General features: G+C 43.6%; 3 protein-coding genes and 2 long non-coding RNA genes across 15 annotated transcripts; 3 read left to right on the top strand and 2 right to left on the bottom strand.

Moving 5' to 3' along the window:
• The first annotated feature begins 10,257 nt into the window (after window positions 1–10,257).
• PCNX4 (pecanex 4) lies at window positions 10,258–34,985 on the top strand. 9 transcript variants are annotated; one of them, XM_081010001.1, is made up of 12 exons: window positions 10,258–10,279; window positions 11,995–12,078; window positions 15,979–16,707; window positions 16,987–17,166; window positions 18,353–18,867; window positions 20,610–20,710; window positions 22,973–23,095; window positions 24,001–24,364; window positions 25,897–26,000; window positions 28,504–29,549; window positions 31,239–31,425; window positions 34,242–34,985. In XM_081010001.1, the coding sequence occupies exons 3-12, from the start codon at window positions 16,010–16,012 to the stop codon at window positions 34,491–34,493; spliced, it is 3,570 nt and encodes a 1,189-aa protein (XP_080866127.1). In that variant the 5' UTR covers window positions 10,258–10,279; window positions 11,995–12,078; window positions 15,979–16,009; the 3' UTR covers window positions 34,494–34,985. The 9 variants fall into 9 exon arrangements, with proteins under 9 accessions (XP_080866127.1, XP_080866128.1, XP_080866121.1 ...); XM_081010002.1 differs by lacking the exon at window positions 10,258–10,279 and adding an exon at window positions 10,316–10,631 and having other exon boundaries at window positions 25,897–25,946; XM_081009995.1 differs by lacking the exon at window positions 10,258–10,279 and adding an exon at window positions 10,318–10,631.
• LOC308474489 lies at window positions 13,367–15,240 on the top strand. The gene is made up of 3 exons (XR_013984761.1): window positions 13,367–13,701; window positions 13,874–14,349; window positions 14,545–15,240. It is a non-coding gene; the product is annotated as an uncharacterized lncRNA (long non-coding RNA).
• Window positions 34,905–55,065, bottom strand: DHRS7 (dehydrogenase/reductase 7). Its single transcript, XM_080992107.1, has 7 exons — window positions 54,889–55,065; window positions 45,788–45,940; window positions 43,116–43,222; window positions 41,920–42,159; window positions 40,404–40,526; window positions 37,886–38,101; window positions 34,905–36,725 (listed from the first exon to the last, which is right to left on the bottom strand). The coding sequence occupies exons 1-7, from the start codon at window positions 55,022–55,024 to the stop codon at window positions 36,690–36,692; spliced, it is 1,011 nt and encodes a 336-aa protein (XP_080848233.1). The 5' UTR covers window positions 55,025–55,065; the 3' UTR covers window positions 34,905–36,689.
• Window positions 55,066–65,956: 10,891 nt separating this feature from the next.
• On the top strand, window positions 65,957–99,607 carry PPM1A (protein phosphatase, Mg2+/Mn2+ dependent 1A). Of its 3 annotated transcripts, none has more exons than XM_080991714.1 (6): window positions 66,278–66,559; window positions 84,377–85,230; window positions 86,249–86,366; window positions 92,724–92,832; window positions 94,792–94,849; window positions 98,919–99,607. In XM_080991714.1, the coding sequence occupies exons 2-6, from the start codon at window positions 84,397–84,399 to the stop codon at window positions 98,964–98,966; spliced, it is 1,167 nt and encodes a 388-aa protein (XP_080847840.1). In that variant the 5' UTR covers window positions 66,278–66,559; window positions 84,377–84,396; the 3' UTR covers window positions 98,967–99,607. The 3 variants fall into 3 exon arrangements, with proteins under 3 accessions (XP_080847842.1, XP_080847840.1, XP_080847841.1); XM_080991715.1 differs by having other exon boundaries at window positions 66,294–66,559; window positions 98,991–99,607; XM_080991716.1 differs by lacking the exons at window positions 92,724–92,832; window positions 94,792–94,849; window positions 98,919–99,607 and adding an exon at window positions 90,405–90,881 and having other exon boundaries at window positions 65,957–66,559.
• A 1,033-nt stretch (window positions 99,608–100,640) lies between these two features.
• Window positions 100,641–106,902, bottom strand: LOC308470528. The gene is made up of 2 exons (XR_013982465.1): window positions 105,699–106,902; window positions 100,641–105,311 (listed from the first exon to the last, which is right to left on the bottom strand). It is a non-coding gene; the product is annotated as an uncharacterized lncRNA (long non-coding RNA).
• Window positions 106,903–143,681: the final 36,779 nt, after the last annotated feature.

Below are 143,681 nucleotides of genomic sequence, written 5' to 3' on the forward strand. Positions count from 1 at the left end.
ATGCAAAGACATGTAAACACCCCACACCAAGCAAATCGGGATGTTTTTTGTCCTATAACCTCGCTGCAAGTAAATTGGAACAAATGCTCAATTAAAAAAACCCATGCATAGTTCAATATCTGCATAGCCTTTGTGCCAGGACATCAGGATGAATGCTGAATAAACAGGTTGGAGGAGCCCCTAGTTGTTGGGGCAAGACCATCACATGTGCGGTAACAGTCCCAGGTTCTCTGAAGCCACAATTCATAATTTTAAGACTACTATAAATGGTTATATGCTGGAAAAATCTGTTGCTCCGGGACAGAATCTGTAATACAGGCTGCACAGTGGATGCCAGCACCAAGACAGACACACACAACCTGAATGTTGTTATTCAACACTTACTTGCTTATTCTATTTTTTTGTTTGGGGAGTCAGGAAGAGAGACAGTCTTCTGCAATAACAGTATAATGGAGCCGCTCGAGACAAAAAACCTGTCCAATTCTTTCCAAGACAATCTTCTAGACTCATCAGCATAGACAATCACCCCTTTCATTTGTGCCATAATAGGAAGATTTTAAGCAATACCTTTTGATTGGAGTTGGACTTGGAGAGGCTAAGAGGTGGTGGGAGGGAACCCCACCATGACTTAGCTGGGGGCCTTATTTGAAATGCAACAAGGCTGCGAAATGGACAGTGCAATTTCCCATGTGGGGGCTGTTGGGGAAAAGAATGAGGCACTTGTCCCAGTTTTCTTAATTGTCTCTGATTGCTGTTTGTGTAGCCCTTTCACTTTTCAGGCCTGAAAATCACCTTCGAGGGTTCCTCCGGTTTCCTTCCCGCAACCCTTATGTGCTATTTTGTGTGTGTGTGTGTGTGTTGTGCGCAGATATATATAAATCAACCAAGGGCTTACAAAACAGCAAATCATTTGACCATTACAACAGCGGGGGGCTTTGTGTCTGATTTTAGCCTTTAAAATTTGTTTTATCCAATTGACCTTACAGGGATATTTAACGGACAGCTGGCAGGAGAGAATGTATTAAGTGGCGCAGGGAACATGTTCGTGATTAAGGTGATATTCTTAACCTGGCACTTATTATGCTTCGCCCTGTTTGTTTCTCACCAATAACTCCCCCCTGCCCTGCCCCCCCCCCCAAAGAGAGGTGCTAATTTCCAGTAACAGATGAATCTTTCCAAGGCTCTTTTAGTCACATTGACTGAGACCCTTGATATTCTCGTAGCAGGATCATACCACACTAAGTGGGTTGGGAAAAAGCCTGAGGCTGTCTTGTTGCTTTTTGCTCTGGGGAAGAGATGTGGGGTCACCATCCCAAATCCAATCCCAGCAAACCTATTCCCAAAGTTTTATTTTTGCAGAAAGGGGCAGTTATTTTCAAGCTCTGGAGGCAGAAACAACCATCCGGTGTGGGTTATGAAAGGTTAGCAAAATCTGTCCCCCCCCCCCCCCCGAATCATGGGGTCCATGTGGATATTAGAATGTTTCGGGGGCTGGGTTCCCACCTGAGCAATTAAAATAAAAAACAAAAATATGCAAAACGTTTCCCAAGCCTGCAGATACATCCCTCTTGTCAGTGGGTGGGGTGCTTCTGCTGTTTGGGCTGCTTAAGTCCAGGTGTTGCTATGTAATACAGTTGTGCCTCGCAAGACGAAATTAATTCGTTCCGCAAGTTTTGTCGTCTTGCGATTTTTTTCGTCTTGCGAAGCACGGTGTCGGGAAAGTTTTGGAAAAGCTTCAAAAATCACCAAAGTCTTTAAAAACCTCAAAAAAGGCTACCACACCGCGTTCTTTGAGTTGCTCCTCGAAGTCAAGTCGCAACTGTATTAACGGTGTTAAGAAAAAGGAAACAAACTTGCAAGACGTTTCCGTCTTGCGAAGCAAGCCCATAGGGAAAATCGTCTTGCGAAGCAGCTCAAAAAACGAAAAACCCTTTCGTCTAGCGAGTTTTTCATCTTGCGAGGCATTCGTCTTGCGGGGCACCACTGTATTTATATGCCACCCTTCAAACGCCTTATCAGAGTGGCTTACAATTTAACACCCCCCCCCCCAAAAAATACCTAAAATTGTGCTGACATCTTTAAATGTATGCAAGCATCTTGAATATAATGTTAGACTAATCTGAATAAAAAGAATGGGGGGGGGGAGTAAAAATTATGGGGAAATAAAAATATAAAAAAGTTTTGCCAGGTACTGGGAAGACATCCGAGTGAGTGCCAGGTGAAACTCTCTAGGGAGAGCATTCAAAAAATGGGGGTGCCACCGAGAGCCACCCACCACACTCAGATGGCAACGGAACCCAAAGAAGGAGCTTTGGTTGTAATCTCAAAGTATAGGCTGGCACATGTGGAGGCAGGTGATTTCTTGGATAAATTGCTACATTTTTATTAAAGTAACAAAAGTGTACATTTTTCGATATATCTGTACATTTTGCATATAAAAACACTATTGTACAATAACCATCCCTCCCCCCCAACACAAAATATCTTACAAACTTTGTATTATTTGCACCAATTATGAAAAGTAGGTCCCGCTCAACAGTCCAGCTCAAGTTTTGCAAACGTTTTTGAAAAGAAAGGGAGGAAAGGAAACACACTCACACCCATAAGCTGTTCCTAAATCACAGCTAGTCAGGACTGCAACAGTTTGTGTCAGGCTTGTAGTCAGAAGGCAACAAAGAGCATACATCAATTCACAGCTTTTACATGCACGTTACAAAACAGATTTTGGCCAAATTTGGTTGGCTTAATGGTAACAACAACAAAAATCTTAATACTAGATTCCATGCCTGGTCAAATAGCATGATATTTGGTAACCTTTTCTGTTCCCCCAATCAACCATTCAAAGATGTTGGGGAGGTTTGTTGCTTTTTTGCAGAGTTTACAGGGAGGTTAGACAACGTGGGCTGTTTACTGAGTTTGGATTTGCCTTGAGCAAATGTTAATCCACACCTTCATTCCCATCTTTATTGCAAAAAGGCTGGTTGGGGGGTGTTTGTTCAAAAGCCCCAAATTGCTCTTCAATTGTACAACCTGATTTTGCCAGTGACAGAATCCCACCCACAAAATAGCAACAGTCTGGAAGCCCCAACAGCTGCATTTTTTTCATCCTTATTTTCCTAATAACTAGTTTTAAGGGGCTAAGACAAAAGGCCACGAGGAAAGGATGTGTTGGGAAGGAACCTGGAACAAAGAGGTTGTCTAAACACTGTCTAACAACAAGAATATGTGTGAGTGCAACAATGAGAACTGTATTAGCATAAGATGTTTAATGAAAACCGGTCCAACCCTGACAACAAAAGGAAACTCAGCCATCCTTGCCAGGAAAGGACAAAGCTGGCCATGAAGTTGCAGCATTTGGCCTCAAGAGGGCACTGCAAGGCAGTTCAAGCCAAACCTTTGATGGGCAACCACCGCTGCAAAAAGAATGAACAATGGAGCAAATCTGCTACAATAGTCATTATTTTTAAAAATAAAATCCCATAGCAACAGGCTCTTCCCTTCAGCTTTTCTGTGCTGTCTTGATTAGAAACAGCTGTATTTCCTTTTAATTAAAAAACAAACAAACCTGTGCTGCCTTGGAAGAACGCATGGGAAGATTAACCTGGTCAGCTTTTAATACCCCTTAAGATTCCTCCAGTGCCAAGGTCTGTCTTTGGAGGTTTGTTCTGCAGAATATTACATGTCGCTAGCAGACATGGGGTACAGCAGGAATAAATGAAGGTGGGGTGGGAGAAAGCTGGGAAATTTGTTCTGGTGTTATTATCCTTTACAGTGGTACCTCGGGTTAAGAACTTAATTTGTTCCGGAGGTCCGTTCTTAACCTGAAACTGTTCTTCTTAACCTGAGGTACCACTTTAGCTAATGGGGGCTCTCGCTGCCGCTGCGCAATTTCTGTTCTCATCCTGAAGCAAAGTTCTTAACCCGAGGTACTATTTCTGGGTTAGCGGAGTCTGTAACCTGAAGCGTCTGTAACCTGAGGTATCACTGTATTAAATTTGTATACCATCCAAAGAGCTCCGTGTTCTGTGGATTTGGAAAATAAATGGCAGTCTGCGATCAACAAATGCTTTCTGTATGTACATACAGATAAGCCTGCAACATACATGAGTTTAATTTGTGCACATTAAGCTTTATGCACGTGGCATAATAATAATAATAATAATAATAATAATAATAATAATAATATATACTAATACTAATAATAGGGGCGGAAAGGGGGGCAGAAGACCAGGAAAAGCGACTTTGGCAATCCTGCTCACCATTGAACCCAAAGGGTTTTGACTATCCGCGATTTGGACTTTAGATCCATTCTCTGGAATGTAACCGCAGTGTAACTTGCGACTTTACTGTATTTCATAAATAATTCTGGGAGCTGTATCATAGAATGTAGAGGTGGAAGGGATACAGAGGGTCATCTAACCCAACTTCCTGCAATGCAGGAATCTCAACTGAAGCACCCATTACAGATGGCCGTTCAAGCTCTGCTTCAAAACTTTCTGTGGAGAATCCAGCACCTTCCGAGGGAGTCTGAAAGTTATTAAGCTTGTTCTGTTACGGCTGCCACCCCATCTCCCTCCCTTTCTGCAGTCGGTTTCACTGTTAAAAATTGAGCTGAGCTGCCCAAGGCCGGGATTTGTAAAGATCGCCTTCACCAATAGCATTGTATGAAGGAACGAAGGAATAGCAATAATATAAAACTTGAGTGTGCAGTGGCACTGCACAATGACTCCCTGCTGTTTATCAAATGTGATTCTTTAGCCTATGATTGCCCAGTTTTAGACAAAGGTTTGGATGTCTCGAATCAGGTAAGCAACATCCCAAAAACCCATATACCTTTGGCGAGATGCTGTATAAAATGCCAGATGAAAAAGAATATCCACTCGCGCACTTATTATGCAAATTCAACTCAATCCAGGGAGGGAGGGAAGGCTTCGACATTCAAAAACTAGATGAGGAGAGTACATGATTATACAGGCCTTGCGTGCGCCATTACTAAAATTAGATCATTTCTTTTGTTCTGCTGAACCTTCTGCTCTATTTGCAGGGAATCGTATTAGCAACGGAAACTGTGAGAATCTGTCCAAACATATTAAGTAAAGTTAGGGACTAAAATAATGAAGGCCTATTTAAAAGCTCATTTGAGTGTTTCACTTATAGGAAGTAGTTTAAAAGTAATCATAGCCCATAGTGAAAAAACAATAGATCGGCCCAATTAAAACTTGCTGTGAGTGGTCTTTGTTGCGGCATTTTAACTATTTATACATTTCGTGTACGAAACCTCACAGTATAATCCTACTTGACCTGAAACGAGTAAATCAATGCTTCTGAAACTTCTGAGGACTTTGAAAATCAAAATCCTATACATCTTTCAGCCAGAAATGTTTACCTTTATAGTGCAGTCTTAAGCATGTCTACTCAGAAGTGATCCCATACTTCCCTGGGGGTATGTGTGTATAAGCATTCAAGCTTTAGAAAATCTAGGAGTTCCCTGCCCTGAAAGAAGCACACTTCCATCAGATTGTGATATGGGTGTGTCTCCCCGCATCTGGAAAAAGCCATGGTTTATTCAGAGACACAATAGGTGGACAGTCTCTTAGGAGGGCTGGTAATTTTTCTGCCTCTCTTGCTTTGTCTCTGATGAGCTCATCCAGTGGAAGCTAATGCAGAGGACATAAATAGGGAATTCTCTGGGGCAGCCCCTAGGTTGTGGAACTCCCTCCCCATAGAGGTGTGCCTGGCACCTTCGCTATACAGTTTTTGGCAAATGCTGCCAAGCCACAAAGGCTGTGTGCGCACTGTACCTTTAAAGCACATCTGAAGCACATTTTTCTTCTAAATTAATTCTGGGCACTGTCGCTTTATTAAAGGTTTCTGGGAACTGTAAGTCCAGGACTTTTTTTCAGCCGAAACTTGCCAGAACTCAGTTCCAGCACCTCTCAGGTGGGTGCCATTGCTATTATAAGAGAACAAGGGAGGCGTTTATCGTGAGTTCCAGCACCAGTCAAAGGGGTAGGGGTGAAAAAAAAAGTGACTTTATTGGTAATTGCTAACATGCTGGCTCTTACAGCTCATGGCTTTGGGACACAATCTTACTATAGAATCATAGAATTATTGAGTTGAAAGGGACCACAAGTATCATCTAGATCCACACCCTGCAATGCAAGAATCTCCCACCCAATATGGAATTTGAACCCAAGACCCTGAGATTATGGGTCCCATGCTCTACTGATTGAGCTATTCCCCTTCTGTACCCTTGTAGTAGATTTATCTGTCAACTTAAGGGAGCTGTATCCTCTTACTTGCTTTTCCTCTAAACTACAAAGCCCCAACCCTGCAACCTTTCCCAATAGGGGGTTGCTCCATCCCCTTGATTATTTCCTTCACCCTGCTCCAAACCTTTTCCAAACCTTGTCATAAAACTCCCACAGTTCCTGACCATTGACCATCCTGGCTGTGGTTGATAGCAACATCTGGAATGTCACTAGTTTCCTAGCTCTCCCTTAAAGCCTAAAGGCATGGGTATACAAACTAAGGCCCAGGGGCCGGATCCAGCCCAAGAACCTTCTAAATCCGGCAAGCAGACGGTCCGGGAATCGGCGTGTTTTTCCATGAGTAGAATGTGTCCTTTTATTTAAAATGCATCTCTGGGTTATTTGTGGGGCATAGGAATTTGTTTTCTTTTCTTTTCAAAATATAGTCTGGCCTCCACAAGGTCTGAGGGACGGTGGACCGGCCCCCTGCTGAAAAAGTTTGCTGACCCCTGCCTAAAGGCATCTAGCATTTCAGTACTGTATTGGGCATTTTAATTACTGTACGTCTCAAACTTTTCCTCCTTTTGTTCTATTGTAAACTGTTTTTGAGGGCGCTGTTGTTGTTTTAAATAACTTCCTGAATTTGCTAAAGTTAATATTTAGGTAAATTTAATAATTTACCTAAAAAAGCAGAGACATCACCTTGCCAACAAAGGTCCGTATAGCTAAAGCTATGGTTTTCCCAGTAGTGATGTATGGAAGTGAGAGCTGGACCATAAAGAAGGCTGATCGCCGAAGAATTGATGCTTTTGAATTATGGTGCTGGAGGAGACTCTTGAGAGTCCCATGGACTGCAAGAAGAACAAACCTATCCATTCTTAAGGAAATCAGCCCTGAGTGCTCACTGGAAGGACAGATCCTGAAGCTGAGGTTCCAATACTTTGGCCACCTCATGAGAAGAGAGGACTCCCTGGAAAAGACCCTGATGTTGGGAAAGATGGAGGGCACAAGAAGGGGACGACAGAGGACGAGATGGTTGGATAGTGTTCTCGAAGCTACCAGCACGAGTTTGACCAAACTGTGGGAGGCAGTGGAAGACAGGAGGGCCTGGCGTGCTCTGGTCCAGGGGGTCACGAAGAGTCGGACACGACTAAAGGACAACAATAATTTAATTTTTAACTATTAAGTTTGTTCAGTAACTCTCAATCTCAGGATCAGGGGTTCAAGACCCACATCAGGTGAAAGACTCCTGGCACTGCAGGGGGGCTGGACTACCTGACCCTTGTGTCCCTTTCCAACTGTACAGTTGAGTCCATGAAATATTATGAAACCAACACAAACACCCAAATTCGACTTACCGTATTCATTGTCGAATCACTGACTCCAGCTACAAAAGCTGAGGCTGCTCAAGAGGCCAGAGACCATATATTTTATATTTTACTTCATTTAGCAATGTTTTCTTTTGAAATGTTTTAAGACTTTAGTTGTTGTTAACTTTGTTTGTGTTAAATATGTATGCTAGAGTTGACCTCCAGTGTAAACTTTTGTTTTGAAGTCTCTTTAAGATGTTTTAGTTTCCTGTTAATTAGGTTGCTTTGAATGTATACTTTGTATTTGACTTTCTTCAGTAACGTTTCATTCTGGATTGTTTCGTTTGATGTTTTAATGTGCCACAAACCACGACCCATAAAGCACCAATGTTGTTGTTGGTTTTTTTATAATAATATTTATTAGTTTTCCAACAAATTGAACACAACACTACAAAAAACCAAAAAAGAAAAAACATACAATACAAAAAAAGAAAAAAAGAAAAAAAAACCACTGCAAAACACTAACATACAACTAACAAAACAAAAACCATTTAAGACACAATCCAATTTCAATATCTTATCTCTCTTTCACTAATTTCCATGACCTCCTCACACCTCCCTTTTTGTATTCCACTTCTATTAATTGTTTCAGCAATTCCTTTCCATCATCCTGTTTTCTATCCTATAATTGTCTTAACACATTCTAACCTTATTTTTCCCTTTAATGCTCTATTAATCTATTTATACTTAATTCCTTATGACATTTCTACTAAAGCCATATAACTTCATTCCATCATTTTTCTAACATTCATTAATTTTACAGTATTTCTGTAAATAGTCTTTAAACTTTTTCCAGTCTTCTTCCACCGACTCTTCTCCCTGGTCTCGGATTCTGCCAGTCATTTCCGCCAATTCCATGTAGTCCATCAACTTCATTTGCCATTCTTCCCTGGTGGGTAAATCTTGTGTCTTCCAATATTTCGCGATGAGTATTCTTGCTGCTGTTGTTGCATACATAAAAAAAGTTCTATCTTTCTTTAACACCAATTGGCCAACCATGCCCAGGAGAAAGGCCTCCGGTTTCTTAAGGAAGGTATATTTAAATACCTTTTTCATTTCATTATAAATCATCTCCCAGAATGCCTTAATCCTTGGGCACGTCCACCAAAGGTGAAAAAATGTACCTTCAGTCTCATTACATTTCCAACGTTTATTATCGGGCAAGTGGTAGATTTTTTCAAGCTTAACTGGTGTCATGTACCACCTATAAATCATTTTCATTAAATTTTCTCTTAAGGCATTACATGCCGTAAATTTCATACCTGTGGTCCATAACCGTTCCCAGTCAGCCATCTTTATGTTATGTCCAACATCTTGTGCCCATTTAATCATAGCTGATTTCACCGTTTCATCCTAAGTGTTCCATTTCAACAGCAAGTTATACATTCTTGACAGATTCTTAGTTTTTGGATCTAACAATTCTGTTTCCAATTTTGATATAAAGCACCAATGTTGCATGCCTTTTACTAGGGACTTCTATTTGTGTCGTGTGTTGTAAACTGCTCTGTGGTCTTCTGGCAAAGGGCAGTAAATAAATTTAATAAATAGTAATAATAATAGTGTAAAGCACTGAACTTCAGCTGAGGGGCCAGGACCCACTACTTGGGTCGTGGGGTGATCTAACCTGGGTCACAAGAGCAGCCCTGCCAACATATATAAATATAAATTTATAAATTAAAATTAGAAATAGAAATCGTGATGGTGTTTTTATATGTGCTGGAAGCCACTCAAAGTGGCTGGAGAGACCTATTTTCCAGGGACATCCCTGATTTACAGGTTTCTGATTTCATCCTGGAATGTCCTGCTTTTCCTTAGGACAGCCCTTTTTTCATCGGAGAAATGTTGGAGGGTATGGAGTTATCTGACCCTTGAGGCATCTGAAGGCAATCCTATATCGGGAATATTTTTTAAAATGTTTAATTTTTTATTATGTTTTTATATATGTTGGAAGCTGCCCAGAGTGCTTGGGGCAGCCCAGTAAGATGTGTGTGGGGTATGTATGTATAAATCATCATCATCATCATCTTAAAAATATAAAGAGGTATAGAAATGAAATGAATAATAATAATGGAATGGGACGTCCCTATTTTCATTGGATAAATGCTGGAGGCTACAGATCCAGCCAGATGGGCAGGGTAATAATAATAATAAATTTCCCCCCTGAAAATATAAAGCGGTATAGAAATAATAATAATAATAATAATAGATTTTTGTCTTTAAAGTATAAAGCGGTATAGAAATGAAATGAATAATAACAATGGAATGGGACGTCCCTATTTTCATCGGAGAAATGCTGGAGGGTATGGACCCAGCCAGATGGGCGGGATAATAATAATAATAATAATAATAATAATAATAATAATAATAATATATTTCCCTCCCTGAAAATATAAAGCTGTATAGAAATAAAATGAAAAATTATTATGGAATGGGACGTCCCTATTTTCAATGGATAAATGCTGGAGGGTATAAATCCAGCCAGATTGGCGGGGTAATAATAATAATAATAAATTTTCCCCCTTCAAAATATAAAACGGTATAATAATAATAATAATAATAATAATAATAATGGGGTTTTGCCAGCTGCCCGCCTGCCTTCTTCTGCCGGAGCCCCTTCGTCTTCCTCTGCGCCCACCGCTCACTTTTGCAATTCGCCAGGTGAGAGAGCCTGTTGTTAATAAAGCAGCCCCTTTCTTTTCTTTTCTTTTCTTTTCCTTTCTTTTCTTCCCCCCTTTTGATTCCCCCTGGAAGGGAGAGAGGAGGGGAGGGAAGGGGAGGCGCCACGGCCGGCCATCGCCGCCGTCGCCGAAGAAGAAGAAGCCATTTCCCAGCCCCGCATCCTCCTCAGGAGCCCAGGAAGGAGCAGAATTCAGAGAGGGAGGGAGGGAGAAATAAATAAAAATAAATAAATAAATAAGCAGAGAGAGAGAAATAGGAATATCTTTCCCTCCCCTCCCTCCCCTCAGGCTCCCGGGGAGGGCGAAGGAGAAGGGCGGGCTCCCTCGGCTGGGTGAGTGGGCGATGGATCGATATCTCTTGATCGATATCGGGGGGAAAGAGGAGGAGGAGGTGCGGGTCCCCGCGGGGTCGGCGACGGCCGCTCCCTCCCCTCCGAGGAGGAGACCTATGTTGCGCGCTCTCCTCCCTCCGCTTTCCCGGGGCCAAAATGGCGGCGGCGGCCCTGAGGAGAAAAAGGCGCGAAGAAGGGAAGGGAGGAGGAGGAGCGGCGGCGGCGGCTCCTCCACAGGCTCCCTTCTTCTTCGCCTTCCTGTCAGGTTTCCCGCCTTTGGGGCTCCTTCTCCCTTCTCGGCCCCCTCCCCACCCGGCTAAGCACGAAAGGCTTTTGCCGTAATAATAAACGTGTGGTTTTTTTTTTAACTGGCCACGGGACTCGCTGTGTGGTTGTGTTTTCGCCTTCTCTCGGCCTCTGCTCCGCCCGAAAAGCGGCTGGTTTGGGGTTTTTCCCGGCGGGGAGAGGGAGGGAGGCGCTTGTTGCTGCTGCTGCCAGCCAGGGTCTGGCTCTTGCTCAGCCTTCCTTACCTCGGTGTGTTGCTGCCAGCCAGGGTCGGGCTCCTTGCTTTGCTTCTGTATGTGGCTCCTGGGTGGTCGCTGCTGGCCAGGGTTTCACTCTTGTTCAGCCCTTGCTTTGCCATGCAACTCCTGGGCTGCTGCTGCTGCTGCCAGCCAGAGTCTGGCTCAGGTGCAGCCCCTTTGCCTTTATTTGGTATGTGGCTCCTAGGTGGTTGCCAGCCAGGGACTGGCTCTGGCTCAGCTCCTGCCTTTGCTGTGCAGCTGCTGCGGCTGCAAGCCAGTGTCCAGCTGTTTCTCAACCCCTTGTTTTCGCTTTTGTATGTGGCTCCTGGGCTGCTGCTGCCAGCCAGGGTCAGACTCTTGCTCAGTCCCTTTGCCTTTGCTTTGTGGCTTCTGGGCTGCTGCCAGCCAGGGTCAGGCTCTTGCTCAGCCTCTTGCCTTTGCTATGCAGCTCCTGGGCTGTTGCTGCTGCCAGCCAGGGTCAGGCTCTTGCTCAATCCATTTGCCTCACTTTGCTGTGTGGCTCCTTGGCTGCTGCCAGCCAGGGTCAGGCTCTTGCTCAGCCTCTCGCCTTTGCTATGCAGCTCCTGGGTTGTTGCTGCTGCCAACCTGGGTCGGGCTCTTGCTCAGCCCCTTTGCCTTGCTTTGGCATGAGGCTCCTGGCCTTCCTATGACAACTTGACCCTTTCACTATAGAAACCATCAAAAGGTAGAGTTGTGGGTGTGTATTGTGCCTATTCTGTGTTTGTTAGTTCCTCTGCAGTTGCCAAGTGATGGTGGGTGAGGGAGAACGGATCTTGTTAATTGCTCTGCTTTATAACTTGTTTTCTTCTTTTTTTAAGGCTACGGATTCTCTTTAAAGGGTTGTTTCGTCCAGCCAGCAAGCCTGCAGTTCTTTTCAGCCTCTGAAATGTAACCTTCCCTAGGTATGTTGATTTCTGCTGTGGAGTTGACCTCTGTTTGGTCACAAGCGGCATCCATGTCTCTTGAGAGGCTCAGCCTCAACTTGCTGGTTAGGGTTGCCAACTCTTAATTGGCCATTGCACCCTGTGCTTTTTAACACCAGCTTGTTGCGCAAGAGATGGGGGTGAGCGAATAGCAAAACATTCTGTATTTGCAGATTTCTGCAAATCAGGCTGCTGAAACAGGCACAGAAGTAGGCCACATTAAAAAAAAAAATCCTGATAAGTTGGCAGTCGTACTGTGGTGCAGTGGGTAAAGTGTTTGATTCTGAATCCCCGTGAATTTGAATCCCCTTTAAAGCCACTCTAATCTTTTTGATGAATTGGCATAAACTGCCCCCCTCCATCCCCAAATGACACCTGTAAAATGAGTTGCAAGAAGCCTCTTTGCTTGAAAAGTAGCTTTAGTTTTTCATACTTGAAGTTTATATTTTATATGTGCGATTCCCACATGTGCCTTTCGGCGTGTCTCAGTGTACACTTAGTTAGGCTTACATTCTAGTTTATAAAGAACTGAAAGCTGATGTTTTAACATTTAATTGATAAGTACACCTACATTCAAGCTTATAAACAGTCACTTAACCTCAATTGAACCTGAGCTCGAATTAAAAGCTAGGCTTCCACTTTTTGTTCATAATCCGGCTTCTTCCAATATCTGGGTTTGCACCTTTTGGTACAGAACAATTGTGTGTGTGGACACACGCTCTTGTGCAGTTATTAATGTATTGGGAGCAATTAAATCACTGACTGGTTCTCCAGTATTTGCAGCAGGGCTAGTGTGTGGTGCAATGGGGTCTAGCTTCCACTGTGCAGCAAACTTCATTATACCTGCCTCTTCCACATGAAGCCTTGACACATTTTAGTATAAATGCTGTCAAAGGAAGTGCAATTACAACGGGACCTCGGTTGTTGAACGCTTCAGAAGTAGAACGTTTCAGCTTTTGAATGCCAACAACCCAGAAATGAATGCTTCCATATTTGAACATGCCTCAGAAGTCAAATGGCTTCCGTGGCACGTTTCTCCATTTTTTCGATGGATTTTGCCAACCGCCCATTGCTCCTCAGTTGTCGAATGTTTCAGAAGTTGGAACAGTTTTCCGGAATGGATTATGTTCGACAACCGAGGTTCCACTGTAGTAGCATCTTCGGGTATTAGCAAGAAACTTTATTTTTGTCCTCATTTATGTCATTAGGCATACATACATACATACACAGGTGTGTACAGGGGAACTGCCATAATAAAAGGACAACTCATGGTGAGTTCTGGCACCTCTTTTTCTAGAAAAATAGCACTGCCTGATGCTATCTAGCCAGTGAACAAGAGCATTATAAACATACGCAATATAAAATCATCCTCTTACAAAGCACAGAGTATATCAAGTCCCTGTTGAATAACCAAGGGACAGACTTCCGTAATGCTGGTGCAAACATGCTGAAGGCCCTGTTGCCAGTCACTACAGCCTGAACATACGGCGCCACCAGTAAGCACCCGTCATCTGAGCACACATTCCAGAAGTGCTTTTAAGCCAGACCTGCTTCTGATTTGCCAACATCTTGGGCCCATATTGGAAGGCGTCTTATACTACTGTATTTTTCACTCCATAGGATGCACCTGACTATAGGGCGCACCTAGTTTATAGGGGGGAAATAAAGAAAAAATTCAGCTAAAGCCTGCATTCGCTCCATAGGACGCACACACATTTCCCCTTCATTTTTGGAGGGGGAAAAGTGCATCCTATAGAGCGAAAAATACGGTAAGTCTTGCCTTAGTTCATCTAGTCTGGCACTGGTTCTCTCAGGAGGACTTGGGCATCCTTCCTAGCCTGGGCGCCCGAGATCGTTTTCACAGGAGATTCCACAGAATTTTATTCCTTGGCACGAGTTCACCAACGGTTTTCCGGTGTGGTGTTCTATTACAGGCAATTATCCATTTACACACGCTCAATACGTGTGTGACCGTGCACACATACATTGTACTGAACCTGGAAGTGCCCTGAGAAAGTAAAGGACCAGAATAGCGTGGGGGCTGAGCGGGGTGTTTGCAGCATTTTACAATGGTGTTTCAAATATATGCAGTTTCACTTAAACACATGGTGCCCCTTGCATAAATGGTGGGTTACCTGTATTCCCATTCTGTTGCTCTCTTCTACCTGCTAAGCAAGCCTAAGAGTAGTAAGGCATCATGAAAAACTAGGATGGAAAAGCTGAATATTTCATCTGGGGCTAACTAAGTTTGTTCTTGGTATAAGCTTTCGTGTGCATGCACATTTCTTCAGATATACTGAAACACTGAAGAAGTGTGCATGCACACGAAAGCTTATACCAAGAACAAACTTAGTTGGTCTCTAAGGTGCTACTGGACAAATATCTCGACTGTGTCAGACCAACATGGCTACCTACCTGAATCTAGATCCTCCAAGGCTGTTGAAGTCCAGCATCTTGAAGTTCTTCACTTCTGCTCTAAAGTATGTGTTCTCTCTTAAGACAGTTTAGCTGTGTGCAGCAATTTAAATTTTATTACTGACCAGCTGGGGATGAAAACCACTAATCAGTGGGGTAAGATGACTGGCAGTGGTACATGGTAGTGATTCAGAAAGGCCTGTGTCCATAGTTCGTAACAGGCAACGATGCCTTTATTTTGTAAATCCTGTGGTGGTTCCCAAGCAGAAGATAATGGATGCAGGTTACCAAGACACTTAAAGGTATTAAATATTATAGTAGGAAGATTTGAAAAATCACTTTGCTTTCCCCCCTCTTGCTAGTAATAAAAGATAATTTAAAATGAAGCAGGCTGCCCTTAAGCAACGCAAGGCAGGTGAGGTTTAAGGAGTGTCTAGGTTAGTGCTTCTTGTTCTATGGCCACAGATACCAGAAGAAAAAGCAGATGTAATGTTGACCAGGAGAGAACTCATGTAGTGAGACGCTTCTGGGAAGAAGGCTCCCCTCTGCATCAGATAATGATGTCTTGATTTGTGGTCATGCTTGAGCCCACTGAAACTGCTCTGTACTTGCAAGTTGTTCCTCAGATACTGCATAGCCTGCTGGATAGTAATGTCAGTTATGCAATTATTCATGCACAAAAGGTTGTTTATAAATGTACAGAACAGTTCCCCTAAAGCAGCGGTGGAGAACCTGTGGTCCTTCAGATGTAATAATAATAATAATAATAATTATTATTATTATTATTATTATTATTATTATTTATACCCCGCCCAGCCACGGCTTCCAAAAAAATATTAAAATACTGCAATACATCAAACATTAAAAGCTACCCTAAACAGGGCTGCCTTCAGATCCCATGAGCTGCACTCAGCATGTTCTATAATTGGGGGATGATGGAAGTTTTAGTTGAGCATCTTCCCAAGTGCTACCAGCTCTCACCTGTAGCTCCCAGAAACTGCCAGCATGTGACGGTGGAACGGCCTCCTTCAAGAGGTTGTAGTTTCTCCTTCCTTGGGAGTTTTTCAAGCACAGGTTGGAGGGCCATCTGTAATGGATGCTTTAGATGAGATTCCTGCATTGCATGGGGTTTGACTAGATGACACTTGGGGATCCCTTCCAATTCTACAACTCGATGATTCTATGACAGCAGCCACACCCTAGGAAACTGGGGGGGTGGGGGTTGCGACGGGAGGTTGAGGAAGAAGCACTACAGGGTGTCAGAAGCTGGTAGAATATGCCCAATGTTTCTTTCCCCCATAGGGGGTTATTAGACCTAAAGTTGCCCCAATAAGGGTTATGGAGAATCTGGTTTTTAGAATGGGGCTTTCACTTTCATTTTTTTGGAGAAATGCTGTTTTATTATCAATATTTAGAATGGCACTCTATTAGTAAAATTTTCCTTTTGTCCCTTTTCCTCTTCAGAGAAAATGAGATTCATTCAAAGTCTGATTGAATGAGAATGGGCCCAGATGTTCCTCTGCTGAACGACCACAAACAAGAATTCCTCTTGAAACGTTTTCCGCAGACTGTTTTGGGCGGCCCTCGATTTAAATTGGGACACCCTGCGCCTCTTTATGTCTACGTGAACCAGATTCTTCTGTTCCTGCTACCATGTCTTCTGGGAGGTGTGGGGACGCTGCTCTATCAACTAAGTATTCTGCAAGACTATTCTACGGCTGCTGTTTCTGGAGGACTCATGCTAGTTGCAGCTGTTACTGTCCAGGCAGCAAGCCTGTATGCAAAACAGAAAACGGCTTCGGTGGAAAGAGTGCATACTCACAGTACCCTAACGGATGAAGATGAATGGGAGTTCTCTAGTTGTCTGGGCTCAGAGACAGTCAAATTTATTATTCCAGGCAAGAAATACATAGTTAACATCATCTTTCACTCACTTCTCGCTGGGGTGCTGTGTGGCTTAGGAACTTGGTACCTTCTACCTAATAGAATCGCCCCATTGTATGGAGGTAACATTGGAGGAACTGTTATGATCTTTGTCTTTGGTTGGGTGACGGTCTGCATTGGGGAGTACTCCTTAATTGTCAATACTGCTTCAGAGACAGCTACTTACCAAGCACTAGACACTTACGAAATTGTTCCTCTGATGAGACCTTTCTACATTTTTGTCTTCTTCGCAGTGGACCTCACTCACAGGTAAAAATGTATGCGCTGCCTACAGCCCTGACTGCCTTAGAAGATTGTAATTTATTGCTATGGAAGCCAGGTTATAATCTTTTAAACAAATCAGTACTTTTTACTGGTCCATATTGTGCAACATCTTTCTGTAAACATTTGTATTTAGTTACGTATATTGAAACAATCCGTAAGAGGACTCAAAAACTCTTCAGCAAAATGGTGGGCGGGCAGTGCGACTGGGTGTAAAAAGCCTGTCTTCTGTCACAGAAATAATACATATTTCTATTTTTTGTCCAGATTCATTGCTGATGTTCCAGCTTTAAAACTGGCAAACCAGATTTTGCACGTTGTGTTTTTGTGTTTGCCATTCTTGTGGACTCTGGGAATTTTGCCCCCACTGGACGCACTTTTTCTCTGGGGAATGGAACAAGTGTTGGAGCTCGGTCTAGGCGGTTCACCCATGTCAAGTAACACAAGGTAATCATTGTTTGGCATAAGAATACACATTTATTCCTCTTCAGTTTCATTCTGTTTTATGGGTTTTTAAATGCATGGTAAATTCTGCATTTTAATATTTTTGTTTTGTAAAAGCAATGAACAAATAGTAGTAATCTGTTGCAGCAAAAACAACTTATTTTGTGGCATCTTAAAGGCGAAGACATGTATTAAAGCTTAACCTTTCATGAACTAGAGTCCTCTTAATCGGATGCAGGAAGCATTATCCTAATGGAACTGTAAACAGTGACGTTTGAAAGAAATGGCCTGCATTTTGCATCCTCCTGAATTCATTCCTTCAAATTCCTCACCCTCTGCAACCGTATCTGCCGATTTAGGTTAACATTTTGCATATCTGTTGAAGTGATCTCCAGTCTAAGATAATTTATTAGGTTCTGGGGTGCCAATATATTCTTTATTTTAAAAACCATGCAGTTCAGCAGACGCATATCCCTAAACTACACACAGGCTTCAAAGCAAGTTTTGCAAACCCTCCAGACAGTTTGCAAAACTACGTAGGAGATGAATTGCTAATATGATGCTCAACTCAAACTTCCAATATGCCGTGTTGTCATCACATTGTGTATAGGACCAGGAGCATCCTGTTGAAAATCACAGTAGGTGAAGAAGCTGATCCTTGGATCTGCTTGTGGTAGAATGGAAAGGTATGAACACGTGAAGCTGCCTTATACAGACCCTCTGGTCCATCTAGCTCAGTATTGTCTAAACTTACTGCCAGAGACTGTCCAGAGTTTCAGACAGGGAGTCTCTCCCAGCTCTACCTGCAGACGCCAGGTATTGAACCTGGGAACTTCTGTATGCAAGGCACATGCTCTGCCACTGAAGTACAGTGGTACCTCAGGTTAAGTACTTAATTCGTTCCGGAGGTCCGTTCTTAACCTGAAACTGTTCTTAACCTGAAGCACCACTTTAGCTAATGGGGCCTCCAGCTGCTGCTGCACCACCGGAGCACGATTTCTGTTCTCATCCTGAAGCAAAGTTCTTAACCTGAAGCACGATTTCTGGGTTAGCAGGGTCTGTAACCTGAAGCGTATGTAACCCGAGGTTCCACTGTATGGCTCTTCCCAAAATGAAAATAGACCCAACTCTCCAGATGTCATTTATGACTTCTTCCTAACTAAATAAATCTTTTTTCTCCCCTTTCTAGGCTGCTATTCATGTTTTTGATTTCTGTGGGAACAGCTGTTGCCTCTTATTTCATCCCCAGCACTCTTGGTGTCGTCCTCTTCATGACTGGATTTGGATTTGCATTGAGTCTTAACTTAAGAGAGATTGGGTTTGCGTTCAAGTGCACTGTGATCAACTTCTTAGCCTCCGACAAGTATACAAAGGCACCTGGCTGTTGTGGGACCCAGTTTGGATGGCGGGAATTTGTTTTCTATTTGACTGCATTGACTCTGGCTCTCCTGGAAGCTGGCCTGTTGCACTCCTTCCTCGGTCCTCAGGTGTTTTCTAAAACCAGCCTCCAGGCTGTTGTGAGCTATTTGCTGATAGCATTGCTCCTTGCGACGTGGATTCTTGGACAGTTTCAGGCCGTGTACCTGTTCGGAATGTTGCGAAACCCGTTTTATCCAAAGGATGTCATGACTGCGAATGTATTTGTGGAGAAACAAAAGAGGCTTAAGAAAATTGGTGTGCTCAGAAGGATTTTGCTAGCTGTAGGTAAGAGAGTCTGCAGCCTTCTGTATTATGTATAAGCTGGAGACTGAAGAAGGTTTATGAAATGTTCTACACGTACATTCCAAAATAACCCACATTAAGTGGAGCAAGGCATTTAAATCTTAATGATCTGAGGGTTTACTGAATAAGTATTCCTTTATAAATGCCACAATCTGTGGAATATACTGAATTGCTGAGTTCTCCCTTAAAAATGGGACGCGGGTGGCGCTGTGGGTTAAACCACAGAGCCTAGGACTTGCCGATCAGAAGGTCAGCAGTTCAAATCCGCGCGACGGGGTGAGCTCCCGTTGCTCGGTCCCTGCTCCTGCCAACCTAGCAGTTCGAAAGCACGTCAAAGTGCAAGTAGATAAATAGGTACCGCTCTGGCGGGAAGGTAAATGGCGTTTCCGTGCGCTGCTCTGGTTCGTCAGAAGCAGCTTAGTCATGCTGGCCACATGACCCGGAAGCTGTACGCCGGCTTCCTCGGCCAATAAAGCGAGATTAGCGCCGCAACCCCAGAGTCGGCCATGACTGGACCTAATGGTCAGGGGTCCCTTTACCTTTTACCCTTAAAAATAAGCTTCGATTTAATGGGAATTCTTCGATTCTGAAGCAGGAGTGAGAAACCTGTGGCCCTCTAGATGTTGCTAGACTACAACTTCCATCATCCTTAACCATTTGCCATGTTGAGTGAAGCGAGTGCCCACTATATCTGGAGCACCAAGGGTCCCCTAACCCAGTGCCAATCTAGAAGAAGGCATCTAGGAGATAATATCTGATTCACTACCTAAATTAATCATTCAAATAAAATACAATTTAGCTGGTGTACTGAATTTCAGAACACAGTAGAAGAATTGAATTGGCCATTATCTAGCACAGAACTGTAGAATTTAAGGCATATGAAGCAATGAAAAACAATAGGTTTTACTATCAAAGGCAATTGACCGGGATATCTAATTTGACATGTTACAACTGATTTCAAATGTTTCAGAACATCCCTTCTCTCCCCCTCTCCCCAATTTGCTGAATAAAAAACTTTCTATAATTTTTTTCTGTAATTATAGTATATCATTTCTCTAGCAATTGGCAGATCGGTCTTCTTATACAAAAGGGCTACTGGATTACACTGACTTCAGAAAGTGACAAAGACATTATGTCAATGCCCCTTGCAATAAGATTTTCAAAACAGCTTACAAAATGAAACATAAAATTGCTTGACATTAAAGCAAAATAAGAACCAGTTATTAAAAGTCAAAACTGTTAGCACAACACTAAGGTCCCAGTTAAGCATTTTCTAATGGGGGATGAACGTCTGCCCACTCAATTTTGAAGAGATGTTAGAACATAGACACCTATTCTGTAGACATCTTGCATTTTTGCCAGAGATAAAAGCCAATCCGGGCCTTTCATAATATCTTGGGACCAGTGAGAGTCAACCTAGAGAACGTCAGCCACTTGAGAGCCACATAACATCAGTGTAAAAGATTTTTAAAGGCCTGATAATCATTACGCATATAATTCCATTTTTACCTGCATGCACAAATTTAAGTGCACTGTGTTGAACTCTGTTTTAGTAAATGAAACATTCATTGCTGCCACCTTTCCAGCTTCCCAGGGAATCCCAAATAGACAAAACTCTGTAGATCATGGTTGCAAAATCTCTGTTCTGAAGCATGCCCCTTATGTATATACTTCTTGTATAAGGAAAAACATTGTGCATAATTTCTTTTCTCTTGTAATTTCAGTGTCTCCATTTGCTATGATAGCGTTTCTTTCCCTAGACAATTCTCTGCATCATCTTCCATCTGTATATGTTTCCATTGGATTCTCAAGAGGCTTTAGAATGGTAACTTTTAAGTATTTTGTAAAAAAAAAAAAAAAAGCACCATGGAAGAAAAGCACTTAATTTTTAGGGAAGATAGAATAACAAATGGGTGTGAGAATTACATTTTCCAGTTCCTGAAAGGGGATATTTATTCATAATAAGGGATTTTGACCCACGTAATTTGGTGGTAGACAATGTGACTTGTATGTTCACGGCCCCAAGTTTAAATTTAAGTATCTCTAGTTAAAGAATTCTTCGGTAACATTGACCTAAGTCATTGTTGGTCGTTGTTTGGATTTAGGCAAGGGATTGTTTTCTCCCGCAGATACCATCGTGTATTGTGGAGGGTAAAGGACTGGCCAGCCTTAACGTTTGTAAGGATTACTGAGATAATGCATGCAAAGTATTTTGACTACTTGGAAAGCATTAATAGAGCACTATTTATAAAGTGCTTTTTCTATTATTAGCCAAGGTTCACTCTAGCTTACTGGTTTGATGTACCGTGTTTAAATCTAGATGTATTTTGTGTCTGGAATATTGCCATGGTCTTGTATGGAGTTATCTAGTGCAGAATTCAGCTTGCCAAGTTTGAGTTTATTGCTATTTTTTTCTTTCTCTTCTCCCCTCTCTCTCTCTCTGCCCCCCCCCCCCCCCCGTTTATCACCATTTTGGATGTGCTGTTGAGAACATGGGGGAATTATATGGTCTGAACTTTGAATTCTGAGAGAGGTACGAAAAAAGCTGGCAGTGGGAGCAGCTGGTGCGAGTAATTTCTTGCTCTCCGTTATGGGCTCTGTTTGTCTGACTCTGCCAATGCTCTATTGCCCAATCCCATTTTATTTTCCTCAGGACCTGAGTAAATGTTCCAGATTAATTGAAAACCAGATTCTTGGAATTAGAGCAAGTCACACAAAACAAGCACATGGTGGACTGCACATGTTGTTCTTAGCCTAAGGCAGTACTTCTATAACCTAGCAGTTCAAAAGCACGTCAGTGCAAGTAGATAAATACAGTGGTGCCTCGCAAGATTTGGAAAAGCTTCAAAAATCACCAAAGTCTTTAAAAACCTCAAAAAAGGCTACCACCCCGCGTTCTATGAGTTGCTCCTCGAAATCAAGTTGCAACTGTATTAACGGTGTTAAGAAAAAGGAAACAAACTTGCAAGACGTTTCCGTCTTGCGAAGCAAGCCCATAGCGAAAATCGTCTTGCGAAGCAGCTCAAAAAACAAAAAACCCTTTCGTCTAGCGGGTTTTTTGTCTTGCGAGGCATTCGTCTTGCGAGGTACCACTGTAGGTACCGCTGTGATGGGAAGGTAAACGGCGTTTCAGTGAGCTCTGGTTACCGTCACGGTGTTCTGTTGCACCAGAAGCGATTTAGTTATGCTGGCCACATGACCCGGAAAGATGTCTGTGGACAAATGCCAGCTCCCTCGGCCTGAAAACAAGATGAGCGCCGCAACCCCATAGTCACCTTTGACATGACTTAACCGTCCAGGAGTCCTTTACCTTTTTATTTTTTAGCTTCTATAATAATATGAGAATTACTGTATGGGACAAAAATGGCAAACAGAGGAAAGACCAGCAAATTTTAGGCATCATTAAAAAAAAAAAAAAAGACACTTGAATAGCTCTTTGGTGGTCAGGCACCCAAAAACATTTGAGAAACTCCTGCAAAACAAAAACAGAGGAATAACAGCTTTGGGTTGTATACAACACTGCATGAACAGTGTTCCAGTTCTGAGGGCCTTCTGGCCGTTCCCTCACTGCAAAAAGTTACAGGGAACCTGGCAAAGGGCCGCCTTGGTAGTGGTACCTGCCCTGTGGAACGCCCTCCCATTAGATACCAGGGGATGTTAAGGGGGAAAATAACTATCTTGAGTTTTAGAAGACATCTGAAGGCAGCCCTGTATCAGGAAGCTTTCAATGCTAGATGTTCACTTGTGTTTTTATATTATGTTGGAAGTCGCCCAGAGTGGCTGGGGCAACCCAGTCAAATGGGTAGGGTAAATTATTACTATTAATGGGCCTCCATTTCCTCTCGTCCCCATGTGCTTCCACGTACCTCCAAAATCTCCTCTGTTAGGTCTCCAGAGCAGATTTTGAGGGTGCACGAGGGAGCTGTAGAATACAAGTGAGGAAGGCACAGTTCTGTGGTGCACACAGAATTCCGTTGCATGGATGGAGCTGCAGCGTTGAATATAGCCCTTTTTATTTTAAGTATTAAACTTCAGATCAAGAGTGAGATGAACATATTGTGAGTCAATAAAGTAATCTCTGTTCCAGGTATGGCAGGATACAGAGCATGCTTTGTTGGATATGGTGGTGGTGTCAACTGTGCAGTTGCTGGTGTTCAATACTGATCTTTGGTGGAATAGAAGCTTTGATACAGGAATCAGGCTCTTGCTGGTAAGTCTGATTTTATTTGTAGCTTCCTTCAGCATTACTATTCCTCCTTTCATATATATATCCTAGGTGGTGAACCAAGTAAGCAGAAATTAAAGCAAATTATTAAAAGGCTAATTAAAAAATAAACAAGTCAAGAACAACAAGTCAGAGTTGGTATCAAACAATGGCACTGTCAAAACCTGTTTTTAAAAGGTCAGACCTGCCTCTTGGAGAAGGTTAAGTCCTAGCTGGTCACCAAAAGGCAAGCAGTAGTTGGGCCAGGGAAAGTTTCTGTAGCAGGTGCCACCACTTAAAAGGTCCCGTGCCTCATGCCTTTCCCCCACCCCCAGTGGACGCCAAAAAATTGAAAGCAGAAGGCCCCGTACAGAGATTTCTCTGTTGTGGCACTGCAGCAGACTCATGTGAGTGCGGGGTGGTTCTTAAGATACTCTGGTCCCAGGCCATATAGGGTAGCTCTTAAGATAAATTGATAACCCAGACAGATGGTATTTGATCTGACCTACATACTCCAATTAGCATTGCAGCCATGTTCTGGATCATTTTGGACATTCAAACTACTACATGTATGAAAGTTTGTTTTTATTTGTAAAATTGTATTTTAATACCTGCATCATTTTATTCTTTTAAGACATTTAGAAGCCTGTTTTGGGATTAAGTAGTATGTAATAATAATAATAATTAAAAATCTTATGAAACGTGCTATTGCCCTTCAGCCCTCCCCTATTCCTTCCCAAATAGACTCCTATTTTGATTCAAACCAGAGTTAGGGTCAGAAAACCAAGTGACAACCAATTCAAGCTTGATAATAATATTCTGAGGGCATTCCATCAACTTTAGCAATACGAAGTGCTGTAGAAGAGCCTACAATTTAAAGAAAAAATGATATGCTATTTCTGTCCTGCTAGGTCGGAATAATCCGGGATCGACTGTTTCAGTTTGTTTCAAAACTGCAGTTTGCACTTACTGTTCTCTTGACATCATGGACAGAGAAAAAGCAACGCCGGAAGTCCACTGCTACCCTGATTACACTCAACATTGTCTTCTTTCCAGTTGTACTGACCCTCATATTGCTGTCTGCACTTCTGTCTTCCCCCCTGCTGCCCCTTTTCAGTCTCCCAATATTTCTGATTGGCTTTCCAAGACCTATCCGAAGTTGGCCGGGACCTGTGGGTGTGACGGCCTGCATATGTCCTGACACCATATATTATCAGCAAATGATTCCAAGTTTGACTACTGCATTGCAGTCGGCTCTATCCAATGGTAGCCTGGGTAAGTAAGCTTCAAAACAACTTTGTCACTCATTAGATCACATTTTATCATGTGCTGAAAACTGACCTGACTACATGGCTATGAGGCCAGCTTGAATTGGACCTTGCATACCCAGAAGCCTCCAGTTGATTGTAGCAGCTGTGGCCTCTAAAGGCTGCTACAGCTGAATGGAGGCTTCTGGGTATGTGGGGTATGGTTCAATCCCATAGTGGTTACCAGATCTGGGAAATGATTTTCTCATAACAGTAAATGGATATAATAAGCCGGTGCTATATAAGAAGACTATTCTTTGTTACTAGGGTTGATGGGTGGGGATCTATGTTAGACATTTTCAAAGGTAAGGGGAGAAATGCAGTAGGAAACCTCTTTGGCTCACATTGGAGAGTGCTGTGCTAGGGTATGTATGCCTTGGGGATTTAAATGATTTTAAAAATTAATTATCAGGAAAAAAATTACCTGGTCTTTAATGGGTGAGGCCTTGACTAGACATGTCTTGGCAGGATATCACTTTATGTTTTAAGGTTAAGGCGTATTTTATCAGTTTTGGCAGCTATGCACAATTAAGGAAACCTTTACAAAAATGTTAGCAAGAGAATGCACTCTATTAGCTCAGCAGGATAGAAAAGGCTATTTTAAATTTTAACTAATGTAATGGCAGGTTTCTTAGATTGCAGTTGCTTTATTCTGAAACTCTGTAGTTTTAACTGTGCCAACTGAGATAATTTAGTAATCAGTGGTATGTAGTCAGCCGGCATCTGACACATCTCAAACCCCTGCAGTTATGTGGGGGAAGTAGTTTTGCTTCTACGACAAAATAGGTTTGGTTCGATTCAGTAATGTTCTCTTTAAGAGTGTAGTTGCAAATAATAGTTGTGCACGAACAGTTGTGCAGAGCCGATTCCTCTCTTCCATGCTGGGGTGACTGCAAGAGCTTTGTCTGCCAAAAGTCTCTCCTCAACAATTGCTGTTAGTGTGGCAGCCCTTTCCTGTAATCATTAAAGGTGAGATTTTGTTGATCCGTTCGGCACCACTGTATCCACTAATGGAAACAACCAATTCAAAGCAGAAAACCTCAACAGAAACTTCCGACATCCATGCGTCTCCAAACGTCCGTAGCTAGAATCTGTTTGTAACCTGTCGACACAATTTCCCCATCTCTCCATTATTTTCGAGGGTTGTCATTTGGGTCAGGGTTTGTCCTTTTTGTCTCTCTCTCACAATACCTTTTTTTAAAAAATGGGAAACAGTAACCCCATGCAGCTGTGTCTTTGTAGAAACTGTGTATGTCAGTGTGATAGCTGCAGTCATGTACAGCTGAGCTTCAGTAAGCAATTTCAGGATTATGGCTATGATGTAGTCTGATATATTTAGTTTGTTACTTTAACCCCACTTTTCTGTGAATATAACAACCATTGCCTTGATTCCTGCATTGCAGGCAGTTGACCTAGATGTCCCTCAGGGTCCCTTCCAAAATGCCGCTCAGCAATCCTGCAGCAAAAATTAATTCTTTGTGTGTGTGTCTTTTTCAAAAGGGCTCTGCTCACCTGGCTCTCACTACTTGTGCCGATTCCAAGACAGACTGGTATGGATCCTTGTGTTAGAAAGAGGCTTCACTTATTGTTGTCTTAATATCAAGGTGACTATTGCTAAGCCTACCTGGTACCATTGTGGCAGAGGAGTAGCTTCCCCCCCCCCAGCAATCAGTAGAAGTTGCTCTAATTTTCATGGTGCATGAACTATCTGCTAAAGTGACCCAAGGAGGGGTAAAGTTGAAAAAAGAAAACATGCTACATGTATGGGCATTGGATTCAGACTATCTGGGGGTGGAACTTTTTTCACGGGACTATCCAGTCCCTTGAGGTAGGGAAGAGGAATCTTGTGAATTTCCCTCTTCCTTCTGCAGGACCTACATGGAGGGTTGAAGACCCCTTCAGAACAGCCCGGGAAGTAGCTTTGGGGGCTGTAACGTGGGTGGGAAGGAAAACTGGCCAAAAAACCCCCTCTTCCTGTAGCACAGCCTTCCCAAAACTTGTGCTCCACATGTTTTGGACTACAAAATGCTGCCTGGTGCTGATGGGAGTTGCAGTCCAGCACATATGGAGGGTACCGGCTTGGCAAAAGCTGCTCTAAGGGGAGCCTGTGGTGGGTGTCTGTGCTTCTGCTCCCAGAATGGCAAGTCTGAATCCAGCCCAAGGTGTCTGATTCATTCAGAAAGCTGCTTAGCCTTTCTGCAACTCGGAAACCGTTCTTGCTAGCATGTTTTAGATTGAATATGTTGCCTTCTGACCATCTTTCTACTGCCCTTCCCTGCCCCTCTGTTTCCAATGTTTAGAGACATGTGGCATTGCATACATAGCTTAAGATAGCCATATCCATGCACAGGAGGGGACATACCTACTGGCTTGGGAAAACCTAAAGTTTGCAGAAGTGCAAAAAAGGGGGGGGGCTAGCGGGAGACTCACATACCCGCCCCCCAAAAAAATCCCAGTTCAAGGGAAAGAATGAAGCATGTTTTTATGAGTACGACTAGCAACAAAATGTTGCAGTAAATCCCCACTTGCAGGATATCTTTGAGAGAAGCAAAGGCTCAGGAGCTACAACAGTTGGTTGGTGCCTTGTATGCCTCCTTCTGGGGACTCCTGCAGCTAAGCTGGTGTCAAATGTCTTGCTCTGCTTTCCTTTGGGCTACATCAGCGAGGCCGAGAGGAGGGGTCTTGTCATCTGGGCAGCCCAGGCTGCACCCCAGGGAGGTCACTTCGGTGCTGCTAACGCAGCAGTTTGATTTCACCCCCGGATGCACACTCCATTGTCTCTCAAGACAGAGGGATGCCAACCCAAGGCAGGGGTGGCTAACCTTTTTCCGCCCAATGGCCACCACCCTTTGGAGGGTTTCATGCCAGCTCATGCTCACATGCGTGCACTTGCAGCTGGGGCAGGCGAGTTACCTGCACGAATGCTCAGCAGTGGGGTGGGGGGGGGTGACAGAGAAGCAGCCACACATGCTTGCTCACTCAATTTCAGTACACACCCATCGCTACTATCCCAGTTTTGCCCTGAGGTAGAAAAACACACCATTATTGCTCTCTAGTGCTGCACCGTAGGTTGGAAAGGCCTTTTTCCTCTTTCTCTTAAACATCCCTATATAGTTCATAGAGTAGGAGTCTTTTGACCACACAGCACTCACCCCTTCTCTATCGTAATAATCTCTCTTCCTCCAGGATATTTAGCTCTGTTGAGACTCAACATAATGTGCAGTGGTACCTTGGTTTTCGAACTTAATCCATTCCGGAAGTCTGTTCTTAAACCAAAGCGTTCTTAAACCAAGGCGTGCTTTCCCATAGCAGTGGGGGACTCAATTTACAAATGGAACACACTCAACAGGAAGCAGAATATGTTCTGCTTCCAAGGCAAAGTTCACAAACCAAAACACCTACTTCCGGGTTTGCAGCGTTCTTAGACCAAGTTGTTCATAAACTAAGCTGTTCTTAATGAGCATGTGGCTTATTTAAAAGCAGATCTAAACCAGACCCATGTAGAAACCATGAATTGGCACCTTTCTATTCCAAAGTGATAAGCACTTGGACAACTGAACTCACCGTTCGTATGCATGTGTGTGTTTTCCCCCATCTTTTCACTGAGAGTGCCCAAGGTGTATAAAAAGGAGTAGAATTAGTCATAAAAACTTAACAATTGAACTAATAACAATAAACACTGATGATGATGCAGGGTTTGCAGGCTCTGAAAGCTGATATTCATACAGATAATCTTGCTGTAAGACATTGCTTCCTGCATCCCATTAAAGCTGAAGGGCTGCATAGCAAAGGAGCCTGTAGCCCTCCAGCTGTGGCACTAAATTCCCACAGTTCTTGACCTTTGGATATGCTGGCTGGGCTGATGGGAGTTTTAGTATTGGGAGCGCCATGGGTTCTCCATCCCTACTCCATCCATATGTTTGTTGTGATGTCCAAATCAGGTGATTTTTGGTTAGCGCTACCCTTAAAACCATGGCTTGAAGTGGGCCTGCAAAAACTATGACTGTGATGACCATCTAAACTGAGCCAGTGTATTACTCTGTGTACTTGAATATCTAGTCAGGGGTTTTTTTACCTTTTTTTTCTTTTTGTCTGTTTGATTTTCAGGGGTTAGAATTGCAGGAAACCTCCTGCCATACCGCTGAAGCTCACAAAGTAGATGAAATGTTTGAGACGGCCTTTGAACACGAGGAGCACAGGAAGATCCTCTCCCTCAACCATCACTTTTTAAATATTTTAACACCTTGTTGTGTTCTTCCTGTGAAGCTCTATTCAGATGCCAGGAACGTCTTGTCTGGAATTATTGACTCGCCTGACAACCGGAGGCAGTTGAAAGACGATTTTCTGAAAAACCTCTTATGGGTGCTAGTGCAGTACTGCTATAAGAAATCAAAAACACACAGAACACATGAAAGAACACCCATATCCAAGCATAAGTCGCCTTCAGTGGAGCCACCTGAAGTTTTAAGCAAGGCAATAGAAAGTCCAGACTCCTGGAAAAATGATGACCACCTCAGTGTGGAATCAATAGATGAGTGGACTGACGACAGCAATCTTTTTGATGATGAACCCAGCAAAAAAGGACCCAAAATGGCGTCGCGAGGAAGCACACCAAGACCCTTCTTTTCTCTCCCAGGTTCAGTCGAAATACACACCACAGACACCGAACTGCCAGAGGCACCCAGTGTCAATAAACTCTACAAACCTGTTGTCTTTGGTCTTCCTGCTGTAGACACTGGGGGGAAATGGGGCGTGGTGGATTTGCCCCCTGTTAAGTTTAGCAACTCTTATTCTGAGCTGCTAAGCATCCCCGAAGAGTGGAGAACTGTACCCTTACCTGTGGCCAAACTTTACGAAATGAAGCAGAAGTTCCCGGAAGACTGGTACCATTTTGTACTTCGCCAGCTGGACTTCTTCCACTTGAAGGAAAACCCTTCAAGTTTACTCGAGGACATCGTTAAAGATGCTGCTTTGAAAGACTTGTACGTCAAGTGTGCCCTGTCCTGCTACATTGCCGTGTTTGGGTTAGACGATGTTCTTCCCTCGCCCGGCCACATATTCAGAGCCTACAACGGAGGCCTTCCCTGGTCGGTCTGTTTGGACTGGCTGGTGGCAAAGCAGGAGCTGTTTCAGCTGGCCCTGAAAGTGTTCAGGTAACCGTGGCAAGAAACTTTTGAAATAAGAGTAGCAAAAGCGCAGCTAAGAAGCTCAAATCATATTTAGGACTGGCACCCTTTATTGGAAATTAAAACAAATGTCCAGACTTTAACATTCAAAATCTTTACTTGCAGAAACTTATAGATGAATTAAAACATAATATTTATAGCCCTATGCTTCTCCAAGCACGGGCTTGCAGTCTGTTCTTCTAACTTCCAGACAACAGTATTTTCCTCTTTATAGAGCTTAGCACTTTCAGCCTTCTGTATCTCAATTGGGCCATGCCTTACAGCTCCTATGAGAGATTTCCGCTTTTATCTTCTGCAGTTTTACCCTCTCTTTTTTCAAGTAGAGAAGCAGTGCTCCAGCATTACACTTTCCATTTTTAAGTTTGGAATAGAGTAGTTGCTTTGGAAGACTATAATCAGGCATCCGCACAACGTGACCAGTCCAGTGAGGACTGGGCTATATATACTAATAGTAACACCTTGAACTCGGCCCGGTATCTGTATTGCAATTGTTTCCAAGGTATCTTTTGTTTATCACTTGTTTGCCTTCCTGGCCTCCTTTGGGAGGAAGAGCAGGATGTAAATTCAATAAACAATGACTGGGGATGGGGTGATTTGCTTCTGCATTGGGTTCTGGACTTCACTGCCCCCCCTCTGTGCTATTACATTGTTTTTTCTTTTACCTCCAGAAACGGGGTTTTTGAAGGAGCAGAAAAAATGGATTTGGGTTGCGTTGGGCCTCCGGACTGGGCCTTAGCCACCTCTACTATAAAGTTGTGCATTCACATACAAACATACAGAGGGGGAGAGAGTAATAGTAATAGTATTGTGAGCCGAATCACTAATGTGCCACTGTGCACGTTCAGCATGGGTTATAGAGAATGCACATAATCTGTCCATGAAGAAACACATGTGCACATTTCCTGGTCAGTACATACAGTCTTGAACAAACCTTAAACGAATGTGCATTCCTTTACTGGAACTGCATAAATCTAGACTGTGCACTGGAGATAAAAACCAAGGGTGTGTCTCTTGGAGAAATGTACAAGATTCCAGTATTCTTTGAGTGAGACGGGACTCTGAAATCACAAAGGCATCGTTAAAAGGCTCGTGACCTGTTCTCAAGAGGCTCTGGCCTTTACATTTTAAGAAGCCATGAGTAAGAATGCTAATCAGGAAAAGTCATAAAATGGACTGCATGCTGAAGGATGTCTTTTTTTCTTTTACTTAAAACAGAACCATTCAGTAAATGAGTTGGTCAAGCCATGTGTGGCAGAGCAGCTGCAATCGCCCTCTACGGCTGCTTGGATAGAAAGCTGTAATATATTTCTTTGAAAATTGGTTTTGATTCAGTAGCCCTCTTACCATCTAATGTGCAGTCTAGCCAAAGAGCGTTTAAAAGGTGTTTGCAGGAACTACTGGCCAGACAGGATAGGGAAACCATGAAGGCTGAACGAGCTACACGCAAGTAATTTGCTCCCCAAATCAGCAGATGCAGACATAACCTTACTGTGTGATTAATGCATAATTAATCTCATAATTAATCCTAGGCAAATCTAGCTGCGGCTCCAGCCACACGTGAGTGTTCCCAGGGTGGCGTTATTATAGGCATTCTTTCTTATGTAGCTTTATAGATCTACACATTGTGCACTGGTCCTTATATGGTTTATCTTGCAGATACACAGTTAAGCTTTTGGTTGACCAAGCAAGTCTGGGACCAGTGGAAAGTTTCAAAGAGCTGCTAAGCTGTCTTGAAGAATATGAAAACGACTGGTACATTGGACTGGTGTCTGAAGAAAAGTGGCAGCAAGCTGTTTTACGAGAAAAGCCATATCTTTTTTCCTTGGGGCATGACCCTAATATGGTAAGTGGTTTTTCTATTTTTCATGCATGAATTTTGCTGCAAGGCACAAGAATGTTCCTTTGTTTTTTTTTAAGGAGTGTTAATTAAAAAGAGTTCAAATGAACTTTTTAGACCCAATCAATGTGCTTGAATTAGATGTAGCTATTGGACAACGAATCCTTTAATTGAATCCAAAACTATGATTCAGCTGTTGTAACTGGCTTGGGGGCATGAAACCACCAATTTCTTTACTCAATTAATAACCTTGTAAGGTATTTTATGGCCTTGGATTGTATCCAAGGATGTTCCTCTGCTTCCGAAGGGCACTTTGACACAGCAGATGTTTCCATCTGTGGAATAGGTAGGGACACGCTCATTGTTAGGCATGTAGGACCATGTCATTACCGAGGAGGCAGGCTTAGTTGTTGTTTGAGGACCATCCCTGCCTCCGGGTCTGGCCCTGACCAGAAGGATACTGGAATCAGCAAGGGAAACCCACATGACCTGAAAGTGTTGCTGTGCAATGCCAGGTCAATGATGAATAAGACCACTGCCATCCACGACCTGATTGTGGATGAAGAACTTGACCTGGCATGTGTGACAGAGACTTGGTTGGATGAAGCAGATGGGCCTGTCCTTGCTGCTGCTTGTCCACCAGGTTTCTCTTACACACAGCAACCCAGGTCATGTGAGCGGGGGGGGGGTGTTGCCGTGATTTTTAGGAAGTCACTAGTTTGCTCCAGGTGTCCTATTGGGAAGACCCAGTTTTCTGAGTGCATGTTCTGGAAGTTGGGCAATAGGGACAGTACAGAATTCCTTTTGGTGTACCGACCTCCCTGCTGCACCAAGGATTCCCTGCCTGAGCTGCTTCAGGTCGTGGCGGATGTACTCCTGGAGACACCTAATTTGGTTGTCCTACCTAGGGGATTTTAACATCCATGCCGACACGAACTTACAAGGGGCCGATTGGGACATCGTGGAAAACATGGCCTCCATGGGGCTGTCCCTAAATAAGTTTGGCCCACCTCATAGCTGCAGACATGCCTTAGACCTGGTGTTCACCTCTATGGATGTTGGTGATCTGACACTAAGTAAAAGCGAAACAAAAGAAGTGCCATAATCAGATCACTTCCTGGTGCAACTGGACTTCTCCGTGACCCTTCCCCTCTGCAGGGAGGTGGGACTGATTTGGATGGTCTGCCCCCGCCACTTAATGGATCCAAATGGCTTCCAGAGAGTGGTAGGGGATGTGAGAGTGGTAGGGGATGCTTCCAGAGAGTGGTAGGGGATGTGAAAGGATGGCCTTTCAGCTGATTCCCTGGTGACCTACCGGAATGCAGAGTTAACCAGGGCTATTGACTATCTGGCTCTGAAGTGCCCTCCGATTGCTCCATGGTTTTCCCTGGAGCTGAGGGTGATGAAACAACTGTTGAGATGGCTAGAGTGCAGGTGGCAGAAAACTCATTCTGAATCGGACCAGACACGGGTTAGAGCTCAGCGTTGAGCCTACCAAATGGCGACGGTGAAGAGGACCTTCTTCACTGCCTCTATTGCAACTGCAGAAAACAGCAGCAGGAGACTCTTTCAGGTGGTTCGCAATCTATCGGAACCACCTTCAACACCAGAGCCTGGTCGGGACCCCAAGATCTCCTGCAATGCTTTTGCAAAGTTTTTTGCAGATAAAGTTGCTCAGATTCGGAAGGAGGTAGACTCCACTGTGGGAGCAGGGCTGGGGCAGGAGAGTGCTGGAGTCCTGTCTAGTTATGTTATATGGGATCAGTTCCAATCTGTTACCTCCGGGGATGTGGGCAGGCTGCTTGGACGAGTGAAACCAACCACCTGTCTCCTTGATCCTTGCCCATCCTGGCTAATAAAAGCGAGCCAGGAAGGGCTGGGTGATGGGCTCTGTGGGGTGGTGAATGCTTCCCTCTGCGAGGGAGCCTTCCCAGACTCGCTGAAAGAGGCAGTCATTAAACCGCTTCTTTAAGAAACATCTTTAGACCTGGCCAATATGGCCAACTATTGCCCAGTTTCAAATCTTCCATTCTTGGGTAAGGTGATTGAGCGGGTGGTTTCCGAGCACAATTGAAAGTGTTGGTGCTGACCTTTAAAGCCCTAAACAGCCTCGGCCCAGTATACCTGAAGGAGCGTCTCCACCCCCATCGTTCAGCCCGGACACAGAGATCCAGCACCGAGGGCCTTCTGGCGGTTTCCTCACTATGAGAAGTGAGGTTACAGGGAACCAGGCAGAGGGCCTTCTCGGTAGTGGCGCCCGCCCTGTGGAACGCCTTCCCATCAGATGTCAAGGAAATAAGCAACTCTCCTACTTTTAAAAGAGATCTGAAGGCAGTCCTCTTTAGGGAAGTTTTTAATGATTAATGCTGTATTGTGTTTTTAATATTCAATTGGGAGCCACCCAGAGTGGCTGGGGAAACCCAGCCAGATGGGTGGGGTATAAATAATAACAATTATTATTATTTTATTATTATTATTATTATTGGAAGATGCTTTATACAGAGTTTGGTCTGCCTAGCTCAGTAGTGTGTACACCGACTGGAAGTGGCTTTCCAGGGTTTGACACGGGACATTCCCAACACTACCTGGAGATCTTGGGAGTTGAATCAGCGGCCTTCTGCATGCAAAGCAGATGCTCTACCGTTGAGCTATGGTCCTTCACTCTGCAACCCCGTCACCATCTCCCACACTACTTTACTAGAATATTTGAGTGAAAAACTGCCTTGCTCCCCATTCCAACGACAAGCTTCTGATGGGTCAGAATCTGCTGTCAGCAATACACAAGAGCGCTGATTTCCTGCGTATGTGCCTTTGTCTTTCAGGGAGTTTATACCAGCAGAGTCCTCACCCTTCAGGAATTCCTAGTGCAAGTGGGGAAACTGAACAGTGAAGCTGTTAGAGGGCAGTGGGCAAACCTTTCTTGGGAGCTGCTCTATGCCACCAACGACGACGAGGAACGCTACAGTATCCAAGCTCATCCTGTCCTTTTGAGGAACCTGACCATACAAGCAGCAGATCCTCCCCTGGGCTACCCAGTTTATTCCAGCGAACCTCTCCATGTACCTTTGCTCTAGAACTTGACCCTTGGCCCTTTGGTTTCCTAAAGAAAAACTGCATTAATTTTCTTGACTCTTGCAGCAAGGAAAACTTAAGTTGCCAAAGATGTTGGTGGCAGCGGAAGAGGCCGGGTTTTTTGGCAGGAATATTATGAACATGTCTCAGCCCCAGTGATGTCTGAACCTCTGATCCTGTTGGGCTGATGGAGGAAGATGCTGGGAGAAGACTTAAAAGCAGGCAATAAGCTCATTGATGTATTCTGCGAGGTTGTTGTTTTTTTAAATGAAAAATCAGTAACTTGACAGGTGACTTGCATTAGAAGGCAGGTTACAGCTTACATACTTTGAAACCACAGGTTAGTACAAAAATGTACATAGGATGAAAGCTTTCCCCCCCGATTTTGAAAGACCACACTTGGATTTTATCACTTGTTTATATTGTATAGCTTTATTTGCATTGTCAAAGTGATACTTGAAGAAACACTCAATAATACATCTGTTCAGCCTGCAGCGAGTTCTTTTCAAATACAGCAATTCGGATACTCTTACTTTGGTGCAAACAGTCTCATGGTGCAATAAGCCTGGCAAGTGGAAAAGCTTGCTCTGCTAATGTGCCCATCTCTACATAACACTGAAATCACTGGGACCAAAATTCCTATAAGCAAGGAGAGGTTTGAAACCCAAGTTTTCACCTGTACCCTGCAAGGTGAAAAAACAAATCTCATGTAATATTTCCTGCCTCAGAGTGCTTTAGAATGACTGCTGTAGAACATGGAAATGAACATCTGGATTTCTGGATTTCCCGACCTCGTTTTGCTTCGTTTTAGCATTAGTTTGAATTGTCCTTTAACTGTCAGTATCGTCCCATCCTGCTCTTCCACTTACATTTTGGCATGAGACTTACTAGGTGTCCCATTTAAGCCAAAGCACAAAGGAGGCTTCAAAGGCAACCCAAACCACCCGCCCCCTTTCATGCAATCTCTCTCCTCCCCCTTCCTTCCTGCACACCCACAGAAAGGAGCTCCGAAATTTCTGCTTCTAATTAACAGCAGCTTGCCGCGTTGTTTGAACGGCTAGCCTTGATGATGAAAAGCAGAAAGAAGCCAGCTTCAATGCGTAAGCTTGTGAACCTTTGTTTTTACTAGCTATAATCAAGTTTCTACTAACTATAATCAAGACACGTTTAAGGCCCATTTGAATTAATCTTTTAAATTTGAAGCAGCTTTGGGTCTCGTTGCCACATAGGAGAAAGCCAGGCTAAAAGTCAACATGAGATCTAACTGCTGCCAAAGTACTTTTCTTTATAAATGTAAATATAGTGAAAACCACTTTAAGAACACAGCACTGCCTTAGTAGCATTCAGTAAGAAAAATGGAGGTGGTAGATAAAAGCTTGGCCCTTTTTGTGTACCTGCAGGTCCCACTATCCAAACGCTTGTTATGCAAAAAATCATCTAAAAACAAGGAATTAGTACCCAAACCTCGTTATACACACTGCAGATTCAGATATCCAAACAGCCAGACCTGTTTAAACAAATAAGCAGCCTTAAACGAGCCTTACTTATTTGTGTTTTGCTGGTAGATAGCAGCCATTTCACCAGAACAAGGCAGGAAGGGGGATTGGACAACTATAGAGAGCTTTCCCACCCCCTTCCTTGTTTACCTTTCGCAAGCTTTCAGAGGGTTTTCTAGTGTTCCTGCCCTCTCCAATCATTTTGAGGTGAAAATTCCATGGTCAGGAACACATTAGAAATTTCCCCATAGGAATCAATGGAAATGGCAAGCGCTCGCCTAACAAACGTTTTCCTGAGAGTGCATTGTTTGGAGAGAGACACCTGCATATATTAACATTCTTTTTCGTATCCTGAGGTCTTGAAATGAAGCAAGAGGCAAAAACAGTAAATGAGTCACTAAAGACATTAAGGCAGGGCCTGAGAAGATACTGGGATGGGGTGTAGATTTGAATGGTCCCCCTAGCATACAGCAGAAGATAGCACCATGAAAGGCCAGGTAGTAAAGGTTTTTGGTGGCTAACCACACTACAGTATCAACAAGCGTTATAAAATCATTTTTTATTCAAGAGACTATAGTGGAACAGGTATGGGTTACGTATTATAACGCCATTCCTTATCCTCAAAAAAGAATGTGTACTTAAAGCAGGGGTTCTTCCTCCTCCTTATGCTGGTATTGGTGAAAAGGAGAACGTAATGCTCCTTTAAGAAGATTTTTTGTAGTAAGAAATATCAGCGTCCTGCAATGAACAAAAAGCACAACTTAGTCCAGACTGCTCTTAATTTCATTTATACTTAAGTATACCCAAAGGAGAGGCCCTGTATACCTGAAGAAGCATCTCCACCCTCATTGTTCAGCGCGGACACTGAGGTCCACTTCCGAGGGCCTTCTGGTGGTTCCCTGACTGCAAGAAGTGAGGTTACAGGGAACCAAACAGAGGGCCTTCTCAGCAGTGGCACTCACCCCGTGGAATACCCTCCCATCAGATGCCAAGGAGATAAATATACAGCTTTTATAAGCTGGTCTCTGATCGTAATAAATTATCTATCTACAGCTTTTAGAAGACACCTGAAGACAGCCCTGCATAGGGAAGTTTTTAATGTTTGATTAAATATTTAAAATGTTATTATGCTTTTATATTTGTTGGAAGCCGTCCAGAGTGCCTGGGGCAACCCAATCAGTTGGGTGGGTTACAAAGAACAAAAACATTTTTTTAACACTCCTCCAACTGGGCTGTAGGAAAGAGGACCACTTTCACTGCCTAACAGCTTTAATGCATCATGGGATTAAGAGAGCATAACTTGAGGAAGGATCCAAAGAGTTGGGCCAGAGCTTTTGCCACCACCTGCCCCTCCCCTCTTCCTCCCCATACAGCTTTTGAAAATACACTCTGGGAACCTAAATGAATACTGCAAAGGCAGAGATGTGAGAGGATGCCTTTTGTTCCGATCCTGCTTCTTCCACCTCTTCTGGCAAACAGCATGAAACCGGATCCTGCTTATTTCTCATTTTAAAACCCTCCAATAAAAACAGGCTGATCTGAACACTTTGGCCCATATAGAGGATGAACACAAGCAGCCCACAAAGTGGGTTGAGACAATACATTGCAAGGGGGCAAATGAAGATGGGGTCATACGCCACTCAGCCTTCAAAGCTCTTCAACACACATTTTTTCTGGCTGAATAGGCTAGAGCAGAGTTTCCCAATCTTGGGTATCTCCAGCTGTTGCTGGACTACAAGTCCCATCATCCTTAGGCCAGGGATGAAGTCCCATCATCCCTAGTGGCCAGGGGTGATGGGACTTGTAGTCCGAAAACAGCAGGAGGAGACCCAAGTTTGCGAAACCCTGGGCTAGAGTGATAACGGGACATAAGAACAGCTCTTGCTTGAAGGACGTACCTCTCCTCTTTTGAAATTCTCAATTCGCTTCTTCCCTAGGCGGTTCAACAACCACCATGCCCAGGTAGGTGTGTATTGCCAGAGGTAACAGACTGCCAGGTATGGATGGTCGCTGATCCAGGCTTCCTTTATATCGTTAGCCATGCTGATCAGTGTTAGTCGCACGCAACGGCTGGTTTCCATTTTGTGAGACTGATCCCCAACGTTTGCATTTGCCTGGATGGGAGAGCAGGGGGTTAGGGAAGAGAGTAAGCTGGAGAGGGAGCATGCGATCTCCCGAGGATCACAGAGTGGTTTGCTGCATAAGATCTTTCTTTTTTAATTATTTATTTGGTTTTTCAGATTACAGTTTTACAATCCCATATACAACATAAAAACAAGATTCCATAGAATCTCCTGAACTTCCCTCCTCCCCTTTGTGGGTCCTATTGTTAGTCATTTCCTCCTGCATCTTTTATAATAATCCAAATATTTTACATCTCCATTTTGTCCGAAATTCACAGTTAAACTGCAAGTGTTATTCCAATCCTACTAACAATTTTAACTGTTTACAATGGTTTTTAAGATAAATTATAATTCCTGCCCCCCTACAGTGTAAGATCTAACCGGCCAGGCTAGATAGGTTTGCCACACCTGTGCCAGGTGTGAGCTAGGAGGCAGGTGAGCTGGATGGGAATTGGCCCATGCTGCCCCCAAGATGGAGGCATTGATACAACCATATCAGCGTAAAAGGGACACAGTTCAATATGCCAGTCCACTTTCAGAAGGCTGTATCTGTGCTAAGAGTAGAAAATGTGGCATTTTGCCCTTGCCCATTTATGCTGCAAGCAAGAACTCACAGTACACCCGATGAATTTATTACAGTGACCACATTTGGACAATCTTATCTTTGTCGTGTTTAATAGATGGACTGGTAAGATTTTTTAAGTGTACTTTTTTGCTTTCTTCTTTGTGTCTTAAATTGTTTTGACCTGCCCTGACATCGCTAATGGTGAGGGGCAGAATATAAATCTTTATAAAACAAACAATCTCTCATCTTAGTAAGCAAAGATCTGGTTTTTATGTTCCCATTGTAAACAAAGGGGCTGTGTGCTTGCTCAGCAAAGCTTGTTCATCTTTCTAACAAAGTCTCTGTGTGTCATATATCTTTGAAGGCAACCTCTAGGACACGGTTAAGGAACCTCTGGTACCCTAGACCTTGTTGTACTCCCAACTCCCATAATCCCTGTGTTCCCATCCCTGACTTAGTGGGAGCGGGGCGCAGTGTGGAGACCTGGGGCCTAAAAGCCGGGGAGAGTTCTGGACAGCCGAAAGGGGTGTCAAGTATTCATGGGAAGAATTATGCTGAGTTCGGGGCAGGGGCTTATGAGGAAAGAGGCCTAGATTGTGTGACCCCGAGTTGATAGAAAAAGCTGCTCCCCTAAACTGGATCACTATCTTACAAGCAGCTTCAGTAGGCCCCAAAGCTACCTTAATGTCCTGGCTTATTTGAGCTGAGATATTATTGTCTGAAAAGGCTCGGTACGAACTCTTTCAGGCTTACTTATCTGGACAGTGTTCAGGCACATTAATCATAAATTCAGTCACTGCGAGCGATTGGTGCTCCGTTGCATTTTAGGAAGAAACAGCTTTGCAACCTGAAAGTTTCTTGCTTTTAAAAAAACAAAAGTGGATGAGAGGCCAGCCGGAGCAATTTGGATTTACGGGCTATGACTACATAAGAGTTTGGCCTTGCCAGAGGATTACAGAATAGCCAGCAAGACAAAAGAAGATCTGTGCAAGCGGCAGACCAGAGTTGCCTCTGTGAAGGCTACTGTGTTTGGCCTTTCAAAACCCACTCCTTTAAAAAAAAAAAAACATAGATGGGACACGAAATTCAGAACCGCGCAGAACACCTACAAAAACACAAAACTCGCCCCAGCATTGAGTTGTATTTGGAGAGCATCGCATTGGCTAGCCTAAGCTTGTTCTAGACTTGCACGTTTCCTATATATGTAGGCACCTTGGGGGGGGGATGTCGGGGAGCATTTGGAGACACGATTGCCCTACCCGTGTCCTGAAGTGGTACAGTCCGGGGAAGACTGTACCCTCTACCTGGAAGCTGTCATACAAGATGCTGTGGGTCTTTTTTTTAAAAAAAAATATTTTATTTCCATTGTGCTTCCAAGGAGGAGAATATGAAGCCATCTAGAGACTGGAATCCATTCATGAAGAACCTTGTGTGATGTTGTTATTGTTGTTCTGGCTTCGATTAATAAGCGGTGAGTTATTAGCTTATGGAGGAATAACGTTTTAAGGTGCAATCCTAACCATGTCTGCTCAGAGGTTAGTCCTATTCAATTCAATGAGGCTTCTAGGTTAAACTACTTAATAAACTAGCTTTATAAATATTTAGTGACAACTCTAGGTGATATCTAACTGCGCACAGCAATAATGATCCTTAACTATATTTCTTTGATTTCACAACCTCTTCTAATCCCAGTTAACACGGTCCTTTAATCATCTCAACCTTTCTTACCTTCGCAATATCTTCAGTGAAGACGTTTTGTATGATCTGTGACTGCACAGGCCCCGGGCAGATGTTAATTATACTTATCCCGGGATAATCAGTGAGCTCAGGTCGGAGAGAGTTGAAGAAGCCCTGAGAAACAACAAGAGCCTGACAGTTAAAAGTACCAGCTTTCTTCCCCCAAGCTCAAACAGGACGGAATCTCTTAGGAATCTCAGATAACCTGCACTGGGATGCACCAAGGGCCATAGTTCAGTGGCAAAGCATCTTCTGTGCATGTAAAAAGGTAAAAGGACCCCTGACCATTAGGTCCAGGTGTGGCCGACTTGGGTTGCGGCGCTCATCTCGCTTTACTGGCTGAGGGAGCCGGTGTACAGCTTCCGGGTCATGTGGCCAGCATGACTACGCCGCTTCTGGCGAACCAGAGCAGCTCACGGAAACGCCATTTACCTTCCTGCCAGAGTGGTACCTATTGATCTACTTGCGCTTTGACGTGCTTTCGAACTGCTACGTTGGCAGGAGCAGGAACTGAGCAACGGAAGCTCACCCCATCGCAGGGATCGGCAAGTCCTAGGCTTAACCCACAGCACCACCATGTCCCTTCTGTGCATGTAGAAGGTCTCAAAATTAATCCCCAACATCTTTGGACGTAGGGCTGGGAGAGAACCCCTGTGTGAAACCTTGGAGATCCCTTGCCGGCCAGGTGGACAGTACTAGGTTGGTATAAGTCAGCTCCCTGTGTTCCTTACAAACCACGGTTGTCTCATCTATCACAGATTGGGGCAGGGCGGTGAAATGTTCACAGGGGAACAGTTAGGGCCAGAGGCACCAGCTTACGAAGGTGATTGTGGAGCGGGGACCGCCTCTCCTGGTATGTCCCACAGAGGACCCTACGGTCTTCAAACAAAAACATCTTGGAGGTCCCGGGCCACAGGGAGGTTAGGCTGGCCTCAACCAGAGCCAGGGCTTTTTTGGCCGTGGCCCCGATCTGGTGGAACGCTCTATCACAAGAGACTAGGGCCCTGCAGGACTTGACATCTTTAGGCAGGGCCTGCAAGACAGAGCTGTTCCACCAGGCCTTTGGCTGAGGCACAGTCTGACCCCCTCCTTTGGTAATCCTCACCAGAACTCTAGCCCAATGGTTGGCATTAATTTGATTTTGAATTGATTTTAGAATGAATTGATTTTAGAATGCTGTGTTACTTTTATTGTTGTTAGCCACTCTGAGCCCGGCTTCAGCTGGGGAGGGCGGGATATATATAAAATTTTATTATTATTATTATGTTGCACGCATGAGCATCACACTTCCCTCCCTAAGCTGGGCAGAAGCTTCCTGGGCTTGGGGAAGGAGGTACCAGGGGAACATTTAGGGAACTAGCCTAGTTCACTGACCGCACGCCACTGGGGAAGGGGGACCAAGTCTGTGAGAGAGTCATTTGCCAAAGGCCACCTAGTGAGTCCATGGCAAAGGCAAGAGTCTCCGATACAAGCCATGAGCAGTCGAAGGCCGGAAGAGAACCCTTACCTGCAGGGCGTGTTTGCTGGCGCAATAGCCGGTGGCCAAGGGAGCTCCCATGATGCCCATCACACTGCTGATGGTGACAATCTTCCCCTGTTTCCTCTGTATCATGTGGTCCAGGACGTATTTCGTTAGGGAGATGGTGCCAATGTAGTTGAGCTCCATGATAGCCTTATAGACATCGACAGACGTGTCTACATAGAGGGAGCGCTGGGAACGGCCACCGTTGTTCACCAAGACGTCGATCTTTGGGAACAAGAGGGAAAAAGTTAAGCATTTGCAAGGATACAGGGTGGGGAAACCCCTAAAACTTGATTTTTCTGTGGAGAATTCCCCTTTCAAAAGACAGATACCAATTGCAAATTTGCAAAATTTTCAGCTTTGTTTTACTAAGTAAAAGGAAAATAAGCATGCTGAATTAGGTAATCCTAGGGGTTGTCCCGAAGACTTATTTATTGAGCATTCATTCTGATTTGTTTATGCAAAGCTTGCATGAAGGTTAGGCTGTATCTGCACTTAACTGAGCATTTGTTCTGGTTTTTTGGCAGGGAGGTAAAACAGCAATGAGCATCTTCACTTTCCTAACTACAAAAGTTACTTTCTTTTTTCCACAAGGCATCAGAGTGCTTTAAGGTACACTGCTTGCAAATTCTGATATATAAAAACAGTGGTACCTCGGGTTACAAACACTTCAGGCTACAGACTCCGCTAACCTGAAAGTAGTACCTCGGGTTAAGAACTTTACCTCAGGATAAGAACAGAAATCGCACGCCGGTGGTGTGGCGGCAGCGGGAGGCCCCATTAGCTAAAGCGGTAGCTCAGGTTAAGAATGGACCTCCAGAACGAATTAAGTTCGTAACCAGAGGTACCACTGTACCGGATATAAATACTTTTATTATTTTTAAACTGAACTCAGGATCCCAACTGCATGACTAGTTCCATGTGCCAAAAGGGGCTTTGGGTTCGAGTTTCTAGAACAGCAGCCCCCTCATGCTGCTTATGACAGCTTTTAAAACCAATTTTGGATATCTCATGAAGAGCTGGCTTTTCATGCGCCAGCTTAAAGAATGCCAAACTGCTCCACATTTTATAACAAATGACCTTTGACACCCATTTTCTGCCCCTTTGCAAACTGCGGCCAAGGCAGGTGCCCCTGCGGCTCCTCCCTCTCCCTCCAATCCACTGAGGAAAGTCTGACTTACCTTTCCAAAATGCTTCAGGACAGTTTTTGTCGCCGCTTCGTGGGCACTCCTGTCAGTCAAGTCAAGCGGCACAATGAGGATATCCTTGTCAGTGAGGCTGCTGATCTCTAAATGTGTTTTTTTTTTTAAGCCGGGGAGAGGAAAGAAGGAAGAAGAGGAACCGTTTAGAAACAGTGGTAAACAATCCTTCCTCTTCTGTTTCATTAGCCCCACAGATCTTGGGATGCAAGAGGCACTCACATGGCCTGTGTTGCACAGAATCACCATGCGTATTGCACATGACCTCTGGCAGGTCATGCTAACATTGGGAGTGGCCTTAAATTATTGGTCAGAACAGCTCTGCACTGTCCAAATGATGACCAGGACAGAAAGGCGTGTTAAATTTTCCAGCTTTCAAATTCCAAAAAGCTGTAACATGACTTGGGAATGCAAAGGATACGCTGGTTAAATTAATACACTTTAGTATATTGGTTTAGTTTTCTGCAGGAAAGGAGTCCTTGGGTGTTTAGTATTAAAGCTCCCCCCCCCCCATCTTAAAACATACCGTATTTTTCGCTCCATAAGGCGCACCGGACCATAAGGCACACCTACCGTATTTTTCGCTCCATAAGACGCCCTTTTCCCTTCCTAAAAAGTAAGGGGAAATGTGTGTGTCTTATGGAGCGAATCCAGGGGGAGGCAGGCAGGAAAAGCCCCCAAGAGCTGCACACAAGCTCCACGCAGCTCTTGCGGGCTTTTCCCCAGGAGCGAGAAGGGACTGACGCAGCCAGTCAGTCCCTTCTCCCTCCTCGTAGAAATGCCCACAGGAGCCGTGTGCTCCTTAAAGGGTGCGCGGCTCCTGTGGGCTTTTGTGGGAGGTGGGGGAATTGCCATAGTCGCGCGCAGCCCCTCCGGCCAGGAGAGGCTGCGCACGGCTATGGCACAAGCCAAGACAGCCAGCGGGATGGATCCCGCTGGCTGTCTTGGCTTCTTTAGCCACGTGCTTATGGAGTCTTATGGAGCGAAAAATACGGTAATCAGCCTTCAAAGGTTTCTCAATTTATTTCTATACTGAACTGTATGCAGCTATTTTCAGGGTTTGCAAACAGGTTGGCGAGCACATGAAGGAACCCTTTGATCAGCTCTGCATTTTTTTTAATGCTCTACATTGCTGCAAGGCCAGCCTCCCCCTCCCCACCCACAGAGAACAAATGATTGTAAACTGCGTAGTTAATGGATAATCATGAAGGCTAATGCAGGGACCTCGTATTTTTGCAAGCAAAATGACCCCTGTGACGTTCAAATGCTGTCTATCCATTTGACCTGATCTCTCCTTTCCATCGGTTACACACTGGAATCCAGGAGCCCTGGACAACATCTAATAGGACTTGTTAATGATTAAATCTCTAAATGCTCTCCATAAGCAAAATTGGCATGGACCTTGTTTCCTTCATTTGTTGAGCAAATATGACGTGGGCTGTGCTTGGTTTGCAAAAGCGGCTCTGGCACTGCAAGACTACAACCTTTGCCACAGATAAACTGCCCATCACTGTGACCTTGGAAACAATAACCCCTGTTTTGTGGCAAGATGCCACTGTTAGAAGTAGCTGACAACCTCTCCCCCACTTGGCAATGCTTTAATAATGGGGGAAGGTGGGTGGGAGGAACAAAGGGTGTGTTGCATCAGCAGAACAACTAGGCAACATCGCTGCTTAGCTCAAGCTCAGCAAGGGTTCAATGGATGGAACATTTAAACCATTTGGTTGCCAGTTAAAAGAGCAGTTAAACCATCATTCTGGGTTCAAGTACAGGAAGCCCCCAGCTTACTCAGGGGTAACGGATTGTTCCTAAAACCAAAATTGCATAAAGTCAAAACACATTGGGTGCAAAGAGAGGTGGGATCGCTGAAGGCTTTTTTCCTGGATGCCCACCCTATTTCTGTCCCCTTCTTATTTTATTGCCAAGCACATAAAGCTGAATGCACACAAGATAAATGTGCATAAATTGCAGGCTTGCTGTATTCAGCCCCCCAATTTTTTTTTATATGTTTCAGGGGAGAAGTGGGATGAGAATGCCCCCCAAATTTTGGATTAATATTCAGGGGCAAGGAAAATCCTAAGAATTTTCAAGGGGAGGCCTTATCTGCGCTGGCTGCCAGTTTGCTTCCAGGCACAATTCAATATGCTTGCGTTTGTGTTTAAAACCCTCACCGAGTGCTATTTTTCTAGAAAAAGAGGTGCCGGAATTCACAATGAATGCCTCCTTCTTCAGCTGCAATGGCACCCACCTGAGACATGTCAGAACTGAGCTCTGGCATGTTTTGGCTGAAAAAAAAGCCCTGCGCCTAACCAATTAGGTCCTAAATATCTGGACGTGGAAGCAATCTTCCATTCCCACCAACCTTCTTCGACATTAAGATGGGCAAAGCGGGCTTCTCTTGGTGCTTTTATCATGCACAGGCGTACAGGAAACGGTGGCCCAGGGCAGGGGTGAGAAAGCCCGTGGGCCAACTTTGACATAACAGCTTATGATGATGCTTGATTGGCAGGTGCATTGGAAGGGACCCAACGGATCATCTAGACCAACCCTCTGCCATGCATAAAATACAGTTTCCCACCTGCAGCGGGGGATTGCAGGCACAGATATTCTAAAAGCAAAATAAAAGACAAGCTTTCAAGATAAAGAAATCCTACCAATGCACTTCTTTTTCACTCTCTCCAACTCGTTCTCCCTTCTCGCCGAGAGCGCAAGTGGCGAGCCGAGCTTTGCCAGCTGGTAAGCCATCTCCTCGCCGATTCCGCTGGAGGCTCCCGTCACCCAGACAACTTTCCCAGGCAGCTCCTTTTCTGTCGGAAGGAAGGAATGCAGTAATTTAGAGGGGTGTCTTTTCACCAGGGCAACTTTGGTTAGTGAATTTTTGTGTGCATGCACCCACCCCTATACAGTCATACCTCGGGTTACAGATGCTTCAGGTTGCATTTTTGCGGGTTGTGGACCGCCAAAACCCAGAAGTACTTACTTCCGGGTTTCGGCAGTCGCGCATACGCAGAAGCGCTAGATCGCGCTTTGGCATGCGCAGAAGCGCCAAATCGCAACCTGCGCATGCGCAGACATGCAGCTGTGGATTGCAAACGTGCATGCTGCACGGATCACGTTCACAACCCGAGCGTCCACTGTATATAAATGGGGGTGGGTGCATACACACAAAAATTCACTATATATATATATCTATATATCTATCTATATATATATATATATATATATATATATATACTCGTCCCAGTATACCTAAAGGAGAATCTCTACCCACATTGTTCGGCCCGGATACTGAGGTCCTCCTCTGAGGGCCTTCTGGTGGTTCCCTCACTGAGAGAAGTGAGCTTACAGGGAACCAGGAAGAGGGCCTTCTCAGTGGTGGCATCCGTGCTGTAGAACGCCCTCCCATCAGATGTCAAGGAAATAAACAGCTACCCGACTTTTAGAAGACATCAGCCCTGCTTAGGGAAGTTTTTAATGTTTAATGCTGTATTGTGTTTTTTAATGTTCTGTTGAAAGCCTCCCAGAGTGGCTGGGAAATCCAGTCAGATGGGCAGGGTAGAAATAAATTGTTATTGTTATTGTTTAAAAATAATATCAACACATTTCAGCAACATATTAAAGAAATAAAATGCAAATAATACAATTAAATGAAAAAAGAAACACACACACACACACACACACACACACACACACAAAGATACAAATTTAGATCATTGCACTCACTATCCCTAGGAAGAATACTAATAAATATTGAGGTTGGAAGGTAGCAACACAGAATCATAGATTTGTAGAGTTGGAAGGGACCCCGAGGGTCATCTAGTCCAACCCCCTGCAATGCAGGAATCTCAGATGAAGCATCCATGACAGATGGCCATCCAACCTCTGCTTAAAAACCTCCAAGGAAGGAGAGTCCACCACCTCTCATGGGAGTCTGTTCCACTGCCAAACAGCTTTTACTGTCAGAAAGTCCTTCCTCGTGTTTAGTTGGAATCTCTTTTCTTGTAACTTGAATCGGTTGATTCAGGTACAGGCTGGTTTTTTTGGCAGGCAGCAAGTGTATGTTTTTGCTAAGGCAGTTTTGTTCTTAAGGGCAAACTCCCTAGGAGTAGCCCTTGCTAGACTGGTTTAGGAAAAACAACAAGGAGTCTTGTGACTTAAGAGATTTATTATATAAATCAGTTTCCATGGGCTACTGTCTACTTCATCTAGACCAGGAGTAGCCAGTGTGGACAGCCCCATCCAGCAGGGCCAATGGCCAAGGATTATGGGTGTTGTAGTCAAAAGGATGATGGGCTTTGTAGTCAAGCAACATCTGAAGGGCACTATGTCAGTTAAACCACAGAGCCTAGGACTTGCCGATCAGAAAGTCAGCGGTTCGAATCCCTGCGACGGGGTGAGCTCCCGTTGCTCGGCCCCTGCTCCTGCCAACCTAGCAGTTCGAAAGCACGTCAAAGTGCAAGTAGATAAATAGGTACCACTCCGGCGGGAAGGTAAACGGCGTTTCCGTGCGCTGCTCTGGTTCGCCAGAAGCGGCTTAGTCATGCTGGCCACACGACCCGGAAGCTGTACACCGGCTCCCTCGGCCAATAAAGCGAGATGAGCACCGCAACCCCAGAGTCGGTCACGAGTGGACCTAATGGTCAGGGGTCCCTTTACCTTTACTTTATGTCAGTTACCCCTGATCTACACCATAAATGCTTCCACAAGACGTTGCCCATGTGCTGCTGACTTGATGTTGCTGGATGTTACAATCCCTTCAGCCAACATGGCCACTGGTCAGGGATGATGCAAGTTTTAGCTCAGGAACATCTGAGGACATTACACATGGGCTACCCGTGGTTTAAACTGCAACATTTTTTGCCTTTTAAACATGCCACAAACTCTTTTTTTCATTAGCAGGCACACACATGCTTTCCAATTTGAGCTTTTCATTCTTTATAGGGGGATTTCATTCTTTGGGGAATACCTTATAATTTTTTGCTGAAGTGCTGTTTTTCGTATCGTGGCTTCTTAGCTGCCCTGAGATCCCCAGGAAGCCAGCAGGATATGTTTCATTGATAGATAGATAGATAGATAGATAGATAGATAGATAGATATAAATACATGAATGAATGAATAAGGCGGTTTTGGCTAAGCAAGATCCAGTTTATCTGTAGGCAACGGAGGAAAGTCAACTCCACGCAACATAAACTTCTGTGTTCTTGCACAAACTAAGCTCCCTTGTTGCATCAACAGAAAGAACTCTGTGCTCACCAAATTCTCAGAAATTGCAAGCGACAAGGCAAAGGGATTCCTTGCTAAATCGCTTTCTTCATCATGGGCTTCTCTTTAGCAACAGATACCATGTAGGTGTTTGCTCTCTCAATTGTTTCACATAGGTCTGAAGGCAAACGAAACACTGTTTGCAGTCATGGACTGCACTCCAGAGACAAGGAGTCGGCCCACATTTTCCTCACTTACACACACACACACACACCTGCTTGTGACCTAAACCCTTAACCCTGAAGAGAAGACTATAGAACTCATCCCCTTCTAGTATAAAAGGACATTTTGGGGGTTTTTTTACATGGAGGAAGCACTTTTTTTCAAGAGCAATATAGCCTGTGAGGTTCACAGAATCGTAGAGTTGGAAGCCACTCCGGGGGGCATCTAGTCCAACCCCCTTCTATGCAGGAATCTCAGCAAAATTGCGTCCGTCTGAGATCATTTGCAGGAGTGCTGTTGTTGGTTGTTCCCCAAGCTGATGAGGCTCATTTTGCAACAAGAAACAGGGTCTTTAGTGTCATGTCGAACATCCTGCCAATGGAGATTCAGCAGACACCTTCTGTGCCAATTTTTAAATGCCTGCTGAAAATATTTCTATTCTGTCAAGTCCATGATGGCAGTAAATACTACATCCTTCTGCAATGGTTAATGGATGTTTGGTTTTTTACTATTTAATGGCATTTTTATTGCGCAGTTTTATGTTGCTATTGCTGTAAACTGCTTCAATTTTTTTAAAAAATGATGCAGCAGTATACAAATATTTTTTATAAATAAATAAATAGAACGTGCACTCTTTTTAGTTTATGTAAAGAGCAGCTGCAGGAGGGGATCAGGGAGTTCGGAGGAGAAACATAGTTCTCTCTCCCTGCATTTCACGGGAAGCTTCCATTGCCGCCAAAGGGATAGTCCCTGGAAAGGCAAAGAAAGAATTCAAAGAGGCGATGGCAGCTGGGAGAGAAAGGGTTAATTCTTGCCCCTTACTCCCCTGTCCGGGCTGCTGCTTACAAAACAAAAGCTGTGATTATGTGATGTCCTCATTGGCCTTTGGGCAATTAAGATTAGATGCAATTGTATTTGCACAAAGGCCCTTGACACCCAAGCGGAGAAATTTCAAGGTGGAAGAGATGTATTTAGGATACGTTTGAGGATATCTGATGGCCTATTCTGGTGTTTGGGGTGTATGGGGTGTTAGGAAAAGACTAGTACCTCTGGTGGAGGACATATCACGATCTTTTGGGGTATTTTGTCCACCTTTGGTCCCCCTCTTGCACTCAGGTCTCACCTGTGGCTGTCAGAATGCGACAGCGGCCACACCCTAGGAATGGCTCTGACTGGCTGGCTAAACCAGGTGAGGGTAGCCGATGGGCTTCGTTGTTGTTGTTTAGTCGTTTAGTTGTATCCGACTCTTCATGACCCCATGGACCAGAGCACGCCAGGCTCTCCTGTCTTCCACTGCCTCCCGCAGCTTGGTCAAACTCATGCTGGTAGCTTCGAGAACACAATCCAACCATCTCGTCCTCTGTCGTCCCCTTCTCCTTGTGCCCTCCATCTTTCCCAACATCAGGGTCTTTTCCAGGGAGTCTTCTCTTCTCATGAGGTGGCCAAAGTCTTGGAGCCTCAGCTTCAAGGTCTGTCCTTCCAGTGAGCACCCAGGGCTGATTTCTTTAAGAATGGATAGGTTGGATCTTCTTGCAGTCCATGGGACTCTCAAGAGTCTCCTCCAGCACCATAATTCAAAAGCATCAATTCTTCGGCAATCAGCCACCTTTATGGTCCAGCTCTCACTTCACCCAACTGCAATTGCCTATCACCTTTGCTGGAAAGTATTAGTGAAACTGATACACGGCCAATGTAAGCCTGCAGTACAGATCTGAGAGTTGCAATGCAACTGCATTTCAGGACTATTTTGGCAAGAGGATGGGGGTCTAGCCCTGACATTAGGCGGCCCAGCCCTCTGTGGTATTGTTCCCCAGAAGGCCGCAATCTCTCTCTGTCTACAGTTTACAATCCAACCGTCATAAAGGCAAGCATGCTGCAACTGCTTTTTAAAAGCAAAGAGCTCAACAGCCAGCCAGCCATAAGGAGGCTGTTTCTGCAATTGCTCCGTCTGGTTCAGCGCAGATAAGAACAGAGCCCAGAACATCTGGAGGGTGAAAGATTGGGGGAGGCTGGGTTAGACAAATCAGAGGGACATTGTTGGCTATAGGTTACAAGAGCCAATGTAGAAGGAACGTACCCAAGTAATAGATACCAAGACAACACATTCTCCCCTCTGAATGAGGGGCATTTGACTAGATACGAAAAGGCTTTTGATCCAATAGAGACACCCACAAACAAAATGGAAAGTTGGTTTTTTTTTGCTGATTTCCCTATTCTCCGGCATTTTTCCACCCCGCATCAGTTGCAGATGTCAGGAAAGCTACCACCAGGGCCAAGCAGATGCCAGCAAGGTTAATGAATAGAGTCAAGGAAGCTGGTAGAGGTAAGGAACACAAATTGCTGCAGAAATGGCAGTGGATACTAAGGGAGGCAATAAGTAAATTTGAGGAGCACCACTAAACAAACACATTTAATGCATTAGGAAACCCGCTAGGCAGTTGGATCTTTGGACCAAAAGGGAGTTAGAAGGAGACTTCAGAGAACCTGAATGAACTACCGTATTGGCCTGAATAGAAGCTGCACTTTTTTCCCCAAATTCCAACTATGAAAAGTTAAAGTGCGGCTTAAATTCGCGACCTTACAAAAATTGGCTCAGAGTTACAATTCTACCAACCGCAGCAATTTTCAGCCTGTAACCCAATTTTAAGGGAGCGGCTTATATTCAGGTATTGTCTTTTTTTTATTCCCCCCCCCTTGAATTTTAAAGGTGTGGCTTATTTGCAGGCGCGGCTTATATTCGGGCCAACGTGTTATTTGCATCTGTCTTCACAGTGAGAGATGTAGGGCAGATCCCTTACCTATGCTAACTTTCTCAAGAAGAGAGCCTAAGGGACAGAGGCAAAAGGTGATGACGGGAAATTACGTTCTAGGCCTTATTGAGAAATTAAAAAGGAACAAATCATCCACGGAAGGAGTTCTTAACTCAAATGTGGAACTGCTGGTCTTCCAGCAAAAAAGTTGTAACTTGTCCCTAAGATCAGCTTGACACTTGCAGCTGTACTTGTGCGTACAGTTCTGGTCACCATACCTCCAAAAGGATATTGTAGTGTTGGAAAAGCAAAGAGCAACCAAAATAAACTGAGGGGTGTAGCAACTTCCGCCAGTTTACAGCAGCATCTGTGTGAACAGAATCCCAGATCAGATGGCCTTTGGGCTGATTTGGCAGGGTTCTGTCTTATGCCTTTAGCACCAGGCCCTGCAAAATTCCTGCTGGCACCCTATGTGATTCAGAGTGAGGTCTAAGAGCCAGAGTTGGGATTTCCTCTCTGAAAATCTGCGTACATGGGCAAAAATGCATATATAAATCAGCACACGCAGATCTGTGGGCCTGTACCCAACTCTGTCAAATGACTAGGAATGCCCCTGCCTAGACAGGATGCAATTTCTGAGCTACATTCAGCTTGGAGGGTTCTGAGTTGTGCAAGATGGTAGCAGAATTTTCCAGCACGGCAACAGCTGCCAAGAAGCACACATGCAAGCATTTGTCCTTCACAGATGTTTGCAAATTGTCTGGCATACGCTGTTCCTTTGGCTCCAACAATCACTTTTTGTGTTTCCAGATTTCCCCCCTTAGGCTGAAATCCTAACTCCATTTGCCTTTGAGTAACTCACATTGAATGCCATAGGTCTTACTTTTGAGTATGTTTTTCAATAAGGTTAAAACACACACAATAGCAATATAATATTTTACCTTTTTTTACCTATTTAACCCTCCTGGAAAGGAATGGGTTATTATCCCTTAAATGTACATACAACCAATTGATTAAAGGTCCATAAAAACGTGTTTTCTCCATATACATTTTTCTTTCCAGTACTGAGTGTAGATTCATTTTTCGTAGGGGTTGTGACTAAAATAGAAACCACGAGCCAGATTCAACTACTCATTTCCGTTAGCAGAAAACAGAACAAGGACTCCCACTAGGGCAACATGGCTTTCCCCCTCTCCTCCCCCTGCATGCCCCCCTATCTCCCCCAAATCTGCTCTGGAGGATCGGGGAAAACCCCCTAAATAGCTGGGGGGGGGGGAGATTGTTCCATCAGGCAAGCAGAATAGCTTGCGTTGAGAAAGCAATCTCCTTGCAGTGTTTCTCAAACTTGGGTCCCCAGTTTTTGCTGGACTCCAATTCCCATCATCCTTAGCTAGCAGTACCAGTGGTCAGGGATTATGGGAGTTGTAGCCAACAACAGCTGAGGACCCAAGTTTGAGAAAGGCTGCTAGGGCTACGCTGAATTCTACCCCAAGTCCAGGAATGGAGGACAAGTAGTTATTCAGGGTTAGCCATCACCCAAATTTTGGACATTTCTCTTTCACTGCTGGACTCTGTCTTTATAAATCCATAAAAAAATCCTTCCAGTAGCTACTGGAAGGATTTTTTCCAGTAGCTACTGGAAGGTTTTTTTTTGTTTTTTTTTGTTTTGTTTTGTTTTGTTTTTTGACTATGGCAGACCAACACGGCTACCTATCTGTTTATAAATCCATGTTGTTGAATACAGTGGTACCTCTAGTTAAGAACTTAATTCGTTCCGGAGGTCCGTTCTTAACCTGAAACTGTTCTTAACCTGAAGCACCACTTTAGCTAATGGGGCCTCCCACTGCTGCTGCCACGTGATTTCTGTTCTTATCCTGAAGCAAAGTTCTTAACCCAAGATACTATTTCTGGGTTAGCGGAGTCTGTAACCTGAAGCGACTGTAACCCAAGGTACCACTGTACAGTGAACAAACTGCGTCAGAGCTGGGGAACCAATGGCCCTCCAGATATTAGCTGGGCTACAATTCCCATCGTTCCTGACCACTGGCTATGTGGGTTGGGGCTGATGGGAGTTGGAGTTCAGCAACATCCAGGTGACACCAAGTTCCCCTACCCCTGAACTACATGGTGGAAGCAGCTACTCTGCTGCGGAATGGTTTGTTTTGTTTTTAAGATACACACGTATGCACACAGGATGAATGCACAAAGCCTTCTAATTTAGGACAGTGGGGCTTAATTCTGAGTAAGCCATGTATTGAATCAGGCTATGGGGTGGTTTGATTTCACAGAAACACACTTCACCACTCACATAGCTCAGCCAGTTGAGCATGAGACTCTTAATCTCAGGGTTGTGGGTTCGAGTCTCGCTTTGGGCAAAAAGATACCTGCATCTCAGGGGGTTGGACTAGATGACCCCCATAGGACCAAATTTACCCCCGTGGTCCCTTCACCTGACGTGATTCACCTGACGGCAAGCTAAAACTCACAGGCCTATCCCAAAACTTGATCTCACACTATGAAACCAAACCCTTTCCAATCCTGTGGCTGCGCCAATTGTTTCATCTGTCGCTGGTTGCTGTGCGGAAAAGACTTGCTACCTCAGCCCAAGCTAGGCAAGATTGCAGGTTGTCCAGATTTTTTTAAAGCAGCAAATGCAGCAACTGACAAAGGGTGACTTGGACAGTGTTAGCAGATGTGTGTATAAAGGCATTTCCCTTCAGGGGCAAATCAAAATATAAAATATTTGCCGAATGTGAATAGATATCTTTTCAAAATCAAGTGCCACTGGGAGTTGTTTCTTCTTGTTTTCCAAGGTGTTTCTTATTTAAAAATAAATAAATCTGTGTGATGCAAACAAATTTTTATTGCCCAGTGTTGCCCAGAGTCTTAATTAGTCCTTAACTGCTAAACCACAGTTTCTCTATCATAGCCATTAGGCTTCGTTTCAGTTGCTTTCCAGCTGAAAGGCCACACCTATGTTGCCCCACTTAATCTCAAAAAAATGTGCCTAGAAAATTGCTGTAGGCAGGCCAGCCTTTGCCAAATTAGTTCCCGATTGTACCTCCCACCAGCCCCAGGTAGCAGGGTTTATACCTAGCTGCTGAAAGTTGATGAGTTTGCAAACCAAACCTGCTCCACTCCCTCGCCTACAAGGGAGCAACACTTCTGGGCAGTTGCACATACGGATGCTCACAGGGCACGCATACACGTGAACTTGTAAATCTGTGCTTTGCTACCCAGAGCTTAAAAACAGGTGTCTTTGGAGAGCTTCCCTGCAGAGAGCCGCTGCAAGTGGGCACAGACTGGGGTAGCCATCCTGGTGAGCTCCAGATGTTACCCAACTCCAGCGCGCAAAATCGCTACCCATTGATCATTTTGACCCAGGCCATCCAGGAGGGCACCACGTTGGCTACCCCTGACTCCCAACAGGGCAGCTCTCTGCGTTCAGGGATGGAGAAGTGTTTGGACACGTCCTGCCACGTCCCACACGGAGAGGGGAAGCGAAGAAGGCGAAAGAGGAGGAGCGCAACGCGCGCTCCGGAGAGAGAACCAGAGCGCCGCGGGCCCGGCGCGCCGCTTACCCGGCTTCTTGCCCCACCATTCCGCCGCCCGCACGGTCAAGTCGCTGTCAGCTCGGAGCCAGATGGCGAGCTCGACGATCAGGTAGATCAGGAGGCCGGCCGCCGCCAGGGCGCAAACGAGACCCCAGCACACCATGGCGAGAAAGAGCGCGCGACAGGCAGCCGCCGCCGCCCTTAAGAGGCAGAGGGGACGGGGCCAGGCGAGGAGGGCCGCCCTTCTCTGCCAGCAGGGAGTGTCCGTGGCTCCGGAGAGGCCGCATACAGGGCTGAGCCGTCCCCGGAGGGGTGGAGTTGCCGCGCGCGGTTCTCTCCAACAAAGCGGCTACCGCCCCCTTCGTTGCGCGCGGCATTCTGTGCAGAGGCTGGAGGCGTGGAAGGTTTCCAACTGCCCAGAGAAGGAGCCCTGCTTGGCCTGTTCCTGTGGCTTTCACAACATAGAATCGTAGACTTGGAAGGGATCCCGAGGGTCTTCTAGTCTAGTCCAGACCCCTTGCAAAGCAGGAATTTCAGCTAAAGCACCCATGACGCATGATCATCCAACCTCTGCTTTAAAACTTCCGAGGAAGGAGAGTTCGCCACCTCTCCAGGGAGACCGTTCCACTGCCGAACAGCTCTTGCTGTCAGAAATGTTTTTCTCGCTCTCGGAATATCAGCGCGCGTGTGAGCACCCACTGTTGGAAGATTCAGGATGAAGAAAAGAAAAGGCACCACAAAGCGTTGATGGCCACCCATGACTTATGTTTATGGCTTTTGGCTAGAACAATAAACTTTGTGACTTCCCTATGTTCATATATTGGTAATTTCTAGGGTCTGTGGTGCCAGATGATGCCAGTGTTGTTTTCAACAATTTTAAAGACACTTAAATTGCACCTACAAGCAGCCTTCTGCTGGGCCCCTTCCAGCACTGGCAGTTCTCTGCGCAGAAGAGATGTTCGCTTGCTCTCCCCAAGCTTGCTTTCAGTAGGTTCTCCCTGGAAACTAAAAGTTAATACTGTTAATCGTTAACTCGTTGCATCCAGCACCCTGTTGTTTACTACAACCCTTGGAGGTTGTTTCTCTAGAAGGGTACAGAAAAATTACTCTTGGAGGCCACTGGTTACACTCCTCCACACAACTAGCCAAACTTGTTATTGTGGGTCCAGGCAAAATACTGGCTTTCCAACCACAATTGTCTTGGCTGTAGTTTGCGCCTTTGGTTTCATTCAGTGTTTATTGCTCCCTGCCCCCAAAGAAATTTGAAATACCACCCAAGCTCTTGTCTCACTATAAACTGCTCAGCATAACATGAATGCATTAAAATATAAGGAATTGACAGGAGCAATATTTTCTTTTTGAGATTTTGCTAATTTAAACACCACGGTGTTGTGAAAAAAATGAGTTTGTTATCTTTTTTTGGAAAGATGCATTTGAATTATTTTTTATCCTACCCACCCCTCTCCAAAGCATGAGATATAGTAAAGGTACCCCTGCCCGTACGGGCCAGTCCGTGTCCGACTCTAGGGTTGTGCGCCCATCTCACTTAAGAGGCCGGGGGCCAGCGCTGTCCGGAGACACTTCCGGGTCACGTGGCCAGCGTGACGAAGCTGCTCTGGTGAGCCAGTACCAGCGCAGCACACGGAAACGCCGTTTACCTTCCCGCTATAAAGCGGTACCTATTTATCTACTTGCACTTAGGGGCGCTTTCGAACTGCTAGGTGGGCAGGAGCTGGGACCGAAAGTCGGGAGCTCACCCCGCCGCGGGGATTCGAACCGCCGACCATACGATCGGCAAGTCCTAGGCACTGAGGTTTTACCCACAGCGCCACCCGCGTCCCTGCCAAAATATGAGATATAGAGTATGCATGAGATATAGAGTATGCAAAAGTTATTAAATGACTGAGAGTTCCTGATGAACCAAATAATCTGTGTGCCAATATTTCTCAATGGAAAGATGTGGTTTAAGATAATATTGCTTTCCATAATTGTAATCTGTTGCAGCAACTGGAATTCCACTCAGTAGACCATTGAAATTACTGGTACTAGGATTAAGCAACAGCAAACCAGATGCCTTCACCTGCCCCACATGCAACAACACATGTCTTATAGCAGGCGCTGTAACTTTCATTGTCTTCTGAGGCTGACAGATGCCAACAGCAGTCATGTCCATTCATTTTAATGGTTCTATTCGAATAGGGTCAACACTGGCTCAGACCCAGTATGAGATAAAAGCATGCAGCAAGTTTCAGAAACGAAAGAGTCTTGTGCCACCTTCAAGGCAAACAATTTTTTGATACTGCATTCGTAATCCTTCCTGAACTAGAGCCCACAGCCTAATGCATAAACTCCTATGCCATAATTAAAGCTTAGTTCTTAATGTGCTGCAATGAACGAAAGCAGGAAAATCAGCTTGCCCCCGGAACATCTATAATACAAAAAGGTTTCACGATTTCCACAGGAAGTAGTAGTAGTAGTAAATTAATTATTTGTACCCCACTCATCTGACTGGGCTGCCCCAGCCACTCTGGGTGGTTTCCAACAAATATAAAATCACAATAAAATATCAACCATTAAAACAAGGCTGCCCTCATATTTCTTCTAAAATTCAGATAGATCTGACAGGAGGGTGTTCCACAGGGCAGGCACCACTGCCAAGAAGGCCCTCTGCCTGGTTCCCTGTAACCTCACTTCTCACAGTGAGGGAAGTCCGGGCTGAACGGTGGTGGTGCAGACGCTCCTTTATCTACCAACAGTTGTTGCCTCCTTTCTTGGGAGGCATAGTCCTACACCTACATAATCCTGCAAAGGAGAAATTCCCAACACCTAAAGTAGAACAAGCAACTGGTTTGGCAAACAATAGGATCCAAATTCTGGGTCTTGGCCAATGATGTAGGCGTTGGGGTCATGTTCTGCTGGTTAACTTGTGCGCCCTCTACTGGGCATTCCGTAGCAGAGCACAAAATATTATGCATCCAAGCCATGCATGCGGGAGAGAGGAATCATGAGAGTTTCATTATGTTCTGTGTATCACAAGTTTCCGTGTTTGCCTCGCCAGAAAGTGGCGGTATGGCAGGGAATCTAGCAATTCTAAAGTAACAGTCAGCATGACCTTGACGGAAGGGATAACAGAACCTGTTTTAGCCAGCTGGACTCAGCTTCTGGGTTGATCCAACACCTTATGCCTTTCCTCTCCTGTTACTTCCTAACATATGAATCAAGTCCAGGATGTACACCATATACAATCCTTAAGGTATAGAACCGATTTAATTAAATCCAATGCAGATATATTTCTTCCTTTCTTAATACATTCTTGTACTACACAGGCCTCGAATGTGATTAAGGAAAGGTCCCCGGATTGTCAAGGGACGCGGGTGGCGCTGTGGGTTAAACCACAGAGCCTAGGGCTTGCCGATCAGAAGGTTGGCGGTTCGAATCCCCGCGACAGGGTGAGCTCCCGTTGCTTGGTCCCTGCTCCTGCCGACCTAGCAGTCTGAAAGCACGAAGTGCATGTAGATAAATAGGTACCGCTCCGGCAGGAAGGTAAACGGTGTTTCCATGCGCTGCTCTGGTTCGCCAGAAGCGGCTTAGTCATGCTGGCCACGTGACCCAGAAGCTGTACGCCGGCTCCCTCGGCCAATAAAGCGAGATGAGCGCCGCAATCCCAGAGTCGTCCACGACTGGACCTAATGGTCAGGGATTCCTTTACCTTTACCTTTACCTTTACCTTTACCTTTATCCCGGAATGTCACGGACAATACAGCTGATGAGGTTGGCTAACTATAGGTAGCAGACACAGGCAGGCTGGCCCAGGCAGCTGGGTAGGCAGAACAAGGTTTCCGGATATTTCCTTATTTCGCCCCGAAGGGCTTCCTCAGCTGTTAATAGTTCTAGATAATATAAATATAGGCACTTGATAATACAATGATTACTATTTGACATGTAGAAATTACAAATATAAATCTGTTATATCATGACTAAAAATATAGAATTCATACATTATTAAGCATTATCAAGCATTAGAAGATACAGAGGTTGTGCATACCATCGAAGTGTGTAACGATTAAATAAGCAATGATTCTTGGACGATTTCCCAAGGTGTAGCCGCTGTCACATGCTGGCAGCTTCTAGTAGCCACAGGTGAGAGCTGAGTGCAGGGTGGGGACCAAATGTCAACAAACTAATATTTAGTTATTAGATTTATATACCACCCTTCATCATAAGATCTCAGGATGGTTCACAAAATAAAATACAGAACAAAAACAAGTAAAGAAGTAAAGCAAAACAGCAAAATAATAAGCACCACCTTCCCACAGACAAATTTAAAAAGGTTGTAGAATATTGTTCTGTCAAAGGCCTGGTTGAAGAGGAATGTTTTTGCCTGACGCCTAAAATATATATAATGAAGCTGCCAGGCAAACCTCCCTGGAGGGAGCATTCCATGAACAGGGAGCCACTACAGAGAAGACCTGTTATTGTGCTGCTACCCTCCAGACCTCACATCGAGGAAGCACACGAAGAAGGGCCTCTGATGATGAATGCAGAGTCTGGGATGGTTTATATGGAGAGAGGCAAGTATTGCAGTCCTGAGCCATTTAAGGCTTTATAGGTCAAAACCAGCACTTTGAATTGTGCCTGGAAACTAGAGGATGACGTGTCCCTCACCAGAGATACTAGACTTCCTCTAACATCTGGTACAAAAATAACATAAGTACATGAGATTTTATTTTAATGTGTTGTTGTCATCTTACTGGGTTGTATCCAGCCGTCTTTCTGTGCATTGCATAGAGTTGGACTAGAGGACCCTTTGTGTTATGTACTGAAGTTCTCACCCTGGGCCAGCAGGGGGATACTGTACATAGTTTTCACTCAGGTCCACATATGCAAATAAGGGATTGAAAGTGACTTTCAGTGATTGGGTAGTTACAGAAAGTGGTTACTGTTGCGTTGTAGTGGAGCTCTATATAAGCAGGCTGGCTGAACCCTTCAGTTCAGTTCTGTTCTGGCCTGTGAATAAACAAGAGCTGTTTGAAAAATCGCTGTGTCGTCTGATATGTTCACCCACAATTTAACACTTTGAGTCCTTTCCAACTCTCCAACTATCTCCCCACCCCCAGCAGTCCTCTGTTTGATCCATTCTGGCCAGGGTTGAGATACCCTCTGCTGTAGATTTGAGGGAGCACAGAGGGCTACTAGGGGAAGGAAGGGGCAAGTTCTGTTATGCAAGTGGAACCCTACTCATGTGACACTGGAGCTGTGAGCTGCTGTCTCTTTAAAAAGACAACTGTAACTTCTCCTTCAAGAGCGGGGCAGGGTTTCTGTTGACACTCGGCTCAGATTTTGTTTGAGAAAAACAAAATATATATATAGTCATCTGTTTAGATAAAAATACCATTCGTTCAGCATTTTGTGGTGAGCTTCACTGGTTATCTCTGTACTTGCCCTGAGAATGAACCTATCTGGAGTGGGAGAAATCACCTTGCTTTTGCTGTTCTCAGCTCTCCATGGTCTCATTTAGACATTTATTCCAAGCCCTGCCTGGAGGTGCCTGGGATTGGACTAGGGAACTTCTGCATAGTCCATCCTCATTGATTTGAAACATACTGTGATCTTAAAGTGCCATGTGGAACATCTGCTTTAATTCCTTTAGCAACGCTGCTGTGGAAGCAACTAGAGACAGATTCTAGTCAATAATTTTTTGTAAGATTCAAGTTTTCTATAAACATTTCACAGTTGTGTGTTCCGACATTCTCATCTGCACACACATTGGCTCAAAAATATTTTAATTTGCTCATGAGTCAAAGACAGCATGAAGAACATGCAAAGTCATTTGGCAGCAGCAAATGTTCAGATTTGTGCTGTGAGTGATTGGAAGCTGCAAGAACAGCAGCACACGTCAGTTGGCTCACATCTGCCAGTCAGTTGTGGCCCGAATTGCTGTCAGCTCACTCACTGTGGCCATCAGTATTCAAACAGGTGAGATGAGAGTGGAATCCTGGTCTCACTAAGGCTCCTGAGGTTTTACCAACAAGTCTCTTGTGTTAAAAACTTCCGTTTCATAAGAAGTTCCAAGCCCTTTAAGTGTTTTGCAGTTGGCCCAATGATTTCAACTATGCAAGGAAAACAGTAATGTTAAGAAGCACTGCCCCCCCAAAACCCCCACAGCTTTTGCCTGATGCCTCAAGAGACTCCATTCTAGGAAGCCAGGCACATGTTCTGCAAGCAAGCTGAGTTGCAACAGCACCTAGTAAATGCATTGTCTCCTTTCACTCTAAATCTCTACGGTTCCTCCCTTATCATTTGCAAAATTGAAATAAACAATGCAGTATTCATAATCCTCTGAGAAGTGTCAAACCAAGGTAACCGACATGCCAGTCCTTCATTTCCCCCCTCCTCACAGTGACTGAGTAGTTCTCAGTGGCCTGAAGTTCTTGTCAGAAGAGATGAAGAGATAAATAAATTTCTTATTGAACAACAAAAGCAATATAGGAGACGAACAATAACAGAATAATATAAGTTCAACACTATGAACATTTGATAATGATGTCAAAAGAAAAAAAAATCACGAGCAAATGAAATGGATACAATAATAACTTTATAAATGTATAAAATTACAGCTTCTATTGTACAATGAAAGTGTCGGGGGGGGGAAAGAAAAATTGCAACTATTTACTTCAATGGTCAGCTATCTTCATTTTACAGTGATTGGTTAGTTTCTCTGTGACTCACAGATTTAATAGCATAATGCTGTTTTTAAACTTTTTAAAAATACTGATTATTAATACTTTGTACTGTATTTGATTTTTATTTTGTATGTCATTTTGAGATTTATTTACTTTTTGTGTTTGGGCTCTGTTTGGTGTATTCTTTTATTTTTACCTACACTTTGTATATTGTTTTGAGATTCCTTTATAATATATTTGATTTTTATATTGTATATTGAGATGTGGTTTGTTTGTTTTGTAGTTGATCTCTATTTTGGTAGTCTTTTCTAAGGTACTTGACCTTTCTTTTGCCTAATGTCCTGAAACTATGTTTTACTGGATTTGGTTTTTATTTTCTTTTAGATTGTTTAGAATGTAAAGTGATGAAGAAATTTATGTAATAATAATGACTCCTACTGGAAGTCTCCAGGCAATGGGTGGCAAATTTCTGGAGCTAAGTTTGGTGTAAAGTTGCACCGTTGCCAGAACATGTCAAGCACTAAAGGAGTATAGTACTGACAGGGAACATTTTTCAGCTTGAGGCCACATTCTTGTATGGGCAACTTCCTGAGGGGCACATGTCCATGGTGGGCATTTGTTGTTGTTGTTCAGTCGTGTCTGACTCTTCGTGACCCCACGGACCAGAACACGCCAGGCACTCCTGTCTTCCACTGCCTCCCGCAGTTTGGTCAAACTCATGCTGGTAGCTTCGAGAACACTATCCAACCATCTCGTCCTCTGTCGTCCCCTTCTTGTGCCCTCCATCTTTACCAGCATCAGGGTCTTTTCCAGGGAGTCTTCTCTTCTCATGAGGTCGCCAAAGTATTGGTGCCTCAGCTTCAGGATCTGTCCTTCCAGTGAGCACTCAGGGCTGATTTTCTTCAGAATGGATAGATTGGATCTTCTTGCAGTCCATGGGACTCTCAAGAGTCTCCTCCAGCACCATAATTCAAAAGCATCAATTCTTCGGCGATCAGCCTTCTTTATGGTCCAGCTCTTACTTCCATACGTCACTACTGGGGAAACCATAGCTTTAACTATACGGATCTCCGTTGGCAAGGTGATGTCTCTGCTTTTTAAGATGCCGTCTAGGTTTGTCATAGCCAGAGGTAAAGGGGCACAGCAACAGATGTGACTATTAGTTTTGAAGAGTAGGCTACATTCCAGCAATACAAAAACCAGAGGCTTCACATACACACATCCAGGCATGCAAGAGGCATTTTCAGAATTTAAGCGTCTATTGTTTCCACACCAAAGGACTCGTGAAGGGTTTGGAGCAGAGCTGGTGTGAGGTGTAGCCTGGGAACTGGCCTTTAGGAGAAGGCTTGACCCAGGAAAAGGACCAAGGGCCAGATAGAGATGTCTGGGTAGCTGTATTGATCTCTAGAGCATGAGGTTCCCCACTCCTGAGGTTTAGGATATGGCAGAAAGTCAAGGGGCAGATATATATCTCTCCCCACCCTCTAAGCCAATTTTGACAGGTTTGGGGCCCCACCTACCTATCGATCACTCTACAATTCAATGATTCTGTGATCCAGTTGAAATTCCTGTATTGTAGTGGGTTGGACAAGATGACCTGTGGTGTCCCTTCCAACTCTACAATTCTTTGATTCTATGACTGATAGGTGGACAATCCCACCACCTGTCAAAGCAGACACACAGGGTGGGGGTATGGGAGCGCCCAGCAGGACTTACCCCTGACCACTTGCTGATCAGCTTATACCACCCCATGACATCAGGTGAGTGACAAGTGGAGGTAGTTAGGGGGGCAATGACCTTGTGGGCCAATTCACTGGCTGATCCACAGACTTGAGGTTCCATAGCCTTGGGTTACAATGTCAGTGTGCCTCCTCTGTTGCAGTTGCCCACATTCTGCTCAATAATTTCACCCTATTTTAGCCAATGCATCTGAGAATTTTGCATAAGTATCTGTCATGACTGCAACCAGGGGCGTAGGAAGGGGGGGTGCACCCTGGGTGTCATCCCAGAGGTGGGGTGACAAAATCCTCTCTGGGCAGATCACCGCTGCGCCAGTCACCCCTCGGGCGGATCGCCACCATGCTGATTGAACCCCTAGGTGGATCGCCCCGCCCCCTGGCATGTGCATCGCTCCGGGTGTCCGAGCGACTAGTTCTGCTGTTGACCGCAACACAACTGGCATTGCAACAGCAGCATGGAGCTTATAGGCCCCACAGCCACCAATCTTTTAAAAGATAGCAAACAGATGGTTGTAAAACTCTGTCCTCCTCTTTTGAAGAGTTCTCCAGAGCAGGCAAGTTCGGAAAAGGCACGTCCATAATATTTTCTGTGCTTGGGGACTTCTGAAATCAGAGCCATACATGGCTGTTTTAATGGGAAGGAAACAACATTATTGAACAGCGCTTAATCTCTTTCATATGCATCCACACATAGATACCAGAGGAGATTTGTGTTTTTCTTATGTTTTGGCAATACTAGTATAACTAGTCCTGCCAATAATTTAGGACTGTGGTTGAAACATTCTCCTTTCCCTCTGGAGGAAATGTGCAAGAGCTCGTTCATGTTCTCTGTTGACATACATCCAGAGCTTGGAAGTTCACGATTCAAATCTTACTCCAAATTAGGGACTCACTGGGGCCACGTTCACACCTAACATTCAAAGTACTGTGATACCACTGTAAACCAAAGGCTGCTGTTCTTACAGCAGCCAACCAGATGCCTATCAGAAGCCTGCAAGCAGGACCTGAGTGCAGCAGCAACTCGCTCCTCTTGCAGTTTCCAGCACCTGCTATTTGAAAGCATACAGCCTCTGCCAGTGGAGGTAGAAGAGAGGCATCAGGCAGGGCCGGCCCACCCAAGAGGCAAGGTGAAGCGACCACCTCAGGTAGCAGAATCCAGAAGTGCAGCAAATCCCAATGTAGATCTTCACCATTCACCCTTTGTTCCCTGGCGGCAAGGAAGGATGCCATTTTTCGGTTCATTCACCTCAGGCGCTGAAATGTCTTGGGCCGGCCCTGCTATTAGGGTTGGTAGCCATTAAGATTTGGGCATTATTGGCTGAAACAAAAGATAGACCTTGTCTATAGTTGTGTACACAGCTCCGAAAATCCCTCCCGAGGGAAGTTTGTCTCGGCTCCCCCTATAAATTTTGGTGGATGACAAAATACCCCCCTCAAAGGTTTTTGGCTTCCAACATCTGGATTTAATAGTTGGCTGAAGATGAGCTGCTTATTTGTAGGCATCACTCTGTCTCCTGCAGATGCTTTTTGAATGTTGTTTTATGCTGTGCTGACTTCGGTAATTAGCAATTTTAACTGTTTCATGTGATGACTTTAGTCGCACCTTTTACTATTTACAGGAAAAGTGAGGGGTAAACCTTTTAGATGAACAAACTCAACTTGTGGTCCTCTGGATTTGAGGTACATTAGTTCTCCTACACTAAGGCAAAAAATAAAATTTCACTTGTAGTTAGTGGGGTCTCCTGATACTTTCACATGTACTGTACTGTATATGCCTGTATTATTATTATTTATTCTACCTTCCTGAGCAGTGGTTCTGCTCCTGCTGCTTTTTCTCCTAAATCACTTTCCCTTTTCCTCAGCCTTTTGTATTTCTGCCCTGCCCTGTAGGGATGCTTGTTCTGGTGGAGGTCTGCCGTATTTTAAATCTCCACCCGCACCCCAGGCACAAATATTCCTGTTTTTTCCTCTACCAAAAGCTGTGGAAGAGGCTACAGTAACGTTTTATGGGGGATTTTTGTGTGCAAGCGTGTCCGTTTAGCGAAGAAAACACGACGAACGCGCTGCACCCTCAATCCTGGGTGGGCGGGAAATCGGCGTGTATTATGTAAACAGCAGCGAATGTTTCGGTTGCTATTCCCCCCCCCCCCCGCCATAAATTTATTTCACCAGCCCCAGTAAATACTAATACAAATATTAATACTATTAATAACAGAAGTGTGGTGCGCATGGTGGGCTGCGCCCGCCTGGCCGCTTTCTCTATTTCCAAAGCTTCCCTCAGCCCCGAGAGAAGACGAAGGCCCGCTGAGGGACGAGGGTGATGTAATAACCACCCGGCCTCAGCAAACAACTCCGCCTCGCCTCCCTCCTCAGCCAGCCCCAACATCCGGGCTCTCGCCGCGCGCTGCGCCACAGCCGGCGGTACGAAAGGGAAAAAACGACCAACGACCGTCGAAAGCTGCTACTCAAGGAAACGCGGGCTTGGGGTTGGACGGACGGAGGGGAGAGGCGGGGCAAAAGGCTAGAAATCACGCGCCCATTGGCCGCTCAGGGAGGCAAGCTTGAGCCGGCGTGCGTGCTTGCGTGTTTAGTAGGGGGGGGGAGAGACAACTGCGCGTGCACGCACGCACGGCACGTACGCAGGCCAGGCATAGGAGGCCGGCGGGAGAGTTCCTTTTCCCTCTCTCTCCCTCTCGCGGGCGTGCCTCCCCTGCCTTGTTATACAGCCGACTCCCCCCGCGCACGCGCGGTGTGGCGAGGCGAGCTCGCGCTTTCGGCGTCTTCTCCGCTCCGCGCTTACGTCGTCCTCCTCCCCTCTCCCTCGCGCGCTGGGTGGTTCTCTTTGCGCGTGCGCGACCCTTTGCTTGCTCGCTCGCTCGCTTGCTTCGGTTGCCCGCCCGCCTGAGGGAATTGAAGCGGAGTTGAGGCGGGTGCTGGTGGGGTGCGGACGGGGAAAGCGCGTGAGGCGCCGTTGCCGCGAGGGGAAGAGGGGAGACCCGCGTGCGGCGCGGGAGGGGAGGGGTGGGCGACGGGGAGGCCGGGCGAGATGAGCGCTCGGCTCCCCGCTAGGGCCAGCCAGGAGGAGCAGCAGCAGCAGCAGCAGCACAAACAGCGGCCGCGGCTGCCTTCGCCGCAGTCGCCGCCGCCACCATCGTCTCGCCCCGTCTGAATGAACTGAGGCGAGAGAGGCCGCTTTCGCCGGCTCGGCCCGGTCTGGCTCAGGCCTCCTCCCTGCGCCGCTTCGGAGCGCCCACTCAGAGCCCCCTCTCCCGTAGGGTAAGTGGAGGCCCCGAGGGTGGCTGAGGGGAGGCCTCGGGTGCGCCTGGGTGGAGGGAGAGAGAAAGGCCCATAGCAGCAGCAGGAGGAGGCCGCCACCGCCGCCGCCTGGATCTTGGGCCTGGAAGCCAGTGGGGAGGAAGGGCGAGGAGGCGCCCGGCCTGCGTGTCGTCGAGGATGAGGCGTCTCTGTGTTGTAATCCTCCTCAAAAGATCCGGCGGACCCGGACCCCCCCTCCCCCCCCCGCCGCCAGCAGCTGGCATTTTAAAACACGAGCAGCTGGGGGTGGGGCAGAGACGGTGGCAAACTGGCTCTGGGAATCGGATGTTTCCGTGCGCGGATCTGCCCCTAGGAGCTTACAGTCGGAAATCCTGCACGGGGGCTTGGGAGTGGGGGTAAAGCAGCAGCAGAGGGGGAAAGGAACCAGGGTAGCTGAGAAAGACTGAAATGTCTTCAGTTCCTGGTGTTGGCGAGTTAATGCCACCCCCACTTTTCCTTACTAGTATATGTATGTATGTGGGTGGGTGTGAATTTGGGAGGCCTTAAAAGTAAGCAAGTCAGACTCTTGCACTGTGAGTCGTTGGTTCGAGCCCCAGGTTGGGCTGAAGATTCCTGCATTGCAGGGGGTTGGACTAGGTGGCCCTCGGAGGCCCTTCCAACTCTGATTCTGTTATTCCTAAGCAAAAACCATGCTCTTTTATTAAGTTTATTTTAAACACCCTAATATGCTGAGCCTTTAGTATATACAGGGCGCTAAATCTGACAGGCAAGTCTTTACGTGTTTCCTTGTGGGAGGGAAGAAGACTCTTTGATTTTGGCAGAACTTATTTATTTAGCACCGCAATCTGAAACAGAGAGAAAGGTTTTAGTTGTGTGTGTGTGTGTGTGTGTGTGTAGAAGGCGGCCAAATGTTTGGGATTTGATTCCTCTGTGTTCATTGTTCATGCCAACCCAATCCGGTGATGACGTAGCTGGATGTCTGTATCTTCCCCTGGAGGGATGGTGGTGGGCGAAAAAGCTTGCTGTCTGCCAGGATTTATTAATAATGGTTATAAGCACACATTCTCCTCCTCCTGCAAAGCATTCTGCTATCATTCACATAGAACCATTAATAAATGAGTCTATTTATAAAGCGCCCCACCCTGCTGCATCATCCACTTTGCTAGGTATATACTTTCAGATGTGCAATATTTATGAAGCAGTCTGCCTCAGTGATTGCCTTCCTACACACACATCTATTGCTGTCTTTTTTAGAAGAAAAAAAAGGTGTGGGAAAGGGAAATGAACCCAAACAAAAAAGGGTTATGTAAATGTGCCGCTTCTTGTGATACTTTGAATAGTGGAAGTGGGTGTGAGATGCTGTTTTCAGAGGGCTGTACTATTGCCCATTGAAATGCAAAAGGTAATTTATTATATTTTTTTCAAGTCTGCAAAGTATTTTTTTTTTACAGAACAGTGATGCTATAGGTATTTATGGTGCATGTTATGATTTTGGCTCTGTCTATTTCGTGCTAAAAATATTCCAGATTCTGCACCAAGCAACTATGAATTCTGTAGCCTGTGTGTGTGCGTGCGTTCGTGTGTGTGTGTATTATGCAACACAAGCAGGTTTGCATATATTTGTTGTGTTCTGCTTTTAGTAGTTGGGGAGGGGCATATATATGACACAGAAGCCCATCTCCTGATCAGTGTAAATTTTGCTTAGCCTTCTCACCCCCAGATTTCAATAGACATTTCTTAGCTATAAAGGGGGGCGGGGGAGCCACAAAAGCTGTGACTTGGTTGTTAAGTTTTGGATCCATTATGCAGTCTTGCGTTTAAGTAATTAGATAAGAATACACCTTTCTGGTGCTTGTAGTTTAAAATACAGATTGTTTTATAATTCTATAAAAGGGGATAATTTTTAAAAACACAGATTTTGGGTTTAGGATTCAGATTTTGTTGTAGAAAACAGCAAGTTGCATAGTTACTTCAGTGTGATGATTGTCCATCTTATGATGTACTAGTTAGAGTATGTGATATCCTCACAAACAAGAATTTAATCTCTTCAGCTTATTGAGGAATCACTCTGCAAACATGTGTTTTGTTAAAGCAGGTATCTATATTGGAACATGGAGAGAGCAGTTTCTTATTACTAGTGCTTTTTCTCTAAAAAAATGCTTAGGGGTACTCATTTTTCTACTCATATTGAAATACTGCCCCTCAATGAGGCCAAACTTAGATTCACAAAATGTTTAGGGGTATGCATACCCCTGCGTCCCCCCCAGAAAAAAGCACTGCTTATTACCATAACCTAGTACAGGGGTCTGCAACCTTTAAGACAAAAAGAGCCACTTGGACCCGTTTCCGAAGGAAAAAAAACTGGGAGCCGCAAAACTCGTCATTATAAAAATAACTTTTTTGTCACTTTTTTATTATTTCTTTGTTTGACCCCTCAGAATTACTCCTCCTCATAGAAATAAACGTTAAATTAACAAGTTACCTTTTTGTGTGTGTGTGTTCTTCACTCCCCTTCAAAACAGTGACCAGCGTACATGCCCCCTTTCAATGCAGTGACCAGCGTACATGCCCCTTACAATGTAGCGGGCGGGCGGGAAGGTGACGTTGGGACGGTGCGTGACTAATGCACGCACCGCCCCCATGCGACGTCACAGCCAGTACAGCGCCCGCCACAGTGGGGAGTGTCGGGGCGCACAATGCGCCTCCTCCCCTCGCTAGTATCCGCCCCGGAGCCGCGGCAAAGGTGTAAAAGAGCCACATGCAGCTCAGGAGCCACGGGTTGCAGACCCCTGACCTAGTAGACAGACATTTTCCTCACATGTGTTTTGAGTTCTCAGGTTGATAAAGAAGTTGAAAAGACTCTTCAATTACTACTGTTATAATGATGTTTAAAAATGTGACCTAGCATATTTTCCCTTAGTCTGCAGACAGTGCTGCAGTGCTTGTGCTGTTGAAGGCGTTGTCAGTCCCTAAGAGTGAAGGTAAGATTTCACTCCTCAGAAGAGTGAGCCTTAGAAGAGCCCTAATGGAAGTAGTGGAGCTGTCAGATTTTCTTTCCCTTTATAAAGCTGTGTAAATAGTAGAAATGAGTACTGTGCTTAGAAGCACAGTTTGGCAGAAAATAGGGAATATGTGAGGATATAGCGTAGCCAGGTAATCTTCCTCTGGGGCTCTGCTTTCTTTCAAGAGCCAGATGGGTGGAATATTTATACATGCAGATGACAGCTAGAGACTAATACTAAACATGGCAAAATAGTTTAAGAACTCTCATCATACCACTTTCCACCCACTGGAGCTGGGCTTATTGCCGGAACCCCTGTGAGAGCCTTTGCTTATTCCGGTTGAAAGCTCATATGCTTTTCACTCCCTGTTATAAAGCAACTGTATGGCAATCAAATCCTACTGACTTCTCTTCCATATACTATATTAAGGATTAAGTGATAATTGTCTTGGGCTAAATTGTTGTGTTTGTGGAACAAGGTCCAGTCCTGCAGCAGAACTATCTCCCCTCTCCTCCCCTTATGCCTTCTAAGCCTGCTCTGGAGGGTTGGCAGAACCCCCAGAACAGCTTTAGGAGGTGCACAGGGGGAGGATAGAGAAGAAAGTCCCGTTGCACAAGTGAACTTGCTCCCTGGACACATACTCCATTTAGCACTGCATAGAATTCCACCCCACGTTTTACTACAAAGAGTCCTCACATTCTCTAGTGTGCTTAAGGAACTACCTGCGTTAGAAAAATCTTTCCATTTTGTGGTTGAGGAACTAAGATAGTGACTATATTGAAAGCCACATCGTGACACTGCTTTGGGGACTCCTCTTTTTCAGGTCTAAGACCAACCCTAGTGCAGTGTTTCTCAAATTTGGGTCTCAAGCTGTTGATGGATCACAACTCCCATCATCCCCAGCTAGCAGGACCAGTGGTCAGGGATGATAGGAGTTGTTCAACAACAGCTGGAGACCCAAGTTGGAGAAACACTGCTCTAATGGCACTCATTTTTATTCATTCTTTGGGCTTTGTCCTCATTCATCTTCTCCACTAGCCTTCAGATTAGTTCAAAATTTAACAGTGAGTCTACCCATCTGTGTGTACATGTGTCATGGTAAAAAGTTCTAGAGGGGTCACTATGTTAGTCGGTTGCAGCACCTCCCCTTTTTTTACACCTTAAAACAAATTAATTATAATGTAATATTTTGTGGTCTAGAATCCATTTCCTGAGAATTGTTATCTTTTCTTAGCTGGTATATATCCAAATGGCCCATAGATCTGGTTAACTACTTGTCTAGAATGAATTACTTGTTCTAGGAGAGTGGCTAATTTCACATCTACTCTCAACAGTCCTGTGAGGTAGGTCATTGTTCATTCTGGTGTAACGCAATATATATGTGATAGCAGCTTCAACAAATGATTAGAGGAAAGTGAGGGAAGTGGTTCAAATGTTCCTTAATGTGGAAACCACTAACCTGTAAGCCAGGCACCCCCAACATTCGGCCCTCCAGATGTTTTGGACTACAATTCCCATCATCCCTGACCACTGGTCCTGTTAGCTAGGGATCATGGGAGTTGTAGGCCAAAACATCTGGAGGGCTGCAGGTTGGGGATGCCTGCTGCAAGCAGTTCTGTATCAAGATAGGGAATCGTGCTGCGTTGGAGGGAAGGAGTTTGACCAGTAGAGCAAGGAAGTATAGAACTGGGTTCCTAATCTGGTGAGACTGGAAACCAAGTCCACTTTCTACTTTTTGTGGGGATTAGTGACTGAGCTCAGAATTTTAGATTTACTTCAGTACCTTCATCAGTCTAGTAATCAGTAATCTTAGTAGACTATTTGTCAGGTTTGAGATTATATTTCTATAAAATTCTAATAGATTTATATTAGAAAACCAAAGTTGGTTAAATGCTATGAAACTACATTATAAATCTTTAGAAAGGCCTCATTTTGTGGGTAGGGCAGATGAGTCATATGTAGAAGACCCTACATCTGGTCCCTGGCTTCTCCTATTAAAATGCTTAGGTGGCAGGTCTGGCAAAGACCTTATTCCTCAGACTTCAAAGAACTGCCACCTGTAGATAGTACTGTACTAGATGCACCAGTTATTAGACTCTCTATAAGCTTCCTCTGTTCATTTGATATATCCCAAATAATTAATTTTTGAAAAACAATTTTAAACATGCAAACTGTAAAATATTAGTCTGGAAGCTGTTGCAGAATGCAGTGAAGAGCAAGCTGCGTAGAGTGTTTTGCTCTTACTTTGGCTCAGCTTCATTGGTTGCCTAAATCTGGACAGAGTTCAAAGCGTTGGTTGTTTTAAGAAGCCCTTACATAGTCACGGTCTTATCTAGCTTTGGCATCATCATCACTTTTGTCGCAGCTTCTTGCTTTAGTGTGATGGCCTGACATCTTTATCTCTGCGCAGTGTCTTTGACCATTTCTCTGGTGTTTTAATGGTTGGTTTAGAGTCTTTGACCTTCGGAAGGCTATTTAGTGCTAACTAGTGATTGGATGTCTATTTCTGCTGCTGTTTTAGTTATTAATATTTTCTTTTGTAATTTTTTTTGTGTTTTGGATTTTTTGTGAGCTGCCTCATATTGAGTCCAAACAATGTACTTTAAATAATAAATAAGATCTTATATCTGGCCAATGAGATATGTTAGGCCAATGAGATATGAGATATGTTAGGCTGAGAGATAATTTAAGGTCACCCAGGAAATTTCTTATCTGAGTAGGGATATGAACCTAAAACACTCTAACCAAAGTCCAGTTCTCTGGTGTATACCACAGTGGCTCACATTATGGATGCTGTTGTGGATCCTTTTTTTAAACTGTTTTAATTGCTGTTGATGGTGTTTTAAATTATTTTACTGATGTAATCACACTAATTATTTTTATATGTTCACTGCTTTGGACACAGCTTTGGCAGCAAAGAATGCAGTACAGAAATGTTTCCTGCTTTACAGTACAAACCTATACATATGAACTAAGGTGAACTTCACTGGGACAGGTAAAAATAGGGTGGCAGCTTTCATAAGAAAAGGCAGTTGTGGGTACTTTTTGGGGTGGTGTTGCATGCATTGCATTGTTCAGGTTTTTTGGGGGGGAAACACCACTTAAATTGAGTTTTCTTGATGTAAAGACTTGCAATAATGGTGTGCTGCTGTAGCTACCACAACGTGCTGTGTGGGAGGTAAGTAGGGTTGTATGTCTGTTTTGTGCTTTGTTATGCCATTCTGAGTGGGTACTGACACCTATAACAACTTAGGTTTCTTTTGATGTAGCTGGCTCCATGATGGCTAGAAAGCAACATTTTAAATAGTATTTTATTTATCATTTTCTCTTTTACAACAAACAACAGATTACATAAGAGCATTTCATTACTTCCGTTCCCCTTTTTCCATGGTTCATTTTAGTTTTCTTTATCTAACTGCATATTCAAAAAGCTCAATCCCCCTTAAAATTCCCCCTATAATTTCATTTTAATTCATTTTCCTGCTTCTATTATTCAATCCGCTCATTCCATCAATTTTATCTGCCACTCCTATTTAGTCGGTACTACTGCTTAGAAAGCAACATGTTAATGATGATAGCATTGTTTCTCACCCTGTTGCATGACCTGATGTCCTGGGTATGTTCATTATCCCAATGAATTAAAGCATTTGTTTCTTGATGCTAGTACAGTGATCCTAATTGTTTAGCAAAATAGTCATAAGGTCAGACCTCTCATATTTCTGTTTCTGGAATACTAAATTAAGCAAGACAGTATAACACTGATAACTTAAGTAGCACATTTGTGAAAAGCAGGTGGATCCCACAGCCTTTGTTCTTTTGGGTAATTGGTGCTTGCTTTTGAATTTTAGTAAGCTTTTGTCTCTATTTCAAGTCTACATAGAGTATCTGGGGCTGTTTCTCCTTTAGGTGACATCATATCTAGGAGCTGTGTCTGCATGATATGGCAGTGTGGCTTATCATGTGGGTCTTGGAATTCAGTGCTGTGGTGAAGACTCAATGATTAGCCCTACCTACAGTATATGGTTGCATTATCCCATCCATGTGGGATCACTTCATGGGAAAGTAGCTAACCACATTGCTACATCTAAAGGGCACCTGAGCATCCCAAGGTAATCAGTAGCTGTAGCTTTAACCCAGACATGAGAGAAGACTTGCCAGCTTGAGCCCCGCTTCACCCAAAAAGGATTTCCCTGACCCCTTAAAGCAGTCAATCAGAAATATCACTCGAACGTTGATTGCAAACTAGGGACACATCCTCCATCTTTGGTCTTTGCCTTTAATGCTGATCTTTTTTCCTCCCCACATCTCCCATTTATTCCTCCTGATTCCTTGAGCCTATATTTTGCTTTGCATCTGAATTTTTACAAAGATTTTACAAATCTTTTTTCAAAAGATACTTTGGAAATGAAATGTGGTGTCAAATATGAACAGATGAAAGTTTCCTTGGAACAGAGAACGCTAGTTTAATAAACATTGAACAAAAGTACCTCCTTGTGGTATAAGATCAGTTTGAAATTGAAATGTTGTCTAAATAAAAAGGTAGTATAAATTAAAATGAATTTGAGTATCTGTCAGCACCTACAATTTAGTTAAATATCAAATATCAACACTGGAGGTTTTAAAGCAGAGATTGGATGGCCATCTGTCATGGATGCTTTAGTTGAGGTTCTTGCTTTGCATTGGGTTGGATTGGATAAGGGTCCCTTCCATCTCTACAATTCTACGAGTCTATGAAACTTTCCTCAGTTGGATAAGATTGAGCCAAGCTAGGTATAGTAATATATTGCTTCTTTATCTCCTTTATGTTTGCTTTGCAAAACTCGGCAAATGTGTTTTCATGCTTTTACATAAGCAGCTTTGGCTTTCATCCAAGTATTGCTGCACATATTTTAACTGTTACACATGTGAGAAGTTGCACTGACTTAAGTACACAAAAGACTGGTATTATATGCCTTTCTGGATCAATAACTATAAAACACAGTGATTCACATTTATATCAGAATGTTATATTTGTTTCAAGGTAATCCCCCCCCCCGCAAAAAACAACAACTACTAGACTAGAAAACTGAACTCTACAACAGAAGACACGATTTGTTTATATCATGACCAGTAATGTGATGTCAGCATTTTGTTTAAAAATGTCTTAACATAGATTAATATCTTATTGGATGAACTAGCTGCTCTAAACTCCAATGTAGGGATGGGGAACCTATAGCCCTCCAGATGTTGCTAGGCAGTAACTCCCGCCATCTTCTGATGATTGACCAAGTTGGCTGGGACTAAATGGAGTTGGGAGTCTAAGTACATCTGGAAGGTTTCTTACTCCTGCTCTGGTGAAAGCAGTGTTAGAAACTGAAGTATGAAAGCTAGGAGCTAAATGGCACCTTAAACCTAGGTTATGGGCCCAACTACGGAATGTCTAGGCATTTTTTTAAATAACAAGAATGCAAAGCTGAAAATGAATGAACTGCAGCTAAATATTATGTTCATTTTTCACATGGTCTTGTCCTTCCTCTGCCCACCCCCCTAATATTCTTAAGAGGGTCTCTTCTCCAGTCTTCAAAGAGTAGCTGGAAGTAGGGAGGCAGAAAAAGGTCCTTCTTTTCTTCTACTCTGCAGTTTAAATCTGAAATCTTAGGCGCAGTACTGTGCCCAGAGCTCAGAAACTGCTCATGCTAATGAAATTCCCTGTCGCAAAACGTGTCTAGAATAGGCACCCCCAAACTCGGCCCTCCAGATGTTTTGGGACTACAACTCCCATCATCCCTAGCTAACAGGACCAGTGGTCAGGGATGATGGGAGTTATAGTCCCAAAACGTCTGGAGGGCCAAGTTTGCCTATGCGTGGCCTAGAGCAATGGGAGTTTTGAACACTGAGTTTGGCAGCATATTCTACAGCAGATAATCTATTAACCATGAAATGTTGATAGAAAAATGTGACGACTATACCTATATATGTTGGATTCATTGACTAGGAAAAAGACTTTGATACTATTGAAACCTGGGCATTACAGTGGCCATTACAAAATTACAGAATTGATATCAGTTGCAACCAGCTACAACAAGAAATAGCAGACAAGGCAGCAGCAACTTATCATCTCCATATAAATACCAATCCAGTACATTTGAAAAGAGGCATAAGACAAGGAGATAACTTATCACCTGAGCTAATTTACTCTTGCCTTGAAAGATGTGTTTTAAAAGCTTTATTGGCCAGAAAGGGGAATTAATGTTAACAGAGGATCTACGATATGTTGATGATACAGTCATAATAGCTAAAATAAATCCTGGAAGAACTAAACCAGAGGTTCCCAAACTTATTTGGCCTACCACCCCCTTTTCAGGAAAAAACAACAACATAGCGCCCCCTTGGGTTCAGTCCGATCTGCCCCAGGGGCGGGACCGGTGTCCACTAAATTAACTAAACTAAATTAAGAATTAAAATGGTAGGACTGAAGATGAATTAAGCTAAGACAAGTTAGAGAAATAGAGCAGGTTGAAGATTATGCTTAGGACAAAAGGCAATCATAAAAGTCTGAAGTTAAAAGGCACATTTGCAGGACATGTGCTGAAAGATTTCTCAGGCTGATGGAACATAGGAGTGCTACTGTGCAGACCATACAGTTTTTAAAAAATCTAGGTGATGGCCACTCTTGCAGTGTGTGGACGATCTAAAATTGACAGCAGGCCTTATGATGCAGGTAGCAAACAACACAATGTTGAAGAGAACTTGAAGAAGTGTATATCCAAACTTGAAGAAGTGTATATCCAGAAGAGAAGGCCTTCTTCACTTGTTTATCCCTGGTATCTGTATTTACACATTTAAATTCTATTCCTTTGCTAGGCGCCTTGGTGGGAGTAGGTATGTTACTTCATAATTCAAGTCCCTTCTATTTGTAAGCAAAGGGGGAAAGGGGCTGCAGTTAGGAAAGCATGCAGGACTCTGTAAGTGGTATGAGAACATGATAATGTCAGGGCAGGAAGCACTATTCTTCCATTCTAAGAGGCAGGAAACCACCAGAACTTTGGGAAGAATACGTTAAGTTCTCCCTATCCTAAGGTGAATGGCTTGGATTTACCATGCTTGAGGTAGGAAGAAAACATTGGAGCCCTTGCTTTTTAAAAATCTATAGAGCATCAGGACATGTTTCCCAACACAGACTGTCAGTCAGTCAATCAATTAATTTCTACCATCCCCACTCCTGGAGGCTAGGGAGGCTACTTACCTACTCACTAAATTTCTGTGCCACCCTTCATCTGCGGATCACAGAGTGGTTTACAATTTAAAAGTTCATTTTTGCCTAGCGCCTAAATATACATAACGAAAATGTCAAGCAAGCCTCCCTGGGGAGAGGCTTCCACAAGCAGGGAGCCACCGCAAAAAAGACCGGCTCTCATGTTGCCACCCTCATCACCTCGTGAAGGAGGGCCTCAGATGATGATCACAGTGTCCAGGTTGGTTCAAATTGGAAGAGGCAGTCTTTGAGGTATTGTGGTCCTCAGCCATTTAAGGCTTTATAGGTCAAAACCTGGCGTGCTCTGGTCCATGGGGTCACGAAGAGTCAGACACGACTAAACGACTAAAACAACAACAAAGGTCAAAACCAGCAATCTGAATTGGGCCCAGAAACTAATTGACAGCCAATGCAGTTGGGCCAGAATTGATGTTATATGTTCGACTTGACTTGCCCTGGTGAGCAGCTTGGTAACTGAATTTTGCACCACCTAGTTTCCAAACCGTGATTAGAGGCAGCCCCACGTATAACACATTGCAGTAATCCAACCTAGAGGTTACCAGAGCATAGATGATAGAAGTTAGGCTTTCCCTGTCCAGATAGGGGTGCAGCTGGGCCACCAGTTGAAGCTGATGGAAGGCACTCCATGCCACCAAGGCCACCTAAGTCTCAAGCGATAGTAACGGATCCAGAAGTATCCCCAAGATGCATATCTGCTCCTTGAGAGGCTACAAACATGACTACCACATACCCAGAATATATAAGTTTGCTTCAGATAGTCAACTGACATTTGAGTTTTCAGAACTTACTAGCTAGTTCAGAATCTAATTTTTGCCACTTTATTGCCACTTATCTAGATGTTTACTATATATTTACACTTTTGCACTTGAACAAAGTTGTTAAGACATCCTGTTGATCTTGTACTGTGATGACATTGACAATCTATTCCTACGCTTTCCTGTCTTAGTATGCTTTTAGAGGGCTATATTTATGCTTTTGATGTTGGGTGCCTCCAGAAAGCATGCATGCAGTCATTGCTATACCCTTTATAACAGTTTGTCATCACTTCACTTTATAGCATGGTGTGCAACACTGAAAATATTTGGGTCTCTGTCATATACATTTCAATACCATTGGTGGTACTTGTTGGGTACTTTATCCATCATGAGAGTGCTAATAAATTAGCAAAACATAGTTACTTTTCTGTATTCAAGAGGCCTGCTCTCTGGAATAATTTCTGGAGATTTGTGTATGAGTCGAAATGCTGAGCACTGACATCATTAGCACTACATTAAAAGAGCATGTGAACTGTTGTCATAAACAAACAGATGTTAACTTTGGAAATGTTATGTGGTTTGTCATGGGGGAAACATGGTTTCTGAAAACACACTCTGCTACTTTGAAAGCCTTTCCCACTGCTGTATATCCAGAAAGTATTTCTCATTCATGTCATGTACCCACTTGTTTGGCATTTACCCAGAAATAAGCAGTAAATTGTTTTGGAAGAGTACATATGCACTTTCTTGTGAAGAACTTGGTGTACACTTCTTAGCTGAAAGGCAACTGCTGGGAAAGTCAGTATTATTCTGATATGCGGAACAGGAGTTCTTTGATCTGAGAACATAGACCCAAAGCACTTAGTCCACCTTGCTACCACAACAGTAGAATGAGATGCATTTTCATGATAGTACTAATGATAATTAGAGGTGATGCACTTTAATATATCATTTCTATTTGGTCAAGTTGAGCAGGAACTGTAGGTGACTTGTGGATAGTATGATGCGTTTGACTTACCCTAGCCTTGCAAATCACCTTGGCAAAAAAGTTGCTAGTCTGCACATAAAAGATTAGCCCACCCTACCCAGGTCAAACATTCCTTGCATATAATTAAAGTTCTTGTTTAAGACTAATTTCATGAAAGCAGTTTTAACTTAATGCCTACTATATATAATGCCTTCTATAAAATACTAAAGTAGTGAATATCATTATATACAAATACAAACAATCCATATAAACACTCTGAAATCACCAAATAATTTTGTTGCAACATGTATCCAGATAAGTTTATAAACTCTTTTGAGTCTTAAAAATATTGAATAACTCAATTGTTCACATCATCCCTTCTGAACCTTGTTTCTCTTTTCCGTTTCTTTGCTATCTTCCCCACAATAAATATTTTTAATGTAAGCCCCCTAAGGCAAGCAATCTGTCTGCAAGCCCCCATATACTCTGGTACTATTCCACATATACTCGAAATATTAAGAGTAATATGGTGGTTGCCTGTGGGCAGGCAGTAGGCAACAGTCATAGTTTAGCCGTGGGTGGTTCAACTCGTGGCCCAAGGTCCACATGCAGCCCTCAAGGCCTTTTTGGTGGCCCTCAACAACATTTGACCCTCAGCACCTGTGCTGTTATCCCAAAGCCTTGTGGGTAAGTGAGGTTCTGGGCTTTGAGAAGGAGGCATGGAAGCTTTGACAGGGTTCTAGAGTCCTCCTACCTCTCCAAAGCCCAGTTAGCACTTTCCCAGCTTTTGGAAGGAGGCTGGAGGGCTCTAAGAACCTGCCAGAGCCTTGCACACCATTCCCAAAGAACGGCATTTCAGTTACCGTAGCTATACTTCGGAAGGCAGTGTGAGGGCTTGGGGGGGGGGATGTCAGATTTTGGCCTCCCCCCAAAAAAACAAGTTGTGTGCAGCCTCCAGGTTCCATGCCGAAGAGCTTTTGCAACCACTTGGTATGAAAAGTTGGGCCGCCCTGGTTTAGCTGGTGATAATATATAATGTTCAGACTAACTTGCATGCAGAATAACTGGCCCCAATATATAACAAAACATGATAGTAAGGGATCACTACTATACAATCTATTAGATACACAAAGTTCAAAAACCTATGATAAAATATTAAAAAATATTGTTGAAGTTAAAAGCAATATTCTGTGGAGACAGTGTATATAGTGCCTGACAGTGGTTCCGCTCCTTGAGATCCCTACTGCTCTCTTTTCATCCTCAACCAGCAACAGAAAAGTAGCAAATACTGAGCACAGTGGGCCAATTTGGATTGGGACTCTGGCATGGGGATGTAGTGGGGCTTTAACTCTATGCACCTTGATGTGGCTTTGATCAGGATTGGTATTTGCAGTTTGCTTTGTCAAGAAGTGGTCCATTGGAGTGAATGTTGGGACCATGTTGGATTACATTGTGCCATAGCAAGGAGCAAAAGATTAAAGTCCCTCTTACACTCCCCCAGCAAGGGTTTCTATCTGGATCAACCCCTTGCTGGTTTTTTTTTGGGGGGGGGGGAATCTATTGGAACGAATAGGAGCCTTAGTGCAAATTGTAGTGAGGGGCTTGTGTGTGAATTAAATAGATGGTATGTGTGAAAGAGAATCAATGAATGGGTGTGCTTGCATGTGAGCATGACTTGATGGAATGGGGTGTGTGGCTGCGGAGTGGCACTCCCTTTCATCACTGGTATGTGGCCCCTGACACATTTTATGCCTGAACGGATGCAGCCGTCCCAGGAGGAAAGATTCCCTAGCCTTGTGTGGAACAGGCCCTCTGCTCACACAAACGAATACTCCTCAATGTTCCACTTCATTTGCTGCTTCTTGGTTTGTGGGAAATCATAGTTTTCTGTTAAATCTGAACAGCAAGGTGTGGTTTGTTTGCCCTGCAGACCAGGTCAGATTCTTGTTTACACACTTCATTTGCATGGCAAGTGTAAACCATATTTTGCTAATTCAAATATTTTTGGCCCCAAGACTGGAGAATAGTCACCCTGAGGAGTGCAGCAACTAACTCATCTCCTGTAAACTAGAAACATTTATTGAAGTGTTAGAGAAAATCCTACAAATAAATAAATCTCTAGATGACATCATTCTTTTCTGGAACACCATACCAGATCAGATGGAAGCCCCTCTTTCATAAAATATATGCGGTGGACTTGTGTTGACCATTTATGTGTTTGCCTCATGTTTCCACTTGAACCTCATGATCATGCGTAAGGATACATGTAAGTACAGCATGTAACCCATAGGAGAAACTAGGAGATGTAATTGATTTGGGGCAGGGGAGCAGAGCATATTCACCCAAGGATTGCAGGATGCCTGTTGCAAAATGAGGAGTGTGTGGGCTTGTGTATGCACAGACCTGACCTTCTCCCTGAGTCTTGCAGGTCTGTGAAGCACAAGGCCTTCATCCTTGAATAATCCCATGATGATATAAAAAGAGACTGCCATGTATGCATTCCTGACTTCATGTACAGTGGTACCTCGGGTTACATACGCTTCAGGTTACATACGCTTCAAGTTAAAGATTCCGCTAACCCAGAAATAGTACCTCGGGTTAAGAACTTTGCTTCAGGATGAGAACAGAAATTGTGCAGCGGTGGCAGCAGGAGGCCCCCATTAGCTAAAGTGGTCTTCAGGTTAAGAACAGTTTGAGGTTAAGAACGGACCTCCGGAACAAATTAAGTACTTAACCCGAGGTACCACTGTATTATTTGACCTGCATCCCAGCCCTTATATTTGGAGGAATTGCATTCATATGATAACCACTTTAGCCTTTTGGGAAGGAAGTGAACGGCAATGCAATGACAGTTTCAACATATTTGTTTAGCTAAAAGACAGATAAATATATTAGCTAATAAGGGATTGAGGCACATTTTTATAAGATTTCCCTTTGTGCTTTGTGGTTTTATGAATGTTTATATGGTTTCTTTCAGTATTCATTGCTCTTCTCATATTTTGGTAATGCTTAAAACTTTTCTAAGGTAGGTGATAATTCAACTGAGACTGTTCACACCTCATGTTCCTGGCTATTATGATGTACAATATCTGGTTATGGAGCCATGTTTCAATCTTGGGTATGAGAAAGAGTTGATATGAGGGAATACTGAGTGAATGCTTTGCTTGGAAGTTGCAGTCTTGTCTCTGGACAGTGAAGTGCTAGGCTTGTGGCTTGTGCATCTCCAAAATTCTGCAATTTCTGGTGCTTTATCAGCCTTGTCTAGGCTTGGTTCTTAGGGATTAAAATATGTTTGCTGACTCCTTAAAAAGGAGAGGGGTATAAAAGAAACCTTGATAAGAACCTATCAAAAATCTTTTACCCAGCCAGATGGGTGGGGTATAATAATAATAATAATAATAATAATAATAATAATAGTAATAATAAATTCTTCAACAGTCTGTGAGCAATTACATACTTTTTTGCTCCACAATTCAGAATAGATAAATTCCGGTCTTAAGAGTCATATGTATTTCCCTGGTATTATATATTCATTATTCAGAATAGTTACATGCTGCTTTGTAGCCATGAGAAGCTCTCCAAAGCTGCTTACAAAAGATTCTTCAAATAAAATCACTCTGAGATCTAATGCAGGAATAATAATAAAAAAGACACATGAAACAGCATATTCAGGCAGCATTTCCTGCTCTTGTACTTGTTCTTTCCCCTGTCTAAACCTGTTGTCCCCAGAGATTTCTGCTTCATCTCTCTCTCTCTTCTATTTCCTGTTCTTCCATCTTTATGACAATAGTGTCCCTTAATGACCCTCACTGTGCTACAGCCAGTGTTTCCTGTTGCAATAAAGGCTTTACATACACAGCTGGTTAGCCACTGTGAGAATAGGATGCTGGACTAGACAGGCCTTTGCTCTGCTCCAGCAGGGCTCTTCTATGTTCTCATCCCCGAACCCAGGTCTGTGGCCAATTATTCTTCTGGTTCTTACCTCTGTCCAGCAAGCAGGGTTACTTCCTAACTGTGTAGACAACTGGCCTGAAATCTATATAGAACGCTTAAAGATCATTCATATTCCACTGTGTGGGAGATCATGCCATGCCAGGCATGCACAACATATGATCTTAAGGCTGAATGCAGTGTACTGTATATTGTGGTTTTGCAGATGTTTGGCAGCTTGGTTGATTGAATATTTGATGCATTGCATTCAGGTTTTTTTTTTTTTTTTTCCTGTGGGGAGAGCTACAGATTTTGCCATCTTGTACGAAACTCTTACTTTTCTAAAAGGTGTGAACTTTACTCAGAATATTTTAGAGGCTTCAAAGCAATCCAGTACAGTTGTTAGTTGAAATTGTAGGCACGTCCCCATTTACAGATGACTGAAACATAGTTGGATACTTTTATTTCACTATAGCACTTTAGGGTGTTGTATATAATGTGGAATTTGTATGATTGCTTAAAGACTTCTTTATGTGTTAAGAATAAGATACATTCTTTTTTAAATAGATGTAAGATTTCTTTGGAAAACTTCTTCAATAACTATTCATCTTCAGTAATTATGGCATGAATACAGATTTTGTTTCTAAAATGGGTTCAGGTAGAATAAACAATGAGAATCTACGAAGAAAAACATCACTTAAAGATGTATGATATACTGGAAGAGTGTGCCATTACCATTTACCTGTTGTGATTAATACAAGCTGTGCTCTTTCAAACAAAACCCACAAAAACCTAAAAATTAATGATGCTAAGCAGATGCAAGTATGATTTACAGTCTTCTGTCACAACTATGTCCATAGCCCAGTTCAGTCAATTTTGTCCTCTTATTTTCCCATTGGAGCACATCAGTTGTTGATGTAGCAGTACAAATTAGGCAAGAATAACCAGCTGCACAAATAGAAGATGAGGGATACCTGGCTTACATGTGAAAAGGATCTAGGGGTTCTTAGTAAACCACAAGTTCAACATGAGTCAACAGTGTGAAGCAGCAGCAATAAAAGCTAATGCTATTCTAGGTTGCATCAACAGAAAGTATAGTGTCCAGATCAAGGGAGGTAATAGTACCACTCTATTCTGCCTTGGTCCAGTTCCAGGTGCCACAGGTGCTACTCACTGAAAGATAAGAGAAAAATATTTATGTAGATTTCCCAGTATTTACAGATTACTTTTCACCATAGATGGGCAATACATGGATTTATTCATTTATTTAGGGGTCTTATAGCATGCTTTTCATTAAAAATCTCGGAACAGGGCAAAATGTAATAGACTTGAAACCAGTGAATTGATTTTGGTCCAGTATAGTCACCATCACACACACACATACACACACACACACACCACAAACACACACTCTTTGCTTTCCAGCTGGGGATGTTCCATTCCAGGTAGCTTCCATGACGGCTACTGGCCAAGTGCATGACAAGATGGATCTAGTTAAATCTGGGTTTGGTATGTTGGTATACAAATGGGTGACTGAAAATATCCCTGTACAGTGCAACCAAGAATCCACTGAGCTTTGTTTATTTCTTAAGAGTGAGCTGTGGTTTGATTTATTTACACTTACTGCAGATGTTTTGATAAAAGCCACATTAATAAAGTGCAAGCCATTCTCTTGCATAGTAACAATTTAAATATTTATAATAATACACAAACTATTCCCAAGAGTGAAGTTCACAAAGCCACAAGCTGAACAGTTCAGCTCCCCGTTAATTAAACATATTCTGTCTGTTTTGTACAGTAAGCACTGCAGTTCAGGTTCGTGTTTTCTTTAAGCAACATGTTCAGCATATGATTAAACTGCTAACTGTCTTAAAAATAGCTTAACAGCAGATCTTTTTGTCTCTGCAGATCTTAAAGGACAAGACACCATGGGAGCATTTTTAGATAAGCCAAAGATGGAGAAGCACAATGCCCAAGGGCAGGGCAATGGACTACGTTATGGGCTAAGTAGCATGCAAGGTTGGCGAGTTGAGATGGAGGATGCGCATACAGCTGTAATTGGCTTACCAAATGGACTTGACGGGTGGTCTTTTTTTGCTGTGTATGATGGACACGCTGGATCCCAAGTTGCCAAATACTGCTGCGAGCATTTATTAGATCACATCACAAGCAATCATGATTTTAAAGGCCGTGGAGCTTCGCCATCCGTGGAGAGTGTAAAGACAGGAATCAGAACAGGTTTTCTGCAAATTGATGAACAAATGAGGCTACTTTCTGAGAAGAAGCATGGTGCGGACAGAAGCGGGTCAACAGCTGTGGGAGTCCTCATTTCTCCTCAGCACACTTATTTTATCAACTGTGGAGATTCTAGAGGATTACTTTGTAGAAACAGAAAGGTTCATTTCTTTACGCAAGATCACAAACCAAATAATCCACTGGAGAAGGAACGTATACAGAATGCAGGTGGTTCAGTCATGATTCAGCGTGTGAATGGCTCCCTCGCTGTGTCTAGAGCACTTGGAGACTTTGATTACAAATGTGTCCATGGGAAAGGCCCTACAGAGCAGCTTGTCTCACCTGAGCCTGAAGTTTATGAAATTGAGAGATCAGAAGATGATGATCAGTTCATCATACTGGCCTGTGATGGCATCTGGGATGTTATGGGAAATGAAGAGCTGTGTGAATTTGTCAGATCAAGGCTTGAAGTCACTGATGACCTTGAAAGAGTTTGCAATGAGATAGTCGACACCTGCTTGTATAAGGTAGCCAGAAGTTTTATGTAGGATATATTGAAATGTGTATTATTAGTTGTAGTGTTGGCAAACGATGGATACGGCTGATGTTGAAAGTGGTACCTTGTCAGTCACAATTTTAGCTGGCTTTTGACTCCCTGGGACCAATATTGAACACACATGCTTAAATCTAACTTGCTTTGCTACTAGCTTGCTGGATTTTGTATGTAGGGAAAAGACTGTAGTTCATTGGCAGTTAACATTTTGCAATTCAGAGGTCCAGGGTTCAATCCTCAGCATCTCCAGGTAGGGCTGGAAAAGACTCCTGTCTGAAAACCTGGAAAGCTGCTGCCAGTCAGTGTGAACAATACTAGGCTAGATGGACCAATCATCTGATTATATAAGGCAGCTTTCTACATTCTTTGGAGAAAAACATGTGCATTGGTAAATTATTTTAAGCTAATGATCTCACATAGCCAAATTGGACATCAGCTCTAACTTTACTTACTAATATTTCTCCACCACCACACTTTTCTTAAAATTAGTATCATGGAGGTTTGGTGGGAGCAGGTCAAAAGATACATGCAACAGCTGTTGTATCTAGTTTAGGCCAAATAGGCCTTTTATTGAAAAACTGTTTCCTCTTCAGTTTTGTAGCTTAGCTAAACTACCCATTCCTCTTTTGTTTCCTTAACCTTCACTTTCATAAAAAGTATGCAAGAAGTTGGAGACTATGCCTTTAATATTATCTCTCAGACAGTGTGCTTTTTTGTTTTACTAGTATTGCAGTTGCAATCTGTATTTTGCCAAAAGGGGAGCCAGAATAACTCATGTAAGCTTTGAACAAAGTGACTTTGTTGAACAAGAGTTATAGAAGCAAATGGATACTTGCTTACATTCAGTGTTGGAGTGAGAAATTGGTGAAAGTTATGATTACTAGCATTTTCTTGTATTAATGTAAAGAACGTTGTCAGGCTTGTGTGAATATTATGCTGGAAAATAGAACTTCATCAAACTCTTTTCCTTTTCTCCACCCCTCCCACTCCAGGGAAGCCGAGACAACATGAGTGTGATATTGATCTGTTTCCCAAATGCACCAAAGGTATTACCAGAGGCAGTGAAGAGAGAAGCAGAGCTGGACAAGTTCCTGGAAAGCAGAGTAGAAGGTGGCTCTTTTAAAAAAAAATAAGTAATTTTATTTCTAAACAAATGCCCAACAGCTAAGTCCTAAGCATCTATAAGCATTTTCTTAAATTCTTAAGTGCCATTCAGCATTACACCTCACAAAAAGGTACTTTTCTTGCCTTTTTAGATATGTGTAGTATGTCCTGTCAAAATAGGTGTCCTTGACAATTCTTCTTACACTGGAGAAAGATTTGAGTATAACATTTATTTTGCCAGCAATAATTCTAGACTGTAAGCAATTTTTGATCCTGGTTGCTGAGAAGACAGTTAGCCATCATAATACAATCAAATTTAAATTAATAGTTTATTAATATCTGTTATGCTTGTGTAATAGTAAATTTGAAATCAGTACTGTCATAGATAATTTAATCTGGTATTTTGCGTTTCATATAATTTTGTGCCATATGGTTCAAAACTGGTTCTGGTTTAAAGCATGAATTTGAAAGGTGTTTCACACTGTATTATAGTGCCTTTGAACATGTGCAGTGCAATCCTGTGCATGTTTCCTTAGATGTTCCAGTATGTTCAACAGGACTTAGTAAGTATGTATTGAAACTATAAGTTGTAATATATGTTTATTTCCAAAATAAAGAAACGATTTTATTGTGAATGTTGAGTTAAGTAAAAATTAGATTTTAAAAAACTGAATTTGCTGAGTGCCTGTGGCAAAAAAGTGACCAATAAATTTGATTATGGTGGTGGTAGTAATAATAATAATAATAATAATAATAATAATAATAATAATATAGTGTAATGGACCTAAACATAAGGTGATTACACCTTAAAGGCTCTGAAGTCATAAGTCCCATGCACTAACATGAAATATTTTTATGCCTTCCATATTAATGAATGAGTTTTAAAAAATCTCTTGCACTTTATTTTTTTATTCTGTAGACGCTTAACTGTCCTGAACATAAATGTTGTTTATTTAATATTTTGTCATCTTGAATTGATTCAGTGGCTTGTTTACTGAGAGTTGGAGTCATGTAGTACCTAAGAGACTGAGCTACATATTAGGAAGTCTCTGATTCAATCTCATTTTGGCCATGAACTTACTACTCTTGACCCCCTTTCCCTTACATTTTAACTAGAGGGATCATAATATTGAACAATATTTTGGGGTGGTTGTAAGAAATACGGCAAGATTATGAATGTGAAGCACTTTGAACTCTTGAAAGTTTTATTCAAATGCTCAGTAGTGGTAGTGATGTAATTCTTATTATGCTCCTATTATAGCACATTCTCTTTACACTGGGAGAATTGCAGTTAGTGGCCACTGATATTCATGTTTTGGAGTCACTTTCCATGAATGTTACAAATTGTGGCATATATCGTATTCAGAAGGTAACTGGGGGCAAGGAATGTTATGTTTGTAGTGACCTAGTAAGATGTTCATCAATATTTAATAGATTAAATGAGAAGAGGCATTAGAAAATAATACTTGTGTTTTCTTGTTTGTCCACACTTTTTCATCCTTGGGAACCAAAGTAAAACTGCACCAGAATTTTGCAAAAAAAGGCTTGTTCTACTGCAGCTCTTTGCCCCTCCTGAAAAGTTGCTTAGGAAGGTTTGGGCATCCAAGCACTATTTGATAGATAGGAGGAGCTACAGCAAGAAAGGAAAATCATCTGTCCTCATCTATAAGTGTGGAAGCACTTTGTATGCATAAGCTTATTTTGATATCATCCCATATGACTGAAACCATTTCACTGATGAGTGTGTGTGTGTAACAAAATCCATGTTCATAAATGAAACTTGACCTTACAGTTCTTTCTTTGTGTAAGTGGAATTAGCTAGACTTTAATTTGTGAATAGATGCCATAGCTGCGATCCAAAGGGCAGTGTGAATATACCTCAGCATTTTGAAGATTTTCTGTTTAGTTCCCTTTGGAACTCTTGAATTGCTCTTTGAATTTTCCTGAGTTCAAAAAGCAGTTTGGGGATTTGCCACAAGATCAGTCTTAAAGGGAGCTGCCAGTTAATACAGTGTTGTCATTTACGCTTTCTTGCATTATTTCCCTATCCTACTTTTAAAAACTGAGGTGTGTCAAAGATCAGTTTAGGCATTCTTGGGACCAGTTCTGAACTGGAAACTGTCAAAGTTTCAAGCATGCCTGTTTCTATTCAGTGTGCTGTGAGTTGCCACATGTGCAATTGTTCTCTGGTAATGGGTTTCCGGTGTCAGTGTTGAATAAACTAACTTTGAGTCCCCTGCCAACTCTATAGTTGCATCTTTCTCTTTACCTCTTCCCCCCTGCAGCCCCTTGTACCCCCTTCCCCCAGAAAGCCTCTTTCGTAGACTGTATCTGGAGCTGCAGTAAAAGGAATCAGCTTTCAGGCAATTCCCCCTTTCCTCAAATACTGCTGCCCTGGACACGACACAGCATGCAAAATTTGATAGGTCCTCCATCCCTCAAGTGAGGCTCTTGAGCTACTGAGGCGGCAGGGAATGATCCGTGGCACAAGTTGCCTTCCTCTCATACAGTTTTGGATTACAACCCAGTGTCTTCTGGTTATGTGCAACATCCAACAAAGTAGTTCCATATATGTAAGATTTTCCATTTGCACAAAAGAACTTCCCCCTACTCCTCCCTCTGTACTGACTCCTAAACTGTTTTGGAGGGTTGGGGTGAACATTCTGTGAAGGGGACACGGGGGCTAGTTCTATTGCACAGTTCTTGCGCTAACGGAACTACTTGGTTGAATAAATTCACAGGAAAGTAGAACTGACTATGTAACTGTTGAATAATTCAAAATGTGCTCAATAATCTGTTTCTGCAATCTCCCTAAAATGCCCTAAATTAGTGTTTTTGAAATTTGAATTATAATTTTAAAATGGACCTGTATAATGAAGTTCTGAAAGCAGGCCCATGCAAAGGGGGGGGGGGGACCCTGGGTGAGAGCTAAGCTGGCCAGGGGCCCCCACCAGGGACTGACTGCTTTTTTGTTTGAGTTTATAACTTTATTCTAACAAGACTTCAGAAAAGCTCTGCACAGGCCTGTCTGTAAGGAATTTTGCAATGTACAGATCAAATTGAAATTTAAAAAATGGTAGCTGAAAACAGTATTACCATTATATGGCTACTGAAATGGTGTAAATCAAGTGAGAGGATTGGACACATTTTAATTTACAGCCCGACCAGGCTTAACAGCTTGTACTTTTGACCCAATGTACTAGGAAAAATACTTAATTTCACCATTCAATTTTGTTTCTTTTTGCGAAGGAGCTATGTTGGTGACTAGTTTAGAAAAAAAAATATGGCAGCTATGAATTCTGCTGTCTGTTCTAATCTATTTTATATCAATGTCAAACAATTTCAGCTGTAATTGTGTAGGAAATAATACTAATCCCACCTGCAACTTGCAATATAAACTACATATTTGAAAAGTTTTTTCCAAAAAAATACAGATTACAGACAATGAGTTGGATCTGGAGTTGCACAGAGTTCAGTTCCATATACTGTATGTTCCTGCAGGCAGAAAAAGATAGAGGTGATCTTCACCCCCCCCCCCCGATTGGCATTCTGGTATGCCACAAAAAAAACTACAATAGAGTGTGTGGGGCTGCATGGGGGAGAGGGGTAATTGATAGAAATTTCTTCCCAGTGTCTGCCCATTGGAGTGTCCAGTTTGTTGAGTAGGAACCTCCATTGGACCCAACTCACTTCTGCAAATGAAAGGGAGCTCTTCATTTCATGGGACAGCAGGTCTGGATCCAACCCTGTGGGACTAGCCCAGCTCTTCAAAACAAAAACCCTCAACTTTTCATTACTAAGATCCTTAAGCTGCTCCATCAGTGCAAGCTATTGTTAATTTTTGCGGAGCTTGCACAGATGCAACACTTTAAGGACTGGGCGGGGAAACTGTTTTGAAATACGTTTTGTAATAGGTGTATGTCGACTATTATAACTGTTTAAATGTCTGTGTTTCAATGAATTAATTGAGTGTGATCACCTCGGTGTAGACTATATATCTTCAGTAAAACACATGTTTCAGTATAGATATTTTCTCTCATTTAGAAGACGGAAGTAAGTAGATCTTTGGATGCAAGAACATGTTCCCACAAGTATACAAATACAGTGTTTCTCAGACTTCTAAAACCACGGCCTCCTTTTAGATAAGAGCAGTTGAAGTCAACACTATTCATCTGTCTTTCATTAATCTTCTTGTGCTGCAGTTTGAGAAAGTGTTTTAAGTTAATGAGAAGCTACAATATTCATGGACACAAAAAGATATTGCAAGATGAAGGCCAACGGATTGGTTCCATTTGTGCCATAAATAATTTGTGGATTGTACATATATTTCTATTGAGTATAAATGTATTTTAGTGGAGAATGTATTTTAAATGTACTGTAGCTTTAGGTTATTGAACTGTGTAGTTCAGATAAATTTTAATCCCTTTATTTTTGTACAAAACATAACATAGCATTAGAATGATGTAGACTATACTAGATGTTCACAATTCACAATAAAAGAACTTGGCAAAATAAATCTGATATCTTTGCTCTTTATTCAGTTTCAGTATTAGAAGCCTTTGTCATAAATAGTTGATGGTAAAATACAGATTCTGGCCTTAGTACTTCACCTTCAAAATGTTTAGCCAAAACAAAAAGTAAAGTATTTGCTTTGAAATACTGTCCAGGATCCATAGAACTGTGCAGCTATCAATGTGATATGAAGGGAACTTGTCCCCCCTCCCCAAGAAGTCTGCTTTTGTGATGGACATGTGGGCCTTGGAGAAGAGAATAGATGGTTTCAGTGGGTTAGTGACAAGCCCCTTGCTTTTGCCTAAGCAGCTCTTCAGATCCTGGCCACTATTCACTAATCTTTCTTTAAAAGGAAAAAAAGAGAGAAGCATTTATAGGGAATTAAATTTGATATCTATGTACTTTGACAGCTGTCAAGACTTTCCCCCGACTATTTGCTATCGGCTACTATATATTAAGCCTACAAATTGAGCTAAAACTTGCAGGGACTGAAAGGTTACTGAAAATCTGTTTTTGTGCTCCTATTCCACTAGCTGTGTTCTTGTGTCATATTGTCTGCATGTGGCCTGCCGTTATAGACTGAAAAAGTTAAATTTGGTAGCACAACATTCCTTATTTTATTTTGGGTGCTACATTGCTATTAAATGCAGTTTTGAGAAAACTGCACTTCTCATCAAGCTCATTTTACAGGTGTTTTCATGAAATCTCAAGTGTGCTGGCCAGTATACCAAACTGCTACTTTAATTAAAGCTATTGTATGCCTAATAAAGCATCCATTATAATAATGGGTGTTTATTGGATTGCAAAATGAATCTTTGCGAGTGAAAGTTTCCAAGCTTGATCCCTCTAATGTCATCAGTTAAATGCTATCAGGAAGCAAAGTAGAAAAAACCTGAGCTTGAGACCTTGAAGAGCCACTTTCAGTGAAGAATGCTGCTGCGTTACATGGAACAGTGGTGTGACATGTTCAAAGGCAAATATTCATATCCTAATATTGTCAGTTTTAATAGTTATATTTCATAAATCAACAAACAACATAAGTCGGTGGTCTAAAACGCTTTTGAAAATCTGACCTATGATGTGTTACAATAATGAGATTTTAAAATCTTGGTTCTCTGAATAATGCAGATTATCTGTTAATTGATTTGAAGATGGATTGAGAAGTTTGAAGTGTTCGAATATTCTGTGTTCAAATACTGCTTGAAAGTAAATGATGCTGCAGCTGAAATCAGATTCTTTATTATTTCAACAATTCATACAATGGGGTTTAAGTATTGCGCAAATTAGTTTGAGCATTGTTTCCCTACAGAGGCTATGCAGTTCATCTTTTGTTGTTTCATAACTCTATTTTTATTCAAGATAGTATGTTTCCTATCATGTCACTCATGTTTTCATATTTCAGTTTATAAAACTCTTAAATTGGTCTGTTGGAGTGTATCATTTTCATTTACTAAAAATGGTTGTTACATTTTTCTGTGAAATCAATTTATAACTAATTTGTTTTCTTCTCAGGCAGTATAAGCACTTAAGATCTCAGTGCTCTTTTAGAGCAAGCTCCCTTACAATGTACTATAAGAGTATCATTGATATTTTTAGATAATGATCTAATGAGATTAATATATTGTATGCTTCCAAAAGTTTTATTGTAGGAAATACACGGCAAAGATGCCAAGGTAGAACTGTGTTTTCTCCAGCATGCTTATTTTGTTATGGTACCAGAGACACTGTAAATACAATACTCAATATGACAAAGATTTTGAAATCTTAGTCTGTCTTAGATAAAGTAAAATGTTGAAATCTTTTCAATTGCATTTGGACTGAATTTACAAAGAAAGTACTTCTGATTCCCAGAGATCATAAAGAAGCAGGGCGAAGGAGTGCCAGACTTAGTCCACGTCATGCGTACTTTACAAACAGAGAGCATCCCAAACCTTCCACCAGGGGGTGAATTGGCAAGCAAGTGAGTTTACACCTGCGTAAATCTGCTGTTGATTTAAAATAAATAAGGCCACTCTTAAAAAGGGAGGGGCACCAAAATATTTTTAAAGGGGCATTACGACTATTAGCCCTAACCTTTTCTTACAAATTTGGAATTATATTAAATATGGAAATGAAGGCATGCGTGATACCCTGTGGCAGACTGGGAGGTGGATTCTAAAATTAAAAGTAAACCTGTGTCATACCACAGCTGAAGAAAGGTCAGGCTATTTTTAAGAGTGGCCTCATCCTTTAACTGAAGTTCTTGAATATTTACCGCTTTTAAATCTTTCTAAATGTATGATTCTAATGGTTTAGGTATTTATATTTATATGTTTTGACTGGTTTAAACACATTAGTTTTTATTTGATATGTATAATGCTGGTTTTTATGGTATTTCATTTTCACCAAGTTCATAGTTGCCTTCCTTGGATGATAACGCATTAAAACTTCTGATACCATGCAGGCTGCACCAGTTGCCAGTCTGCTTCCGGGGTAAATTCAAACACTGGTTTATGACTAAATGGTTTGGGACCAGAGTATCTTTAAGAATTGCTTCTTCTCACATGAAGCCATTGCATCCATAAGACCATTTGATGAGACTGTGCCCTTTGTCCATCCACTGTCAGATGGACAGTGGATGGTTCACATTTGTGTGTGGACACAAATGGTGGGGGTCTTTTTTGTACTTTTGCTGAGGCCGTGGAAGGCCTGCCTAAGGAAGTTTGCCTTTCAATAAGCAGCTATCTCTCCTAGTGGTTCTCAACCTTTGGGTCCCCAGATGTTGTTGGACTACAACTCCCATCATCCCTGAGCTGGCTAGGGGTGATGGGAGTTGTAGTCCAACAACATCTGGGGACCCACAGGTTGAGAAAGGCTGCGGCTTAGACACTGCTTCTCAAAATGGGGTTTAAATGCTATTGTCTGCTCCATTTTGAACTGTTACAATTTTAGGTTTTTTTGTCATTTGGTAGCTTTGAACCTAACCTGTTAAGATTTTGAAGAAAATCAAGGAGTCTTTAATTCTTAGTTTTCTTGAATTTATCTTTAGGTAGAAAAGTGGATTAAAATGTAATTAAATAAAAAGGTCTAGTATTACAACATAATCAAGGCTGTAATGTCAAATCGTTCTTCATTCTGACAATTTTAGATGTTAGGCTATTGGGCACGGAGATACAGGATATTTTGACTACAATTGAACCAGAGATGAATTGAGAGTGTTAAATCTTGCATCTCTGTTCATCTTAGTTTGGCAGTAAAGTTCCAAACCATCTGTGGGAATTTTCTGTCTGGATGAGCCTTTACTGAAGCCCCAGTTTTTCCTGTACTGAAGGGTATTACTGGGAATTTCATCCACATCTTTACTGGGATTCAAACCCTGGTTGAAGACATGCCCAGTTGCTTGAGCATGGAATTTTCAAGTGGCGTAATTGTATTGGGGCTGCTGGGAATTCAAGCCCTACTGGGTGCAGATAACTAGTTGTGCTATGCTTTGGTCCTTGGCCCTCTCATTCTGCTGACATTCTCTGGTACTTGATTAATTCTTTTAAAATAAATGTTGCTTTCCTTATTTGGGATTTTGGTAAGTAGTTCCAGTAGTTTGGTTCAATTTGCTGTAGTGTTTGTTTTGTTTCTCTGTGCTTGTCCTACCTAGTTCGGTCTGCTGATAGTCAACTGGCTACTACTAAAATGGTTGAGCTGCTGCTTTTATCTATTTCTGTATAATGATGTGTTTTCTGTTATTAGTGTTGACGGTCTTATGGAATTCTGGTAAACTACCTTGAAAGTCAGTTTGCAGAAAGATGGCACACATTTTTTATATATAAGGGTTTCCTTTCCTTTTTAAAAGGTATTTCTATTTTGAGAATCTGTTTTCAGATGACAGTTGTCCTTTGGAAAATGCTGATCTTTAAAACCTTTTTTTTCCCCTTGCTTGCTTTAGACGGAGTGTGATTGAAGCAGTTTATAACAGACTGAATCCTTATAGAAATGATGATGCTGTGAGTATTAGTGCTGTCCAGCCTGTCATCCCGTCAGCCTGTCCTTACTGACCATTTTCACAAGTTTAGTTGAAAGATTGCTTTTTCTGTGCTTAAAATGTATTATGTTCATTAAAGCAAACAAAGAAATCCAGATTTGTGAGACCTGTTTATCACTGACATTGGGAGTCCCAATGCACAGCTGCCTTCCATTTGAATTGTAGCTGTAAAAATGCTTGCAGAAAGAAACATTTTGTTGCATGTGAATGGCAATGTATTTTGGTTGTCAGAAGTATTTTGCCTGTTGTGTCAAGTTGGGCTACTCGGTTTGTTCTTGCTGTAGCTTCAGCATTGGTGGACAAGCCATTAGCTTACCCCCATCTCATAATTGAATTATTCCGTGTGCAGTGCTATGTGACTAATACACTGAAAATCTTGGCATTTTTGTTTCACCACTTAATTTTCACAACTCTTCCGCTTCATTTTCACACGCACCCCATCTTCTGTCTCAAACATGTGCTTTGCGATTTCCTTGGCACATAACATGCCTCACATGCACACTACCCTTTCCACTTGTAGAAAGGTTCTTGGGGAGTTGAAAGGAAAACATTTTTAGCTCTGCATTCATGCATATGGGTGGCATCTACACAATCGTTAACCTTTCACTGTTGACTTTTTTTGCCTGTTCTGCCTGGTAGTGGGGACAGGTTGAGAAGTCTCTAATACTCAGAACTACTTTTTTTTTTACTCATTTTTGTGGCCACGCATGGTCTCATCAAAGTCCTCATTGATTTTACATCAAAGTAGCATATTTCTAACGCAGTGCATAACTTTTGTACATAATTCTACAGAAGGGTTTTCTTTGTATCATGGCAGTGGTGATGCTCAGCTAAGTTGTACAAGGAATAGAACCACTGAAATGGATGGGTTCAGTTACTTAAATCCACTGATTTCAGTGAGACTGCTTTGAGTATGACTAAGGTAGCTTATCACCCTGTATCTGGTGCACTTTTCAGAGGCTAGAAAAAGCAGAAAAGGGAGAATAAAGGGCGGAGCAATAGAAACAAGCTCATGGTGTGAGGCTGGCAGCCAGGAGAGAAACCAAATCCAAGATGATGATGATGATGATGATGATGATGATAATAATAAATTTTATTTATACCCCACCCACCCAAGACCGGGCTCAGGGCGGCTAACATCAGGTATAAAAACAATTGATTAAGATACAACTTAAAAACAGAATTAAAACACAACTTAAAATGCAGCCTCATTTCAGTGGAAGCCCTGATCAAAAACTGGGGGGAGAAAACGTCAAATCTTCACCAAGGCCAACTATCTAGACTGGTCCTACATGGGCCAGAAAAAAGCCAGGGAAGTCCCCAAATAGGGGTTCCATTGCAGAAGGAAAAGGAAAGAGGGGGAGGGGATCAGGCTGATTCCAAGCCAAAGGCCAGGTGGAATAACTCTGTCTTACAGGCCCTGCGGAAAGAAATCAGATCCTGCAGGGCCCTGGTCTCATGAGACAGAGCGTTCCACCAGGCCGGGGCCAGTGTTGAAAAGGCCCTGGCCCTGGTTGAGGCTAATCTGACTTCCTTAGGGCCCGGGACCTCTAGAGTGTTGCTATTTATTGACCTTAAAATCTTCCGCAGGGCATACCAGGAGAGGCAGTCCCGTAGGTACGAGGGTCCTAGATTAAGTACTTGAATTCAGACTGCACGGGTGAGCGCAACCTCACTGCATGTTGCACCAGGCTAAATGTAACTGGGTAGACAAAATGGAGTCAGTGGAGGAAATTAGGTTGCTTGGGCTGGTCATGCGTTGTGCTTTTGAGTGACTTGCCTCTTTGGAGAACTCGTCTTAAAACCACTGGAAGATTCTTGGTGGATGGTCTGTTACTGGAGGGCTTTTTATGCATAGTATAAGCCTTTCTAATTTGCCATCTTCCAGCACAAGGCTTTTAAATATTTTAAAAGGTGAAATAGATATATTCCTGTCATTTCTGGTATGGAGGATGCCAACCAAACTGAAATGACTTGACTGCTGTGCAAGATAATCTCCAGTTTCCCAGTTGGCTTCTCTTGAACATCAGTATACTGTATACAGAAGCATCAAAAGTGAGCAACCTCAAGATTCAGAAGCGTAAAGAAAATCCTGTTAATAATTGGAATGATACCATAACCTTTTTCTAGGTCAGCAACATTCAAAATGATTGCTTACAATTATTCAGCCAGGACGTCTTGACAAATGTAGATGCGTGCAAAACACTAATAATGCCGTATTTTACCAACACAAAAATGCCACCTGATTTAAGAGCCTAAGTCTTGTTCTTTAGAAAGTGGCATGTTCAAAGTCATGTTCTTTAGAAAGCCATGTTCTTTAGTTCTTTAGAAAGTGGCAGCTGGGTGCCCCAGGCTATTCTTATAGCCACCCTTCCTTAGTTGCTGACTGCATTGGGGTGCAGTATGCAGGAGTGGTGAATCTTTGGTCCTCCAGATGTTGCTGAACTGCAACTCCTACCAGCCCTAGCAAGAATGGCCAGGGTTGATGAAAGTTGTAATTCAGTGACCTTTGGAGGCCAAAAGGTTCCCCATATCTGGTTTAGTGGGACATGATTTAGGAACATGCACTCTCCTCTCCCTGTCCCATGTGGCTGGGAAGATGACCACAGAAGCCTTCACTAAGCCAGCTAATGTTTTCTATGTCACTTGGAGACAAATATGTGGTTCATACCAACGAGATCTGTCTAAATGAGCCTGCTTTAGAAACACTGGTTTGAACTTTGCTTGTCTGAAATCCACCATAGCTAGTGCCAAACACAATTTGTCATGCTAGAAGACTTAACAATCCCAAATTGGTCCAAATGGAAAGCAAAATCTCTTAACTCTCCCCCAGCTGTGTGAGAGAAGGCAAGGAGTAGGGAAATGTGCTGGAAGAGACCATTTTTGAAGTTGGTGGTTACAGTGATAGTGTTTTCATGTCACACCACCTCCATGAGTGGACAGGCAAGAAGGCTTTGGCCTTTAACTTGGCCACATGATTTGTAGCAAACTGGCTTGAACATCCAGCCAACTTCAAACCACAAGTTAGGAAGCTGGTTTGTTAAATTAGCCGAAGTTTGTTATTAACTGTGGTTTCAACACAATGACAAGCCGAAATTAGGGTGCAGGGAAGCTAAACACAGTTGAAGTCCTGCGCAGCTGAAGATTTCGGGGTGGGGGAGATTAAAGCCAGAGTCCCTGTTTTCACAAAATCCAAGATGTTTCGGTGCCTTTGGGTTCAGTAAACATCTCAAACCCTGCAATTTAATTTGCATAGTTAGACATAAAACATACTAAAAGTTATATGAAAATAAGCATTTCTTGCCTCTATTTTTTAATTTGCATTTCCTCTAGCTACTTTCAGCATTTCTAGAAATCTTAAATCTCTTAATGCTTTGCTTTCAAATGCCAGAGGAGTAGAAAAATCCATCTTTATCTGGGGAAATAAAGGGTGTAGTAGTACTGCTTGTCAGTCCTGTGATTATGAAGTGCTGAGTTACATCAGATACTGAACACCTGAAGCTACTGCTTACTTTAGTACCCAGGTGATGTCTTGCATCTGGTGAGTCAAGCCATTCTTCACCTCCACAGAACTGGCATGTGGAACAGAAATGCCTTGTTCAGCATTTAAACATGACTAAGGAAAAGAGGTGAATGACAGTTGGACAATATCTGTTTTAGATTAATAGCGTCTAAAAAGATACTTCTAATTATGTGAGTCTAGAGTACCAAGATTTTAAATTCTAAGGATGATTTCACTGAAACCTGCTTTCTAGCTTGCCTTATGGGGTAGGAAAACTGAAAAACTGTAGGAGAACATGTGTGAATAACTTTTGGTTTAAAGCAGAAGCTGAAAATTTAACTCTTGACACCTGAAAATAGTCTGCTTTTACGTTAAACTATTTACAAGGGAGGGCTGACCCTAAATAGCTTTTGTGTACTAGGTATCTTATCTTGTTAAACGCTCATAAGTTACTATTCCCAGAGTAAAGCTCTTCAGGATGTAAAGAACACCCGAATCCTAAAATTATCGCCGTATCTACCCTTTTCAGTCTGGATTATCCAGAAACTGCTGTAATTTTGGGCGCTCCAGACTTTAAAGGGTTCCTTCTCTTTTCTTTAAGGACTCTGCATCAACCGATGATATGTGGTAAAACTGCCATCTAAGCTGTGGAGTTTACATCCATCCTGATGGAAATTGCACCCTGCCCACAGTGACCCTTCCTAACATCCATCTTCCACCTTACTTGAAGGGGAAAAGATATGTTGGCGAAAGTGACTACACCAGGAAGCAGCAGTCCCAACACCTAGCCCAGGAACTGATGATCTTTTTTTCCCCTTTTTGTTTTCTATTGCAAAACAGACTTCTGTAAAAGTGATATTGAAACCAATATGTTGTAAATTGGACTCTAAGCAATTTTATGTTGTATGATTTTTGTTTTGTAAAGTGCAATTGTGGTTGTACAAAATGCTTATTTAATGATGAACTGCTTTACATCGATTAAGGTTAGATTAAATGCTTGGTTTGTTGCTTTGAACAACAGTAATCTAGCCCTTTTCCATTCACATTTGTGGTTCTGGATTGCTGGGAGCAGCAACCTCGCCCGCTGAGCGCTCAGGAGGTACATAGAAATTGTGTAAAGGCTATTTTATATAAAGGCAGATCATTGCAATTCTAGTATGGAAAATAACTGATAAAACAGTTCATTCTCCATCGAACTTTTAGTTGTTCGATTAAAAATAATAATAATTCCTGCGGGATCTAAAAATCCTATTGAAATAGATGGGAAGTTCAGTGAACAAATGGGACAGGTTTGCCAACCTTGCAACATGGCAGTGAAATATAGATCATGGGGGTTAAAATGCCTTGATTATTTGCACCTTTAAAAAACCTTTACCTTCAGTTAATTTTCAGTTATGTAAGAGGCTATGTCTTTATTTAGTAAAAGCCTGCAGCATTTTTATCATCCTGATTGGCTGGGTTGGCTGCTGTTCCAAGTAAAATACTTTGAATTCCATTATATCAATAAAGATTGATTTAACAAACAACAAAATTTAACAATATATGTGTAACTGCTTTCTCCCTTGTCTTTTGAAATGCTTGTAAATGAGATGTCATGTGGATAAATATTTTTTATTAACTAATTGCCCATTTATGAAATGGGAAAAACTCTTGACTGTTGCCCAAGGCACAGGTGGATATTTCTCCCCAGTTAGCAGGCGTAATATGGTTTCAGAAATGAAATTTCCCCCCCATGAGTTTCTTTCAAGATTTTTGCTTTGAGAGAATCATGTGAAGTTATACTTGCCTCTTGTTAATGAAAACTCATTTGTCAGAGTCTGACAATCTTACTTTTTATGGTATGTTTTATATGGCCCCATTGACTTAGAACAAAAACTAGTGTTTTAACAGTATGTGAGGTTTGAAATACAGCATGTTCATAATATTTAACTGTTGAGATTAAATTTTAATTCTTAAAAAAATCATAAAAGTAATAAAACTAATTTGACTTTTCTCCTATTGAACATTCAGAGATAACTTTTCAAATCAGTCGTGTTTGCAGAACTACTGTTTCGTGCACCTTGTATTTTGTCCCTTTTTATGTTGAGAATATTGTATGATCAATATGTAGCTTTCTTTAATCTTTCGGTCAACAGATTCCCCCTCCAAAGGAAAATCAACAAAATATATAAATAGGTTGTAGCAATGTAGCTAGAAATTTTTTTAAAAAGGTGTAAAATATACCTTTTTATAGGAAGCAATGTACAATGCGTTTTTCTATATCTGTCTTTCCCCCCCTAACTTGGAAATATACATTTGTGTGTATATATAGCCTTAAAACTGTTGCAGAGTTAGGGAGTGTTGAACAGTGTTGAACAGTGAAAAAGTAACTTAATAATGTCTCAACTAAGGATAGCATTATACCAGCAAACACTTTTATTTTATTCCTCTTGTTTGTGTGAGGTGCTTAACCTTGACATCATTGTAATCAGTTTGTACCCTGTTAAAGCATGAAGAAAAACCTTAAGCACTATTTGTATTTATAAATTTATAGCGATTTTGGGTTAAAGAACCAATCCTTCCCCCTACATACAAATAAATGGTTAAAATGTACAGTTTTGTTGAGTTCAGACTATAAAGATGTCAAAACGTATAGGATCACGAGAACCTATTTCAGAGACCTGTATTTAAAATACTACAAGGTCAGCTAGTAAAGAATGTTAAAGTGGTTCCAGGATTGGTAAGATAACTGCTCCTTTTTCTGTGCAAACTGAAGTGCAGTTCTTTAATTTTTTTTCTCCAGAACTTCAGGCTATGCTGTGGAAACTTAAAAGTTTAAAATATTTTATAAATCACAAGTGGAAAGCCATATGTTAAAACAATAATTTAAATGTCATAATGACATAGCGTATGTTTAAAACATACCGCAGGCGCACCCTTTAAACAAACAAAAACACAATTCTTCTGCTGTTTCTACTAGTGCTAAGAAAGGGGTTGAAGGGGGGGGCAGGGTAAAAAAAAGAGGCACGGCAGTTGTAGAGCCCCCCTCCCTTACATTTGGCACTTTGAAGGAGTCAAAGCACTGTGTTAGTTATGCCTGCTAAATACACTGCTATTCTATGTATACCAAAATGAGATTAAATCCATATAATCAATGCACCACATATTCTAGCAAAGGCGCTTGCTCACTCTTGTTCATTCGTCTGCAAAAAAAGGCACTTTTCGTTTTTGCAACTTTTAAAAAATGCTAAAAAAAATTTTTAGAACACCTCAGGGGCGATGCAGCAAAGTTTTGAAGAATTGTGTGCTATTTATTTCCCTAACTTGGAGGGGAGGAGTGGATGCCTCTGCTGACAAAATAAAGTAATATGATGGTCCCAAATTTACCTGTAAGGTGTTAATATTTTGTTCCTTTGCTTTTTGCTTCACGTCCATACGGCTCTGTATATTTTTCTTAACTTTGGACAGCGTTAAATTTCTGACCATTACAGTTTAGATCTATCAGTGAGTTCTGAACATTAATAATACCAAGTTACACTTACAGTAGTCCACATTGTTGAATTCAGTATGTGTTAGAGTTGGTTTACAGAACGTGGGTTCTGACCTATATCAAGCTCCTATTATATTGTAGCTTTTTACACAATTCCACCTATTCATTAAACAAAATTGGGCTGGAAGCACAAGTTTTCATTCATTTCTACAGGTATCATTTCGCCCCTGTGGTTAATGTTTGTTCAGACGTGCACCTAAGCAGTTTAAAAAAAAAGTATACAATAAGTTTCAGCTACTGAAATAGTTCAGTGCCTGAAATTCGTAGTTTCATCATGCGAGGAGGCCCCATGCAACCAGACACTTAAACTTAGAAGAATTAGATATTTCTAATCTCAGGAGTTAGTACCCTCTGTAAAAACCAAGGTATAACTCAGTGTTATATCTGCTTAATACAGAAGTGCAACTGGCTCAGAGCAGTAGCCTGGTTTTCCTTTTTGTCATTTTAATCAATCTGGAGCCAATGAAATCCGAATTGGAGAAAATGTCATCCATGTGTGATCAGCGTGTTCTGTGCTTCCTTCATAGAATTCAAAGTACAGGGTAGCAACATTGCTTACGTTGCACAGTTCTAATATTTGTATCTTACTCTTTCTTGAAGAGCTTTGGACAGATGACAGTTATCCAGAGTTACCCATCAAACGTCATGGCAGAATGGAGCTTGAATTCCAATCTGCCCCGTCCAAGACTTCACACTCAGTCCAGTTTAACTGCATTTCTGTTAGTCCATGTTGGACCTGAGATTCTGTGGTGCATGGAATAAGCTGACGCAAGTACAAATTTATGCATCATGACCATTTCCGAAAGCTAACCTTCAGTACCTGATCTAAAGGAAGGATCCTGCATCACAGAGATTGCTGATTGGCATGCCTTTCCAAATCAACTTTTAAGCCACAGCATTTTGTTTGCTGAGGCATCCCGAGGATCTATATACTGCAAGATGTGGCCTGTTTTTTTATCCCTTGTTCCTGCCTTTTCATGCATTTTGATATTTTGCAGTGGTGGATTTGTATTCAGTTTAAAAGGCGTCACATAAGGGAGAAGAAGAAACCTGCACCTCAGGCTATTGTTTGGAGTTGGTAATAACTGATCAAGCAGGAGAGAAGTTCCCGCAATAGGTGAATCCTTTTTGAATAATAATAATAATAATAATAATAATAAAATTTTATTTATACCCCGCCCTCCCCAGCCAAGACCGGGCTCAGGGTGGCTAACAACCAATAATAAAAACAAGTTGATTAAAATACAGTTTAAAAAAGATTAAAATACAACATTAAACCATTAGAAGCACCTTTTATATCTCTGCAGGGAATTGTTTTTTGGTAGCCCTTCGTCCAGTCTTCCCTTGGAAGAAGCAGTTGCGCTGCCTTCTAAGCCTGCCAAGAGACTGGCTTGCAGACTGCCCTGGGCAGGGAGATATTTAAAAAGAGACATCTGGTGGCTTAAGATCAAACAGCCCCATGATTTCTCCCACAGTGGTGGCATGAGATGGTGCACTCTATGGAGGAAGGCTAAATGATGTGAAATGGCTGGTGTTAGAGGGTATAGGTGGGGGACACAATTTGTCCTGCAAGATGCACTCTTAAGGAAGCTGTCAAATAATGTTGCTGAGATGGCCATTTAAAATGCCCTAGCAGAATGCACTCTGCTCTTTTCCTCAGCCAAGCCTTTAAAACAGGAACGGCAAATCAGCAAATATCAGCGTTTCTGCAAAACTGCCCACAAACAGTTTTTTTTTCCAGTTCCATGGGGCATTGGCCCAAATGGCTGTAGCTGCTTCCAGGCATGTCTCTGGGGTGCTATAGAGCTGGCTGTAGTGCTTCCTTCTAGTGCAGCCTTTCTCAACCTTGGGTCCCCAGATGGTGTTGGACTACAACTCCCATCGTCCCTGACCACTGGTTGCTGCCAGCTGGGTGTGATGGGAGTTGTAGTCCAACAACATCCGAGGACCCAAGGTTGAGAAAGACTGTTCTAGTGCATGGGTAGGCAAACTAAGGCCCAGGGGCCGGATCCGGCCCAATCACTTTCTAAATCTGGCCTGTGGACAATCTGGGAATCAGCATGTTTTTATATGAGTAGAATGTGTGCTTTTATTTAAAATGCATCTCTGGGTTATTTGTGGATCATAGGAATTTGTCCCCCACCCCAAATATAGTTCACCCCCCCACAAGGTCTGAGGGACAGTGGAGCGTCCCTCTGCTGAAAAAGTTTGCTGACCCCTGTTCTAGAGGACCAAGGCCTTGTTTCACCCTAGGGATATTATAGACCACTTGCCTGGATTTTCAGCATTCACAGAAAGATACTTTTTAAAAAGGTATGCAGAGAAAAATGCATTCTTCTGCTCCGTGAGTCATAATATGCTGCTGCTTTCCAGAAAGAGGGGAAGAGAGAGACAATTTAGCGCTTCCACCTTTCCCTAATCCATCCTTTGCCAACCTGATGCTCTCCAGATGTTTTGTTGGCTACAACCATGCTGCCTGTTGCTGATGGTAGTTGTAGTCCAAAACACGCAAGATTTGCAAAGGCTGCCCTAATGCCTGACTGGCTCTTTTAAGTTGTGATCTATATAAAAGGTAAAGGGACCCCTGACCATTAGATCCAGTCGTGGCCAACTCTGGGGTTGTGGCGCTCATCTCGCTTTATTGGCCGAGGGAGCCAGCGTACAGCTTCCAGGTCATGTGGCCAGCATGACTAAGCTGCTTCTGGCGAAACCAGAGCAGCGCACGGAAACGCCGTTTACCTTCCTGCTGGAGCGGTACCTATTTATCTACTTGCACTTTGACATGCTTTCGAACTGCTAGGTTGGCAGGAGCAGGGACTGAACAATGGGGGCTCACCCCGTCGCGGGGATTTGAACCGCCGACCTTCTGATCGGCAAGTCCTAGGCTCTGTGGTTTAACCCACAGCGCCACCAGCGTCCCTGTGATATATATACTTCCCCCTTAATGTTGGTTAATCATTGCTATTAACATGTAATCTCCATCTCACAACCGTATGCTTTCTTGTGTTGTGGTTAGTTTTGTTTCCTGGTAGCCGTGTCCCTTACCCAGTTTCCGACTTGCCAGAAAGCATGCAGTTTCATCAAATCCCTGTTTAATTTCAGCGATCCAAAGCCAACTTTGTCTGGTGGTTTTGTTTTAGTTTTGGGTCTGCTTAGGTCTTGTGGCACCTGAAAGACTCGTGGAGACGAGAGAGCTTAGCACACTTGTTCCTGCTTTGCATGTGAGCAGCATCCCGGAGGAGCACAACTTGTCTTAAGCATGAAGTCCAAGCACACTGTGGCAGGTGTGGGAAACCTTTGGTTGTTTCTGAACTTCACTTCCCATCAGCCCCAGCAAACATGGCCACTGGGCAGAGACAATGGGAGTTGTAGTTCAACACAGGTTTTCCACACCTGTACTGTGGCTACAGGGACGCGGGTGGCGCTGTGGGTTAAACCACAGAGCCTAGGACTTGCTGATCAGAAGGTCGGCGGTTCGAATCCCCGCAACAGGGTGAGCTCCCATTGCTCGGTCCCTGCTCCTGCCAACCTATCAGTTCGAAAGCACATCAAAGTGCAAGTAGATAAATAGGTACCGCTCTGGCGGGAAGGTAAACGGTGTTTCTGTGCGCTGCTCTGGTTCGCCAGAAGCGGCTTAGTCATGCTGGCCACATCACCCGGAAGCTGTACGCCGGCTCCCTCGGCCAATAAAGCGAGATGAGCGCCACAACCCCAGAGTCATCTGCAACTGGACCTAATGGTCAGGGGTCCCTTTACCTTTACCTTACTGTGGCTACACACCTGCACCGCCGTACCTTTTCTATTTACAGTTCCAGTATATAAACTTCTTTTTCTCGCAAAGCTCTGTACACCACAAATTACTTTGCTTTGTATCTGCAGGTTACATTATTTAGGTTTTTCCCCTACCTGTATGTGCCTTTGTATTAATTTGAAAAAAGATGACCTCCAGGTTATTTTATGTTATGAAAACTTGCAAGTGTGCCGGGTGAACATCTGGCTGCGACTTCTCCCTTCTTCTGCAGTCCTGGTGCACTTTTTATGCTTTGCCTTTAACGGTCATTTTTCCCACTTTCAAGCAAAGCTGTGAGCACAAAGTGCTCTTTAGAACCCCAAACCATCTGTGTAGGGACACTGGTAAGTTTCATAAGGTAACTTATGCATTGGCTAACCCAGTGTATTGATTCCGGAATAGAGTGGAGGGACTAGGTCTCGGGGAAAGTTTTTCCCGAGTCCTCAGGGGCAAAGAGGAGACTCAGCCTTCCTTTCATCTGTTAAACAGCCATTAGGGGAAGGGTCTGGGCTCAGAGATTATGTATCGAAGGGTGTGTGATCTCTGAGCCCATATTCCCCATCTCCAGTGCAGTCACTTCAAAGACGGGAGGGGAATCTAAAATAGATGGGAACATGCTGGGAATTTTGTGAAGGCACTAGGATTTAAGTATGGACACGGGAAGGAGAAATGCCTGTAGCAGCCTTTGCAAACCTGGTGCCTCCAGCAGTTTAGGAATATAACACAACTGCCTAGGATGGATGGAGTTGTAGTCAAAAACATCTGGATGGTGCCAGTTTGCTGAAAACTGGCCTAAGGAATATTTTGGAATTCTATTTTTATGCCTCTCTGTTACAGTTTTTAAAAGTGGTCTTTTAAATTTTAGTTCCAAGTAAGCTGCGCTTTCCTGAAATAAATTTCATTTTTCATTCAGAATCCGTGCCTTTGTTTCATTCACACTTGACCAACCTGCGCCAGCTCAGACAAACGCCATACTAAAACGTTGCTTCTTCCCTAAATACTGGGATTCTTTCAATAAGAGTGAAGCAGTCTTGTGGTTAGCATGATTAGATGATGGCAGCTACATGTCATTTTTATAATTGAGGAGTGGGTGGCACAGGTCAGTTTGCCAAAGGAGGCTGTCACTGCAGTCCTGTAGTGCCTGACACATAATGACAGCCTCTTCCATCCTCCCATCTCATGGCTCCCAACAAAACATTAACAACACAATAAAATGTTGAACATCAAAAACTTCCCAATACAGCGCTGCCTTCAGATGTCTTCTAAAAGTTGTGTAGTTGTTTATCTCTTTGACATCTGATGGGAGGGTGTTCTACAGGGTGGGAGCCATCACTGAGAAGGCCCTCTGCCTGGTTCCCTGTAACCTCACTTCTTGCAGTGAGGGAACCACCAGAAAGCCCTCGGAGCTGGACCTCAGTGTCCGGGCTGAACGATGGGGGTGGAGACGCTCCTTCAGATATACTGGACCGAGGCCGTTTAGGGCTTTAAAGGTCAGCACCAACACTTAGAACTGTGCTTGGAAACGTACTGGTTAGTGGATCATTTGATGAAAATGTTGATCCACTGTGGCACCTGTGAAGAAGAAGAATCCCATGCGAGGGATCATTGGGAAAGGAAAATCTGCCAATACCGTAAGGCCATTATACAAATATATGGTGAGACCACACTGAGAAGCCTGTGTGCTGTTTTAGATTCCTTACCACGAAAAGGACTACCTTTGGCTGAGCTGGCCGGGCACATCTTCAACATAAGAAATCGATTTCTTAATTTCAGCTGTTAGTCGTTGCTAGCGAACCTAGCTGCGCAAAGTGCAAGAATTAAACCCGGCTGCAAGTTTACACGGTGCTTTTCTCCCACTGCTGCTTTCTTTTAAATAAACAAGCAAAGAACTCCAGCTTTGTGGCACAACTAGATGAAGCAAGTAATGCCCGCGGGCCACTGGGTGGGGGAACTTGAGGCAGGGAGCGTAAGTCCTTTGTGAGCATGGCCACATTCAATTTCCTTTCCTATTGTGCTGGGGTCCTCGGAGGTGGAGTGCCACACCAAGGGAAAGAGGCTTCTGCAAAGAAACTCTGGAGGTGGGGACCTCAGCCGTGTACAATGGGGAAGTCCTGGGAGATGAGGCAGAAGAGTTGCACCTGGTGCTATTAATTGCTTCCTTGAAATGGGGTCGGTGGGAAGGGGAGCCGAAGATGGGCAAAAAGTCCAGGTGATTATTCATGACTGTGGTGGAATGAGATCTGATGCAGCAGGAACAAAGATTCTACCCGGAAGTCTCCTTTTGATTGAACTAACACTATTTGGCTTTTGGCTTCTTTCCTGAGAAATCTCCTTGCTTTTGTCCAGTTTTTTAGCGTTGCACCTGGTGGGTGTTGGAAGATGAAGAACAGAAGCCCCTCCACACCCCCCCTGAAAACTTTGCTTCCATCAATGCTGTACTTTTGAGCAGGCTGGCCCTCCCCTCTCCCTTTTTAGACTACTCTTTTTTTCCATCTGTACGCTGCAACCTAGAATCTGCTCCCAAATCTACTCCTTAAAATTACCTCTGAATTCTTGAATCCTTGAATAACCATTGGAGATTCAGTATTTGTACAGTGGTTGGCATTGGATATCTGGCACATGCGATGGAATGGCATACTTAAGCAATAATAATAATAATAATAATTATTATTATTATTATTATTATTATTATTTATTATTTATACCCCGCCTGCCTGGCTGGGTTTCCGCAGCCACTCTGATCTGATGGCATCTGATCGATGCCATGCAAAGTATGTTTTCCTAGCCAATTTTGGACAGCTTAGGAGATTTCATGCTTCCAAACTAAGCAGGAGATGCCCATATGTCTAAAGCGCTCAGACTGAAATCACATTTCACATTTGAAATGCAAATTGCAGTTATTGGAGGATAAGATAATTCCTGCTGTCTGCGAACCACCTCCAGTACTAAGAGTTGGTTGGGGGAGATCTTCTCTTGTTTACATAATATAATAATAATAATAATTTATTATTTATACCCCGCCCATCTGGCTGGGTTTCCCCAGCCACTCTGGGCGGCTTCCAAAAGAATATTAAAATACTGTGATACATCAAACATTAAAAGCTTCCCTAAACAGGGCTGCCTTCAGATGTCTTCTAAAAGTCTGGTAGTTGTTGTTCTCTTTGACATCTGGTGGGAGGGCATCCTAACAAGGAGCTGAAACCTAGCTCACCCACAGCTTTTGGTCTTGTTGGCTTTCAATATTTTAGCATGCCAGGAAATCCATAGACTTTGGTATGTTACTCTCCCCCCCCCCCGCCCTGCTTGTATTATTTAGTTCTTGTCAAGCCCGGTTGCCCTGCTTAGCCATTAAAGTCACACTAATACAACCACACAGCACCCAGTTTGGTTCTCCCTGGGGCATGGGATCCAATGTCAGCGGAGTGCGATCCAGTTCACATTGGGAGAGATGGATTAAATCTTTTTGCTGGGAGAGTTGTCAAGAAAAGCCAGGCTGCCTGCTATCAAAGGCGTGCAACCCCCACGAGGCTCTTGCCATGTGCATTGATACAGAAGGGGTTGTCGCTAACCCTCGGGGGCATTGTTGTCAAGGTCAGGAACCGCTGATCTTTCTGAGCAACAACCACCGCCGACAAGGGGAGGGAGAAGAAAAAGAGGTTCTCAAAACGTGACCTTTAAAGAACCTTATCTTTGCAGGACCCACTTAACGGTGGTGAAGTAGGATTTCCTGCGTCTGATTTATTGCTAAGATGTGTTTGGTTTTGCTAACACGCTTTGGGAGCCCTTTAAATACAGCCCACTAAATAATGACGGTGCAGCTGAGCGACAGTGGAAATGCCAAGCTCTTCAGAAATGGAGATATTTCTCTGAACCGCAGTAGGATAACCCTAGAGACAAGGAAGTCTGCTCCACTACACCGTGGGGAGGAGTTGCGGTGGACCGCGTGGCCACCCACTCTCCTCCGGGGGCGGGGACGAAGTCCCGCGTTGCCCAGGGGATCCCGGCCGCGTCAGCGACCAGCCAGCCAATCCGCTGGCTGGTTGGGGCGTGGCTGGGACCATTTAAGCCAAGACGGGAGCCTCTTCAATCTCCCTCCCTCCCTCCCTATTTTTCAGGTTTTTCTTCTTGGCCTTGCTATGGACCTCGGTTGGTCGCCGTTGAGGGGCCTGGTAGGAATTTTTCCACTTGGCAAAATTGGCATGGGGCCATTTGGTTTTCGCCTACCTCGTAACAACCGTCACAACTTTGTAAGGTTTTGTGGTTAGGCATTGTTGGACCCTATGATGGGGGAGGGGAGGCGTGGCCATCACCTGCCCCTCCAAGTTTAAGGGTATCCCGTTAAAGGAATCTGGGGGTGTGGATCTTGTCCGAAGCCCGGGTCGGGGGCTAGGGCCATGACACGACCCTATCGGGAACACCTGGGGGAGCTTGAGTTGGTGGTTTACCCTTCTGGTGGTTTACCCTTACCGGATTCCCTGCACGATGAGCAGGAGTCAGATATAGTCGGGTCCATTCAATACCTAAGCCAATACCGCTCACATTCTGTAATCAATAAAGTTGTGGCCAAAATTTGCCCAATAACATTAACCTAATATTGGTGTCCTGTGTGTTTCATTTCAACGAGGGGGTGGTTGTGGGGTCTTGACACGCAAAGGCAAGAGGTTCTTGCCCTCTGCACTCATGGTTTATAATCTGCCGTCTTCCTCAGAGGCCCTTCCATGTTTGCCTCATCCAAAGAAGGTGTGGAGGGTAGTTATACAATAATGAGCTTTTTCGGCGGTGGCCCCCTACTTGCAGAGGCTCTTCCCAGGGAAATTGGCTAGGTGCCATCGTTGTCCATTTTTAGGTGCCCGTCCAATAATTTTTTTATTCACCCAGACTTTGAGGGGTGGGTAGCCTCTGTTGTGGTGTTGAACTTTTAGTGGGATGGTATAGGACTTGCCCTACTTCTTGTCATTGGGTGCTTTGCTTTGTTTTATTTTATTTTGCTTTGCTTTTAATTAATTTTATGTTCATTTAAAAATCTTTGATAGCTTTAAGACTTTTTTACAAATAAAGTGATAAATGAATTGCTGCTGTTGTTGTTATCAGCAGCACTTGCGGCTGTCCTAGAGCTTTGACCCTGTTGTTGTTGTTGTTGTTTTGTGGTTCCTGCTGTCGGAATTTGTATACCGCCCTTCATCTGAAGAGCCCAGAGCGGTTCACAACAGAAAAATACAAAATGAGAAGACAAAATCTGTATTAAACCAGAAACAAACCAATAACTTCACCTCCCACAAATACATTTCAAAGACCATAGAACGTTAATCAGCCGAACGCCTGGTTGAAGAGAAACGTTTTTGGCTGGCACTGAAAGAGATGTAATGAAGGCGCCAGGCAAATCTTCCTGGGGAGAGCATTCCACAAACAGGGAGCCAACACAGAAAAGGCCTATTTTTGTGTTGCCGCCCTCTGGACCTCTGGTGGAGGAGGCACACAAAGGAGGGCCTCAGATGATAATTGCAAAGTCCAGGTTGGTTCAGATGTGGAGAGGCAGTCTTTGAGGTATTCTGTGGGATATTAAATGCAGTCAAACCAACAAGTTATGTTTTGCCAGATAGGCACATGATAGGAGTGGAAGCTCACAGAGTTTTCCTGTAAACTCGCTAGAGAGGACTCTGTGAGAGACATTCCCACTGTGCCCTGATGGGGGAAGGCATAGCTATATATTCTTCTACCTGCCTGGGCAAACTCTTACTCTTTCCGTCTCTTTCCATTTCCATTTTAAGCTAGACTTTAGTATCTTTGTGGCTGAATTACCAAATGAAGCCTGCCTGAAAAAAGGTGCCATATCTGTTGCTGTTCAACAAGCATTCTGAATGGGTAAATGTTCTTTTTAAAAGACCGTTTGTGTGACTGTTATTTTAAGGGGGAAATACGAGGAAAACCCAGTCTGCCTTAAAGCATCCTGGATAACTTAAAGTAAAAGGCTAAAACTGGCCTATCTGCGCTTCTCTTTAAGCTGCAAATGCTGAACCCACTCTGCACTCTGCTGAACCCACAAACATGAGGAAGGAAGGTCAATACAGTGGTACCTCGAGTTACAAACGCTTCAGGTTACAAACTCCGCTAACCTGGAAGAGTTACCTCGAGTTGAGAACTTTGCCCGAGGATGAGAACGGAAATCGTGTGCCTGCGGTGCAGGAGCAGCAAGAGGCCCCATTAGCAAAAGCACGCCTCTAGTTAAGAATAGTTTCAGGTTAAGAACGGACCTCTGGAATGAATTAAGTTCGTAACTAGAGGTGCCGCTGTAATAAATACATCCTCCTTTAGCATCTTCGCATCCCGACAGATTCTGCCCATCTCCAGCAGAAATTGCTCAGTTTGCATCTTGTTGCTGTTGAGTGCTTGGGCCACTCTGGTGTTATGCCTCTCCCTATATAAAAAAGGTAAAGGGACCCCTGACCATTAGGTCCAGTCGTGACCGACTCTGGGGTTGCGGCGCTCATCTCGCTTTATTGGCTGAGGGAGCCAGCATACAGCTTCCGGGTCATGTGGCCAGCATGACTAAGCCGCTTCTGGCAAACCAGAGCAGCGCACGGAAACGCCGTTTACTTTCCCGCCTATTTATCTACTTGCACTTTGACGTGCTTTCGAACTGCTAGGTTGGCAGGAGCAGGGACCAAGCAACGGGAGCTCACCGCTGAGCTTCTGATCTGCAAGCCCTAGACTCTGTGGTTTAACCCACAGTGACACCTGCATCCCTATATAAACATCCCATATTCTGCCTCCATCCTCTGAGGTCCTTCTTTGTGTGCCTCTACCATATGAGGTCTGGAGGGCTTCAACACCAGAACATGGCCTTCTCTGCAGTGGCTCCCCATCTGTGGAGTGCTCTCCCTAGGGAGTTTAGGTGCCAGGCAAAAACATTTCTCTTTAACCAGGCCTTGGGCTCATTAATATCCTACAGCCTTTTAAGTGTACGTGTGCTGGATATTGTTTTGTTGTCTTGATTTAATAATTTACTGGTGTTTTATCTTGTATTTTATTCTGTGAACTGCCCTGATATATATATATCAGGTACAGAAGATAAATAAATATTTCAAGGTTCAAAAGATAAATTTTGAGAAAAGAATTATTACAACAGTAAACAACAAATAACTTAGGAAGAGACAACCCCGACTAGAGAAGAATGGCAAACCATGTTGATGGACTATGCCAAAATGGCAAAATTAACAGGGAAGCTCAGAAATCAAGAAGACAACAATGGGAAATGTTTGTAATTTATATACAAGATCATTGTAAGCAGATTAAAACATTGGCAGGATTTTAACCACACTTGTAATGTAATGGAACGTATGGATAATTTAGAAAGACAAAAAATCTGAGAAGTATTGATATACAGTTGAAAATATTACCAATAGGACCCATGGAAGGGATGGGGTGAAGCCAGGAGATTCAGAGCAATCTCGATATTTGGATCTTGAATTGGTTTTTGCTGTATGTTTATATTTTTGAAAATCAAATAAAAAAATTACAGTGGTACCTCGGGTTAAGAACTTAATTTGTTCTGGAGGTCTGTTCTTAACCTGAAACTGTTCTTAACCTGAAGCACCACTTTAGCTAATGGGGCCTCCCGCTGCTGCCATGCGATTTCTGTTCTCATCGTGAAGCAAAGTTCTTAACCCGAGGTACTATTTCTGGGTTAGCGGAGTCTGTAACCTGAAGCATCTGTAACCTGAAGCGTATGTAACCCAAGGTACCACTGTATTTACAAAAAAAATACGGTAACCTGTCCTGATAAATTTTCAGACTTTTATCATTCCCTGAGAACTTTTGATTAAGGGTGGTATATTATTATTATTATTGCCTTAACTCTGTGATTAATGGAGAGAGTAGGGCTGGCTATTATGAAGGCATGGAAAGACCTTCCGTCACAGTCAAAGGTTCCGCCTGTCACTAAAGAGCAGGAAACTGTGAGTGCTGCAGCTGGGAAAGGGGACAGTTTACTTGCGCATCCATGTCTGTTTCTGTGTTTTTACACCCCCCCCCCCCCGGTCCTCACGCACCAGTGCTGAACGACACCCATTTGTGCCTAACAACCCTCTGCTCTGAAAACTCTTTTGTCAAGACGGCGGTGTTTTCATTCAAGGCCGAGCCAGAAATGCTTTTGTTCCGAAGATGCTCCTAAGAGGTAAACCTTGTCAGCGCCGTGCTTGCGATTTCCGAGAGGCCTACCAAGTAGCCGCCAGGGGAGCAGGGTTGCCGTGTTTAGACTCGATGGGGTAAATGGAAATGTGTTGTAAGCTGGCCCTGCGAGCTTGTCGCAAACCGTAGCGAGCACAAATAGGGCCTGTTACACGTTGCAAATGGAGCGGCCCAATGCAGGTAACAGCAATAACAGCCACTGTGACGCAGTTGCTTCGCTCTGATCAGGAAGGGCCATTAGAATAATTCTTTCTGTCACGCGCCTCCCCAGCCCCCTTCTCCTTGGCTTTGTCTGACCTCTGCGTCTTCCGTGCGCACGGCTGTTGTTTCATGTGTTATGAGGGATTCTGGCTCAGTCGGAGGCCGATCAGCAACTATTACTTCCGACTCAGCTGTGCCATTGTGGCAATTGGACCCAATGCATTATGTCGCTGAGCATCTGAGGCACTTGGCAGCCCAGGCAGCGGAGGATTCTAGTGCCTAGGAGTCGACGTCATCTGCTTGGGGTTATTTGGTCTGCGGCAATTAGATGGGTGGCCGGAGGGGTTGGAGAGTAGAAATCTCAAAATGGAGAGAAATTGGAAGTGGAGTCTCCCAAGGATTGGGATCTTTGTTCTTTTTCTTCTTCTTCTTTTGCCTGATCTGGTACGGTTTCCTGTGTGCCCATAATTCAGTGCAGAAAGGGGGAATTCCAAGATGCACTTTCAATTATTTTGACCCAATAGGTTGGGATTTTTCTAATTCTTGCCCCCTGATGATGCCTCGTGGAGCAGGCAAGACAATTTCCTAGTAGGTGAAAATGCTCAACTTAAAAAATAAATAAATAAATAAATTAGCTGGGCATCATGCAGGATTGTCTCAGCTCTTTGATTTGGATCAGTGCTGCAGTTAAGTGATTTTTTTTACTCTGGTCATGTTGTGCGGATGCCTGATCATTGTCTTCCAAAGCAACTACTCTATTCCGAACTTAAAAATGGAAAGTGTAATGCTGGTGGTCAACAAAAGAGGTTTAAAGACTGTCTCAAGGCAAATCTAAAAAAAGGTAGTATAAACACTGACAATTGGGAAACACTGGCCTGTGAGCGCTCCAGTTGGAGAACAGCCTTTACCAAAGCTGTCATGGGCTTTGAAGACACTCGAACTCAGGACGCGAGGGAGAAACTTGCTAAGAGAAAGGCACGCTTGGAAAATCCACACCGTGATCAACTCCCGCCTGAAAATCAATGTCCCCACTGTGGAAGGATGTGTGGATCCAGAATTGGCCTCCACAGTCACTTACAGACTCATTGTTAAAACCGTGTTTATGGAAGACAATCTTACTCAGCTACAGATCGCCGAAGAAGAGAAGAAGAGAAGGAGGAGGAGGAGGAGGAAGAAGAATAAGAATAAGAATGTTTATGGCTTCACTTTCTTCATAGAGTTGGAAGGGACCCTGAGTGGTTGAGTCCCACCCAGTGCAGGAATATTCAACCTTGGCATTATCAGTGCCAGCATGCTCTAACCAACGGAGCTATCCAAAATGTGGTCAGCTGCTCTGGTGCTTTAAGAGGCCCATTGCTGATTAGGGCCCTGGACTTCCTGCCCTGATGATGCCACCGATTCTGATCTCACGTCCGCACCTCTCTGCATATCTCTGTGAAGATTTTGGTTGCCTATGTCCCAGGGGCAGAGAGTGGGAGCATCTCCCTGTGTTCCCACGCCAAAGACAATATTGTGTCTCTGTGAGTTAGACTGTGCGGTGTTCAAGGCAAGGACCTTGTCTGCTCACATGTTTGTTATAGAGTCAAAGATGTGTCTTTTATCTGCAATAGGTTACGATGACTGTGATAATGACCTCGAGAGAGATCTGAATGTATGTGAATAGCTATAAACTAGCACTTTTAAAGCCACCTGGAACACTTTTTTTAAAAAAATGGCAAGGCAGATGATAAATATTTCAATAACAGCCATTATTATTATTATTATTATTATGCATAAAAAATAGAAGTAGTGGGTTTGTTTTATCCATTTAAAGCAGGGTTTCCAGCTGCTTTTTGGACTACAGTTCCCATCATCCCTAACCACTGGTCCTGCTAGCTAGGGATGATGGGAGTTGTAGTCCAAAATCACCTTGCGTCCCAGATTTACTCCCTCCTCCATTAATTTAGCCAGAAACAGCTTAGCAGGTGGGGTGGAGCCACTGTGCAACATTTTTGGTAAATGGATCACTGTTGCTTAGCAGGAGGCAGGGAGGTCAGCGTGGTGCAAAAGTCCTAGCAGGAACACTGAATTGGCTTTTGCACCCTGCCTACCTCTCTGCCACTTCATCCCTCCGTTTCTTGGTAAGCAACCGTGGCTCACCTGCTAGGAAGCCAGCACGGTGGTGCTAACCCACCCAGCAAACTCTTCAGAAGTGCAGATTTGATTTCGGAAGTGCAAAATGCAAACGGGGGGGGGGGGGGGGATTATCCACCCCAAGGATCTCCTTCTTATCAAATCATGTATTGAACAAGATCACATCTAGCACAAGAACCCAGTCCTATGCTCTTTTGCTCATTCAGCCTATAGGACCTCTTGCCACAACTTTTGTGCAACAAACCTGCTTTTGCAAAAGGCTGGACTTTTTGTGACAAGGAAAACGATGATGCAATGCACTGGAAAGAGTGGCATAACACTTCCTTTGATGATCTCGAAACTCCCGTAGCACTGAATTTGCCAGTTCTCTGTGTAGGAATATTGCTGTGGAATGATGCTTATAAGCATCTGAATGGTGTTTTAATATACTGAACCGCAACTGAACACTAGGAGGCTCCCATACCTTGTCTCAGGGACTTGGGAAAATGGCTCTGAAAGCTGAGATTAAATACCTTTGTAGAGTTAAGCTGTACGAAGCTCTGCTTGGAATTCACACTTCAGCAACTAGAGAAATGGAACTGGGTCGGAGGAGATGCACACCTTGTAAAAATCCAGAAATTCTCTTGCAATTCACTCACTAACGTCTGACCTTTCTAACATTTCAAAGGTGTGCACTGGTCATCGTTTCAGATGCTCCTGAAATCTGCTGGAAACAAAGGCCAGTCTGGTGCCTCTGGGAGCTCCCCAGCACCTGATATTCTGAGTAGCCTTCTCCTGTACATGCAGGTTCCATTTAGCCATCTTTGGCTCATATCCATTGAGAAACCTGTCTTCCATAAATGAGACAGGAGGGGCTGTCGCTCAAAAGTGAAACATGCAGAAGGTTCTGGGGTTAATCTCCAGGTTCGGCTGGGAATGCCGCCTTCTATGAAACATCTGCCAATCCGTGTGGATGAAACTGAGCTACGTTGGACTGACTCTGTATAAGGCACTGGTGCATGTATACATCTATGTACACCTAAGTATACATCGATACCCTGACTGTCTTTCAAAACGATTATTAAATTCGTATATTGCCCTTCATCCGTAGATCTCAGGGTGGTTCACATAAAATACAAGATAAAAACACAAAATACATAACAAAACCAAGAACAACCCCCCCAACCAATAACCTCCCCCACTAATACATTTAAAAGGGTATAAGATGTTAAGCAGCCCAAGGCCTGATTGAAGAGGAATGCTTTTGCCTGGTGCTTAAAGGTGTATAATGAAGGCACCAGGCAAACTTCCCTGGGGAGAGTATTCCACAGACAGGGAGCCACTGCAGAGAAGGCCCCGTTCTCGTGTCGCCACCCTCTGGGCCTCACATGGAGGAGGCACACGAAGAAGGGCCTCAGACGATGATCTCAGGGTCCGGGTAAACCTCTAAATCCATTCCAATTTGACTGTATCCTTCTAATAGTGCGATGCCCCTAACTGGACACAGGATTCCAGGTGAGGTCTGACAAGTGCAGAATAAAGTGGAACTATATGAGATCATGTTGTATTATTAGGATGGAGCAGATTAAGTGAGTGAAAGCTCTCAGGTTGTTCCGTGGGGGGTTTGACATTATCTCAGTGATTTTATTATCCACTTATGATGGACCTAGCCCTGGGATTCGCTGGCAGTGAAGGACGAGGCAGGATATTATTCTGATTCAGTATGGCTGGTTCGCTCCCCAGAAACATCATAGGCCTTCATCCTGAGTTCCATCTGCAGGCCAAGCAGGCAGGGAGGGGCAGGAAGTTTGAAAGGGGGGTTTTATCCACACAAAACAACTTCTCTACCGCTGAGCCCTGACTCCCCTGTAGGTGGGGGTGCAGCTAGCCATTTCAGTTTATCGTTTTCTAATCTCCCACTCTCCACATTTCCACACAAATTTGCATTATTATTTTAAGTCCTCGTGAAAATTCAAGAGCATTTCAGCACCAAATTCCCCCAATACACACATATTTCTTTGCCATTTTGCCTAACCTGCACATTTTTGCAAAGCTATTTCCCCCCGTTATAATACATCTTGTATGTTATTTTAACTAATCTATGGATTTATTTACCCGTGTTACCTGTGGATTTCTGCACGTGTCTGCAGAACGGCACTGCAAAATTCGGAGAAGTACAAATTTTGGGTATCAACTAACATGGACAAGTCACAAAGTCAAAATGTTACAAAAGACGGCAGACTACCTAAAACCTTTTTTGAAATGACTGACAATATGGATTTGATTGACATTTGGAGGACAAAGAACCCACTAGGAAGAGAGGGAACATTCTTTTCTGAAGCCCAACTGACCTGGACAAGAATCGACCAAATATGGATTTCTAGAGGCCTGGCACCTAAGGTCAGAAAAGTGGAAATCTGCCCAAAGACCTGCTCCGACCATAATGCAGTAAAGATGGATATGACACTATTACCAACTGGATCCTTTAGATGGAAGATGAATGACAATTTGTTTAGAGATCAGGAAATTACCAAGAAGGCCCAAAAAGTTTTGAAGGACTACTTTGAGATAAACATGAATAATATGGTGGAAAAAAGAATAATCTGGGACGCAAGCAAAGCTGTAATGAGGGGATTCTTGATACAACAGAATGCAGTAAAGAAAAGAACACAAAATGAGAAAAAAGATAAGATCTTGGATAAAATAAAAGAATTAGAGAAGAAATTAAGAGTGAATCCGAAGTCACAGCCAACTCTGAGAGAAATTAAACTTTATCAAACACAATATTCTAAATTGATAAATCAGGAAATTGAATGGAAGGTTAAATTAATGAAACAAAAAACGTTTGAGTCGGCGAATAAATGTGGAAAACTGCTAGCTTGGCAGTTGAAGAGAAGACAAAGATTAAATACTGTTACAAACTTAGAGGTTGATGGAAAAAACATCCAGAATCCAGTGGATATCAGAAAGTGTTTCCAGAGATACTTCAAAAAATTATACACCCAAGGGCCGCAAGACGATGTTGAGATTAAACAATTTTTGGCAAAAAACGGACTATCTAAATTGTCACAAGAAAATAGGACAATCCTGAATTCTAAAATAACACGACAGGAGATCGAACAAGCCATCCAGAACATGCAACTTGGCAAATCTCCAGGACCAGATGGGCTGACCTCCAAGTACTATAAGACATTAAAAGATTATTTGATACAACCTTTGATGGAGGTCAGCAATGAAATTATGGAGGGGAAGAGGGCACCGGAGTCGTGGAAGGAAGCGTTCATCACATTAATACCAAAGTCGGAAGCTGAAAAGACACAACTTAAGAACTACCGTCCCATCTCTCTTTTAAATGTGGATTACAAAATATTTGCAGACATTTTGGCAAATAGATTTAAAAAAGTTTTAAATGAAGTAATTCATAAGGACCAGGCCGGCTTTCTCCCAGGTAGACATCTGTTTGCTAATACAAGGAACATTATTGACATTTTGGAACTTTTGCAAACAGACATAAATACAAAAGCAGTTTTAATTTTTATAGACGCGGAGAAGGCCTTTGACAATATCTCCTGGAAATTTATGATGGGAAATTTAAAAGAGATGGGAGTGGGACGGGGTTTTGAGAATGGGATTGAGGCGATATATTCAGAACAGAAAGCTAAACTGATAGTTAATAATGTGGTTACAGAAGAGTTTAAAATTGAAAAAGGGACACGACAAGGTTGCCATATTTCCCCTTTGTTATTCATTTCGGTTCTGGAAGTGCTATTGAACATGATTAGAGGGGATCGGTTGGTGGAAGGAATTCAGGTCGGTCAGAAACAATATAAATTAAAAGCTTTCGCAGATGACCTGGTTTTGACCTTGCAGAAGCCAGAGCCCAGTACGAAAAGAGTACTACAACTGATTAATGACTTTGGTCGGGTGGCTGGATTTAAACTAAATAAACAGAAAACTAAGGTTTTGGGGAAAAATTTGACTGATACAGAGTCAGAACGGTTTCAGAATGAGACGGAACTTAATGTGGTTAAAAAAGTAAAATACCTAGGGGTAAACATAACAGCAAAAAATCTAAGTCTATTTAAGGACAATTATGAAAAATGCTGGACAGAAATTAAGAGAGACTTAGATAGTTGGTCAAAATTGAAACTTTCTTTGTTAGGCCGAATTGCTGCTATCAAGATGAATGTATTGCCAAGGATGTTGTTTTTATTTCAAACACTTCAGGTTTTGGACAAAACGGAGTGCTTTCAGAAGTGGCAGAGAGACATTTCTAAGTTTGTCTGGCAGGGCAAAAAGCCCAGAATTAAGTTTAAGATATTAACTGATGCAAAACAAAGAGGGGGCTTTGCCCTGCCAGACTTAAAGTTGTATTATGAAGCCGCAGCGTTCTGCTGGCTAAAAGACTGGCTACTTCTTGAAGACACTGATGTGTTAGATTTGGAAGGGTTTAACAATGCCTTTGGATGGCATGCATATTTATGGTATGACAAGGTTAAAGCAAACAAGGCCTTTAAGAACCATATTGTCAGAAAATCATTGTTTAATGTCTGGACAAAATATAAAGACTTGCTGGAAAATAAAACACCAAGGTGGCTTTCACCTTTGGAAGCCAAGGCCCGAAAAAGACCCAATATGGAGGCTAAATGGCCAAAATATTGGGAAATACTAGAAAAGGATGGAGACAATTGGAAATTGCAGAGTTTGGAGAAAATGAAAGACAAAGTGCGAGATTGGTTACATTACGCTCAGATTAAAGAAGTTTTTAAAAATGATAAGAAACTAGGGTTCCAGGTGGAGAAATCGAAATTAGAAACAGAATTGTTAGAACCAAAGATTAAGGTACTTTCAAGGATGTATAACTTGCTGTTGAAATGGAATACACAAGACGAAACGGTTAAATCGGCTATGATAAGGTGGGCACAGGACATTGGGCATAATATCATGTTTGAGGACTGGGAGAGGTTGTGGAGTAATGGATTGAAATTTACTGCATGTAACGCTCTGAAAGAAAATGTAATGAAAATGATTTATAGATGGTATATGACCCCAGTCAAACTTGCCAAAATTTACCACCTGTCTGATAATAAGTGTTGGAAATGCAAAGAGTGTGAGGGAACGTTCTTTCACCTCTGGTGGACTTGCCCTAAAGTGAAGGCGTTCTGGGAAATGATTTATAATGAACTGAAAAAGGTATTTAAATATACCTTCACTAAGAAACCAGAGGCTTTCCTTTTGGGTATTGTCGGCCAAGGGGTGGCAAAGAAGGACCAGACATTTTTTATGTATGCAACAACAGCAGCAAGGATACTTCTCGCAAAACAGTGGAAAACTCAAGATCTACCCACACTGGAAGAATGGCAGATACAACTGATAGACTACATGGAACTGGCTGAAATGACCGGCAGAATCCGCGACCTGGGAGAAGAGAGGATTGAGGAGGACTGGAAGAAATTTAAGAACTATTTACAAAAGTATTGTAATTTGAGTGAATGCTAAATAAGATGCTAGATCAAAATAACTGAGCACCACTAAATTTAGAAGTTTTTAAGAAAATAAGTAAGACTGTGAAATTTAGCTCCTTCTGAGAATTATAAGATTATGAAATATAGAAGGGATATAAGAATTTAAATAAGATGATAAATTGCTGACAAAACGTTACAACGATGAAAGTGGGAGCGGGAGATGTGAGGAAGTCCAAAGAAAATGTGAAAATATGTTAAGATCAATGTTATATTGCTTATTATGTTTATTTTTATTGTAAAACCTAATAAATTGCTTTAAAAAAAAAAAAAAACAAATTTTGGTTTGAGTAATGTTTCGTGGGGCATAATTTAGACAGGTTCACCTACTTCCCTGGTGAATATTTTTTAAATCGGCTACCTTCCGGTGGCAGGGAGTTCCGCTGTTTCCAATTGTTCCCTGTGCTGTTCTCCCACCCCGTCTCCCCCAACCATATGTTTTGGCTCCCCCTGTCTTGCCAGTCTCCTTGACTGCAGCTTTTGCATTGCGTGGAAGTCCAAACAAAGTGCCACCTGCTTGCCTAGTTACTCAACTTCCTGGAAAAACAGTTAATGTTGTGGCCAATTGCCTGAAATTACACATTCTTTCATTGAAAACAGTTAATTAGGAATTGAGCTCTGAAGTTAATTTAGCTAAGGTCACCCACTATTCTGTTGGGCCTGGTGACCCCGTCTCCCCTAATCGGGGCTTTAGCACACAAAAGTTACGGTTTTTCTTTTCAGCGGATGACATAATCTCTTTAATTGGTGTCAGGAGGCCTGCTTGTGAAAGAGCCACGGAAAACACCTATAGGCTCTAATTTTTGCTTGGCCTCATTCAGGGAGGAGTGAATGAAGCGAGCTTTAAGAATGTACTAGAGTCTCATTACCTCCCCCCTCAGTTGTCAGCAGAAAAGACCCCTTGCCTTTCAAGGCGGGGGGATTAGCCATGGGGAATTCTGTTTGCTGCTAACTTCACTCCCTGAACTATTAACCTTTTCAGCAAAACTGGTGAAAAGTGAACGTCGGCTAATCCTCCCCTGAGAAACCTCATCGCAGGGTGGGGTCGAAGCGGCAATGCGCCAATTAAAAGTTCCACAAGTTATTTTATTTTTTAAAAAATCAAATGGGAACATCTAAGGAAGTCGACAATTTATTTCTTAGAATCATACAATTGTAGAGTTGGAAAGGGGCCCTGTGAGTCATCTAGCTCAACCCCTTGCAATGCAGGAATACGCAGCTGTCCCGGGGATTCGAACCTGCAACCTTGGCATTATCAGCACCACGCTCAAACCAACCGAGCTATAATCAGAGCATGTTGAAATATACATTCTTAGAAAAACCAGAAACATTTTTACTTGGTATTATATGTTCTGTTAAATTGTTCTGATATGCAACAGCAGTGGCAAGAGTATTGTTAGCCCAGAAATGGAAGCAAGAAGAAATTCCGACGAAAGAGGAATGGCAGATGAAATTAATGGACTATGCAGAATTGGACAAAATGACAGGAAGGATTGGAAACCTGCGGGACCAGAGATTTACAGAAGATTGGAAGAAGTATATGAATAATTTGAAGAGCAACTGTAATCAACAAATTACGCTAGTAGGACTACAAGAAGTTTTGTAAGGAGAAATATATTAAGTGTTACAAAGTAGAAAAAGATAGATATTGGTTATGAGTTTGAAATGTAATAGGGAAAATAAGAAATGCATACTAAGAGATTAGATTGGAAAATTTTCAGACAGGACTGATGGAAGTAAAAAAAAAATTGAATAAGATGTAAAAGTATGTTTAATTATTGTTGAAAATGGTATGTTAAAAAACTAATATATATATATATATATATATATATATATATATATATATATATATGCTATATTCAGAGCGTCTATAAACTGCCATTAAGCCATTAAGTGTCTGGAGGCGGTTGGAGGATGGATGGCGGCTAACAGATTGAGGTTGAATCCTGACAAGACAGAAGTACTGTTTTGGGGGGACAGGAGGCGGGCAGGTGTGGAGGACTCCCTGGTCGTGAATGGGGTAACTGTGCCCCTGAAGGACCAGGTGCGCAGCCTGGGAGTCATTCTGGACTCACAGCTGACCATGGAGGTGCAGGTCAATTCTGTGTCCAGGGCAGCTGTTTATCAGCTCCATCTGGTACGCAGGCTGAGACCCTACCTTCCCGCAGACTGTCTCGCCAGAGTGGTGCATGCTCTAGTTATCTCTCGCTTGGACTACTGCAATACACTCTATGTGGGGCTACCTTTGAAGGTGACCCGGAAACTACAATTAATCCAGACTGCGACAGCTAGACTGGTGACTGGGAGCAGCCGCCAAGACCATATAACCCCGGTCTTGAAAGACCTACACTGGCTCCCAGTACATTTCCAAGCACAATTCAAAGTGTTGGTGCTGACCTTTAAAGTCCTAAACGGCCTCCGTCTAGTATGCCTGAAGGAGCGTCTCTACCCCCATTGTTCTACTCGGACACTGAGGTCCAGTGCCAAGGGCCTTCTGGCGGTTCCCTCGCTGCGAGAAGCCAAGTTACAGGGAACCAGGCAGAGGGCCTTCTCGGTAGTGGCACCCGCCCTGTGGAACACCCTCCCACCAGATGTCAAAGAGAACAACAACCACCAGACTTTTTGAAGACATCTAAAGGCAGCCCTGTTTAGGGAAGCTTTTAATGTTTCATAGGTTATTGTATTTTGTTGGAAGCTGCCCAGAGTGGCTGGGGGAACCCAGCCAGATGGGTGGGGTATAAATAATAAATTATTATTATTATTATTATTATTATTATTATTATTATTATTATAGTGGCCCCTTTCCTCCATGAATTTGCCTCTCCGTCTTCACCTGCGAGGGCGTGCAAGAATGGCAGGCCTCGGAGCGCGTCTTTTGCATCTCCGGGTGGAGGTAACAGCGACCGGGAAGCCCCCCGAGCCGAGACCTTGGCGGAGAAGGGAGACAAATGGAGAAATCGTCTGAACAGAGTTAATTATGGAGGGCGATGAAAAGGCCAGGCTGGAGCTGGGAGAGCAAGAGGATAAAAGCGGGGGGAGGCGAAGAGAGGAGAACCTCCGGCGGCGTCAAAATGGAGTGACATGCAGCGGTTGTCAGTCACCTAGCAACAAGTTTCCTTCCCCTGCTGCGCTCTTTAATTCGCCAAATCTGCTCAGGATGTTGTCGTGTTCTCCTGACAAAACGCATTATGCCGGCAGAATGGAGGAGACAGGAATCCACTGTACACAGTGCCCTGCTCCCCACGGATGGCCTGCTCCGCGCCACAAAAGGGAAGGCCGCATGGAGGCCTGAACCGGCTCGGGTGGTGGTGGGCAGAGGAAGCTTGACAGAGAAAACCTTTGCTTCTAATTGAGTTTGACGACGCAGTGAAAAGGATGTTCTTTTTTAAAACGCTGCCCGATTGAGGCCGCTCTTTCTTCCCCGCTCTCTTTCGGTCTCCCAGCACCCGGCACGCATCCCCCGTCGCGAAGAGGCGTAAACACTGGAAACACTCCAGCCTGGTGCTGGCTCGCCTCACACACACAAACACGCACAGACGCACGCAGCTGTCTCTGGCTGAATGAGGACAGCTGTGTTTTCCTGTACTTCTACTAGGTATAAACTGCGGTGCCATAAGCTTTCGTGGATTAGAGCCCTCTTCACCGGGTGCCCCGGAGAGCGATCTTCAAAACACGCAGAGGGACATATAGGGTTGCACCCGGTGAAATTGCAATTGCGTCTCCCCCGCCCTTCTCCTGCCCCTGTTCAATTCCCAAATGTGTCCCGGGGGTTCCCCCAAACCTCCAGATTTTTTATTTTTTTAAAATTCACATAATATACAGGGGTACCTTGGGTTAAGTACTTAATTCATTCCAGAGGTCCGTTCTTAAGCTGAAACTGTTCTTAACCTGAAGCACCACTTTAGCTAATGGGACCCCCTGCTGCTGCTGCCACGCCGCCGGAGCACGATTTCTGTTCTCATCCTGAAGCAAAGTTCTTAACCTGAAGCACTATTTCTGGGTTAGCGGAGTCCGTAACCTGAAGCGTATGTAACCCGAGGTACCACTGTACATTCTTTACAACAAACAATTCTAAAATAAGCAGACAACTCCAAAATAAAATCATATGTAACAAAACCGTAAGTCTCATGTTTTCATTTACACTGATGTCCTCTCCAATACCTCTACTTAATATTTCTTGCTGCTTTCTGCTTTCCTTACAGAATCTTTATATAAATTTAAATTCCTTAAATACTATACCAATCTTTAACAATTTCAATTAATCCCTTCACCTCCCTCCAGATTTTTAATGGGGTTGGGTGCAAGAGGAAGGAGGGGGAATTGACTGGCACGAGCAAAAGTCCTGATGAGGATGAGGATGATGATGATAATAATAATAATAATAATAATAATAATAATAATAATAATTTATTTATACCCCGCCCATCTGGCTGGGTTTCCCCTGCCACTCTGGGCGGCTTCCAACAGAACACTAAAATACAATAACCTATTAAGCATTAAAAGCTTCCCTAAACAGGGCTGCCTTCAGGTGTCTTCTAAAAGTCTGGAGAAGACAATTTCCTTGCATACAACCCATGTTCTTTAAATTTATTAAAACCAACATAAGACTAAAAAGATCCAAAAGCTGCAAACATTTGTATACTAAAAAGAAAAAGAAAAAAGCAGTCTAACACATCCCACCTACTAAAAAAGAGGTTACGAGGTCTAAAACTCTTTTAGAGCTAAAGGCCAGAAGCCTGGCTGAAGAGAATCATTTTTGCCTGGCACTTAAAAGCAGTCATGGATGTCATCCTGTGCCTTTCCCTGGGGATAACATTCCAGTCGTGCGGAGCCACCACAGAAAAGGTCCCGTTTTCCTGTTGCCGCTCTTCTCAGCTCCCTCAGAGAGACCACACAGAGGAGGGCCTCAGGTGACAAACAGTGGGTCCAGGGTGGTTAACGTGGGGAGAGCAGGTCCTGACCCACATTGTATTTCTGTGCTGTGGACCGCCCAAGAGATCTACAGATGAAGGCCAGTGTGCAAATTTAATGAATAAAATAAATAAGTCTTTATAGGTCAAAATGTTCAATGCGGTCGCCCATTTGTCATGTCTGCTTGGGTACTGGCAATGACCAGGATCCCAAGAACTTGTGAGGGGGGTGAGTTAGGGCAGAGATGGGGAACCCGCAGCCCTGCAGGCGTTGATATACTACAACTCCCATCATGCCTGGCTGGCAATGCAAGATAATGGGATTTAGAGTCCAAGAACATCTAGGGGTTGCACATGCCTGCTTTAGGGAACAATGGCGTTTATTTATTTCATAAAAATTATTCACCTCTTGTTGAGAAAACAAACCAACTATCAAAGTGGTGGTTGTTGTTGTTTTTTAAAAAATAAAGCTATAACATTATTAATAAGGAAAATTAGCAAATCTAAATTAAGAGTTTATCAGGGCTTTCCCCCCCCCAGCCAGAACTCAGTTCTGGCACCTCTCAGTTGGGCGCCATTGCCATCCTAAGAGAACAAGGGAGGCGTTAATATGACTGGAGTTTATTAATGTTAAACTAACAATCAGCTTAAAAACAGATTAAAATTGATCAGTCGCCAAATGGCTTATATTTGTGGAATACAGTTTATTTACACTGCAATATTGCAAACAGTTTTGCCCAACAATTTAACATGGAAGGTACTGGTTCATTAAAGCTCAAAAGGAAGGTTTGGACAATCAATGACTGGGAGTTGCTGCGTCATTAAACTTTAGATAACAGACTTGGACAACATCCCGGATTGGAATGGAGTCAGAGGAAGCTGCGCTGGTAAAAAGGCAGTTGGAAATATAGATAGATAGATAGATAGATAGATAGATAGATAGAGATATATAGATATATATATACACACACACACACAAATAAAGCTGTATTTGACGGATGAAAGGATATATGATGTTTGATATGATTGAGAATCATAGAACCAGGGATGGAGAATTTTTCAAATTGAGATGTGGAAAATATGGAAACAACGAGGAGAGGCAGAACTGAGATGTGGAAATATGCTTCAGAGATCCAGACTGTGGGGAGCTCCGAAAAATCAATAATTATAATTTGGATTATAAATTGGTCTTTTTTATTTTAGTTTTTTATTTTAATTGGATTACTATGATTGGATATATTAATTGGATGTTTTTTATTGGAAAATCAATAAAAATGATTAAAAAAAAACAGATTAAAACTCGCATCAGCTTTCTAAACATCTGGGCAGAGGAGGTGCTAGCTGCTCCGGCACCTGGAGCGGTGCATAACCTGTGCACCCGTGCGCAGGGCTAGTAGCCCATGGAGGCGGGGCTAGTTGCCAGCGGCAAGCATCCCAGGGGGCGGGGGGTGATGTCACCCCCCTCAGGGATTACACCTGGGGTGGACTGCCCCCTTCCTCCGCCACTGCATCTGGGTGTTGTTGTTGTTCAGTCGTGTCCAACTCTTTGTGACCCCCTGGACCAGAGCACGCCAGGCACTCCTGTCTTCCACTGCCTCCCGCAGTTTGGTCAAACTCATGCTGGTAGCTTCGAGAACACTGTCCAACCATCTCATCCTCTGTCGTCCCCTTCTCCTTGTGTCCTCAATCTCCATCAGGGTCTTTTCCAGAGAGTCTTCTCTTCTCATGAGGTGGCCAAAATATTGGAGCCTCAGCTTCAGGATCTGTCCTTCCAGTGAGCACTCAGGGCTGATTTCCTTAAGAATGGAGAGGTTTGATCTTCTTGCAGTCCATGGGACTCTCAAGAGTCTCCTCCAGCACCAGAATTCAAAAGCATAAATTCTTTGGCGATCAGCCTTCTTTATGGTCCAGCTCTCACTTCCATATATCACTACTGGGAAAATCATGGCTTTAACTATATGGACCCTTGTCAGCAAGGTGATGTCTCTGCTTTTTAAGATGCTGTCTAGGTTTGTCATTGCTTTTCTCCCAAGAAGCAGGGGTCTTTTAATTTCGTAGCTGCTGTTACCATCTGCAGTGATCATGGAGCCCAAGAAAGTAAAATCTCTCACTGCCTCCATTTCTTCTTTACAGCATTTGACTTTCCTTTCGCTTCCAGGCATATCCGCAACTGAGTGGCCGAAGGCTTTGGCCCAGCCACTTCATCAGCTCTGAATCTACTTGTACTGGTCCTCCGCTCTGTTGTCTTTGTCCATGGAGTTTTCTTGGCAGGGATACTGGAGTGGCTTGCCGGTTCCTGCTCCAGGTGGATCACGTTTGGTCAAAACTCTCCACTGTGACCTGTCTGCATCTGGGTAGGCTTGTCCAAACAAAAATGTTTTTGGAAGTCATCAGATATTGTACAGTGAAGGCACCTGCCTGACGTCAAGAGGCGGGTAGTTCCAAAGAGAGGAGCCTACCACACTAAAAGATGGAGGAAGGGGGTCTTTAAAAAGTGTGCAGTGGTACCTCGGGTTAAGAACTTAATTCGTTCTGGAGGTCTGTTCTTAACCTGAAACTGTTCTTAACCTGAAGCACCACTTTAGCTAATGGGGCCTCCCACTGCTGCCACTACGCGATTTCTTGAAGCAAAGTTCTTAACCTGAGGTACTATTTCTGGGTTAGCGGAGTCTGTAACCTGAAGCGTCTGTAACCTGAAGCCATCTGTAAACCGAGGTACCACTGTATAAAGTGCCGATCACACTGCAAAAGCAGTAGAAATCGAAACAATAACAAAAAAATGAGGAGGAGGATGTCGATTGATGACGTTTGTAAAATGATATTGTGCTCAGGGGGGGGGGGGCGGCAACAGCCGAGAAGGGAAATATGTCATCTTTTCCTCCTCCCTCTCCACAGTTAAATAACTCATCCAATGTGTGACTGCAGTTCTTGAGACGGGTGATGTAAATTTAATGTACTGGGGATAGAAGCTGCAAACAAGAATGCTGTATTATTTATGGGACAAAAATTGCGCAGGCAGGCGTATGGTGTCTGCCGCCCTCTTCTGCTATATATTCCTTTAACTAGGTCGTGCCCACTCAGAAATTGCTTTGCCACTCCGTGGCCATTAGTACTTGGAGTTGTGTTTGGGTAGGTGTCCCTGCTTCCTCTAGTTAGCAGAACGAAGCAGTGTGAATGAGGGCTGTAAGATGCGGATAACAGCATGGAGGTCGTCTCTGGCACAACCAGGGATGCACTTAAGAAGGATCTTCTGTCAGTATCTTCAGCTCACAGGCAGAGGTACCTGGCCTCCCCCGAGGCAATTGAGCGAGATACTGTGTTTACCGTCCGTCTGCGACCTCCGGCAGGCTAGGTAAACAAACCCGGCGATTCTTCTCATTAGTCGTGAGAAGAACACACCCTCTGCTTTTCTGCGTCTCTCTCCCTCCCTGCATTCTCCCAGGGAGGAGAAATGAGACAGACAGGAGTCCTTTCTACATGTTTTATTCCTGTCACTCAACAGTACATAGAAATGTGACTGCACCCTCCAGTCTCCATCAGAAGAGACACACACTCCTCCCCTGTACTTCCAGCACAGGTCATATGACACACTGAGCTAACATCCGGTGCTCAGTACAGAGAATAGGCTCCACCTTTTCTCCAACAGTACATCTGCACTGTTTTGCATTCCAGCCATCTGGAGCTGGCTTTTGCCTTGGTGCTTTTTCCCAACATCCTCCCCCAAAAGCATCAATTGGCAAAACATGATCCAGAGAAGAGAACAAACAGTTGTTATACATATAACAGTCCCCTGTTGTTTCAGTTCCACCCTTGGAACTCCCCACCACTGGTTTCACCAGTGTACCTCTCTGGTTGTCTGGCTTCCAAGGAATGAGTGCTTCTACATTACCTTGGCTTGCTACTCTCTGTTGTGTCTTTGTCTCTGACTTAGACACTGCTTCAACCTGCTTTGAGTTGTTAACAATAGCAACACATGCAACAGCTAAGTTAGCAAACTCTTTTGAGTACCTCTTTGATGGTACACCCTTTGTAACTCTCTCAGACCTGCGTATGAGGTGCTGATCATCTCTGCTCACTGGTTCAGCCTCTGGACTCTTAGGAGAACCAGATCCAATAGTAAACAGTGGTTCTTCCTCCATCTGTGAAGGTCTATCCATTGTGTGAGATTTTCTCTCAATGACTGTTACAACTGAACTCTCTGAGCTATCACTGTCATCGTCAGTACCACTGTAATCTGTGACATCAGAAAAATCATCATCATCATCTGAATCGTTTCCTGTGGGAAATGTCTGTACTATCCGCTCTTGCTTTGGAGCACTCTCTAGGGACTTTGTGAGAATCACCTGACCAGATTCAGACAAAATTACTCTGTAGAGACCCTTTTCATAACCCACAAAAATGCCTCTGGCATTCTTTACTCCACCTGGAGCTTCTGTTCTCACATGAGACCCGAAAACCTTAAAATAGGCAACAGAAGGTTTTCTATTGAACAGCTTCTCAAAAGGAGAACATCCCAACTCTGTTGAGACTTTTCTCAACCACACATGAAGATAGGACGCTAGCGATTCGGCCCAATATTCATGTGGCAAATGTGAACTCAGCAATTGCGCATTCATCCCCTTTTGCAATTCTTTGTTCACTCTCACACAGACCCCCCTGTTCCACGCTTCTTGCGAAACTGCAACTTTGTGGTCTATCCCTTTTCCATCCAGGAACTTTTGAAACTTCTGTAACAGAAAAACTTGCTTGTCATCTGTGAAAAGACAATCAATGTTAGCATCATGCATATTTTTAACCTTGTCACAGAACTCCTGAAACTTTTCTAAAGTTTCTTGCGGTTTCTCCATCATATAAACCCAAGAATAATTAGTGAAACAATCCACACACAAAAGGTAATACTTTGCATTGCCCCTAGATGGTTCTAGAGGACCAATCACATCAGCATACACCCGCTGAAATGCTCTGTCGACCTTCTTGGTCTTCACACTGGTCACACCTGCAAGAGAGACTTCGTTAGAAACAGAGGAATTACATTTCATGTAATCACTTTGATCAAAAGTCAACAAATACAGTCCATCTTTCTCTTTGGCAGTAAGAAACAGTTCTCCATCTTTGTAGATCTTGCAGCTTTTAGCATCATAGGACAGTTTCAGTCCTTTCTTTGCAATCTGCGACACACTCAGCAGATTAAATCTCAGTTCTGGAACCAGGTAAACATCACTTATAGTCAAGTTCAGACTCTCAAGATACACAGTCCCAATTCCAGTCGCTTCCAACTCCTGACCGTTGGGCTGTTTCACAGTGAAGCTTTGCTTCCTCAACGTCGAAAACAGTTGTCTGTGCGGGCACATATGAACCGTGGCGCCCGTGTCAATTATGAACGAGTTCCCAACATCTCGCGTGGTTCCTTTCGCCATCATAGCCTTTGCAGGTTTCACCTGGCACTTGGAACGGCTTTTGCCTGACGCCTCAGGCTTCGTAGAGCTGCTCTTTGCTCCTCTTGACTGGCGCGGCTTCTTACAGTTTCGCTGTAGATGCCCAGTCTGTCCACAATTGTAGCATCGGACAGCACTCAATGCTACACCATGCTCTCCAGTAGCATCAGCAGTGGGGGAATTAGAACTCTGTTCTTCCCTCCCCCTGTCTTTCACTTCCAGTGCAGCAAGTCTGTCGTGTTCATTCAGGACCACAGCACAAACTCTCTCCGCGGTCAGCTGCGCGGCCGGTAGGGAACCAAGCTGACTGGCAACAACCTTGTAGGTGCGGCTAAGGCTGTTTATCATCATGAAGCAAAACACTTCCTCCTGAAGACGGAAATTGCGTTCCACCATCTGTTGACGCAGAAACTTCATTTCTGTCAGGTGCGCTTGAACATCTCCATCAGGCGCAAGTCTCAGATTGGTCAATTTCTCAAAATACAGCAACGCTGAAGAACCAGCATCTCTCTGATGCATTGTACGCAGCGTGTCCCAAACCTCTTTCGCATTTTCTAAATGCTGAATATGCACAAGCTGCTGATCTGAGACACACAGAATTATAGCAGTCCTGGCCCTTACATTCTGTGACTCCCAACCTCTGGTTGGTGCTGCAGGGATGGGGTTTTCAATTACATCAAAAAGCCTCTGATTCTGCAGCAGGGCCTTCATCTTTACAGACCAAGATGAATAATTGTCATTGGTTAAGGGAGGTGGGTAAGGCAAACCTCCCCCTTTCTTGGCATCCATCTTGAAGCCAAGCCTCCAGCTCACACTGTCAAACAAACTGTAAAATCCAACAGTTGTTTTTTCCTTTCTCACGCAGCAAACTGCAAGTTGTTTACGGTCTTATGCACCTGGCAGCTAAACTCTGGCTGCTATGAAAAGTCCCTTCCAAGAGCACGTAAACTTTGTAGCCAAAACACTCTCTGGTTTTGTTTCGCTTTCCCAGGCTTACACTCCAGCCCCTTTGCCAGTAACTTTCCAACTTTCCGTTACTTAGCAACAATGCATTCCAATAGGACTTCTTATCTTAACCACAAGAATTTGTGGAATGCAGGCCTCTTCTCCCGGAGCTGTACTTTTCCAAAACGCAGCTCCCCGTGAACCAGTGAATTAATCGAACTGCGTTCACACTTTTAGCCCGAAATGCAGCATACCTTGAACTTTGTTGCTTGGAAAACACTTCTTCTTTCCACCAGCTGTCTGTTGAGCCTCTGGCTACTTTCAGACGCTTGCCATCTCCCTTGGAGCAGAGGAGGACAATCCACCAGCCTCTCATGCAGATGTCCGATGAATCGCAACCATCCGAAGGCTGCCATATGTCAGTATCTTCAGCTCACAGGCAGAGGTACCTGGCCTCCCCCGAGGCAATTGAGCGAGATACTGTGTTTACCGTCCGTCTGCGACCTCCGGCAGGCTAGGTAATAAACCGGCGATTCTTCTCATTAGTCGTGAGAAGAACACACCCTCTGCTTTTCTGCGTCTCTCTCCCTCCCTGCATTCTCCCAGGGAGGAGAAATGAGACAGACAGGAGTCCTTTCTACATGTTTTATTCCTGTCACTCAACAGTACATAGAAATGTGACTGCACCCTCCAGTCTCCATCAGAAGAGACACACACTCCTCCCCTGTACTTCCAGCACAGGTCATATGACACACTGAGCTAACATCCGGTGCTCAGTACAGAGAATAGGCTCCACCTTTTCTCCAACAGTACATCTGCACTGTTTTGCATTCCAGCCATCTGGAGCTGGCTTTTGCCTTGGTGCTTTTTCCCAACAGGCCTCACTGTTAAGTAGGGATGCCTCCTTCTCCTCCTCCACCACCACCACCATCATCATCATCGTTTTATTTTTATGCCGCCTTTCCATAGTTGAAACTATGCTCAAGGCGGCTTACAGCATGACAAGATTTACATAATTACAAACATAGCAGAAGTCATAAACAATAGACAAAACACATCAAAAGTACACAACCAAATGGAAGCAATTTCCACGTAAATCATAAGATCTAAAACTAAAGGTTTTAAACGCAGTGTAAGGTAGTCTCTGTGGGAGTATATTGTATTTAATTATGGGGTAACGGTTTGGGTCCTACCCTCCAGAGCAGGAGAAAACGAGCTTGCTCCATTCTCCATGGGACGGCCCTTGAGATATTTGAAGATGGCTGTCATAGGGCCTTTTAGTCTTCTCCTCTCTGGGCTCAACCAATAGTATATGCAGATTTGTACCCTTTTGTTAGTGGGACTCACTTTAGCAGCTCAGGAACCTCTACCCCAAACCTCGTCAACCTCAGCAAACCCTCTACCTGACAACTTACAACTAGCCTGGGGGCTGGCCCTGTTAGGATATAGTTCCGTTCCACCTTTAGAACAGGCATGTGGAGTTGTTGTATGTCACATGTCTGTTTACTTCCAGCACAGTTTGCTGGGAACTTCCGTTGTACATAGCTTTTGTCTATGCTGTTTGCTTGGACATGAAGGGAAGCAGACATGTTTTTCCTTTGTTCTAATGCTGAATAAACGCTTGTAAATATGCTTACATATACCTCTGTCCACTACTTCTGTTGCAAAGATTTCTCTGCTGGCTTGTGTGCTCAGTCTCTAAAGGTTTCTGAGGCTTGAGTTGCAGTTTTTGATGCTGTTCGGAAAACCGGAGTTCCCCCGGCAGCCGGCCAGTGGGCTGGAGCCAGCTGGGGGCCTGCCAATTGCCCCCGTCTCCCGGATGCATTCCAACAGGCCCTGCCTGCCAGCTTCCTCCTCTTTAGTCCCAGGGTTAGCACTTACAGAACTCAGCAAGGAAGTGGAACAGAAAGAGATTCTTTTGGCTCCATCTATCCGTGGCTCTGGCGCCACCTGCTGTTGACCTCCCTGCCTTCCAAATGTTGATGGGGCAGCGCTGAGCTGCTTCATGTGCACATGCTTCAAAGCAGGGCTCTGAAGCCAACACACAGAGGGCAGAGCACGCTGCCCACTCACGCAAAGCCCTTTTTTATGTCAAAGCAAAGTGGAGCAGCAGCAGGGAAGGGCCGTTCAGCAACGTTTTGAGGGCCACCTGCTCCCCACCCTTTGAAGTTCTCCAACAAGAAGTGAAAGTTTTTTCACGCCGCTTTCGGCTCTCTTTAAAGTCCCAGCCCTCGTTTCTTTGGAATCGCCCACTCTTTTTTTCCAACCAAACGAGACAAATCAAAACTGGTATTTCACTTCTGAACTAGGGAGCGCTTACAACTATTAAATCAGTTTGGACATCTTAATATAATTACACCATATTAGTGTCAGATAATGTTCATTAATGGTCCCTGATGCTTGGTGGTTGGCCAAAGCTGGAAATCTATGCTGATTAAAAAGAAAAAGACGGAAAAAGCAAGTCTTGCGTTCACCTTTCTGCTACATTGCTCAGCTAATTGACATAAGTATATCTAATGAGGAGGAGGCCCTAATAGGATTGTCGCAATATGCCCCTTGTGTCTGCTAAAGATCTCGCTGCCCTGTTAATCACCGCCTTTCCAATAATCCACGGTAGCTTTTCTGTAAGTTGGCCCACCCTAAAATCTAATTAGAATCACAAGTCCTATTCACACATTGGCAACGTCGAGGGTGACCAGCACATGCCAGGCAGTGAGCTCACACCTGTTCACTCCCTCCTGCCTGACGTTTACTGGATTCCTGAAAATAAGGCCAAGCCTGTGAAAATATAGTTTGCATGGCCTTACAGATCAGGGGCATGGGTTGCAATTCCAAACAAGTCACAAATGGAAAACAGGTAGGGGGTGGGCAAAGGTAACCCCCCGCCCCACTAACAAATGGGCAAATCTCTGCACTTTAGTTCCTCTTGATTTTCCAATCTTATGTTCATTTCTGCATACTTCCACATCAATTTCAACTGGTAAAATAAAACAGTCCACCTGCATTTTAGCGTGAATTCTACTAATACACGTTTTGGCATACAGTTTTTCCTAATCTAGAAGTTTTCACAAAGCCATTTTCCACTAACAGAACACATCTGGGTTGGCTGTTTTCACAGATATATCCATAGTTATGCACCCTTCCCCCTGGATTATTTATTTTCGTACACACTGCTTGCATACCCCTCAACTGTCCTGATTTAAGTGGTGCATCCCAGAATTACAGGCACCATCCTGGCTTCTGACTGAATCCCAGCACGTCTCGTTTTTGGGTCTGGTGCTCTGGGGCGAGTCAGCTGGCTTCCTCCCACAAGAGCTCAGGACCCAAAAACGGACATCCACTTTGGGTCCGTGGTATGTTGGAGGGTATGTAATGGCATTGTGAAGCTCAGAGATGTGTAAATTTGAGGGGATGGCTGGTTTGGGGAAACGTGAGCCAGGCAATTTTGCCTTTAAGTGTCCCACAGATTCTATGATGCACACAACACGTTGTGGCTCATTGCAAGACATTGCACCCAGGCGAAGAAACAAATGAGCACCCAGTTAAAAATCTGAAGCCCGCTATAGTCTATTAAATGCTTTATGTGTTTATACATTATCTATATTGGCTAAAATACAAATGTAAAAAGAAGCACAACCTCTTCTAAACATTTGCGTTGTTTTCTGTTCACCTAAGGCATACAAAAGGTTAAACACTGAAGACTCCAAGATGATAATTACCACCCAGACCAACTCCCCTTTAAAATAATTAGGTAGGTCAAGAAGTGTGATTAAATTCCACCTGAGAAAACAGGTAATAAAACACACAGAGAGCAAGTAATTGGGTGTTTCCCTAGGAATTAAGATTAGAGAGGAGGAGTGTTTCACCTTTCAAGAGGAGACCTTTGCCCTTAGCAAATGTGGAGATAAGTTGTATGAAACCGTAACCGGATAGGAAAATGTTGTTTGCAGTCATAACCGTTTTGTTAGGGTTTAGCTCAAGTTTTTAATAAAAACTGCCTGCATTTACAGCCTCCTTGTGGTGTTCTTGTGATTTTGGACGCCCTTGCTGATGCACTTCTTGGTTGCACCTTGTCTTCCAGAACACAAAAAATATATTCTGTGATTAAAAGTAACATTGAACTATAGTCAGTGCTTTTTTTCTGGGAAAAAGCTGGAGGATCTCACCACGGAGTTTGTTCGCTTGTGGCTGGCCCAGTCGCAGTGGGGTGGCTAAATGTACGATGTGATTAATAAACTCAAGCAGACAATGATCTGGATTATAAATGGCCACAACTTTATTGATTACAGATACAGGTGGATCTTTGGCCCAGGCATTGTGACTATATCCGTCCCAGCCCCCACAGACAAAAAATATATATTATTTAATTTTTTTAAGGTATGTGAACTCAGTTCCCCCGAGTTCCTGCTTAAAAAAACCCCATCTCCTGACTACAGTTATTCGGAAGTATCCAGAAATAAATTCCTATGTGGCTCTTTCCAGGAAACATAGCTGAAAGAGCAGAGCAAAATGATATGTTTTTAGAAAAACTAGATAATGACAATGCTGTTTTAGACAAGTATAGGGCTGCCATACATCCAGATTTCCCCAGACATTACCGGGATTTAAAAGGTGGAATTGACATACGGGGGGAATTTCCAAAAGTCGACACTTTGGATCTTAGGCAAGTCAATCCAAAAATTGCATTTTGGGGCTTTTTTTGGGTCTTCCTGGTTTTTACTTTTTGAAATATGCAACCCTAGACAAGTTGGTTTCTCAAAGAGTATGTGGGGAATTCCTCTCTCTCTCTCTCTCTCTCTCTCTCTCTCTCTCTGTGTGTGTGTGTGTGTGTGTCAAGGAAACAGAAGCATGTGATATTGTTCTGCACAGTGTTGCTGGTTCAAATTCCCACTGAGTTGTGAAGTTCGCTGGATGACCTTGGGCCAGTCCCTCACTCTCAGCCCAATCTACTTTGCAAGATTCTTGTGAAGAGAATATGGGGCAAGGAAGGACCATCTATGTCTGGGATCAGCAAACTTACTGCGCCTCGGGCCCGTGTCTCCAGCGCCAATCTCGCGGTGGAGCAGCGTGTGCCCATACAAGTGCGCACACCCTATTTCCGACGCACTTCCGGGTCAGAGGAGCACCAGAAATAGCTTGTGTGCATGTGCACGTGCCTCCTCCGACCCGGATGTGCACCGGAAATAACGTTTGCGCATGCACAAATAATGCTTGCACATGCGCACTATTTCTGGTGCTCCTCCAACCCGGAAGTGGGCAGCCGCGCAGTGCAGCACCGAGTCCCTTGGGCCTTATCCGGCTCACGGCCTTGGTTTAGAGACCCCTGATCTACGTCACCCTGGTCTCCTTGGAGGATGGGTGGGAGGCAAATGAAGTAAATAATGGGTGAAGATGAATCAAATCATTGATGCCCAGTTTTATTTGGTGGAGCTGTGAGTTCATGGCCTATGTTTAATTTTAGTAAAATGTATTTAGATACTTCAATAAAAGTTTTATTACTATTCATTTAATTAACAAAAATGATACACCACTTGATTGTAGTAAAAGCTCCAAGCAGTGAAATACTAAAAATATTTTTTAAAAGCCAAGTTAAATATTTAAAGCATTTGAAGATAAATAATAGCAAAAAGAGGAAAATGTGACATTTGTTTATTTTTTTAAGGTTATTTTGTTACGGGTTTTTCCTTCTACTGGAAAGTGTCTGTTTTTGTTTCTTAAACTGCAAGACTTAACCTTTAAGCCATTTCAGTATATTTTTAAAAAGCACCTACACTGAGGTTCTGGTAATATGCAGGTTTATTTACATATAATTGATTAGACACTTAAAAGACAGCAGACTAGCCAATAGCTTATCAATAATCATTTCAGCACTTCAGTGTCAGCTAAGCAAACAGCTGACAGTCTTAATTGTCTTTTGAAAGGGGAGGGAAAACCTTCTGCAAAACATCCATTCTTTGGTCAAGACCCAGAAAGGGAGCCAGGCTTAGCAGAAACATAATGAAGCCATCAAGAGTCTTCATTCAATTAGACTTCTTTCCCCTCTGGCTAATGACGATGACACATTTATTGTGTAATGGGCCAATTAGTTGATACTCCTTGTCTACTGGCATCCTATTAAATCTACATTTTCCATCTTTTTAAAAAATGGAATTTAGATAATTAGGGACTGTGGGGAGTGCATCCATCTCCTGTTCCAAAACTTCACTAAGGCAGAATAAGCGCATTCTATTGCGCAAGGCATCTTGTTGCAAAAGCCTTGAGATTCCTGCATTGCAAGGGGTTGGACTTCCAATTCTACAGTTCTGTGATTCTTGTCTGGTTTCCACTGCTTACATTTCCATGCATGTGGCTGCACAAGGTAGGTATCTGAAAGCTGGGCAGACCCCACACTGGCATCGCTCCCTGCAACACAGAGATCTCAGCTAGAGCATCCACGACAGGTGGCCCCCCCAAACTCTGCTTAAAAACCTCCAAGGAAGGAACCTCCTGGGAGAGACCGTTCCACGACAAGGGACATGAAATAGAAGGCAGGGTCTGGTTGGCACAGTGGGCACAAATGCCATCCTTGAAAATCCCCAGGTTATGTCAGTTCTCAAATAAAGATGCTCTAGGCAAGGTGCAGTCAAGCATGCAAACCCTGGCATTCGGTACAAACTCCAGTAGCGATACCAGAGTATACGATCTGAAGAGAAAGGGGACAACAGAGGACGAGATGGTTGGACAGTGTTCTTGAAGCTACAAACATGACTCTGACCAAACTGCGGGAGGCAGTGGAAGACAGGAGCGTCTGGCGTGCTCTGGTCCATGGGGTCACGAAGAGTCGGACATGACTAAACGACTAAACAACAACAAAGCGATACCAGGAAGCTGCACCACATAAGAACTGTTCTCATGGAATACGTCTGTGAAATCTGTTCTAGGGACCCCCCCAGAACCTGTGGAGCAGATCTGGGGTTTGTGCAGGGGCGTATGAAGGGGGTGAGGGTGGGGTTCCGCTCCGGGTACCACAATGTACCGCTGCCTCCCCCCAGCTGTAGAGTGACCCAGGGTGTGCCCATGGCGCCCGTATGGGCTGCCACTTGAGCACCGCGCATGTGCAGTCTGTATGGGTGCTGCGCATGCGCCACTGGCCGGTTTGCCCTGCCCCTTGGCGCCATGCCCTGGGTGCCAGAGAGGCTTCCTCCACCACTGGGTGGGTGTGGGGTTCTTGCAGGGAAAGTCCCACTGTGAAAGCAGAAACGATTGCACTTCCAAGACACATTGGTACGGCCAAGTACAGTCCAAGGAGAGACTTTGTGTGGGCAACCTTGCGTAGAGGACCTGTATCCCTATTTATTGCAATGCCTGCTATATATAGAACCAAGAGACCAATTTATAAAACCCCTGCTCACGAATGGAACACACTCGAACAGGGCAGAAAGGGTGAAATAACTGCTGAGTGCTACTGATGACTTCGTAACTTATAAAGTAGCACTATATGCTTTGGCAGCTAAGAAGATCAGGAGAAAAGAACTAGATAAAATAGCAGTCAATTGCAAAGGTGATTCAGACATTTAAGCTGGCACATTCCATCTGAGAACCCCTGGCTATTATATTGTCTGCAACAAATAATTTCTAGGAGACGGGACCGTGGTTCACTGTATTTGTAGTGCCTGATGTTTTTACGGTTTTTCTTGTTTTTCTTTTTGTTTCCATTGTGAATGATGCCATGGCCTTTGGCTAGTGCAATAAAGTTGTTGTTGATGATAATGATTGGATATTGCCCTGTAGAACGAACCATCTCATGGTCTGGACAGGTCATTTCCTGCTTCACACTGACAAGCAAGTTTAAAACGGCAGCAGGGTCGGTTGAAGAGTTTGCCACCTTTTATCCTCCCTGCTGGTGGCAACATCCTTTCTCCTCTCTCTCTCTCTCTCACACACACACCAGTGGCATAGCGTGGTGCGTGGAGGGGCAGTTACAGAGGCAGTTGCCCCAGGTACAAAATTGTTAGGGGTGCAAAATTTCAACACCCAGTGTACACTCAATACAGGTGTACACTTTTGTTCCTGGGCTTCGGTGAAAATGGCTTCTCCGTGCAAACCAGGAAGTGATCTCTCCATGGCCCCAAGCACTGGCAACCCACGCTATGCCACTGACACACAGACACACCTTTCCCTGATTCTAATTTGCTTGGTCTCGTCACTGCTTCAACAGCAGCAAGATTGTCACAGAATTGTAGGGTCATAGAAGTGTAGAGTTGGTAGGGACCTCTCCTCTTTCTTCATCTCCTCCTTCCCTGCCTCATTTGAAGAAGGGCATGGCCCTTCCTGAGAGTAAGCCATTCTGTGCAGCAGGGCCATGAGAGCACTTGCACCACCCCCATGGTTTGCTGAGCTGGCAAAAAATGCTGCCTAAACTTACAAGGGGATTAAATTTGCAGGGAGAAGGTGGAGAAAGAGGCAGAGAGGCATGACAGGTAGGCAGGGCTGGCACTAGCATCAGGGCCAGCAAACAGTGGGCCCACGAGCAGGATTCTGATTCATCACCATGCCCACCACAGCCTGAGCCAATTGCTTCTGTTTGCCAGTCCTGCCCGGTGATGGAAATGAGAGAGCGCCCCATAGGCATTGGAAATCAAAGATTTTAATGTAGCTGTTTTGGGGCATAGGCGTGTTCATCCCACCCCACTCTCAAAAACTCCATGATGGAGATGGAGGAGGAAGAGGATTCTGTACTAAAGACTCCAATTCCAAACTCCAATAAATGAGAAATATTAAGCACCCACTCAGCACACAAACAGCATTTATCAAAGATCTAGTGATCGACCGCTAACCTTACAGCCTAGTTTTTTTGGTTTTCTGTTTTTTTAAGGAAAATACGTTGTTTTTCTTCATCAGAGTAATTATTGATTAGCTTAAGGCAAAGCTGGTGAGTAACCATATGGGGATGTCTGTTATCCAAGTGGATTAGCGTTCGAATCTCACTGCCTCCCATCTGAGAGTCTTTAGGATCAATAGAAGATGAGGAGAAAATCAGTATGATTAGCTTTGGAGGCTTCTTGCCTCTTGTGAATCCTCCAGCAGGAGAGGATCTAATGAGAGATTCTGCTTAAGCGCCATATTCTTTTCAATGTCCCACAAGGGAGAAGCAGTGTTGTTCCTGAGACAGCAAACAGCACCCTGTAGTTTTACTTTGCTGTTTTCCATTCCAAAGGTAAGTAAAGTTGTGATAAAAGTTATTGACACGAGAAGAGCAGCGCTGCTGGATCAGGCCCACCCAGTCCTGCTCTTACAGTGGCGAACCAGACATCCTGATGGGAAGCCGACAAGCCAGACCGAAGTGCACCAACACTCTGCGATTCTCAGCAACGGATATTCAGAGGCCTATTGCCACGGAAGGTAGGACACCATCAGCCAAAGTGATAGCCACGGTTTGTTTATTCCCCTATGAATCAATCTGTCAAGGACGCTTCCTGGCCAAATGAATGAACATGGCGGAGAGTTAAAAGGTGTTACAGAAGTTAGACACCCCTCCCATCAAGATCCCAGGGGGGTTTCTAGGCACTCACCCAGGGATTGGGCTCCATTGGTGGATTGGAGACGCGGCGGAGACTGCCGTAGCTTTAAGAAATACGATTTACTCACATATTGACACCTTCAGTCTGCATGGAGGGAGTCCAGATCTTACAACATGGTCATTTTAAACAGGGCTTGTTCCCCTCAGCAGTGGAAGAAGGCATCTCTCCTCAGTGGGGATGGAGGCACTTGCTGTGCTTCCCCATGGGGGTGGAGGATACTGCTGTGTGCTCCCCCTGCAGGGACGGAAGCTGCTGCCATGTACCCCCCCCCCCGTAGGACAGAGGCCGCTGCTGCTGCTGAGGCGGGGCAGATCGAGGAGGGTGAACAGCACTCTCTGTGCCCTGTCCCCCCCCCCAGCATGTCAGTGGGGTGGGGTGGGGCATGGAAGGAGTTGAGCATGCTCCACGCTCTGTCTCCACCCAAGCACCAGCGGGGGCAGAGCCAGGCATGGAGGGTGCACCTGGTTTGCCCCCTCCAAGACTTTGCGCCCAGGGCCACGGCCTCCCTGCCCCCCCCCACTCCGCCCCTGTCTCTCCCAGCCGGCCTTCAACCAGCCTGCCCAAGATGGATCTGTCCCTTTCCTCTTTTTCTTCTTCACAGCACACCCTGCTCTAAAGACTCTTTTTTTCCTGACACCTCAAACACCTAGCCCACCACCAGGGCAATCTCTGTCTGCTGAGGCCAAATAATTCATCAATACCTTTTGTCATGTTAATGCCTCTATTTTTTTCAGGTGAAGCCCTGGCTTGGAAAGGAAGCTTAGCCTGTATTTTCCCACTGGTCTGCAATCTTCCCTTCAATACTCTGTTTAATCAAAATCCTACCATTTACTAATTTTTAGTATTATTTTTTTTGTCAAATCTATAACAGCATTTATTGTCAAAGATAATGCTTACCGTCACTTCTACAGCTCTGGATATCTACACACACCAATCTAATGGCTAGGCAGCTATTCCCAGGTCCATGCTCTAGTTTATGTACCTTCCCCCAACGGGCTGCATGCATGCAGCCAGAGACTAGGCCTGCATGGAAACTCCCTCTGCTCCTCCCTTTTCAACCCCCCCTGGTTCTGGGAGACAGTGGTGCAAGAGAGGCTGGGA

The sequence above is a fragment of the Podarcis pityusensis genome, assembly GCF_964106645.2.
Source record: "Podarcis pityusensis genome assembly, chromosome: 1".
NCBI lineage: Eukaryota > Metazoa > Chordata > Lepidosauria > Squamata > Lacertidae > Podarcis > Podarcis pityusensis.

Coding starts and splice junctions, on each gene's coding strand:
- PPM1A (XM_080991714.1), top strand. CDS start 84,397: ATGGGAGCATTTTTAGATAAGCCAAAGATGGAGAAGCACAATGCCCAA. Junction 92,833..94,791: donor GGGGGTGAATTGGCAAGCAA/GTGAGTTTACAC, acceptor TGCTTGCTTTAG/ACGGAGTGTGATTGAAGCAG. Junction 94,850..98,918: donor CTTATAGAAATGATGATGCT/GTGAGTATTAGT, acceptor TACCCTTTTCAG/TCTGGATTATCCAGAAACTG.
- DHRS7 (XM_080992107.1), bottom strand. CDS start 55,024: ATGGTGTGCTGGGGTCTCGTTTGCGCCCTGGCGGCGGCCGGCCTCCTG. Junction 45,941..54,888: donor ATGGTGGGGCAAGAAGCCGG/GTAAGCGGCGCG, acceptor TCCTTCCGACAG/AAAAGGAGCTGCCTGGGAAA. Junction 38,102..40,403: donor TCACTGAAGATATTGCGAAG/GTAAGAAAGGTT, acceptor TCTCCCATCCAG/GCAAATGCAAACGTTGGGGA.
- PCNX4 (XM_081010001.1), top strand. CDS start 16,010: ATGAGAATGGGCCCAGATGTTCCTCTGCTGAACGACCACAAACAAGAA. Junction 17,167..18,352: donor CCCATGTCAAGTAACACAAG/GTAATCATTGTT, acceptor TCCCCTTTCTAG/GCTGCTATTCATGTTTTTGA. Junction 29,550..31,238: donor CTGGCCCTGAAAGTGTTCAG/GTAACCGTGGCA, acceptor TTTATCTTGCAG/ATACACAGTTAAGCTTTTGG.